At 35.7% G+C, this 144,179-nt stretch overlaps 5 protein-coding genes across 8 annotated transcripts in view; 2 read left to right on the top strand and 3 right to left on the bottom strand.

Moving 5' to 3' along the window:
* Window positions 1–3,211, top strand: part of LOC128243683 (uncharacterized) — a 25,515-nt gene extending 22,304 nt beyond the window's left edge. For all 3 annotated transcript variants that reach the window (XM_052961584.1, XM_052961585.1, XM_052961586.1), the window contains one exon: window positions 1–3,211. This exon is cut by the window's left edge and continues 1,300 nt beyond it. The gene's annotated coding sequence lies outside the window, so the exon portion shown is untranslated.
* A 70,432-nt stretch (window positions 3,212–73,643) lies between these two features.
* LOC128243060 (transmembrane protein 170A-like) lies at window positions 73,644–88,757 on the bottom strand. 2 transcript variants are annotated; one of them, XM_052960555.1, is made up of 4 exons: window positions 88,694–88,757; window positions 80,582–80,709; window positions 78,155–78,325; window positions 73,644–74,431 (listed from the first exon to the last, which is right to left on the bottom strand). In XM_052960555.1, exons 2-4 carry the CDS (start codon window positions 80,670–80,672, stop codon window positions 74,301–74,303), a joined length of 393 nt encoding a protein of 130 aa, XP_052816515.1. In that variant the 5' UTR covers window positions 80,673–80,709; window positions 88,694–88,757; the 3' UTR covers window positions 73,644–74,300. The 2 variants fall into 2 exon arrangements, with proteins under 2 accessions (XP_052816515.1, XP_052816516.1); XM_052960556.1 differs by having other exon boundaries at window positions 88,680–88,707.
* Window positions 88,758–95,486: 6,729 nt separating this feature from the next.
* Window positions 95,487–108,256, top strand: LOC128243057 (craniofacial development protein 1-like). The gene is made up of 9 exons (XM_052960553.1): window positions 95,487–95,620; window positions 97,175–97,310; window positions 97,724–97,820; window positions 98,176–98,307; window positions 103,673–103,815; window positions 104,183–104,332; window positions 105,489–105,567; window positions 106,787–106,872; window positions 107,826–108,256. The coding sequence occupies exons 1-9, from the start codon at window positions 95,563–95,565 to the stop codon at window positions 107,917–107,919; spliced, it is 975 nt and encodes a 324-aa protein (XP_052816513.1). The 5' UTR covers window positions 95,487–95,562; the 3' UTR covers window positions 107,920–108,256.
* Window positions 108,257–109,532: 1,276 nt separating this feature from the next.
* LOC128243056 (ileal sodium/bile acid cotransporter-like) lies at window positions 109,533–114,729 on the bottom strand. Its single transcript, XM_052960552.1, has 3 exons — window positions 113,849–114,729; window positions 112,926–113,097; window positions 109,533–112,560 (listed from the first exon to the last, which is right to left on the bottom strand). The coding sequence occupies exons 1-3, from the start codon at window positions 114,473–114,475 to the stop codon at window positions 111,881–111,883; spliced, it is 1,479 nt and encodes a 492-aa protein (XP_052816512.1). The 5' UTR covers window positions 114,476–114,729; the 3' UTR covers window positions 109,533–111,880.
* Window positions 114,730–115,877: 1,148 nt separating this feature from the next.
* On the bottom strand, window positions 115,878–118,680 carry LOC128243059 (uncharacterized). Its single transcript, XM_052960554.1, has 2 exons — window positions 118,653–118,680; window positions 115,878–118,381 (listed from the first exon to the last, which is right to left on the bottom strand). The coding sequence occupies exon 2, from the start codon at window positions 118,157–118,159 to the stop codon at window positions 117,584–117,586; it is 576 nt and encodes a 191-aa protein (XP_052816514.1). The 5' UTR covers window positions 118,160–118,381; window positions 118,653–118,680; the 3' UTR covers window positions 115,878–117,583.
* Window positions 118,681–144,179: the final 25,499 nt, after the last annotated feature.

Here is a 144,179-nt window from a genome sequence, read left to right as displayed (position 1 = left end):
GGGATCCATCTCATGGCAGCATAGGCTCAGCTGTTGGACTATGGAAACATGTGAGGCTGTGATATAAAACAAATAATGCAGAAATATTCTGTGATTGTAGAAAATAAGTAGTGTTTTATTTCTTGTGATTTATCGATATTTCGTGTGCCAAATATGGTCACAGTGTGCCACATAGCGGTTTTCAAAGTTTTCTACTAGATTTTACCCCTTTCAAGCTTTTTATCTACAATCTGCAATACTTTTTAAAATGTATATTATATTGTTTTTGAAGTATTATTTAGTGCAGCTTTACAAATCATTTTTTTATGAACATAATACCTTAATACCTGTATAATATGTGTAAAGTGTGTAAAACCATTCATTTGATTGTTAATACGCATCAGTGAGTCCCAAACTGAGTCACAACAGGCAAAAATAGGCTTTATTGCTTAAAGATGCACTCTTACTCCTAAAATAGATTTACCACAATTAATAGTATTGTTTTGATATTCCAAAAAGGATTAATAAATGTCGAAACCAATGGTTCATATGAAGAATATCAAGTTTAATTTGAAAGAAATAAGCATAAAACACGGTATTTTAACTTATGAGACTATAGTAGACCACAGTAAATCTTTTAACATTCACCAATCATTTAATATTTTTGCGCTTTCTGCAATTAAATACAAGGTAAAAATCTTGTTATCAATAATTAACATTTTCCATAAATGCATTATTTTGTAAGTAGTTAATGTATGTTTGTTATGCATGTGTATGTCTTGATTTTGAATTAGAGTGTCGCTTTAATGAAATGGTCAGGAAACACTATGTTAAGGTTTTTCATATCTTAAAACTGAATGACAGTGTCCAAGGTGTGTAATGTCCAAAGGGATACTTTCAATAGCTTTAAAGTGTTCTTACCTAAAATCTATTTTGCATGATGATTAAAAATGACAGACTCACAGATAAACTATAGACCTTTTTCCTGCTTGTCATGTTAATGAATTCATATTGCTCATTTGTGGCCTTCACAGGACATCCTGCACTATGGCACTATGGGTAATAACACTCTCATGTGTACATGCTTTATTTATATACCATCTGCATTTCATTGTTCCTCTCAAAATGTTCAACTTATCATTGAGAATGGTAAAACAAAGAGATAGCACAGATTATAAAAGTAAATAAATGATAATTGAAATAAGCCCAAGCCTGTGAGCCAGTACACTGGTCACATGCTTAAATCTGAGCTTACGCTTTGGTAGAATGGAAGCAATAGTATAAGAATTTAGGCTTGTTCATCCTAAGGTGTCATTTTGATCGAGTGACCTTCCTTTTCTGTAAGATGGTGTTGTTTGTCTGTTCTGTGATTTTATAATATTATGATTATTATGATAGTTTACATGTTATTATTCAAACTATTTTGATTTAATGTAATAGTCTGATTTATGGGTAGAATAATGAATGTTGTGCTGTTATTTCAAAAATAGTTTTCATTTTCATATCCCCAAGAGCTGAGACATTTCAATGAAGTATTTTGGTCGTAATTTCATTAATCAGGAACGTCACAAATGGCAACACATTGATTTTTTATATCCTTAGTTTAGTTAATTTTTAATTTTATTATTGAAAGACAATGAAACTATGACACTTACATAATTTCAATTTTAACTTAAATTGACTAAGACCATTATTGATAAATTGCAAGATTTTCATCCCCGCCCGCCCCTTCTATTTTCCGCCTCCTTAAATGTTGTTGACTCAAATAAAACTGTTGAACTGGTTTATCATGTATTTGCGTATTGGTCGGGTTCTGCTTGGGAACGGTGTGTACCAATTTTCATACCAGCTGGTGTCGAAGTAAACGATCACATGTAAAAGAAAAGAGAATTATTATGGTGGTGTCCGTGGTTCACCTAGAAACACATGTATATGGTCCCTAATTCAAAAAAGCTCAAATATTAAAGGATGAAACAGTCATCTTAGAAAACAAAACAAAAATGGATGAAAATCGAGCAATTAATTTATATTTGGCCTAAGATCTTTATTGGAACCATACCCAGTGAGTTGGGAACCATCCCCTGTGAGTTCCAGTGTTTCTCATTTCACACATTTGTATTTTTCTCACACATTTTGATGTCATTTTGTTTGTTAAAACCATTGTAATACTCTTCAAATAAAAGTTGTATATTTATGAAAGGGTATATTGTTAACAAGCATTACTATGAAGTATTACATTCTACATAAGGATTTCTTATCATTGTTATAAGTTATTGCTACATTTTTTATACTGTGTACATATCCTTTAAAATATATCAAAATATTGATAAAAAATTGTACTGTATGCATAAATTATACATTATTTAAAATAAGCAACTGTGCCAAGAATTATGTGAGGTAACTTTTTTTATTTTTTATAAAACAGCTGATTGTGATAATAATAGTTCTGAAAAAGTGCCAACCATATCCCGATGTTGATGCATTTAAATCATATATCATGTTATGTAATGGTTAAAATCATGTATGTTATGTTAGTAATAGTTTCTTTAACCACTACCAAGTTATTGGCATTATACAGGAGCATGAAGCACAAGTTGTGTTATTTCAATCATCTGGGTGGTTGGTGCAGTAACTGTTTTGTACCATATTGGTGATTGGCTTGCGTATAAGTGAATATAGTTGATAATTATCTGTACAAAACTTATTACATGGTAGACTAACTTACTGCACAGTAGAAGTTCTACCTCCTGGTTTCCATTCTCATACAATATTTTCTTAACATTTCTTAATTGGTATCTTAGCTTTGCCTGGTCATTTGGCGGAAGCTGTCTACCATAGGTGGTCATATAAAACATTGGATTATAAAACCAAATGCCATTATTTATGATAAAGTATTCTCCCTTCTTTGGGCAATTGAATGGTGGAATAACAACCAGAGTCATGTTAATTAATGAAGAATGACAAGGAAGGAAGTCGAAGCAATATGGTACAACTGTAAACAATATTTGTTAACACAAGTAAATGTCAGTGTTATTTGTAACCTGTTAGAGAATCTGTGTCACTCTCTTCCACTCTCTGTCTGTGATATCCTGTGATATACATGTACCCTACTCTGTCTGTGATATCCTGTGATATACATGTACCCTACCATTCTTGCTCATGATGTTGTATTATAAGCATCAACTCTTTTTGCATCCAAATCTTTCTCAAATAAAACTATGAAATTTTACAATTTGTGTTTTGTGTTCTTTTCTTTTAGTATTAAAGACGTTAATGATTCAGTCAGTACATGCGTACACATATAACTTTATCAACAAGTTGCCTTCGTCTATTGAGGTTTTTTTAACACATTGTGGCTGGTGAATGCTTTTTAGGGACAAACCCTCATTTCAACTGCAGTTTGTCACCGAGTGGAACTCCATTATTCAGGGAACAGTGCCATTTAATGGTGGAGTAGTTATTCATTCCCTGTTCGTTTAGAATCATTTAATACTATCCTGAGATTTTATCAAAATAGATATCACTTGTACGATGTCAAAATAAGCATGTCAGTTTATCGAGCCACAATGTTAAAATTTGTTGCCTTAGTGACCCCACCAAACATGCAATAAGGCTGAAAAATGATGTACCCTTGCTTTAAATAAACAAATTTTGTATGACGTGAAGTATTAAGATTTGACCGAATGTTAACCAGTTTCAAACTTATACAATATATCATGGCAATATCCTGATTAAGCTTTATGTAGATTTGACCAGAAATAGTGCAAAAATATACCCATAGAAATGTTAACAAGTTTTTGTACAATTTTGACCTAGTGACCTAGATTTTGATCCAATATGGGTAGTTTCAATCTTATCCAAGACTTCATGTAAGCAAATATTCTGGTTAAGTTTTGTAAAGATTGGAGTGGATTTGCCTAAATTTTCCCCAAATTTCTGTAAGAAATGACATAATGACTTCGATTTTGACCTCATGTGACCCTGACTTTTGAAGTTGACCAATAATTCATCAAGGGGAATATCCGGCCCACAGTTTGACCAATAAATACTAAAACTTGGTTCTGGACATGATATTTCAAACCTATTTAACCTTTTTTTCTAACCTCCTATAACCAAGTATCAAACTAGCCAGATATGTTGCCTCTATGTTTATCTCCCATATCTTTTCTAAGATTAGACCTAGTGACCTAATTATTAACCCCATGTGATCCTCTTTGAAAATGCACTATATTTCATCAAGGGAAACATTTTGTGCAGACAAAAAATCGAAGATTTGAAATAGTGACCTATTATTTCTATCTTGTTTGACCTAGCTTTGAATTGTCCTAGAGTTTGTCAAGAGGAAACTTTCTTATTTATTATGATTAATAGTGTCCAACATATAATAATAACTAATTATGTCTCTAGTGTGTTCCAATGATTTTTTATATTTGACCCTGTGACCTAGTTCTTGGCCCCATGTGACCCACTCTTGCAAGCAGTTGAGACTTGATGAAGGAGTAATTCTGCCAAGTTTGAAAACGATCAAACTAATCCTTACCAAAACATGGTTCTTTTTGAAAATCTAAGATTTGACCCCATGACCTATATTCTTATCACATGCGACCAAGCTCTTACCCTGTCCAAGAGTTTAAAAAGGGACACATATGTTATGAAAATTGGACCAAATATGATGTCTCTATTGATTTTTTTAAAGATGTTTCTTAGATTTGAGCTAGCAACCTAGATTGTGAACCAATATGACCCACTTTTGCAAGCAGTTTAAATTTCATCAAGGCAGGGGAATATTCTGTCTGAACATTATTCGACTAATCCCTACCAATATAATGGTTCCGGGCGGACGTTCGGAAGGGAGGATGGACAACGTCAAAATAAAAAAAACTCAAAAACATGAGGGTCTTGTGTTGGTTCAGTGATTGCCTTTAAAGAAGTCTTTAGTTAGAATAGATTCATAGCCTTTGACGTGACCAGGTAAATTCCCCCTTCCTTTAAAATACTCTTTTGGAGTTTTAATGTAAACACTTTGACACAAATGATTGTGTAAGTGGCAACAGTGCGCGCACATTTTCTAAACTTTTGAATATGCTGGTTAGTTTTTAAAATATACTTTACATATACACTGCCTAGTGTCCATACCATGTGCAATTAAATAGTATCTTTGTTTTTAAAGACTTTCGTCAAACTAAGTTACCTTGCAAAAGTAAATGTTAACTTTTATAACAAAAATCGTTTATCATGGTATACAAGGCTAAAAAACCGTAAAATTTGTGATGTCATAATTGAGGCAAGCTTATTATCTAACATCATATAAAAGCTTTTATTAATTCTTTCTGATAATTTTAAATCCTAAAAAGATAGAAAAGTAGGTTTCTTATTCCTCACATACTCATTGAAAAAATATAATACGCATTTAAATGGCAGTATACCCCCAAATAGATATGACTGTGGCTATATGTGATATGCGTGAACAAGCAACGAAGCAATACTTTACCTTACAGGAATGTTGGTTACATTCGCAAATGATCATGTTAGCATTTCCAAAGCATAACATTTCACCATTTCTGTGTCCTGGTGGGTCTTGGGGAATTTATAATTGGAAACTGTTGTTTTTTTCATCTAGGTCACTGTGACCTTGACCTATGGCCAACCTTTACAAATATCATTAGGGATCAATAGGGGTCATCTACTAGTCATGACCAATTCGTATATCAATTTTAAAATTCCTGGGTGCAAGCGTTCTTTAGTTATAAAGGGGAAACATATTTTGTCACCTAAAGGTTACCGCGACCTTGACCTTAAACCTACTGATCCTTATATCCATACGGGTCATCAACTAGTCACGACCAACTTGCATTCTAAGAATTATGTTATTTGGCGCAATACTTCTCTTCAAGTATGAAGTTCCTTGGTGCAAGGGTTCTTTACTTTTCAAGCGGAAACTGTTTCTTTTTTACCAGGCAGTCACTGCGACCTTTACCGCGACCCTGACCGTTGACCTTACCATCACAAAATCAATAGGTGTTATCAAATACATTGTAGTTGTCATGACAAACAGTGTTTTTTAGTTCTTGAATGGTCAACCATTTTTTTCATCTTAAGGTCATCTTGACCTTTTAACATTGTGATCCCAAAAACAATTATATTCTCGAATAGGACCATACATGTACATTTAGAACCCATTAGGATAAAAATTTGGTGCTTGGTGTTTTTCAGATAATTTTTTGCAAGTCAAAGGCAATTGATCTTGATAAGACCGATAAAGTGTCAAAGAAACGACAAGTGCACAGCAGCCTATGCTGCCCAACATTCCTTTGAAGTTTCATGAATGTAGGCGCAATACCTCGGGTGCTTCGTTCGATGCATGCTTTTTCAGATCAATGTTACAGCATTCATACATGAAGTTCAATCAAAACAAACTTGCTCAACAGATACAAGTATATTTCAAAAGAATACCTTTATCGTTTCATAATTTATGGCCAATTTAATATAAAACAGCAACAATATGTAACAGTCTTTAAATACTTTATTATTTATTAACATACGATTACTAAACAAACACATACTAAAACATAATTTGAACAGCATGATCAACCAAACATACATAACACATCTATATAGGATCATCATGCAACATTATAAAAAATACATTTACATACTAGTATGTGCAATTCAGTGAAAAACATCAACATGGAATCAACAAAATTATAAAATATAAATGGAAATAGTACCAAGATGATATTATAAATATGCAATAAACATACCATATCTGTAATGAATACAATTGGTTTAAAACACATTTATTTTCCCTCTAAAGAAAATAATGCAAATACATTTTCCTTGAATGAGTGGGCTTTAATGACTCAAAATATTATATGGGTGTTTTTGCTTTAATTGACACAAACTAGAATTCTGTCAAATTTTGACTTTTTACCCACGGACCCCAATGATCAATGTGCATAGCAAATTTAAAGAATCTAAATCATTCAAATGTTACTGATGTAAACGGAAGAGTGACTGCATCACCCATCCATCAAGGGTTTAACCAACATTTGCAAAATTTAGGAACGTGAGTAAAAGTAGAAAATAAGTGGCAAGAACAAACCTTAATATTTTTTTTTGGTGAGCACATGATCAACAATGCCCGGCCTTTATTGGTAGAGCAGTTTCATTATAGCATAGGAAGGTTTTACAGAAACAACCTTTTTAAACTGAATATAACTGCATACAAAAGGCATATTAGACTTGGACTTATTGTTTGTAAAGTTAATGTTCAGGAAACTTTGTATGCGACTGTGTCGTGACGTCATTCTATTAAGTATAACCATACGTTGAGCCTACTTTGCAATTACGCCGTGAATCAGTGTAGGCCAGGCACCACATATATATGCACAGTCATGATGGGAAAGAAAAGCATAAATGAGTGTTTATGAGTGTTTATGTTTGGTTAAAGCATTTTTTTAATATGGTTACAGGCAATTATGTAAATTATTTTGAAAGCTTAAGGGACACAACTACAACTAGAAATTTCTTGATAATTATAATCATACAAAAAACCCTACAAGTGAGCAAATAATGTATAATGTGTATAATTATGATATTATATAATGTGAACAATTAAACATAATATTTTGCTAATATTCTTATATCACAGTCCATTAAACAGTATTAAAAGCCAATATTTGGATATCTATTACCACAGCGATGGTCAACATTCATTGGCTTGAACAAGTTTCAGCATGGTTTGACTAAATAAAATAATAAAACTATGTGGAATAGCATTGATTTCAAAACTTCAAAATTATGTTCGTAATATATCATCTTCACAATAAAGAAACATTGGAACCAACGGAGATATTGAAAAGTGGAAATTCATTTGAAACTTGGTAGACTTGTTGCTGGCTATAATACACACATGACTGGCGAGGGGCATTACTGAGTTGTGCCCCTTTTTGACTTAATTTTTTTTTAAATAGTTGAGCGTTGATATTTACTCCTCTGCTCTCTTGTTTTGCCATATGCATTTAACAAATATACCGGGGCGACATTATATGGAACACTTGCATATTTTCCAATAAACTCCAAAATGTATGACATAACTTAAACTTTACAGCATGGACCTTTTTGTACCCAAAAGAAAATCAATGTTTGCATTTGACTGCTACCAATTTATATTTATTCTATTCTTCAACAAAAGGAAGATTGATCAACTGGAAAAAGAGCTAAAGGCTCTGAAAAAAACGCGCTCAGACCTTGGAGGCACGATCAGAGGGTGCAGAGGGTGAAGTCCGAGGTGGAGGCAACAACAGCAGAAATGGAATTGGAAAGTGCACTGAAATCCATTGCCCATATTCCGGCTGACTATGTCAATTTGGTGATGAAGAGACGGTTAACGCATTTTTTTTCTCAGAAAGAACTTATCACGTGCAACCGTCAAGGGACAAAAACAGTACATGCAGGAAAAAATGGCCCATAGCCAGCTTTGGATGAAAGAAAGTTAATTTTGTTGAAACAGTTGTTTAAACAATATGTCCTCAAGTAACAAAAGACATTTATGTTAAAAAGTTTGACAATATTCTGAAAGTGATAAGAGGAGGCAAAGGCTGGATACTAGTAGAAGCCAGGTGTGCCACAATCTGTATCATCTAATCTTAAAGTACAATAAATACCATGTTTAAAAATATGATGGTGTAATGTTATCATAACATCCTTAAAATAGCTAAATTACAAACAGCTTTGATATAATGTATATATTACCACTTCAGAACAAATGTGCAGAATGTTCATAGAAAAATTAAAGATTACCATCGTAACCTGGAAATATTATAGTTGCTGAACTTTTGTGAAATTGGATAGTTCTAGAATGGTAACACTTTGTTCTGGAACATTGGTAGAACCACCAGAACATTTGTTGAACCAATTGTTCTACAAATAGTGCCATTAAAATTGTAGAACCCTTCTGGCAGTGTTCTAGAACTGTAAGGTAACACTTGTTCTAGAACTGTTAAATAACATTATTCTCCAACATTTGTAGAATCAATTTAGATGGTTCTAGAACTGTAACATAACTTTTGTTCTGGAACATTTGTAGAACCAGTTGTTCTACAAAGAGTGCTATTTAATGTTGTAGATCCATTCTGTAAGTGTTCAAGAACATACATGGAATTGTTCAAGAACAGTTCTGGTACATTTGTACTAGAACTATTCTTGAATGTACTATAACTGTTCTAGACATTTAAACAGGAGTAAGTGACCTTGTCCATTTTGTGGAACATCAAATTGAAAGAGCCATTTCAACACTTGTCATAGATGAGAAAAGAAGATAACGGCCATTAATAGGCCACCTCACCGAAATTAAACCAGTGAACATGCAAAATTGCGTAAACATTGTACTTATGAGACCAATATCACACTCCTGAAGAATGGGAAAAACTCATCAAAATTGCGTCGTGAGAGGAATCAAAGAAGCACAGAAGATGGAACACGCACGTTTTGCAATGCTATTATATCTAAAAAGCAGTTTTACAAACACAGGAAGATCGCAAAAGTTGACCGCTTTACCTATAAAACTGTCGGTGCCTAAAACACCATAACAACTCAAGGTTCACGCATAATCAAAGTTCAATCCTGTCAAGATTCTGAAATGATGAAACAGGAGAACTGTGAAGATACAATGAATACCTGATAACTATTGGGTTTCACAAATATCTGTTTGCAAATACATACCAATTAGTAAAAGAGTGACGGAAAGAAGAAAGAATTATGACATCAATGAGACATGGCAAAATTGTTCAAAGAATTTTCCCAATCACTTGCGCAGACAACAGAAGTTGAAGAGTTGACAAATATTCTCAATTTTCTCTTATTTTCTGAATGTTTTGGTTGCATGCATTTTATTTAATAAATTGTGCCATAAATTGGAATCATTTCGGTCTAGTTATATTTTTTTTAGGAAATTGCCTTGATATTTAATGAGCATTAATAAAGCGAAAATTGGACACTTTTTTTTACAAAAAAAAATCGAGTTAAGCAATAAGGTATAATAACTTGATAGGAATTAACTTTTATTTTTTGAAATCACAGTTATTTAACTATATTGATATATTTGTGTGTGCTGTGAAACCTTTTTCGATCATTTTTTGCTTTGCATTTATGAATTTTGGACAAGAAAAAAATGAAAAAAATGAGACGTAACTAATGGTATCAATTTTGTTACGTCTACTAAAACATCAATTACCTGTCAAAATATTGTCCCATTGAAGTTATTTTCTACGATATTTTATCACATCTAAATTTAATAATACTTTGATAACATCGTTTTTCGCAAGTACAAAACCAAAACGAAAGCTTAGTCACCATATTTTCCGGGGACTTCAATCGAGTCAATTTTTGTTACTTCTCGAAGACTGGAAAAATGTTGGGATATTCTACAATCAAACGACTATGCAGGAATTAGCCTGTACCGATTGTACATGAGACTGCAAGGATTGATGACGTAATACACATAAACGTCCCACGTGTACAGTTCCAACCAAAATGGCCGTCGTAATGAACATGGTGGGCTCGGCAAGATATGTTGCGTCTAAATTCGCATTAGTTGTTGATAAAAACCGATTTTTATATACATTACCAATAAGTGTAGGTAACGATACCGTATGTATTGTGTGGGAAATAATGTTTTATTGATCTACAATTAGAATAACATCGTGTAAAGCATCCGTAAACGAAGCAATGTCGTTTCCTTCGAGCAGAATCTCGTCGGAAAAATATTGTTGGATTTGAAAATCGTTTTTTTGGTTAGATTCTTTTCGTTTGACCCTATCGAGTGGAGTTTATATCTATGTACAGTTCAAAAACATCTTCTTTTGTAGTATCGATTCCATGGTGATGATTATTGACGACATATTTTGTAATAAAAGTAAAATTTGTCAAAGACGTAACGTAGACTGCTAAATTTCAGAAATAAAACAAGTGTCAACGTTACATCTGATGGACAAATGTTCATTAACATCGATGAATGATTCATTGGTGTTTTTTTAGTTATGGATGTTGTTGTTTCTTTAAAAGAATTTCCCCAAAGTCTCAAAATATATTTTATATTGACACAAAAATAGTTTAATTCAGATGTAACTTGACGTAAAAAATGTTGTCTTTGTTACACTGTAATTGGTAAAATGTGGGTCAAGGTTACAAATTTACAGTTTGTACATTTTTAAGCTAATTGTAAACTTGAAATGCAATAAATTGAATTGTCCAATGATAAATAGTTTACTTCAGAGTGTTTTGTTGACAGGAGTTAAACATGTTCTTTTAAATAAATGTTGTCACTTTTTGGTGTAACACTGACATCAATGTTGTGTCAATGTTACGAGCAGATACTCACATGTGAGTCAATGTTACATCTTTTATACTTCTAATCTCTAAAACTTAATGAAACATTCACATGTCCCCATGACTTGCCACACTTTCTTTTTCATTCATGAGTTGTATTTTAGTAAGTATTAGTGCTGTATATTTATCAATAAATTTGAGTTCTATTTATTCCTATTATAGATGTAACATTGACACCAACATGTGCGTCTTTGTTACGTCTTCATCACAAATTAGATTTAATCTTTTTTTATATTGAGAAGGTTATTAAATTGATATTAATGAGCTGTAAACATCTTATATGCAGTAAATAGCTTACACTATGATTATGACCGCTTGTGTATTGGTATAATCATAAGAGCATGCTTTGTAATTATGGGATGTAACATTGACTCAAACGTACTTGTTAAATAATTGCAGGGGATGTTTATTCTCCTCTGATCTATGCAAAATCATGGCTGAGCCAGACCAGTTTCAAGAATCCAGGTATATATATTCCGCCAACAAGAATACGTGTACCAGTATGGTTGAGCGCTGTTATGGGATTTCAAACATTAAGACAGTTCAAACAGTGTAGACCTAAATATCTGATGCTATGTTGAATATTGTGCATATTTTATGGTACAAACTAGTCACTAAGGTAGAGTACACACTAGCATTGATTTTTGCAAGTTTCAAACAGTGTAGACCCAGATCAGATGCCAAATCAGTGAGTCAGGGACATGGCATTTGATCTTGGTCTGCTTGAACTGTTTTGAGAATGAACTTGTTTTTGTGCTGTTTGGGAGGCTGTTTGTTTTGTATGTGGTGTGTCCCGCTTGACCTTGTCGTCTGCTTTTAATAGTATTTTGACTATTTTCATTAAAGATTGCTCCTTTTTATCAACAAAGCTGCTAGATGCATCTCATTCCTGTCCTTTATTAGTTGTGTTAATTTCAGGTATTCACTGAGGGTGAATCTTAGACAGAAAAGTGAGAAAATTCCAGAAAGACCTAAAAAATCGGCAAAGGATTACTATGAAGAGTATAGAAAAAGACTGAAAAGTGAAACAGCAAGGTATGAAGATTACAAGAAGCAAGACTGTATGAAGAAAAAAAGTACCGTCGCTCTTTGACGGGAGAAAAGAAAAAAAGCTATAATGAAAAGTCCAAACTTAGAATGAGAGCCTACAGACAGCGACTTAAAACAAAAGCCTCAGTTGACAAACCTTCAACCAGACACAAAGTTGCAAAATTAAGAGAGTATTGGCGTCTCAAGAAAAGAGAAGAAAGAGGAAGCTTAACAGGTGAACAAATGCGTATCATCAATGAGTGAAGGAGAGAAAGATACAAGCAAAAAAGAGACTTAATTTTGAAGTCAACACAGGGTGTCAAACGCCAAAAAAAACGTGTAGCAGTTATTTTCCAAAGAAAACAGAAACTTTTGCAGAAGTCATAAATGAAGCAGTGAACAATTCAACTCCAAGGCGGAAGAAGGCTGTGATAAAAAGGGCATTATCCTTTCAAATGAAGAAAAACTTAAAATTGTGTTCAAATAATAATAAACCGATAATTAAAGTGTTCCCAAAACCCAGTCGCCAAAAGGAGTCTGAAAATAACAATGACATTAAATTGGCGTACATAGCCATACCAGGTGTTTATGAGCACTATGATGCCTGTGTAGAGAGCCTACCAACCCAAGAGGTATTTACTGCCACTAAATTTCATGATGCCACTTGTGATGAAACTGAATGCCATCATATTGAAGATGAGCAAATTCCTGAAGTACAACTTCCTTCAAACAAAATAAACAGTAAAACAATTACCACACCAAAGAAAAAAGCCGTATATATAACTCCATAGAAGAAGTTGCTTACTCGCAAAAGGAAAGCAACTCCACATAACTGGAAAAAGAATGTACGGAAGCAGCTACGGTTATCTGGAGAACAGTACACAACATCAGAAGGAAAGGTCATGCCAGCTAAAGCTTTACAGCCAATTGCTTGTAGCAAATGCAGACTGAAATGAGGAACAAAAATAACACAAGAACAGAGACAACAGTTGTTTGAGTCATTTTGGGCATTAGGAAATTACGAACGACAGAAGGATTATGTGTGTGCTAGAATTGATGAAGTAAATACACGGACATACTTAGATGATGAGGGTAAAGCCAAATCAAAGAGGAAACAAGTCGCAAGAAAGTTTTCACTTGAAGTTGACGACACGAGGCATCAAATCTGTAAATCCTTTTTCATGAAGACATTTTGTGTATAGGCAAGGCATATATTGATCATGCAATGAAATCTAAAAAAGGTGGACACTTTACTGGCAAGGATTTAAGGGGAAAACATGATCCACACAACAAATTGGACATTGAACAAATTACTTATGCAAAAAGGCATATCGAGACATTTCCGAAAGTAAGTGGACACTATGTAAGGAAGGAGACAAACAGGCAATTTCTAGGACCAGAACTGACCTTACCATAAATGTATGAGCTGTATGTAGAGAAATGTAAGTCGGATAGCAGGGAACCAGTAAAGATGTCCAAGTACAGATCAATATTCAATGAAAATTATAATTTATCATTTCACATCCCCAAAAAGGACCAGTGTTCTTTTAATCCGCAAATATCGTTTAAAATGTTAATGCCAATTAAAGGTATAAGAATTTAAGCTCTTTCATCAGTAGTTTGAATGTTAATAAGACATAGTATTATCCTGGCAAAATAAGACATCCCATGTTTTGGCATAATCACAGCAGCCACTTTTTGATAATTATGATTCAGACAGAAAGTACCATTGATAGTTTAAGTTAGCATGTTTTAGCCCGATTCAAGGCATACTGTTTTGCATTTGGAGACATTCTATTTTTACATAGCTTGTTTTGGCACAAATGTTTTTAATTAAATATGTAATTCATGAAAAGCCAAAACCAGCTATGAGATGTTAGAATGTTATGGCAGCATGTATCTCATGTAAAAATGGAATTTTTTTGAGAGCCAAAACAATTTTATCAAATATTCACACTATAACTGCATATTTTTTTACAACATATATCTAGTATAATAAAATACATGTATAAGAATATAGTTCTTGTGTTTGAATATCTGAATAGTGATTCTTAGTTTTTTTAAACAAAAAAATGTGTGTCCTGAAAAATTTCAAAATACGTAGATAGCAGGTTCTGGCAGTAACCCATCGATTTACAATCAAAATGCTAATGAATGTATGAAGTATAGTGTTATCGTGAAGAATTTCAAATTGAAAAGACATACTTCGAATGAGCTTAAGGCAGAAAATGATCTCAATTTTTTAAGGTTTTATTTGAAAGAGTCAATAAAATATCGCAAATATCATGTTTTCTTTTGCAGAGTATGTACCATTTTGTCTGCATGTGCACACAACCGGAAATTATACCTTCCAGGTTTACAATAGAAGATACCTCGGGAAACATATATGGCGTTTACTGTGTCAAAGAAAACATTTTACTGTCATAAAAAGAATAATCAGCGATCATGCAAGCAAGCCAGAAAGACTAACTTGATGTAAGGATTTTCGATGAAAACGGTTAGACACTTTTTAAGTGACAAACTTTTAAGTGAAAGGAATGAAGAATAAGCAGAGGAAATTAACAAGTGCCTGTCATGTTTTAATTTCATTTGAGTAGGGATATTTTTTATGCATAACTTAAAGCACAAACCCAATGCGCTAGGTACCTGGCCAAATTGGAAGTATACTGTCATGGAACTGTATATTCGCATTTTATGCGAACTGCTTTGTCTTGCCGGTAATTTCACTTTGTGGTAGTTGTCTTATCTTTGGTTTCATTTTTCATTCGTAAGTAAAACGTTTTCGCACATGTTAAAGAAGATTTTTATGTTGAATGTCCATTTAGAGTCCGCACAGTGTAAGTTTTATCATATTTTTGGTGTATTTTGATAGATAAATGTATAGTTTACAATTCAGCAAAGTGTCAGTTTGTAATAATTCGTTTTCATATGAAAATTCCTCGATAATTTTTTGTACGCTTTCGGACTATGACCTGTTCGTACCAAATGTGTTTTTATGGCAATTCTTTATGTTAACTTAGATTTTGTTAAAAATATTCAAGTACATATTGTTAGGAACACTATGTAAATGAGAACTATTGTCTGTTTTCAGCTTCTTAGCGATTTGACACCAATAAAGATGGTATGGTTTACATGGCTGTTATTTGTTTATTAGACAACATTGAGGCAGTTATATATACCTTGGGAAGGAGAATAACCGTAGTGAGCATGGACTTGGACACCATGTTGTGTAGCGACTCACAAGTTTCATTAGAAACACGTTTAGATGGGTGTTTTTTGACTATTTTTTACCGGATTGCCCCTAACCGAAGATCTGGTGGTCAATAGGTTATATTCATGTTGTACTGTACGTGTTAACAGGAAAGGCTTTCCTCCAGGTTTAAAAAAGCCAAGGGATGTACGTGAGGGGGGGGGGGGGCTATAAGATTATGCAAAAAGGGGATACAAATCACACAGCAGCAGTTTGGATGGACCAAAAACCTGTTTACACCTTGTCCTCCCTCTCTGACCCAGAGGACATACGCGCGTGCACACGGAGAATGGGACGAGAAGTGTAGGATCTCTATCAACCGCACAGCATGGCGGCTTACAATAAGTCGATGGGTAGAGTGGATCTCCATGATCAGCTACGAGCAAAGTACCCTGTAAGCCGGGACTCCAAAAAGTGGTGGCGCTATCTTTTTTGGTTCGTTCTGAATAGTGCTATCGTTAATTCATTTATTTTGTTCAAACAAGCATCATCAAGGTTAAACAACAAGAAGCGCTTCACTCATCTAGATTTCCGCCAGGAATTGATCAACCAATTGATAGCTGGATTCAGCAAACGCAAGAGATCAACGTTTGAAAACTGACCCCTTTCAAACTGACCCCGTGTTGGAATAGCTGTTGAGAATGTGGATGGCCACTTGAATGTGAAAAGGTCTGTCAAGAGGTCAACATGCAAGTATCATGCCCTCTTGAAACAAAGAAAAGAAACAATGAATGGATGCGAGATTTGCAATGTTCATTTATGTAAACAGTGTCACATGACTGTAATATACTTTATATGTAAATGAAGTGTTTAATACGCGGTTATAATCTATATTCAAATGAAGCGTATAAATATGTGGTAATCTATATGCAAATGAGCTGTTAATTCATTTTTTCCGCAGCAAAATATGTATGATCTAAATAGCCCATTTAATAGGATGTTATCACACAGTCGTTCTAATTAAAATGTAAATGGGTGATGAACAAAAAAAAATGTTAACCTTGTAAAAATTTGTACTTTGCGGCGTTTGCTATGAAGACGCCGAAATTTACTTTAAAAACGTGTGTCAATGTACATCTTTAGTATGTAATTGACGTTTTGAACAGCTGGACAAATACCCATTTTGTAGACAGCTTTTTATTACGAAACATTTGACTGTCATAAAAAGAATAATCAGCGTTCGAGCAAGCAAGCCAGAAAGACTAACTTGATGTAAGGATTTTCGATGAAAACGGTTAGACACTTTTTAAGTGACAAACTTTTAAGTGAAAGGAATGACGAAGAAGCAGAGGAAGTTAACAAGTGCCTGTCATGTTTTCATTTCATTTGAGTAGGAATATATTTTATGCAGAACATAAAGCACAAACCCAATGCGCTGAAACAAGAAAACCAGAAAATATGCCAGAGAAGGAAGATTTGAAGACGATAAAAGACTACTTTCAAGACAATAACAACGATGAAAAATAATACATGTGGATTTATTGCTAATGATGAATATGTTTACATTAACATTGTAAAAATTTGTACTTTGCTAGATTATGACAACGCCTAGCTGTTTACCTATATCAAGCTATAAAAGCACCATACACGTACTTAAGTTTTAAATAAAACTTTGTAAGCTTATAAGTTATAATTTCTTTATGTTTAATACCAACAGTATTGTTTCAAGAACATTGGATGGAAGAATGCGGCGTGTGCTATGAAGACGCCGAAATTTACTTTAAAAACGTGTGTCAATGTACATCTTTAGTATGTAAAAGATGTTTTGAACAGCTGGACAAATACCCATTTTGTAGAAAGCTTTTTTTATTACGAAACATTTTACTGTCATAAAAAGAATAATCAGCGATCGTGCAAGCAAGCCAGAAAGACTAACTTGATGTAAGGATTTTCTATGAAAACGGTTAGACACTTTTTAAGTGACAAACTTTTAAGTGAAAGGAATGATGAAGAAGCAGAGGAAGTTAACAAGTGCCTGTCATGTTTTAATTTCATTTGAGTAGGAATATATTTTATGCAGAACATAAAGCACAAACCCAATGCGCTGAAACAAGAAAACCAGAAAATATGCCAGAGAAGGAAGATTTGAAGACGATAAAAGACTACTTTCAAGACAATAACAACGATGAAAAATAATACATGTGGATTTATTGCTAATGATGAATATGTTTACATTAACCTTGTAAAAAATTGTACTTCGCTAGATTATGACAACACCTAGCTGCTTACCTATATCAAGCTATAAAAGCACCATACACGTACTTAAGTTTTAAATAAAACTTTGCCAGCTTATAAGTTATAATTTCATTATGTTTAATACCAACAGTATTGTTTCAAGAACTTTGTATGGAAGAATGCGGCGTGTGCTATGAAGACGCCGAAATTTACTTTAAAAACGTGTGTCAATGTACATCTTTAGTATGTAAAAGATGTTTCGAACAGCTGGACAAATACCCATTTTGTAGACAGCTTTTTATTACGAAACATTTTACTGTCATAAAAAGAATAATCAGCGATCGAGCAAGCAACCCAGAAAGACTAACTTGATGTAAGGATTTTCGATGAAAACGGTTAGGCACTTTTTAAGTGACAAACTTTTAAGTGAAAGGAATGACGAAGAAGCAGAGGAAGTTAACAAGTGCCTGTCATGTTTTAATTTCATTTGAGTAGGGATATTTTTTATGCAGAACTTAAAGCACAAACCCAATGCGCTGAAACAAGAAAACCAGAAAATATGCCAGAGAAGGAAGATTTGAAGACGATAAAAGACTACTTTCAAGACAATAACAACGATGAAAAATAATACATGTGGATTTATTGCTAATGATGAATATGTTTACATTAACCTTGTAAAAATTTGTACTTTGCTAGATTATGACAACGCCTAGCTGTTTACCTATATCAAGCTATAAAAGCACCATACACGTACTTAAGTTTTAAATAAAACTTTGCCATCTTATAAGTTATAATTTCTTTATGTTTAATACCAACAGTATTGTTTCAAGAACATTGGATGGAAGAATGCGGCGTGTGCTATGAAGACGCCGAAATTTACTTTAAAAACGTGTGTCAATGTACATCTTTAGTATGTAAAAAATGTTTTAAACAGCTGGACAAATACCCATTTTGTAGACAGCTTTTTATTACGAAACATTTTACTGTCATAAAAAGAATAATCAGCGATCGAGCAAGCAACCCAGAAAGACTAACTTGATGTAAGGATTTTCGATGAAAACGGTTAGGCACTTTTTAAGTGACAAACTTTTAAGTGAAAGGAATGACGAAGAAGCAGAGAAAGTTAACAAGTGCCTGTCATGTTTTAATTTCATTTGAGTAGGGATATTTTTTATCCAGAACATAAAGCACAAACCCAATGCGCTGAAACAAGAAAACCAGAAAATATGCCAGAGAAGGAAGATTTGAAGACGATAAAAGACTACTTTCAAGACAATAACAACGATGAAAAATAATACATGTGGATTTATTGCTAATGATGAATATGTTTACATTAACCTTGTAAAAATTTGTACTTTGCTAGATTATGACAACGCCTAGCTGTTTACCTATATCAAGCTATAAAAGCACCATACACGTACTTAAGTTTTAAATAAAACTTTGTAAGCTTATAAGTTATAATTTCTTTATGTTTAATACCAACAGTATTGTTTCAAGAACATTGGATGGAAGAATGCGGCGTGTGCTATGAAGACGCCGAAATTTACTTTAAAAACGTGTGTCAATGTACATCTTTAGTATGTAAAAGATGTTTTAAACAGCTGGACAAATACCCATTTTGTAGACAGCTTTTTATTACGAAACATTTTACTGTCATAAAAAGAATAATCAGCGATCGAGCAAGCAACCCAGAAAGACTAACTTGATGTAAGGATTTTCGATGAAAACGGTTAGGCACTTTTTAAGTGACAAACTTTTAAGTGAAAGGACTGACGAAGAAGCAGAGGAAGTTAACAAGTGCCTGTCATGTTTTAATTTCATTTGAGTAGGGATATTTTTTATGCAGAACATAAAGCACAAACCCAATGCGCTGAAACAAGAAAACCAGAAAATATGCCAGAGAATGAAGATTTGAAGACGATAAAAGACTACTTTCAAGACAATACCAACGATGAAAAATAATACATGTGGATTTATTGCTAATGATGAATATGTTTACATTAACCTTGTAAATATTTGTACTTTGCTAGATTATGACAACGCCTAGCTGTTTACCTATATCAAGCTATAAAAGCACCATACACGTACTTAAGTTTTAAATAAAACTTTGTAAGCTTATAAGTTATAATTTCTTTATGTTTAATACCAACAGTATTGTTTCAAGAACTTTGTATGGAAGAATGGGGCGTGTGCTATGAAGACGCCGAAATTTACTTTAAAAACGTGTGTCAATGTACATCTTTAGTATGTAAAAGATGTTTTGAACAGCTGGACAAATACCCATTTTGTAGACAGCTTTTTATTACGAAACATTTTACTGTCATAAAAAGAATAATCAGCGATCGAGCAAGCAAGCCAGAAAGACTAACTTGATGTAAGGATTTTCGATGAAAACGGTTAGGCACTTTTTAAGTGACAAACTTTTAAGTGAAAGGAATGATGAAGAAGCAGAGGAAGTTAACAAGTGCCTGTCATGTTTTCATTTCATTTGAGTAGGTTTTTTTTATGCAGAACTTAAAGCACAAACCCAATGCGCTGAAACAAGAAAACCAGAAAATATGCCAGAGAAGGAAGATTTGAAGACGATAAAAGACTACTTTCAAGACAATACCAACGATGAACAAGAGATGTTTGTCAAACATTATGCCCCCTGAGCGCCAAGTTGCCAGAAATATTTGGACAATTGAATGAAATATGCATGGACTGAAATGACAGCTGATTTGTCATTGGATGCATATGAGGCAGGTCATCTACTGGTCATACCTAATCTTCATGTCAAGTTTGATGACCATAGGTCCGGGAATTGATGAGTTATCACTCGGACAAGCTTTGGTCTTCCAACAGACCGACCGACATGTGCAAAGCAATTATATAACCCCTCTGCTTCGAAGGGGGGCATAATTAAACTAGATGTTCACTGAAAACTGATACTTCAACTCATGCATTTAGTGACATATAAATTTCTACTGTCTACTATATAAGACAAATATCAGAACAATACTCTTACTTTAAAACTTTACTGAAGAAAATATATCCTTGATGATCATCTATCTTAGTTTGAAACAAACATGGCACTTAGTGGATAGAGGAGCTTGAGGCAAATTTTCTCCAAAATTGCATAAGATGCACTTTACTTATGATAACTTAAGAAGGCAAATAAATGCCCAACTAAAATAGTAACATAAAAGAAAATCATTTCTATACAAACATTTATACATCAATCCCAATCATCTGTGCATGCATTAAAAAAATATGGACAATCAGAAAACCTTTTTTCAGCTTACAGTCACACTGACCTTGACCTTTGACCCACTGACCTCAAAATCAATAGGGTTCATCTGCTGGTCATGACCAATAAGCCTACCTAGTATGAGGTCCCTGGGTCAAAGCGTTCTCAAGTTATTGATCGGAAACCGTTTTTCATGTTAAGGTCACACTGACCTTGACCTTTGACCCACTGACCTCAAAATCAATAGGGTTCATCTGCTGGTCATGACCAATACACCTACCAAGTATGAGGTCCCTGGGTCAAAGCGTTCTCAAGTTATTGATCGGAAACCGTTTTTCATGTAAAGGTCACACTGACCTTGACCTTTGACCCACTGACCTCAAAATCAATAGGGTTCATCTGCTGGTCATGACCAATAAGCCTACCTAGTATGAGGTCCCTGGGTCAAAGCGTTCTCAAGTTATTGATCGGAAACCGTTTTTCATGTTAAGGTCACACTGACCTTGACCTTTGACCTCAAAATCAATAGGGTTCATCTGCTGGTCATGACCAATACACCTACCAAGTATGAGGTTCCTGGGTCAAAGCGTTCTCAAGTTATTGATCGGAAACCGTTTTTCATGTAAAGGTCACACTGACCTTGACCTTTGACCCACTGACCTCAAAATCAATAGGGTTCATCTGCTGGTCATGACCAATAAGCCTACCTAGTATGAGGTCCCTGGGTCAAAGCGTTCTCAAGTTATTGATCGGAAACCGTTTTTCATGTTAAGGTCACACTGACCTTGACCTTTGACCCACTGACCTCAAAATCAATAGGGTTCATCTGCTGGTCATGACCAATACACCTACCAAGTATGAGGTTCCTGGGTCAAAGCGTTCTCAAGTTATTGATCGGAAACCGTTTTTCATGTAAAGGTCACACTGACCTTGACCTTTGACCCACTGACCTCAAAATCAATAGGGTTCATCTGCTGGTGATGACCAATACACATACCAAGTATGAGGTCCCTCGGTCAAAGCGTTCTCAAGTTATTGATCGGAAACCATTTGGTATTCCGACCGACCGACCGACAGACAGACAGACCGACCGACCGACCGACATGTGCAAAACAATATACCCCACTTTTTTCAAAAGGGGGCATAAAAATAATACATGTGGATTTATTGCTAATGATGAATATGTTTACATTAACCTTGTAAAAATTTGTACTTTGCTAGATTATGACAACGCCTAGCTGTTTACCTATATCAAGCTATAAAAGCACCATACACGTACTTATGTTTTAAATAAAACTTTGTAAGCTTATAAGTTATAATTTCTTTATGTTTAATACCAACAGTATTGTTTCAAGAACTTTGTATGGAAAAATGCAGCGTGTGCTATGAAGACGCCGAAATTTACTTTAAAAACGTGTGTCAATGTACATCTTTAGTATGTAAAAGATGTTTTGAACAGCTGGACAAATACCCATTTTGTAGACAGCTTTTTATTACGAAACATTTTACTGTCATAAAAAGAATAATCAGCGATCGAGCAAGCAAGCCAGAAAGACTAACTTGATGTAAGGATTTTCGATGAAAACGGTTAGGCACTTTTTAAGTGACAAACTTTTAAGTGAAAGGAATGACGAAGAAGCAAAGGAAGTTAACAAGTGCCAGTCATGTTTTAATTTCATTTGAGTAGGGATATTTTTTATGCAGAACATAAAGCACAAACCCAATGCGCTGAAACAAGAAAACCAGAAAATATGCCAGAGAAGGAAGATTTGAAGACGATAAAAGACTACTTTCAAGACAATAACAACGATGAAAAATAATACATGTGGATTTATTGCTAATGATGAATATGTTTACATTAACCTTGTAAAAATTTGTACTTTGCTAGATTATGACAACGCCTAGCTGTTTACCTATATCAAGCTATAAAAGCACCATACACGTACTTAAGTTTTAAATAAAACTTTGCCATCTTATAAGTTATAATTTCTTTATGTTTAATACCAACAGTATTGTTTCAAGAACATTGGATGGAAGAATGCGGCGTGTGCTATGAAGACGCCGAAATTTACTTTAAAAACGTGTGTCAATGTACATCTTTAGTATGTAAAAGATGTTTTAAACAGCTGGACAAATACCCATTTTGTAGACAGCTTTTTATTACGAAACATTTTACTGTCATAAAAAGAATAATCAGCGATCGAGCAAGCAACCCAGAAAGACTAACTTGATGTAAGGATTTTCGATGAAAACGGTTAGGCACTTTTTAAGTGACAAACTTTTAAGTGAAAGGACTGACGAAGAAGCAGAGGAAGTTAACAAGTGCCTGTCATGTTTTAATTTCATTTGAGTAGGGATATTTTTTATGCAGAACATAAAGCACAAACCCAATGCGCTGAAACAAGAAAACCAGAAAATATGCCAGAGAAGGAAGATTTGAAGACGATAAAAGACTACTTTCAAGACAATAACAACGATGAAAAATAATACATGTGGATTTATTGCTAATGATGAATATGTTTACAATAACCTTGTAAAAATTTGTACTTTGCTAGATTATGACAACGCCTAGCTGTTTACCTATATCAAGCTATAAAAGCACCATACACGTACTTAAGTTTTAAATAAAACTTTGCCAGCTTATAAGTTATAATTTCTTTATGTTTAATACCAACAGTATTGTTTCAAGAACTTTGTATGGAAAAATGCAGCGTGTGCTATGAAGACGCCGAAATTTACTTTAAAAACGTGTGTCAATGTACATCTTTAGTATGTAAAAGATGTTTTGAAAAGTTGGACAAATACCCATTTTGTAGACAGCTTTTTATTACGAAACATTTTACTGTCATAAAAAGAATAATCAGCGATCGAGCAAGCAAGCCAGAAAGACTAACTTGATGTAAGGATTTTCGATGAAAACGGTTAGGCACTTTTTAAGTGACAAACTTTTAAGTGAAAGGAATGATGAAGAAGCAAAGGAAGTAAACAAGTGCCTGTCATGTTTTCATTTCATTTGAGTAGGGTTTTTTTATGCAGAACTTAAAGCACAAACCCAATGCGCTGAAACAAGAAAACCAGAAAATATGCCAGAGAAGGAAGATTTGAAGACGATAAAAGACTACTTTCAAGACAATACCAACGATGAAAAATAATACATGTGGATTTATTGCTAATGATGAATATGTTTACATTAACCTTGTAAAAATTTGTACTTTGCTAGATTATGACAACGCCTAGCTGTTTACCTATATCAAGCTATAAAAGCACCATACACGTACTTATGTTTTAAATAAAACTTTGTAAGCTTATAAGTTATAATTTCTTTATGTTTAATACCAACAGTATTGTTTCAAGAACTTTGTATGGAAAAATGGAGCGTGTGCTATGAAGACGCCGAAATTTACTTTAAAAACGTGTGTCAATGTACATCTTTAGTATGTAAAAGATGTTTTGAACAGCTGGACAAATACCCATTTTGTAGACAGCTTTTTATTACGAAACATTTTACTGTCATAAAAAGAATAATCAGCGATCGAGCAAGCAAGCCAGAAAGACTAACTTGATGTAAGGATTTTCGATGAAAACGGTTAGGCACTTTTTAAGTGACAAACTTTTAAGTGAAAGGAATGACGAAGAAGCAGAGGAAGTTAACAAGTGCCAGTCATGTTTTAATTTCATTTGAGTAGGGATATTTTTTATGCAGAACTTAAAGTACAAACCCAATGCGCTGAAACAAGAAAACCAGAAAATATGCCAGAGAAGGAAGATTTGAAGACGATAAAAGACTACTTTCAAGACAATAACAACGATGAAAAATAATACATGTGGATTTATTGCTAATGATGAATATGTTTACATTAACCTTGTAAAAAATTGTACTTCGCTAGATTATGACAACACCTAGCTGCTTACCTATATCAAGCTATAAAAGCACCATACACGTACTTAAGTTTTAAATAAAACTTTGCCAGCTTATAAGTTATAATTTCTTTATGTTTAATACCAACAGTATTGTTTCAAGAACTTTGTATGGAAGAATGCGGCGTGTGCTATGAAGACGCCGAAATTTACTTTAAAAACGTGTGTCAATGTACATCTTTAGTATGTAAAAGATGTTTCGAACAGCTGGACAAATACCCATTTTGTAGACAGCTTTTTATTACGAAACATTTTACTGTCATAAAAAGAATAATCAGCGATCGAGCAAGCAACCCAGAAAGACTAACTTGATGTAAGGATTTTCGATGAAAACGGTTAGGCACTTTTTAAGTGACAAACTTTTAAGTGAAAGGAATGATGAAGAAGCAGAGGAAGTTAACAAGTGCCTGTCATGTTTTCATTTCATTTGAGTAGGTTTTTTTATGCAGAACTTAAAGCACAAACCCAATGCGCTGAAACAAGAAAACCAGAAAATATGCCAGAGAAGGAAGATTTGAAGACGATAAAAGACTACTTTCAAGACAATAACAACGATGAAAAATAATACATGTGGATTTATTGCTAATGATGAATATGTTTACATTAACCTTGTAAAAATTTGTACTTTGCTAGATTATGACAATGCCTAGCTGTTTACCTATATCAAGCTATAAAAGCACCATACACGTACTTATGTTTTAAATAAAACTTTGTAAGCTTATAAGTTATAATTTCTCTATGTTTAATACCAACAGTATTGTTTCAAGAACTTTGTATGGAAAAATGCAGCGTGTGCTATGAAGACGCCGAAATTTACTTTAAAAACGTGTGTCAATGTACATCTTTAGTATGTAAAAGATGTTTTGAACAGCTGGACAAATACCCATTTTGTAGACAGCTTTTTATTACGAAACATTTTACTGTCATAAAAAGAATAATCAGCGATCGAGCAAGCAACCCAGAAAGACTAACTTGATGTAAGGATTTTCGATGAAAACGGTTAGGCACTTTTTAAGTGACAAACTTTTAAGTGAAAGGAATGACGAAGAAGCAGAGGAAGTTAACAAGTGCCTGTCATGTTTTAATTTCATTTGAGTAGGGATATTTTTTATGCAGAACTTAAAGCACAAACCCAATGCGCTGAAACAAGAAAACCAGAAAATAACGCCAGAGAAGGAAGATTTGAAGACGATAAAAGACTACTTTCAAGACAATAACAACGATGAAAAATAATACATGTGGATTTATTGCTAATGATGAATATGTTTACATTAACCTTGTAAAAATTTGTACTTTGCTAGATTATGACAACACCTAGCTGTTTTCCTATATCAAGCTATAAAAGCACCATACACGTACTTAAGTTTTAAATAAAACTTTGTGAGCTTATAAGTTATAATTTCTTTATGTTTAATACCAACAGTATTGTTTCAAAAACTTTGTATGGAAAAATGGAGCGTGTGCTATGAAGACGCCGAAATTTACTTTAAAAACGTGTGTCAATGTACATCTTTAGTATGTAAAAGATGTTTTGAAAAGTTGGACAAATACCCATTTTGTAGACAGCTTTTTATTACGAAACATTTTACTGTCATAAAAAGAATAATCAGCGATCGAGCAAGCAAGCCAGAAAGACTAACTTGATGTAAGGATTTTCTATGAAAACGGTTAGACACTTTTTAAGTGACAAACTTTTAAGTGAAAGGAATGACGAAGAAGCAGAGAAAGTTAACAAGTGCCTGCCATGTTTTAATTTCATTTGAGTAGGGATATTTTTTTATGCAGAACTTAAAGCACAAACCCAATGCGCTGAAACAAGAAAACCAGAAAATATGCCAGAGAAGGAAGATTTGAAGACGATAAAAGACTACTTTCAAGACAATAACAACGATGAAAAATAATACATGTGGATTTATTGCTAATGATGAATATGTTTACATTAACCTTGTAAAAATTTGTACTTTGCTAGATTATGACAACGCCTAGCTGTTTTCCTATATCAAGCTATAAAAGCACCATACACGTACTTAAGTTTTAAATAAAACTATGTGAGCTTATAAGTTATAATTTCTTTATGTTTAATACCAACAGTATTGTTTCAAGAACTTTGTATGGAAAAATGGAGCGTGTGCTATGAAGACGCCGAAATTTACTTTAAAAAGGTGTATCAATGTACATCTTTAGTATGTAAAAGATGTTTTGAAAAGTTGGACAAATACCCATTTTGTAGACAGCTTTTTATTACGAAACATTTTACTGTCATAAATGGAATAATCAGCGATCGAGCAAGCAAGCCAGAAAGACTAACTTGATGTAAGGATTTTCGATGAAAACGGTTAGACACTTTTTAAGTGACAAACTTTTAAGTGAAAGGAATGAAGAAGAAGCAGAGGAAGTTAACAAGTGCCTGTCATGTTTTAATTTCATTTGAGTAGGGATATTTTTTATGCAGAACATAAAGCACAAACCCAATGCGCTGAAACAAGAAAACCAGAAAATATGCCAGAGAAGGAAGATTTGAAGACGATAAAAGACTACTTTCAAGACAATAACAACGATGAAAAATAATACATGTGGATTTATTGCTAATGATGAATATGTTTACATTAACCTTGTAAAAATTTGTACTTTGCTAGATTATGACAATGCCTAGTTGTTTACCTATATCAAGCTATAAAAGCACCATACACGTACTTAAGTTTTAAATAAAACTTTGTAAGCTTACAAGTTATAATTTCTTTATGTTTAATACCAACAGTATTGTTTCAAGAACTTTGTATGGAAAAATGCAGCGTGTGCTATGAAGACGCCGAAATTTACTTTTAAAGCGTGTGTCAATGTACATCTTTAGTATGTAAAAGATGTTTTGAACAGCTGGACAAATACCCATTTTGTAGACAGCTTTTTATTACGAAACATTTTACTGTCATAAAAAGAATAATCAGCGATCGAGCAAGCAAGCCAGAAAGACTAACTTGATGTAAGGATTTTCGATGAAAACGGTTAGGCACTTTTTAAGTGACAAACTTTTAAGTGAAAGGAATGACGAAGAAGCAGAGGAAGTTAACAAGTGCCTGTCATGTTTTAATTTCATTTGAGTAGGGATATTTTTATGCAGAACTAAAATCACAAACCCAATGCGCTGAAACAAGAAAACCAGAAAATATGCCAGAGAAGGAAGATTTGAAGACGATAAAAGACTACTTTCAAGACAATAACAACGATGAAAAATAATACATGTGGATTTATTGCTAATGATGAATATGTTTACATTAACCTTGTAAATATTTGTACTTTGCTAGATTATGACAACGCCTAGCTGTTTACCTATATCAAGCTATAAAAGCACCATACACGTACTTAAGTTTTAAATAAAACTTTGCCAGCTTATAAGTTTTAATTTCTTTATGTTTAATACCAACAGTATTGTTTCAAGAACTTTGGATGAGAAAATGCGGCGTGTGCTATGAAGACGCCGAAATTTACTTTTAAAAACCTGTGTCAATGTACATCTTTAGTATGTAAAAGATGTTTTGAACAGCTGGACAAATACCCATTTTGTAGACAGCTTTTTATTACGAAACATTTTACTGTCATAAAAAGAAAAATCAGCGATCGAGCAAGCAAGCCAGAAAGACTAACTTGATGTAAGGATTTTCGATGAAAACGGTTAGACACTTTTTAAGTGACAAACTTTTAAGTGAAAGGAATGACGAAGAAGCAGAGGAAGTTAACAAGTGCCTGTCATGTTTTAATTTCATTTGAGTAGGGATATTTTTATGCAGAACTAAAATCACAAACCCAATGCGCTGAAACAAGAAAACCAGAAAATATGCCAGAAAAGGAAGATTTGAAGACGATAAAAGACTACTTTCAAGACAATAACAACGATGAAAAATAATACATGTGGATTTATTGCTAATGATGAATATGTTTACATTAACCTTGTAAATATTTGTACTTTGCTAGATTATGACAACGCCTAGCTGTTTACCTATATCAAGCTATAAAAGCACCATACACGTACTTAAGTTTTAAATAAAACTTTGCCAGCTTATAAGTTATAATTTCTTTATGTTTAATACCAACAGTATTGTTTCAAGAACTTTGTATGGAAAAATGCAGAGTGTGCTATGAAGACGCCGAAATTTACTTTAAAAACGTGTGTCAATGTACATCTTTAGTATGTAAAAGATGTTTTGAACAGCTGGACAAATACCCATTTTGTAGACAGATTTTTATTACGAAACATTTTACTGTCATAAAAAGAATAATCAGCGATCGAGCAAGCAAGCCAGAAAGACTAACTTGATGTAAGGATTTTCTATGAAAACGGTTAGACACTTTTTAAGTGACAAACTTTTAAGTGAAAGGAATGATGAAGAAGCAGAGGAAGTTAACAAGTGCCTACCATGTTTTAATTTCATTTGAGTAGGGATACTTTTTTATGCAGAACTTAAAGCACAAACCCAATGCGCTGAAACAAGAAAACCAGAAAATATGCCAAAGAAGGAAGATTTGAAGACGATAAAAGACTACTTTCAAGACAATAACAACGATGAAAAATAATACATGTGGATTTATTGCTAATGATGAATATGTTTACATTAACCTTGTAAAAATTTGTACTTTGCTAGATTATGACAACGCCTAGCTGTTTACCTATATCAAGCTATAAAAGCACCATACACGTACTTAAGTTTTAAATAAAACTTTGTAAGCTTATAAGTTATAATTTCTTTATGTTTAATACCAACAGTATTGTTTCAAGAACTTTGTATGGAAGAATGCAGCTATGAAGACGCCGAAATTTACTTTAAAAACGTGTGTCAATGTACATCTTTAGTATGTAAAAGATGTTTTGAACAGCTGGACAAATACCCATTTTGTAGACAGCTTTTTATTACGAAACATTTTACTGTCATAAAAAGAATAATCAGCGATCGAGCAAGCAAGCCAGAAAGACTAACTTGATGTAAGGATTTTCGATGAAAACGGTTAGGCACTTTTTAAGTGACAAACTTTTAAGTGAAAGGAATGACGAAGAAGCAGAGGAAGTTAACAAGTGCCTGTCATGTTTTAATTTCATTTGAGTAGGGATATTTTTTTATGCAGAACATAAAGCACAAACCCAATGCGCTGAAACAAGAAAACCAGAAAATATGCCAGAGAAGGAAGATTTGAAGACGATAAAAGACTACTTTCAAGACAATACCAACGATGAAAAATAATACATGTGGATTTATTGCTAATGATGAATATGTTTACATTAACCTTGTAAAAATTTGTACTTTGCTAGATTATGACAACGCCTAGCTGTTTACCTATATCAAGCTATAAAAGCACCATACACGTACTTAAGTTTTAAATAAAACTTTGTAAGCTTATAAGTTATAATTTCTTTATGTTTAATACCAACAGTATTGTTTCAAGAACTTTGTATGGAAAAATGGAGCGTGTGCTATGAAGACGCCGAAATTTACTTTAAAAACGTGTGTCAATGTACATCTTTAGTATGTAAAAGATGTTTTGAACAGCTGGACAAATACCCATTTTGTAGACAGCTTTTTATTACGAAACATTTTACTGTCATAAAAAGAATAATCAGCGATCGTGCAAGCAAGCCAGAAAGACTAACTTGATGTAAGGATTTTCGATGAAAACGGTTAGACACTTTTTAAGTGACAAACTTTTAAGTGAAAGGAATGATGAAGAAGCAGAGGAAGTTAACAAGTGCCTGTCATGTTTTAATTTCATTTGAGTAGGGATATTTTTTATGCAGAACTTAAAGCACAAACCCAATGCTCTAGGTACCTGGCCAAATTGGAAGTATACCTTGGGAAGGAGAATAACCGTAGTGAGCATGGACTTTGACACCATGTTGTGTAGCGACTCACAAGTTTCATTAGAAACACGTTTAGATGGGTGTTTTTTGACAATTTTTTACCGGATTGCCCCTAACCGAAGATCTGGTGGCCAATGGGTTATATTCATGTGGTACTGTACGTGTTAACAGGAAAGGCCTTCTTCCAGGATTAAAAAACCAAGGGATGTACGTGAGAGGGGGGACTATAAGATTATGCAGAAAGGGGATGCAGCAGTTTGGATGGACCGAAAACCCGTTTACACCTTGTCATCCCTCTCTGACCCAGAGGACATACGCGCGTGCACACGGAGAAGGGGGCGAGTAGTGTTGGATCTCTTTCAACGCACAGCATGGCGGCTTACAATAAGTCGATGGGTAGAGTGGATCTCCATGATAAGCTACGAGCAAAGTACCCTGTAGGCCGAGACTCCAAAAAGTGGTGGCGCTATCTTTTTTGGTTCCTTCTGAATAGTGCTATCGTTAATTCATTTATTTTGTTCAAACAAGCATCATCAAGGTCAAACAAGACGAAGCGTTTCACTCATCTAGATATCCGCCAGGAATTGATCAACCAATTGATAGCTGGATTCAGCAAACGCAAGAGATCAACGTTTGAAAACTGACCCCTTTCAAACTGACCCCGTGTTGGAATAGCTGTTGAGAATGTGGATGGCCACTTGAATGTGAAAAGGTCTGTAAAGGTCTGTCAAGAGGTCAACATGCAAGTATCATGCCCTCTTGAAACAAAGAAAAGAAACAATGTATGGATGGAGATTTGCAATGTTCATTTATGTAAACAGTGCCACATGAGTTACCATACTCTCCATGCATCTGCCAGAGGTCTGCCACCTGTTTAGGCATTACAACAAATAATGTGAAAAACTCAAAGATATGCTCATGGATTGCCTTTGTAAATATTGTCATTTGATAGATAACATTTTAATGAGGTGGTTGACTGTAATATACTTTACACTATACTATATTCAAATGAAAAGTAAAAATAAGTGGTAATCTATATGCAAATGAGCTGTTATTACATTTTTTCTGTGAGCTATCAGTGTACGAAGTTTTATTAAATTCCATCCAATAGTTTTCAAGTTATGCTCCGGACAAGAAAAAAGTAACAAAGGGCAGTAACTCTGTAATGAGCTGAAATAGAATTGCGGTTCCTGTACACTGCACCCCCTCCCATTATGATCTATCACTGTATGAAGTTTTATTAAATTCCCTCCAATAATTTTCAAGTTATGCTCCGGACAAGAAAAAAGTAACAAAGGGCAGTAACTCTGCAATTAGCTGAAGTAGAGTTATGGTTCCATGGGTGAAAGTTTTCCGTATTTTCGGTCTTCTCAGGGGTCATTTTTCTAAATCGTGTAAATCCGGGGAGTTTTTCGGGGGGGGGGGGGTTGGAGGGGGTACCCCAAACCCCATTATCAACATCGCGATCTACTCAAAATCGAAGATAAAACAAACTTAAATTTTCTGGTTTCCCAATTTCGTTCTATAAATAGCGTTGCCATAAGTGGTAAAATTCTGTCGGCGATATCAGCCGAACGTTTCCGAAAATAGTCGTTTCTTTTCGTAAAAAAAGAATTGTCATTCCAATCTTTTCCAATCTCTCCGAATAACCTCGGCAGTTTCCGCGCCAACAAAAACTTGGATGGCAGAAAAAGCCGGTTTTTGCCGAATATTTACAGTCAGTATCCTTTACGACTTTTACGACATACCGCAAATTGGAGGCAAAAATAAACAATGAAATAAATCGAAAAATCGAACAGCCTGCGAAAAACAAATGGAGGTGGCAATGGCTGTCAAAAGTCGATTCGAAGGGTGTGAAATGGTCTGATTGGTAACTTGATAAGAATACAATACACTATTCATAATTCAATATAAATCTTTAATTGTATTCTTTTATTGAATGAGTTACAGAGTCAAATGAATTCTTGATTAATGAGCAAGAATTGAAGTATTGAGGGATATTTTTGTCAGGGGCCTTATGTACATGTATGTTGACAAAAGCTGCCAGAAATATTATAAATATACAACATAGATTTGATTGATTAAAAGACAGGAAAGGCTTTGAAATGTGTTTTAAAATGCTTAATTCCTGGAGCTTTCAGGGGCCTCCGGCCCCCTGGACCCCTGGCCAGGGCTTTGCCCTGGACCCACCAGGGGCCCTGCGGCCCCCTGGCCCCCAGCTTAATTTTTCAGTATTTTGAAAATTTGCAACTTTCACCCATGTGGTTCTTGTGCACTGCACTTCCTCTCATTGTGCTTTACCATTGTATTAAGTTTCAATAAATTCCATCTAGTAGTTTGCAAGTTAATGTCTGGAAAAAAAATGACAGCAAAAAAAAACAAATTAATGGCAATAACTCAGTAATCAGCTAAAGTAGAGTTATGGTTCTTGAACACTGCACTTCCTCTCATTGTGCTTTACTATTGTATGAAGTTCCAATCAATTCCATCCAGTACTTTTCAAGTTATACTTTGGACCAAAAAAAGAAACAAACAGCAATGATTCAGTAATAGGCAAAAATAGAGTTAATTGTACACTGCACTTCCTCTCATTATGCTCTACCATTGTATGAAGTTTAATCCAATTCCATCCAGTAGTTTTTAAGTTATGTTCCGGTCAAGGTAAATTGCAATGGACCGACCGACAAACCGACCGACCACAGGGTGACTCCAATATACCCCCTTCAAACTTCGTTTGTCAGGGGTATAAAGAAGCACAACTTTTTATTGACTGATGACCCACAGTAGAACCGCCCAGGTTTGGTAGGGGTAACAATAACAAGTGTATAAGTTTTGAAATCTACATGGTATTTACAGTTTACTATTTCAATGAATATGAGTATTAATACTATTATTGTATCTCTACAGAGGTATACATTACTTAAGGAATATCCAGACGTGTCTGTGGACCAGGAGCAGCTTGCTAAGGCGTGTGCAGCAGCGCAAAAATCCCCAAGTCTTGATATAAGATGTGCTACCTACTACTGAGGGCAGTGTTTTCCATGCAGGAAATAGCCCAATCCAGGGGGCAGGGCTTGACAAAACCAAAAGATCGAGATTATCGAGAGCCCCTCGACAAGGGAAAAATTGCTGCCACTAGGTTTGTTGTTAGTTATTTTATGCCGATCAGTCTCTCTTAAGTGGTTACGGTTACGTATATATATCTATATATTATGTATTATCTAAAATTGTAAAGAGTTGTCAGCATTAAATTTTTAATATTTCTTACAAAGTTTGTATCAGTGGCATTATACCTTTATACACTATTTTAAGTTTTTGCTTTTCTTTTAGACTGTATTTTAGCAGCAAAATAAATACTGTATATCAGTACTGAAATTTAATGACGTTCCCAGATGGTGCAGAAAGATTGAAGCGGAAGGACCAACAGAAGTGGAACTAAATGGGGCAATGAAAGAAGGTTCCTTCTGTCGAAACAAATTAAACACAGAATATGATCTCATAAAACATTAAGTGACAGTAAAAATGTGTAAAAAATAGCATTTCCAGCTAAACTTTTTTTTAAGAAAATAAATTCAACAATGTTTTACTTTCCTGTTCTGCAAAAACAGGTTGTTTTCAAGTGATGCCAATTTTTTTGCATGTTTTTTTTTACGATAGTTTTTTACGCTTGGTTTATTTTACGCCTGAATTTTTAAAAACCAGCTGGAATCTAAACCCAGCTAATTTGCATAATGCTCGCATATAGACGTCTCTTTTCCGCTTGGTTAACGCTTGGTTTTAAATTTGACGCTTGGTTATCCATATGTGTACTAGATTTAAAATTTCCTAACCAACTGGTTCTAGTCTGATTTTGACGCCTGGTTTCATGCTCACAACCATACGGTTAATTTCGTACAGGTTTGAAAACGTTTTCTGAAAGCAAATAGATGAAGTGAAACGTCCAAGTAAAGCCGACAGCTTCAACAACAAAATGGAAATTCTAAAACACAAATGGTTCAACAGCCATCCGACAGGGAAGGTTTCGATTCATAGTATAAGAGACTACAATATAAGTCAAATACATTGTTTATATTTGACCCTTATTCACATCATACATCTTAAATACTACGGACAGAGTTTTTGATGAGACAAGATCAATAGCGGGACTCGGGTCTCCCCAAAGTATTTACAATTCAAATGCTAAAGAATGTATGAATAGTGTTATCATAAAGAATTTAAAAATGAAAAGACTTCGAATCAGGCTATCAAACTTAGACACCATATCGTAAAGAGTCAACATGATGAAGCCGGATTGGCGATGAATGGTCGAGGGGAACTCATATAAGGAGTATAAGTCAATACTTCACATTTAATATTTCACTTATATTATTCTCTTGTTTTCTTATATATCATCATTATCATGCATACACATGTACGACTTAGTTATGTACCTATTATTATGCAGGGGAACAGTTAAACACACTGTCTGACAAATATTGTGATGCCGTTCATTCAGGTTACATTCATACCTTTAAATACCGTATTTTTCTTTTACACACTGCATTGATTTGGTTCCAAATTATGCATTTAGGTATTTAGGCACAAAACGATCTCAAATTTTTAAGGCTTATTTGAAAGTCTCAATAAAATATTATTGTTATTATCATGTTTTTTGCAGAGCATATACCATTTTGCCTGCATGTGCATATGCCGGATATTATACCCTCAAAGTTTAGGATTGAGGAAAAATTTATGAGGTTGATTGTATGATTGGACTATCTGATATACCAGAAATGCTTTTCATCAAGGAAGATGTACATATATATTCATTTTTAGTTCAACTATTAAAAGAAGGAGGGCTATTACTACTTGCCTCTGTGTCAAGTTTTAGGGTGAGACATTTTCACTTCAGACTCAAATTCCATTTATTCAAGTCACTATAATTATTTCAATCAATTGTTCAGGACAATCACACAATTAGGTTTCATAATTCCATGACATCCTAAATATGGTTATAGCCCCTGCATGATTGACCTAAGGTTTATGTTTAAGGGCACATTGTGTCAAGTTTGCATCATATCTCATCATATACATGTAACACATCCCTGACAACATCGATCTCACGCGATGGTCACCAGTCAAGATAGTGAGTTATTTATTTCTTAAAACCATTAAAGAGGACCTTATAAAGTGAACAGGCTGTCATGATTTAAATTCAATTGAGTAGTACTTTTTTAAGTAGAGCACCAACCCAACGCATGAAATGAGAAAACCTGAAAATATGTCAGGGAAGGTTTGAAGACGATGAAAGATTACTTTCAAGACAATAAGAACGATGAAAAATGATACATATGGATTTATTGCTGAAGATGAATATGTTAACCTCAGAAATGCATTTGTATGTCGCTAACTCCTTTAATGCTAGTCGAGGGCGTGTGCCTAGCCGACTTATGCTAAAGGAGTGGAAGGAAGTGGACACTATTGTGAGGATTGAAGGATATAAAAGAGATGCTGTCCAGAATTCCGAAGATAAAAGAAATGCTAGAGCATTGCAAGGTTGCGTATCAAAAAGTCAAGAACAACGTTGTGCCATATTTGATAATGAGTGAATGTGTACCAGCCATTCAAGTTTTGGTTGACCCAATTACACGGAAAGACGCCAAAATGAATACATTTTTTTTTTATTTCCGTCTACACAGTTTTCAGTAAAAAAACAAACATGTAAAGGTAAGTGCTTGTACTCACTTTGTTTACCAAAATGCAGGGGGTTGAATCGATAACAGCTACTAAAGTGAGAGTTGGGCTACAACCCAATTTCACTCTAAAATGGTCGACACTGAGCAGTTTGATGACCATCACAGTGGGAGACAACAGGGGCCAAATGACGATGTCACTATGGGGAGCACATATTGACAAGTCACTCTACAAAAATGCTACCTAATCAATAACCTGTACACGAAAACATTCAAATCGAAAACGATAATATCCACGACCCAGGAAACAACATTTGAACTTTTGACAAATGACATTCAAGTAGGTGACGAAGAACTCAACACGAATAAGACAATGAATAAATTAATGGATTGGGTGCCAGTTGGTTTACCCAGAGTACGACATCCATAAGTGAGTGTCTTTGTAATATATTTTTAAACATTTGAGAAAATGGCGACGAACAACAAATACGAAGGTAAGACTGAGGAGGAAATAATGATAAACAAAATCTTCAAACAATTTGCTGAGGAGGTACCCCTTGAGGACTTTCAAGAACAGAGCGTAACAGAGTCCTTTTTGACAGTTCAATTGAAATGTGTTTTTAAGGTGCTGGAGGCGCGAAAGATTCGGACCGCGTTATATGGCGACCGAGTTATCGTTAAGATAATTTGTTGGAGTGGTTCGGGGTCGTACGGTGCAGCAGAGGAACGTTTTGCCTTTTCGAACTTGCTAAAGTTGTATGCTACGAGGACCACTACGAGTGCCGAGGCCGTTGCTCAACCGAAGAAGCATTTGTATGATATGAAACCAGAGTCCAAGTGGCCGCGATATCTCTGCATCAACGACGTTGGACCTCCATATAGATTCCGTGTGTGCAAATCTTTTGGCAGCAAAAAGCACAAAAAGGTTAAATAACTATAATGGAAATAGAATATAATTTTGTAAAGAATCATCATTCCTTTGGTAATTCTACAGTTTGTGAACATGTTAAAGAATGTTAAGTAAATACTTTGCTACTCTTGACTACAGTGAAATTCATATATATCGTTATAAAAAAACTTTCCTTGTATGAAATTTTCGCCTGTGCCCTCATCTAGTGGCGAAATAGTTAACTAGAGCTGTCACAGGAGTGACGAATACCCCCAAAAGCCGCCTAGACACAGGAATGGCAAACCATTCTTTTGAAAAGAGGCCATAACTCCAAGGTTACTGCACACTGCATCTTCTTTTATCATGCATGTATTGTTTGTCCGGAAACCATTTTTCTATTTTCGTAACAGTGCACAAAAACCTTTACTCCACTGGCCCCATTTTCAATCACAAGGATTGTCTTCACAGAGGCTGCCTATACAGCAAGTTTCATCACAATATCTCATGCCCAATAAAAGTTATGATGCAGAAACCATTTTTCTATTTTTAGTAACAGTGACCTTGATTTTGGCCCCACCAGCCCAAATATCGAACTTGACCTGTATCTTCTGATGTTACACCTGTGTACCAAAAAATGTTCAAATCTGTCAAGCCTTTCATGAGTTATCGTCCGGAAACCATTTTTCTATTTTTAGTAACAGTGACCTTGACCCCACCAGCCCCAATATCGAACTTGATCTGTATCTTCTGATGTTACACCTGTGTACTAAAAATTGTTCAAATATGTTTAGCCTTTCATGAGTTATCGTCCGGAAACCGTTTTTCTTTTTTTAGTAACAGTGACCTTGACCTTGGCCCCACCAGCCCCAATATCGAACTTGACTTGTATCTTTTGATGTTACACCTGTGTACCAAAAAATTTTCAAATCTGTCAAGCCTTTCATGAGTTATCGTCCGGAAACCGTTTTTCTATTTTTAATAACAGTGACCTTGACCTTGGCCCCACCAGCCCAAATATCGAACTTGACCTGTATCTTCTGATGTTACACCTGTGTACCAAAAAATGTTCAAATCTGTCAAGCCTTTCATGAGTTATCGTCCGGAAACCATTTTTCTATTTTTAGTAACAGTGACCTTGACCCCACCAGCCCCAATATCGAACTTGATCTGTATCTTCTGATGTTACACCTGTGTACCAAAAATAGTTCAAATCCGTTTAGCCTTTCATGAGTTATCGTCCGGAAACCGTTTTTCTTTTTTTAGTAACAGTGACCTTGACCTTGGCCCCACCAGCCCCAATATCGAACTTGACTTGTATCTTCTGATGTTACACCTGTGTACCAAAAAAATTTCAAATCTGTCAAGCCTTTCATGAGTTATCGTACGGAAACTGTTTTTCTATTTTTAGTAACAGTGACCTTGACCCCACCAGCCCCAATATCGAACTTGATCTGTATCTTCTGATGTTACACCTGTGTACTTAAAATTGTTCAAATATGTTTAGCCTTTCATGAGTTATCGTCCGGAAACCATTTTTCTTTTTTTAGTAACAGTGACCTTGACCTTGGCCCCACCAGCCCCAATATCGAACTTGATCTGTAGCTTTTGATGTTACACCTGTGTACCAAAAAAATTTCAAATCTGTCAAGCCTTTCATGAGTTATCGTCCGGAAACCGTTTTTCTATTTTTAGTAACAGTGACCTTGACCTTGGCCCCACCAGCCCCAATATCGAACTTGACCTGTATCTTCTGATGTTACACCTGTGTACCAAATAATTTTCAAATCTGTCAAGCCTTTTATGAGTTATCGTCCGGAAACCGTTTTTCTATTTTTAGTAACAGTGACCTTGACCTTGGCCCCACCAGCCCCAATATCGAACTTGACTTGTATCTTCTGATGTTACACCTGTGTACCAAAAATTTTTCAAATCTGTCTAGCCTTTCATGAGTTATCGTCCGGAAACCATGAAAACCGACAGACTGACCGACCGACCGACCGACAAGCTCACTCCTATAAACAATAAACAATTAGTGCGTTCTTTTCACGTTTGGGATTATGATTTTGTAAGTTATGAAGAAGACTTAGACTTTTATGATGATGGTAAACTTGTGCATATTATAAATATTGCTAAATGTATTAGAAGTGTTTTTCATTCAAAATGTTATCAAAAGATTGTTAGGAACATATTTACTCGTGAAATTCATGGCAACAGGAAACATAATAGACGGTAATAAGCATTATAATCATGCTGTTCGAAGTATTTGTAATTACCTGTGGCCTGGTGCATTGTTTAAGATCAACAAGAAACCTAAACACTTTAGGCTTTTAATTGAAGCAACAACTTCTATCATTTTGATAAAAAACCAGGATATTGTAAACATTTGTTACATGCCATTTTGACTTGTAGGAGACACCAGATACAATTTAATAATAGGTGGGGGAGAGGGGTGACAGATTTAAGTATTATCCAAAACGTAGATATAAACGTATAAGGTACTTAAGAAAAAGGAAATATGACGTGCGATGTCGTATTTAATGTTTACATTAGGCCTAAAATGCAACTTGAACTGAATATAATTGATGAAGATTTTGCCATTTATTCTACTTTTAAGTTTGTGACAAAGTGTGGTGAATATGAGGAAGAATTAAATGTCCTGCATTTTCAGTTACATCTCAAATAATTGGATTTACTTGTAGTTCGCGTTTTTTCTATGCTTCCAGTGTTGTAATCATTAGAAAGACAACATTGATGGAATTTTATATGTGTATAATAATAATTTTTAACAAGAGTGACACTCACAAAATACGCCCATCAATAATTTCTTGGATTCTAAGACAACTTACTGTCACATTGGCCCTTTGAGAAGCAAGCTTTTCAAGAAGCAAATGATTTGGCACAATATGGCATTAACAGTAGAAAACAATTATTTTAATTCGAGGGTTTCGAGTCAAAAGGTGCTAAAATGTCTATAATTTTCATAGGCACTTAGAACCTTTTGGGACCAAGCCCTTGATATTTACTGAGGGTTTCATGCAAAATTGTATTTACCAAGTACTTCTGTATTTCAGGGAACTATGGCACATTCTTCAGTTATCTATAGCAATTTTTCTGTCAAACTATGGTGTATACTTCAGCAAATATTCAGTCACACTGTGGTCTCAGGAAATATTCTTCATACCACTGCATCAAACCTAAAGTCTTGTTTTATTTTATACAACATTATTTACACTGTTTCTTTTATATAGGTCATACAACATGAAATGTCATATGTTACACACATTTATAGTAGCAAGTTTGGTGAAATTCGGATAAAAACTGTTCAAGTTTGAGATTAGACAAAGCTAAAATGGCCAATTTTGATAAATTCAGGGGGCCATAACTCTGGAGTGCCTAAAGCGATTAGGCTGGTTATCGAACTTGACCTAGATATTTCACCAACAAACACTTTCATGAAGTTTGGTGGAAATTGGAAGAGAAATGTTCAAGTTAGAGAGCGGACAAAGCTAAAATGGACAATTTTGACAAATTCAGGGGGCCATAACTCTGGAGTGCCTAAAGCGATTTGGCTGGTTATTGAACTTGACCGAGATATTTCACCAACAAACACTTTCATGACGTTTGGTGGAAATTGGATGAGAAATGATCAAGTTAGAGAGCGGACAAAGCTAAAATGGCCAATTTTGACAAATTCAGGGGGCCATAACTCTGGAGTGCCTAGAGCGATTTGGCTGGTTATCGAACTTGACCTAGATATTTCACCAACAAACACTTTCATGAAGTTTGGTGGAAATTGGATGAGAAATGTTCAAGTTAGAGAGCGGACAACATTGTGGAGCCGCCCGCCCGCCCGCCGCCCGCCCGCCGCCCGCCCGCCATGGGTGTTCCCATAATACGGCCATCGTAAGATGGGCGTATAAAAATACAGGAACTAGTTATTTTTTATAAAATTTGGTCAGTTTTGTTTGACATTTGATGAACATTTTTACCGTGGGTTCAGAAAACTGATATTGCCTCCTTCAGCACTTTGGACTTTTGGTCGCTTCAGACGATTTATCTTTATAGAAAGGTATATTTCCCAACGTCCATTTGCCAAATGCTTATTTGGAAGAGTTGAAAACATATAAATCCCGATTTAATCTGAAGAAAACATGACGTAACATTTCGTGTCAAATATGTTACGTCTCGAATCGCTTGTTTTTTGACAACAACAGACATGTATAATTCACTTTAGTGACCTGTTTTTAATTTTACCGAGGTCAGGTGTTCATTTGATGAAAACAATAGTTCCCATAAATACGTACAAAACGTGTATTGATCGACCGAAATATTTCGCCTAAAGTCGTGTCTCAAATGTTACGTCACAAATTATTCAGATTTTGTTCATGTACACAGCCCTTTGTGTATTTCGACAAACTTTAACTGTGTGGCATATAGCTAATACCGCGACAGAAAAGTAGCACCGAACGCGCGCATTGATACTGTGTAGTATATCCAAGATGGCGGAACAAGCAAAGCATGGGTAAGTGTTGTCGTGGAAGTTACGTCCTAACAGATTCGAGGTGGGCTTATTTCATTCAGTTTCATGACATTAATTGATGCAGCTTGTATATTTCGCCTGTACGGGTGCACAAACTTATGATTTGTCTCAATTGTCTTGAGGTTTAAAACATTCGATTTCACGCACGTTCAGTTCAAATGTATTGTAAAGATTGATCCAAAGCTGGTATTTTGGTGTCTTATGTTACGTCTACGGTGTCTTATGTTACGTCTACGAAGTCATTGTGTTTACATCGGTACACGCTGTATTTTAAGCAGTCTTAATTCGCAATTTTGCATATAAACTGAGTAAATTTTAACCAGATAATTGGGAATTTCTTAAAAAATGCCTGTTGTCACACAGCTCTTATTACAAGAATACGTAACGGCGACACCATTCATTACCGATTTTGACATTTGGGTAAAAGAGTCCCAAGTTACGTCCAAATAATTTTGAAAAGCATTTTAAGTCTCTAGTGTTAGTAAAAAAAAATGTATAAACATGTTATGTACCTGTGTTACGCAATAATCAAGAGACATATTCGAGAAATAAGCCTCAAATAGCTCATATTACTGCCACAAAAGTATATAACTTTACTCTTTGATGTGCGCCTTTGTGTCCAGTTACATCTGGATGTAAAGTCCTAAAACCGATTGTATGCTTCAAAACTCGGCATGGTTTGCTTTGTTTTTCTGCATAAAAAACAACTATTAAAGTGACAAAGCATTACAAATTATAATAAAGCAAATGTTTACAACAAGAAAGGGTTCCATTTATAGTGGAATGTCATCGTTACATCACCAATTTTTTAAATAAATTGAAGGCTCATTACTTTTTTTGTGTGAAGTGCTTTATTTCAATCTTCTAAGGTATTTTAGAAGTGACAAAAACAAATGCAGTAGCATGTAAAAGAACTTACTAAACTATTGATAAAAAAATTTTATGTGGACACCAAGCAATTTGTGATGTAACAAAACAAGCTGGACAGTGAATTCTTCCTCATATAGTGGATTGTCTATTGTTGCTAAATAAAACGTTTCGAATTGGAGTGAATTTGGAAATTTGATAACTTTGAAACGATAAAGAAATGCTGCTCCTAATTGGTTTAGAGTGACATCTCATGCCATTTCAGCGAGTCAGCCCCTACATGTTCAATTAGTTTAATTTAAAACAAAAAAATGGGAGGTGGGTTTCAACGCAATTTGGGACGTTTCTTTACTATTATGCAGTTGCTGATAATATGTCTGTGTATACTTATCGTAAGTGCGTTGCCTTTCGTGAATGTAATGGATTATTGAATGCTGATGTCAAATGCTCAAAATGTTTGCAAATTATTGTAGGGGTTGAATTTCGTGCATTTATTACAATTGGTGATACTACTGAATATTTGCATTCTATGAAATGTCATAAGTGTAAGTCTGAATTTATTTGTGTAATAAGCAATTTGTATGATTATAAACAATCTTTAAGAACTTTCAATTATTCTTTATTAACTTTCACTGAATGAGAGGACAATTCTTCATGAGGTTGAATTATAAGTAGATATTTAAGTTCACCTTATTGAGATGATATGCATGTATAAAGATTTAGCAAGATTCCTTTTTTTTACCTTGAAATACTTACATTACAGCTTTGGCAAAAACTAAGTACACGTTGTCAAATACTATTAGTACATGTAAGGCATGTACAATTACTCTGGCTGGAAAAGGTTAATGGGTATGTGTTTTATTCACTTAGGAAAAGAAAAAAGCCATGGCTTTTATATATAATTTCAATGATTTGTCTAAAGGAATATTTGCATTATAGACATTGCAGGAAAAGTCTGCAAACATTGGAGTGCTTGACACCCACTGGAAGTGCGACTTCGACGTCCACTGCAAGCCCAAGCCAGCTTGACTCTGAATGCTCCAGCATTGCAAGCCCCAGCCAGCTTAGCTATGAGAGCTCCAGCTTACTACCATCAGAGCCTTCCAGCCTTAATAAATGAGAAAAGACAGTGACAGTGTTTTTTTTTTAATTAGGTCAGTCTACACTGGATGTCCTTTGGATCAAAAATCAATAACTGACTTCGGTTAAAGGAAGAATCCGACATAAGTCGAAATAAGTTGAATTAATATATATAAACATGTTTTTATTAGTAAACGATTATGAACATGGAGTGATTTGGTCAGCATATCCGTGCAAAAAGAGTTTGTTAATAGTAAATACTGATAAAACCTTGTACTCACCCTGATATATTTTGATTGCAGGATAAAGGAATAAAGAAAGTGCTGCTTTCGAAAGGTTACAACGTGTATATTTCTCAAACTAAACTGTCAAGTGCCATTTTGGTTGTGGCATGTCTGAGGCGACTTACCACCCAACTTTTGGAGTGTTTTTAGCAGGGAGCAGCTTGCTGTCAGTAATGCAACAGGCAAAACACAAGCACACAACTCACTTACACCAATGAAGCCACTTAACCAACTTGTTCTTCAAGCTATTTAAATTAGGTCAGTCTACATTGGATGTCCTTTAATGCTAGTCGAGGGCATGTGCCTAGCCAACTTATGCTAAAGGAGTGGGAGGAAGTGGACACTATTGTGAGGATTGAAGGATATAAAAGAGATGCTGTCCAGAATTCCAAAGATAAAAGAAATGCTAGAGCATTGCAAGGTTGCGTATCAAAAAGTCAAGAACAACGTTGTGCCATGTTTGATAATGAGTGAATGTGTACCAACCATCCAAGCTTTGGTTGACCCAATTATACGGAAAGATGCTAAAGTGAATAACAAAAATATAATTTTTATTTCCTTCTACACAGTTTTCAGAACAATTTTGATGAAACTTCACAGGAATGATTCTTGGTTGGTGCTTTTTCAAAATTGTTCAAAGAAATGTTTACTCAGGTGAGCGATTTAGGGCCATCATGGCCCTCTTGTTATTTATTAGTATCAATTGTTTAACTTAAAATTAAGTGTTTTCTGTGTTGAAATTATAGAAATGTAAGCTATTGCATAAAGAAGAACCTGGGAAGTAACAGGTTTTAGTTCTATTTATTAAATCCGAAGTATAGGTCCTGTTACAGTTGTATGGCAAGTTTGCATTTTCAGAATCTCATCATATACATGTAACACGTCTCTGACAACATCGATCTAATGCGATGGTCACCAGTCAAGATAGTGAGTTATTTGGATTTCTTAAAACCATTAAAGAGGACCTTATAAAGGTAACAAGTGCCTGTCATGTTTCAATAGTGTAGGGATATTTTTTTTTTTATACAGAACTTAAAGCACAAACCCAACGCGCTGAAACAAGAAACCCCTGTCGGACCGTATTTGGTACAAAAACGAATATGGTACAAATGTACCATATTCGGTCGAATATGGTTCAAATGTACCATATTCGGACCGAATATGGTACAATTTTCGACCGAATATGGTACAAACATTGTACCATATTCGGTTGGAATAAGTTTTTCTATGCTCGCCAAAACGTATTTGGTACATACCAAAAAAACTCATAAAATGAAAATGGCCTACGTATATGGTACATAAATTATGTATTTCTTAATAAATGAAATAGTCTGCCAATGTGTAAACTTTTTTTCAAACTCAAATACATTGTATTAACCTAATATTGGAAGTGACAAAAGTATCATCATCATCATCATCATCATCATCATCGTCGTCGTCGTCGTCGTCGTCGTCGTCGTCGTCGTAACTAGCAGTAACAGAAACAGCTAACCTAACCACACTTTACATGGATTTTGCTGGTTGTGTAACTGTTTCGCCGGCTAGCTCAGTCGGTTGCGCGTCAGATTGGCACGCAGGCGGCCTGGGTTCGATTCCCGGGCGGGCCAGATACTTTCGTGGAGATTGGTCACGAAATGATTTCTACGGCCATTCTTCCCCTACCGCTGTTTCAAGTAGGGCAGTTGTCAATTACTGGCGAATGTATCTGCTTAGTACTGGTTACTAAGTACTAGTACTCTAAGACTAGAGACGTGCTTGCTCCAGGTAACTCTGTAAAAGTTTGAGGATTATCGCATTTTGGTTATGTTCATAGAGTGTGAACTTGTAAGGGTAAAGGTAGGCGAGCAAATCCATGAAGCGCGCCAGCGCTTCTTGGAAAATTTGATCGTTTAATACCCCTCGGTATTAATGCTTATATTTTAATACATTTTAATAATAATTGGTAGGTTTTGTCCAGATATGATTGCTTTAAGCAAACGTCGTTGCAGGAATGTCGACGTCGCATTCGATTGGTCGAATGACGTCGCGTCAGCCATATTAATGATTTCGTGCATTGTTTGGGTCAATCTAAAACTTCTGACAAGAAGATATTGCATGAGAAAATCCGAAAAATAAACAAGAAATTGGGCCGAAAAAATAACTAACGAAATTCATATTTCATGCATTTGCAGTTGTTTTACGATAGAATTTCTTCGATATAATTCAATATCCTTTGGTCAGTAGTTTTAGATTGACCCAAACAATTCACAAGATCATTAATAGCAATTTTCAAATTTTTAAAACTTTTTTTTTCGAAAGTGTATTTTCACCAAAATCCGATTTAAGAGATTTTGAGCTCTTTTAAATGAATATATCTCTCCAAAAATAAGGATGTTTGACTGGCTGCTTTAGACAGGTGTGACTGTATTCCTAAACATTAGGCGAAAAGAAAAAAATTGTCTGGTTCCGGTGACCCGACCCTACCTATTTTTTTCGCCCGACCCTAAACTTTTTTTTATTTGAATACGAAAAAATTGGTCCGATTTTTTACTCAATATTCAAGAGAATTGTAAAGAACGTTTTTAAAGCGTTCATGTAAACATTCTAAAAATAAAACAAAACTTAATAATTTTAGTTTAAGTTTTGAATCTATAATATGTTGTCTTGATTAAGGGAAAGTAAATTTTGAAAATAGAAATACATTGATCTTGTGGCAAGGTTCGAATCAAAACCTCATATTTTTAAATAAATGTACGAATTTGCACAGCACTAAAGCATTCAACGTAAAGCATTCCCTTCGACTTCTTTTTACGCTGATATTCAGTCAATTTAAAATGTTCTACAACCCATGATTTTGCCATATAATTGCATAAATACTGTACTAGTCATAGCAAGCACCGAAAATGGTCTCGTTTATAGCGAATTATATTTTCAAAATATAACACGTACAGAAAGAAACAATTATTAAACCTATAGGGTTAAATGTGCATAAAACTCCTCCAGCTTGCACACTATGCATGTTTACAGTACATAAAAAGCTAAGTGTTGCACGCACAGAAGACTTTAATCACACAAAATATACATTAAAATAACGTTATTATATCACCTTTCACTCAGCATCAGTAAAAATAAATAAATAAATAAAATAAAAAGAAATGCCGACCTACCCTACCTACTTTTTGGGGGCATGTCACCGGAACCAGACATAATGTTTTATTTGGCCTTACTTTGTAAAGTTGATTTGTCGTTCCGACGTCATATTGCTGAGAAGCCGACAAAGCTTTGAAGTTTCCGATTTTTTCTTTGATAACGTGCCGCTTTAAAAAGGCGGGAATTTTGCACACGAGTCTTACTCAGAAGTCAGTAACCATATTTGACTTGGCGGTCGGCAAGAAAAGTTGTGATTTTCGACTAGAAAGAATTGAAATCCAAACTTTCTTCAAACTTCAAAAGAATTCTTGACAGTAAGTACTGTACATAATTTTAATTTTCAGTTGTCTTAATATGCATTGATGTTTTAACATGCATTGATTTTTATGTTTTATGCCCCCCCCCCCCCCCTCAGAGTGCATTTGCAGTTGTCCGTCCGTCTATCCAATTGTCCGTGGCATTCCTTCCGGGTGCGTAACTCCTAAACTGCTAAAATATTTAAGCTACAGTCATGAAACTTCATGAAAAATGTTGTCCATCATCAGCTCTCAAGATACATTTCAGCTCACCTGAGCACAAAGTGATCAAGGTGAGCTATTGTGATGGCAAGTTGTCCATCGTCCGTGCGTGCGTGCGTCCGTACGTGCGTCCGTCAACAATTTCTTCAAACGATTTCTCCTCCTAACCCGCTAAGCCAAATTCAATGAAACTTGGCAGGAATAGTCCTTGCATCAAGCTCTACCAAAGTTGTTCAAAGAATTCCATTTCATGAAGAACTCTGGTTGTCATGGCAACGAAAAGGCAAATCATAGTGAAATCTTTAAAAATATTCTTGTCCGAAACTGCAAGGCCTTGAGGTTTGATATTTGGTATGTGACATAATTTTGGTATGTGACATAATTTTGGGGTCCTATACTAAGATTGTTCAAATTATGCCCCTGGGGTAAAAATTGGCACCGTCCCGTGCCTGTGTTGAATATTTACATAATATACATCTGCATACTTCTACTGTTTCATTTTTGTTAACTTTTCTTCTGAAAACAAAATGCACGAACTCCCAAGCCAAACATTGGGCAAGATTTGCCCATGAAAACAGACATTTATTTTAAAGATTCATAAATAAATTATATACCGACTGGTAAAGCTTGTCAGACGTTAGCATTTCAAATTGCAATGCTTTTTTAGTTCATTTACGTTCAAATGACTGTGTGGATTTCCATATAACCCAGAAAATAAACGCTAATCACTGTAAAATGAAAATTAAAGTAAAAAGCAGCATAAAATAAATGAAAACATACTTGAAATACTTATACTGCTCTGTCGGACAGTATTTGGTACAAAAACGCTTAGTTTAACTATATGATTATTATATAGAGAAATTTAAAAATATATATCTTTTTCTCTAAAACCACTTTGCCCAGAGCTTTGATATTTGTTATGTGACATTTTCTATTGAACTTTCGACTTTTGATGAATTAAACCTTGACCAAGTGACTTAATTTTGAAGCTTTTGCCTTTATTTTCCTTACAGTTATTACAGCTCAATCTGATTTTGGTGAAAAATACACTTTCGAAAAAAATTGTTTCAAAAGTCGCTATTAAAGTATTAATGATTTTGTGAATTGTTTTCGGTTAATCTAAAACTACTGACCAAAGGATATTGAATTATATCGAAGAAATTCTATCGTAAAACAACTGAAAATGCATGGAAAATGGATTTCGCGTTAGATCTACTAACGCGATATTTTCGGCCTATTCCATTCCTATTCAATAAATAGGACAAAAATACCAATTTTGGTGTATTTTAATTGAAAAATAAAAAATCTTGTTATTTTTTCGGATTGTATTTGATGTCATGCAATGTCCTCTGGTCAGTATTTTTAGATTAACCCAAACAATTCACAAAATCATTAATAGCGACTTTTGGAAACAATTTTTTTCGAAAGTGTATTTTCCACCAAAATCAGATCGAGCTCCTTTAATCTGTAGATTTGAACATTTTAAATTTTATGGAGTTTATAGGTCTTTGACCTTCGAACCCTGCCTAGTCGTGACTTCTGGTGAGCGACCTAGGCCCCCAGGGCCCCTTCTTTATATCCCTTCCATCCACGTAGCATTGGTTTCTACAGACCGTTTGTCCGTTGACCGCCATAAGTTTGCCCGCTATTTTTCCCCTGAATTTGAATTCGGTTGGATTTCAATGAAACTTTACATGAAGTACTTGCTACTTTCATTGCGCATATTGCCCGGAAGTTCGGATTGTAAATTTTAGCGGAGCTATCAGACGAGTGATTTAGCTCAGCTCATGTCGTGAGACATTCGTTTTCGACACGCGGTGTTCAATACAAGCTCTATTAACTAATGAAGTATAAATGTATAATAACTTATTATATTATTTCAGATGAAGGAAGCAATTAGGAGAAAAAGGAAGCAATTAGGGTGCTTGCCCAGGTCGAAGTACGACATTATTGTCAGATGTTTAAACGGATCGTTCGATGTCCCTGTGAAGAAACGGACACCTGAAGAGAATAATTGTTTGGCCATGATTAGAAAACGTAAGGACTTCGAGCTTGGTGACCGGGGTTCTTTATTGTGTGGCGGAAAGCAAGTCCTTGTGAAAGAAGATCTTCCTAGATTTGTTGAGAAGATGTTCATGGAAAACAAAGGATGTGGAGCAAGGGTTATTTACAACAAACTGAAAGTAAATTACACGGGGTTCTCGGAACAAGCTATCCTTGAAATACTGTACAATAGCAAGTATTACCATGAGAAGTATCCGAGATTTACAAACAAGCCAACGCCAAAGACAATTACAGAAGAGGAACCAGGCAAAAGATGGCAGATTGACTTAATTAACATGAAAAATCAAAGTGTTAGCTACAAGGGGTCCACATACAGTTATATTCTACAAGTCGTGGACGTTTATTCTAGGTACGTTATGCCAAAACCCCTGAAAACGAAGAGTTCGCGTGAAGTTGCAAAGGCATTAGAGGACGTGTTGATGGTTAACCTTGCCCCTGACATCATCCAATGTGACAACGGACTGGAATTTAAAGGCCCTAGTATGAAACTTTTGTTGAACAAGTACAACATCAAAATGATCAATAGTAGGCCGTATCATCCTCAATCACAGGGCAAGTGTGAAAGGTCAAACAGTGTTATAAAGGCCAAGATTCTATTTGCAACAAAAAGTAAACGTGGATTTAACTGGGTCGAAGGGCTTCAAGATTTAGCCTATGCCATAAACACAAGTTTCAAACGAGTTCTTGGGGGTCTCACGCCCTTTGAAGCCTACTACGGAAGAAGTCATGTTTTTACCAAAGAACGTCATAGTTCTCGTGAAATAAAGAAAACCATACGGCGAGCAAATAAAAAGGCTTACAGGTCGCTGTTGAAAAACGCAACTTCCCCAAGCAAGTACAAAGTAGGAGAGACAGTATTAATTCGCTATCCCTTTCGAAAATCCAGGGTGCCAACCAAAAGATATGTTATCGAAGGCAAGGTAGAAAAAGTAAAACGAAATGGTGTTTATATCGTGTCATTTCAAGTACCGAACAAACCCGAACTTGGATTCGTAAGCAAATCGGTTGGGGTCGAAAACATGACTAGCCTAACTGTTGCGTTAGAGAAACAACGAAAAATTAAAAAACATTCATTAAAACAGAACCGCTCAGAGAAACAAAATCACAGAACTAAGTACTATCATGTTTCAACACACCATGAAAATCTGCAGTTGTTGGATGGGGTGAATATTGCCATGGACCCAAATCCGGATGGAAATTGTCAATTTGCTGCTATATCGCATCAACTTGGTAAAATTGGTATATACAAAGACGTAGATGCTTTACGTAAGGAAGCAGTCCATCACATTGTAGAAAACAGATATTTCTATGAAACTTTTGTCTATGATGAAACATTTGATGAATACGTTAAGAATATGTCTAAGAATGGGACATACGGCGACAACCTCACGCTCATTGCACTTATGAGAGAATATAATTTGCAGTGCCTGGTAGTTTGTACCCGAGGACTAGAACACTCATCAATTGTGTCAGCAGATGGAAAGTTCGATGGTGATGTTGGAACAATTGCATTGGGGTATTTCCCAGAAGGATTTGGCATGCATTACGTTAGTATCCGTATCAATCAACGCGTGTACAAGGACATAATATCACGCTTAGAACAGTCGTATGACAACGGTGACTCTGGCGACAGCGCTGCGTCTGGCGACAACGCTGCGTCTGGCGACAACGCTGCGTCTGGCGACAACGGTGACTCTGGCGACACCGGTGACTCCGGCGACACCGCTGCGTCTGGCGACAACACTGCATCTGGCGACAACGATGACTCTGGCGACAACGATGACTCTGGCGACAACGCTGCGTCTGGCGACAACGGTGACTCTTGCGACAACGGTGACTCCGGCGACAACGGTGACTCCGGCGACAACGGTGACTCCGGCGACAACGGTGACTCCGGCGACAACGGTGACTCCGGCGACAACGGTGACTCCGGCGACAACGGTGACTCCGGCGACAACGGTGACTCCGGCGACAACGGTGACTCCGGCGACAACGGTGACTCCGGTGACTCCGGCGACAACGGTGACTCCGGCGACAACGGTGACTCCGGCGACAACGGTGACTCCGGCGACAACGGTGACTCTGGCGACAACGGTGACTCTGGCGACAACGGTGACTCCGGCGACAACGGTGACTCTGGCGACAACGGTGACGTCTCTGTGTGTTCAGCCCTGAAAGAGCTTCAAGATATGATAAACAATAGGAGGGCACAGAGGCGAACGACTTTTCCATTTCTGATGTTACCACTTCACATTCAAGTTGAAATTTTTAAGTTCTGCATACAATCAAACCCGTCAATCCAGTTTGTGTTGGCGAAGGTCGGCAAACCCTTTAGAGATTTAATAAGGTCAATGAGTTTGCAAACACCTAGAATTTACATTCGGCCGGATATTGGACTAGATACTAGTAACAGAAATCCTGTTAGCGTTCGTTTCCTATTAACAAGAGCGGGCAGAAACAGCGGTCTTATTTCGGCAATAAAAGAAATCATCAAGGGGCCAAAATGGGCAAACGCATGGCTGCGTTTGCGTGTTAGTGGAATCGGTTGGTATGATATCATAGATGTCATGTACAGACATTACAGGTGAAATATACATGTATATCGGTGTTTGGAAACCTGTTATGTTATTTTTGTGATTGATGATTATGTTCTTCTACCGGAAATTTGTTGTCATTTGCTCATTTAATGGTAACTTTTTACGAAGCACATTTGGGATATTTTGGCTGCTACTAAAATGAATGTATATATGTATATTATGTCTGGTCAAAATGCTACAGTTGGATTAAAATTTAAATGCTGTTCTATGTTCTTCAATATTACTTTGAAAAATCCTGTCAGTATACCAATAAATGAAAAAAGTACAAGTTTGTTGAATCTCTTGAATGAAACAAATTATAAAATACAAAATGTAAAATGAATATGTGATGATGATGATGACAAAACATTTGTGATGATGATGATGGTAAAAAAATTGTGATGATGATGGTGGTGGTGATGATGATGACAGTGGTTATGATGATTGGGGTTTGATGATTGTGGTGATGATGATGATGATAATGATGATGATGATGATGATAACAAACGTTTTGGGATGATGATGACAGCGATGTTTATCGGACGATGATGATGGTTATAATGATGATGATAAGATTTTAGATGATGATGACGGCGATGTTTATCGGCCGACGATGATGATAATGATGATGATGATAACAAAATATTTGTGATGATGATGATGGCGATGTTTATTGGCCGATGATGATGATGATATTCTCATCGTCGTCATCATCATCACAACATCCTCATTATCGACCGAAAACATCGCTGTCATTATCATCACAAAAAAAACTTTTGTGATCACCATTACGATCATGATAATGGATATGATGATGTTGGTTTTGATGGTGATGATGATGGTGGTGTTGGTGAAGATAACAACGATGATGATCATTGGGGTGTTGATAATTGATGTGATGATGATGATGATGATGATGATGATGATAACAAACGTATTTTGATGATTATGACAGCGATGTTTATCGGTCGATGATGATTATTATAATGATGATGATTATGATGACAAATGTGTTTTGATGATGCTGACGGCGATTTTTATCGGTAGATTATGATGATGATGATGTGCTGACCGTCGTTATCATCATTACAAAACTTTTGTCATCATCATCACCATCGACCGAAAAACATCGCAGTTATCATCATCACATTTTTGTGATCTTCATTACGATGATGATAATGGTGATGATGATGATGGTGTTGATGATGATGATGATGACCTTGATGATTGTGGTGATAATGATGGTGATGATGATGACAATGATGATAAAAGTTTGTGATGATGATGATGACGGTAATTTTGATCGTCGTCATCATCATCAAAACTTTTGTCATCATCATGACGATGATGATGATAATGGCGTTAATGGTGACGATGATGATGTAATTGATGATGATGACAATGGTGATGATGATTGGGGTTTGATGATTGTGATGATGATAACTGCGATGTTTATCGGCCGATGATAATGATTATAATGATGATGATGAAAAAAGTTTTTTATTATGTTGACGCCAATGATTACCGGCCGCCGATGATGATGATTATGATGATGATGATGATGCTGATGATGATGATGATGATGATGATGATGATGATGATGATGACGATGATGATTATTTTCATGATGGTATTGATGACGTTGATGCAAATTGTAGTTATGATGATGATGATGATGATGATGATGACGATGATGATGATGACAATGACGATGATGAGTGTGTACCATATTCGGAACGAATGTGGTACATTTTTCATCCGAATATGGTACAAGTTTGTACCATATTTGGTCAGGCATTTTACCCCAAAACTGCAGATACGTATATGGTACAATTAGACAGTTGTACCATATTCGGCCGAATATGGTACAAATTTGTACCATATTCGTTTTTGTACCAAATACGGTCCGACAAACCCCAATACATGCCAAAGAAGGAAGATTTGATGATGAAAGATTACTTACAAGACAATAAGACACGATGAAAAATGATACATGTGGATTTATTGCTGAAGATGAATATGATTAACTCTGAAATGCATTTGTATGACGTTAACTCCTTTAATGCTAGTCGAGGGCGTGCACCTAGCCGACTTATGCTAAAGGAGTGGGAGGAAGTGGACACTCTTGTGAGGATTGAAGGATATAAAAGAGATGCTGTCCAGAATTCCAAAGATAAAAGAAATGCTAGAGCATTGCAAGGTTGCGTATCAAAAAGTCAAGAACAACGTTGTGCCATGTTTGATAATGAGTGAATGTGTACCAACCATTCGAGTTTTGGTTGACCCAATTATACGGAAAGATGCTAAAGTGAATAACAAAAATATAATTTTTATTTCCCTCTACACAGTTTTCAGAAACAAAACATGTAAAGGGAAGGGGGGCGTGCACTAACTTTGTTTCCAAAAGGCAGGGGTTGAATCGATAACAGCTACTAAAGTGAGAGTTGGGCTACAACCCAATTTCACTCTAAATTGGTCAACACTGAGCAGTTTGATGTTAATTTTCAAACATGCTTATGTTAATATTCATTTATTTCCTTTACGTATTGATAATTTACAATTTGTGGGGATGTTAAATAAGAATTTTGCTTGATTTTCAATTCTTTAACCTAGGAATTTACATTTTCAGTATGCTGGCATTTATGCAGTTACATTTCATACTTTTGTGAACCATACACATTAAAAAGTATTGTATTACCAAACATGTATTTAATATTAAGAAATAGGTGGACAAGACAGTTCTACTAAAGAATTGCATACGCAAAACGGAAGATGCTTGCCGGGCTCTGGTTGTAACAAGCCCTTCGAAAGTTGTGAATTGGACACCACTGAAGGCCGTGGTGCCAGAGAGACATCAGGAAACCGGCCATCTCCTGCTTAACCCACCTCTTCCTATGGCCCAGCCAATAGAGGGTGTGTTAAGATCACCGAAGAAGGTGAAAGTTTCCATTTTTGGAAAGATTGTACAGGTGTGTTTTATTAAGTCACATGAGCGCTTTAGTGAAGTGAGGAAAGTATTTGATCAGCTTTGTTTAGTTTATTAACTTTTATATAATAAAACACACCTGTACAATCTTTCCAGAAATGGAAACTTTCACCTTCTTCTATCTCAAATTTAATAAAATAAAAAAATAAAATTAATGATTTTTTGACCTGACCTAAGTATGATAACAAATATTAAAAATTAACATGAACATTTGATGAAGTGGCCTTTACAGTGTTAAATACCAAATTGCTGATGACAGATCTGTTTTTTGTTTTTTTGTTTTTTTTAATTTGAGAATGAGCAGCTTGACCTTGAGAATGGGCAGCTGAAGGCAGAAAATGCAGCTCTGGGACAGCAGATAGCTGACAACACTGTGGACAAGAAACAAGCAATGGCAGCTTGAATCTGAATGCTCCAGCATTACAAGCCCCAACCAGCTTAGCTGTGAGAGCTCCAGCATACTCCCATCGGAGTGTTTCAGCCTTAATGAATGGGAAAAGACAGTGATGGTCATTAGTGTTTTCTTGTTTTAATTAGGTCAGTCTACACTGGATTTCCTTTGAATCTATAATCAATGACTGATTAAGGAAAGAATCCGACATAGTTCAAAATAAATTGAATTAACAGATATATAAACATGTTTTTATTAGTAAACGATTATGCACATGGAGTGATTTGGTCAGCATATCAGTGCAAATAGAGTTAGTTTATTGTTAATACTGATGTAACCTTGTACTAATTCTGATATATTTTGATTGCAGGAAAAGGGGATATAAAGAAAGTGCTGCTATCAAAAGGCTTCAATGTGTACATTCCTTAAACAAAATTGTCAACTGTACTTTTGGTTCAGACATGTCCAAGGTGACTTGTCATCAAAGTTTTGGAGTGTTTTTTAGCCAGGAGCAGCTTGCTGTCAGAAATGCAACGGGCAAAAGATAGGCACACAACTCTCTAACACCAACAAAGCCTCTGGGCACACAACTCTCTAACACCAACAAAGCCTCTAGGCACACAACTCTCTAACACCAACAATGCCTCTAGGCACACAACTCTCTAACACCAACAATGCCTCTAGGCACACAACTCTCTAACACCAACAAAGTCTCTAAGCACACAACTCTCTAACACCAACAAAGCCTCTAGGCACACAACTCTCTAACACCAACAAAGCCTCTAGGCACACAACTCTCTAACACCAACAAAGTCTCTAAGCACACAACTCTCTAACACCAACAAAGCCTCTAGGCACACAACTCTCTCACACCAACAAGGCCTCTAGGCACACAACTCTCTAACACCAACAATGCCTCTAGGTACACAACTCTCTAACACCAACAAAGTCTCTAGGCACACAACTCTCTAACACCAACAATGCCTCTAGGCACACAACTCTCTAACACAAACAAAGCCTCTAGGCACACAACTCTCTAACACCAACAATGCCTCTAGGCACACAACTCTCTAACACCAACAAAGTCTCTAGGCACACAACTCTCTAACACCAACAATGCCTCTAGGCACACAACTCTCTGACACCAACAAAGTCTCTAGGCACACAACTCTCTAACACCAACAAAGTCTCTAGGCACACAACTCTCTAACACCAACAAAGCCTCTAGGCACACAACTCTCTAACACCAACAATGCCTCTAGGCACACAACTCTCTAACACCAACAAAGCCTCTAGGCACACAACTCTCTAACACCAACAAAGCCTCTAGGCACACAACTCTCTTACACCAACAAAGCCTCTAGGCACACAACTCTCTTACACCAACAAAGCCTCTAGACACACAACTCTCTAACACCAACAATGCCTCTAGGCACACAACTCTCTAACACCAACAAAGCCTCTAGGCACACAACTCTCTAACACCAACAAAGCCTCTAGGCACACAACTCTCTAACACCAACAAAGCCTCTAGGCACACAACTCTCTAACACCAACAAAGCCTCTAGGCACACAACTCTCTATCACCAACAAAGCCTCTAGGCACTTAACTCTCTAACACCAACAACGCTTATAGGCACACAACTCTCTAACACCAACAAAGCTTCTAGGCACACAACTCTCTAATACCAACACAGTCTCTAGGCACACAACTCTCTAACACCAACAAAGTCTCTAGGCACACAACTCTCTAACACCAACAAAGTCTCTAGGCACACAACTCTCTATCACCAACAAAGTCTCTAGGCACACAACTCTCTAACACCAACAAAGCCTCTAGGCACACAACTCTCTAACACCAACAATGCCTCTGAACCAGCTTGTTCTTCAAGCAATTTTAGAGTTTGTACTGATAAAATTTTAAAAAAGATTCTGGTAAGCCTGTAAGCTTTATGTGTGGCAAACATTAATGGCATTGTAATTTCGAAGTATGGCACAGCTAGGCGCTTTTAACGCCAGGAGTGATTATTATATAAAGTTACAAATGTTGATTATTTTATGGGTTTTTTTTAATTTGTGCAATATATCTATATATGCTGTTCATTTTCACTCAAATGATTTTTTCCCCATAGATATGGTGTTCAATTTACATAATTATTTCAACTTGTACAACAACAGTATTAGACAGTGCTTGAGATGCAGCATGCAATGTAATAATAACAACAACTCTTCCACTAAAAATTAATTTTCTACTGTTCCGAGATTATCACAACACTGCATTTTAAATGCCACTATGGAATCTAAGGTATTTCTCAGCTAGTGTTTTAATGAGTGTTTTTGCTTGTATGTAAATATTTCCATGCATTCCTTCATGTGTACATATATTCCATGTCATTCATAGAACACCTGAACGTGCCATAATATTGCCTATTTTTCATCAGAACACATTAATTTGCTGTTTATGAAGACATGATTGAAAAACTTTCAATGGCTTTCCTTGGTGATTACGGTTAAATAAAATTAAGAACGGAAATGGTGTATATTACCTGGATGTAACAGGATCAATTGTCAAGAAGAAATAATGAAGACGAGAAAGATATGTAATATTGTTTAATTCTTCATTCAGATGGTGTGAGAGTTCCTGTGCTAGAGTATCGCAAAGATCACCAAAGCACAAACTACATTACAAGACCGCTCCTAACTTTCCAATGTCAGCTTGAACCATCGGTTCAAAGAAATTGATTTCTTGTGGGCATTTATCCACAATCATCTTTCAATTGTTTAAAGATTAATGAATACTTGGAACTGTGGTTCTAACAGGGGGAAGAACAGATGAAGAATGGTACAACAGTTGTTCATGTCTTTAGAGAAGACATCTTTAGACAAGTAAGGAAATTGTTTGAATTTTAATTAACTTGGTGGAGGATTGACACTTATAGGAGTAATTAATAAATAACCATTGATAACTTTGGACAGAAAAGTAGGAAATACACTCTTCTAGCGTCTGAGCCCCTAGCTCACAGAGCTCCAAGCCCGCAGAGCCACAAGCCCCAACGGCCCCCAGGATACATTATCAAGTTTATTCTGATCCACAAGTCACAGCTACCAAAGAAAGGAAGTTGATTGTAAACTAACCACAGACATAAATGCTGAAATATACCAGGAAGGAAACAAAAGCTCTAAATCTACATTGGGCTACATCCAGGAACATTCCTATCGAACATTTATTGTCATCATGTTTATGGAACAATCCATTGAAGCCACAAAATAATATAAAGGACAGAAATGGTGTATTTTACCTGGATGTAACAGGATCAATTGTCAAGAAGAAATAATGAAGACGAGAAAGATATGTAATATTGTTTAATTCTTCATTCAGATGGTGTGAGAGTTCCTGTGCTAGAGTATCGCAAAGATCACCAAAGCACAAACTACATTACAAGACCGCTCCTAACTTTCCAATGTCAGCTTGAACCATCGGTTCAAAGAAATTGATTTCTTGTGGGCATTTATCCACAATCATCTTTCAATTGTTTAAAGATTAATGAATACTTGGAACTGTGGTTCTAACAGGGGGAAGAACAGATGAAGAATGGTACAACAGTTGTTCATGTCTTTAGAGGAGACATCTTTAGACAAGTAAGGAAATTGTTTGAATTTTAATTAACTTGGTGGAGGATTGACACTTATAGGAGTAATTTATAAATAACCATTGATAACTTAGGACAGAAAAGTAGGAAATACACTCTTCTAGCGTCTGAGCCCCTAGCTCACAGAGCTCCAAGCCCGCAGAGCCACAAGCCCCAAAAGCCCCTGGGTTACATTATCAAGTTTATTCTGATTCACAAGTCACAACTACCCAAAAAAGGAAGTTGATTGTAATATAAAGAACAGAAATAGCCTACAGATTATAACTTTTGAGTAAACTTCCTAGGTCAAACTCATCACCACTGTTTAATTGAAAGACCTTAAGACCGTTAAAGATTTGCTACTTTGACTAGGGACGTCAATGGTTCAGTCAATGGAGGGCCGTCTTCGTTACAAGGAGAGCTCTCCTGCCTTCTGTCAAGTCAAAGGCTGAACATCTGCACAATACTTCTGTGGTCCCTATGCGTATTTATGGGAGATAGTTTTGTTTTAGTAACACACTTTAATCAATAGCTATATATATATCCTTAATATTCATAACAACATGATGTCATATGTGTTTACTATTAGTATAAGCCTCAACAATTCAGGTCTATCTGAACAACCGTACTACACATAAATCTATAAGCTGCAAAAAATGCATTGATCAGGTAGCTCTGTCTGCTTAAATAAAAATTAAACAAGAGACCCAAAAGGGCCTATGCTCTACTGGCATGGCTCTTGTGGTCATTTTCAATCCAGAGCATGTACGTTTGAGTAATAGGCAACAAATATATAGTTCACTTTTAGTGTTTGGGTTAGCTGAAAACGCTGCACGTTTAACATCTGAGGACAGGAAGTGTTGTAAGCAGATTAGTTGCATGAACTATTTTAATATGTGCCAAGTAAAGGTAATCTGAGGGTAAGAAATATTTGCTTTTAAAACTGTACTCATCGTCAAAATTTCATCTCTGTAGCCTTAAAGATAAAAAGTTGGTCAAAGGTCAAGGTCAAGGACATCCGAGGACAACATTAATGCTTGTTTGCAAAACTGTTCACATGGTCAAAATTTCATTACTGTAGCTTTAAAAATTAATAAGTAAGTCAAAAGGGGTGGGGCCAGCTTTTGCCCAAGGGGCATTATTTCAAAAAAATTTCAATTGCATCATTTCAATAATTGCTCCACAACAAATATCAAAGGTATGGGCCTTGTGGGCCTTGGGGGGCAGTAATGATCCCAGGGGCATAATTTCAACAAACCTTCACAAGCAATTGCGAATTTACATGTACACTTGGATAAAAAAAAAAAATTCGCTCATGTAGTCTTGGCTAAAAATAGACATAGCTTAATATAGCATTTTTTATACTTTCAAGACCCATTATCCAGGCATGCATGGGCAAATCTGGCTGGTTTTCAAAAGGAACCAAGTTCTAATGGATATCTAAATACTGTACAAGTTTCATCGAGATACAATCAAAACTGAAGACTGTATCATGTTCACAAGCAATTGTTTACAGACAAACTGATTTTTTAATACTTTCAAGGCCCATAATCCAGGCATGCATGGTCGGATCTGGCTGGTTTTCAAAAGGAACCAAGCTCTAATGGATATCTGAATACCGTACAAGTTTCATCAAGATTCAATCAAAACTGAAGACTGTATCGTGTTCACAACCAATTGTTTACACAATAGCATTTTTTTATACTATCAAGGGCCATAATCTAGGCATGCATGGGCGGATCTGGCTGGTTTTCGAAAGGAACCGAGCTCTAATGGAGATCTAGATACTGTACAAGTTTCATCCAGATACAATCAAAACTGAAGACTGTATCGTGTTCACAAGCAATTGTTTACAGACGCACAGACGCACAGATGCACATACTACGTAAACATTACCATCGTATAAGCTCTTCTGGCCTTTGGACAGTAGAGCTAAAAAACATAAGCCCTGGGTTAGTTTTACAATAGTTTTTCCCTGTTTTGTAATAATTCTTTAAAAACTATTTTGTATATTTCAGATCACCAGACAACAACAACATTCAATTCAAAAGGAACCACCAAAAGTGGAATGTGGTATCAAGTATCTTTAAAAAAAACACACACAAAAACAACAACACGCCATCGGTGTTAGATCTTCCACCATTCCAATCAATTCACGCTTCACCTTATATAATAATATAAAGAACAGAAATGGTGTATTTTACCTGGATGCCACAGGATCAATTGTAAAGAAGAAATAATGAAGAAAAAGAAAGATATGTATTATTGTTCAACTCTGCATTCAGATGGTGTAAAAGTTCCTGTGCTAGAGTTATTTTGTGCAATTGACATACTATCGAGAAGGTTATGGGTGCAGCCGTTAATAACGAAGACTGCAAAAGAGGTTTTAAGCGCTATGAACAAAATTTTAAAGGAAATTTCTCCAGCTAAATTGGAAAGATTCGCGCGGACAAAGGAAGCGAGTTTTCTTAAAAATGGTTTAGAAAGGCCATGAAAAAGGAAAACGTGCCATGACAAATATAACAACTACAACAAAAACATTGTTTTTGTACCAATTAACACAAGTCTAATCAATATAGATGATTCTTTTGATGGTCATGAATTCAGATTAAACTTGACAAGAAGAAAAGTAACAACAGTGCTCTTCGAATATCAGATCCATGATCCTTGCCAGAAAATAATATGAGGAAAGAATGAAATTACCGTTCAAACAACCAGCGCTGTTATAACCTGCTGTGCACCAGGTATTTTCAGGATGTATCTGTTTATCTTTAGTTTATATTAATTTATTTTAACTCTATTGTACAGTAGCCTACAGATTATAACTTTTGAGTAAACTTCCTAGGTCAAACTCATCACCACTGTTTAATTGAAAGACCTTAAGACCGTGCCCCGACTGGAAATTGAACCCAGGACCTCTGGGTCAGAAGACCGACGCTCTACCTGACCTAGGTCTGTTAATTTTTTAAATATTTGCTACTTTGACTAGGGACGTCAATGGTTCAGTCAATGGAGGGCCGTCTTCGTTACGAGGAGAGCTCTCCTGCCTTCTGTCAAGTCAAAGGCTGAACATCTGCACAATACTTCTGTGGTCCCTATGCGTATTTATGGGAGATAGTTTTGTTTTAGTAAAAAAATCCATCCCTGATGGATCGAATGAGAGCTGAGATTGCACAATTGAGGGTGGAAGTCAGACCACTTAAGAAGGGGCTAATACTTGTAAGGCCCTGATGGAACGAATGAGAGCTGAGATTGCACAATTGAGGGAGGAAGTCAGACCACTTAAGAAGGGGCTAATACTTGTAAGGCCCTGATGGATCGAATGAGAGCTGAGATTGCACAATTGAGGGAGGCAGTCAGACCACTTAAGAAGGGGCTAATACTTGTAAGGCACTGATGGATCAAATGAGAGCTGAGATTGCACAATTGGGGGAGGAAGTGAGGTCACTAAAGAAGGGGCTAATACTTGTAAGGCCCTGATGGATGGAATGAGAGCTGAGATTGCACAATTGAGGGAGGAAGTGAGGTCACTAAAGATGGGGCTAATACTTGTAAGGCCCTGATGGATGGAATGAGAGCTGAGATTGCACAATTGAGGGAGGAAGTCAGGTCAATAAAGAAGGGGCTAATACTTGTAAGGCCCTGATGGATCGAATGAGAGCTGAGATTGCACAATTGAGGGTGGAAGTCAGACCACTTAAGAAGGGGCTAATACTTGTAAGGCATTGATGGAACGAATGAGAGCTGAGATTGCACAATTGAGGGAGGAAGTGAGGTCACTAAAGATGGGGCTAATACTTGTAAGGCCGTGATGGATGGAATGAGAGCTGAGATTGCACAATTGAGGGAGGAAGTGAGGTCACTAAAGATGGGGCTAATACTTGTAAGGCCCTGATGGATCGAATGAGAGCTGAGATTGCACAATTGGGGGAGGAAGTGAGGTCACTAAAGAAGGGGCTAATACTTGTAAGGCCCTGATGGATCGAATGAGAGCTGAGATTGCACAATTGAGGGAGGAAGTGAGGTCACTAAAGATGGGGCTAATACTTGTAAGGCCCTGATGGATGGAATGAGAGCTGAGATTGCACAATTGAGGGAGGAAGTCAGGTCAATAAAGAAGGGGCTAATACTTGTAAGGCCCTGATGGATCGAATGAGAGCTGAGATTGCACAATTGAGGGAGGAAGTCAGGTCAATAAAGAAGGGGGTTATACTAGCAAAGCCCCGGCTGACCAGTTCCTGTGGAATACATTTAGATGGGTGTTTTTTGACAATTTTTTTACTGGCCTTCCACTTGTGCAAAGTTTATTTCAAAATAGATTGTACTCGTGTGGGACTGTAAGAATGAACAGGAAAGGATTTCCTCCTGGAAAAAAACCCGGGAAGTGCGCGAGAGGGGGGATTTCAAAGTGATGCAGCAGGGAGATACAAATGTGACCGCCTCAGTATGGATGGATCGTAAACCCGTGCATCACTTGTCCTCCCTCTCAGACCCTGAAGATGTTCGCCAGTGTACAAGGAGGAGTGGACTGGGTATTTTGAACCTCATGCAACCCCACAGTGTGTCCGTGTACAACCGGTTCATGGGCGGTGTTGACCTCCACGACCAGTTGCGTGCCAAGTACCCAGTGGGCCGATCGTCAAAGAAGTGGTGGCGCCATCTCTTTTGGTTTCTTCTGAACAGTGCAATCGTCAATTCATTTATTCTGTTCAAGACGTCAAGTACAAGGCCAACCAAGAAGAAGAGATTTACACACCTGGACTTTCGAATGGAATTAATTAACGAACTAATTTCTGGCAATTGCAAGCGCAAGAGGTCCACATATGAAAATCGCCCCCCACTAGTCCTGGCAGCTGAGACCGTGGATAAGCACAGGAACGTACGAAGGGAAATGAAAAAGTCAACGTGCAAGTACCATTCGCATGTGTTGTGGCAACGTAGAGAGACTGTATATGGGTGCAATATATGCAACGTGCATCTTTGTAAAGATTGCCATTTGAACTTTCACAGCCACCCTATTGCTAGGCAATTGGGTGGTGTTGTCTAAAAGTGCACTAAATGGAACAAGTGGATTTACTTGTATATATTGTAAATTGTGTGTAAATATTATAAATATGTTATTTATTGCATTTGATTTATAAAATGTATGTATAATGATGTACCTTACCAGATGAATTATTTTTTTGCTTTTCAATTTATAATAAATATATATATTCTATTTTAAAAAAAATGCTTTGCATTCTTAGTGGCCTTTTAGCTATTTTCTTATAAAATCTTTCAAAAACCTAAAATTATATCATTTATTAATCTTGAAGTCAGTAACCATTTATATAAAAATCCTAGAAACATCATACATTTTTTATTGAAGTAATAATGCTCATTTGAATAAATTTTACTTGTAGTAAACGTTTTTATAGTTTTAAAGTCTTGTTCCTTCTTTTTCACCCATGGTCAATTATGTAAGAAACCCCAAAAATAATACAGCTCAGTTGTATTTTAAAATGCTTTAAAAGCAATATTTACAGTCTTATTAGTCTGAATTATTCATCAAATATGCAGTTATATATAGCCAAACATGCCTGTAAGTGCAGATTTGTGATAGAAATTGGCTAAAAAATATGTTTGAACAAATGATATTATGGAACTATACATCTGACAGAAATAAAATTTATATCATAACAAAGATAATTTTATGCTCTAAAATCATACACTCACATCAAAATGATAAAATGATTCCTTCTACTTCTAATTATGATCTTAGCAGAGCAGGTATCAATTTCATACTGAATTTTCCAATACCTCTATGGAGATAGGGTACTGAAAGGGCCAGCTCCCTATTAGGTACTGATAAGCATTTTACAGATAAGGGCATGCACTAGTGGTAGCTTATATGGTCACTTATCTATCAGGGAAAGGGTTAAGAAAGGAATTTAAAAAAGTATCCAAAGACTAAGAAACCAGAAATTTTCTATACATCATGCAAGACCTTAACCAGAATTTTTAAGTCTCATTATAAAGGGGCAAAAATTATATAATATGAAAGATAGAGTTATCGTACTTGATTAAGGAAGAAGGTTAAATGGTTGGGAGCCTGCATGTAAAGTTTCAATGCAATACATGATGTATTCGCTGAGGTATTGACTTGAAAGTGGTTACATGCAAAACCTTAACCAGAATTTTCATGTAAAAAAGGGGGCCATTATTTGAATTAAATGCAAACTAGAGTTATCTAACTTGGTTAAATAAGTAGGTTGGATGGTTGAGTACCATTGTATAATGCAATCCAACAAGTAGTTGCTGAGATATTAGCCTATGTGTGCTTACACAAAAAACCTTAACCAGAATTTCTAATTCAAATTATAAACACCTATTATTTGCATTAAATGCAAACTAGAGTTATCTAACTTGGTAAATAAAGTAGACTGGATGGTTGAGTACCATCGTATAAAGTGTCAATGCAATACCTCAAGTAGTTGCTGAAAATTATTAACCTATGTGTGCTTGCACGCAAAATCTTAACCAGAATTTCTAAGTCGAATAATAAAGGGGAATTATTTGCATTAAATGCAAACTAGAGTTATTAACTTTGTAAATTAGGTAGTTTGGATGGTTGAGTACCATTGTATCAAGTCTCAATGCAATACCTTAAGTAGTTGCTGAGATATTAACCGTATACACGTTCTCCTCGGTACTGGACGGTTTGACGATATAAGCCAGGCTGGAATATGTTATGACAGGCAGCAGGCTCGCAAGTTTGTGCAAAGACAACTGGAAACATTTTCCAACATTCACCTTTAGAGTGCTAGCGGTTACTATTGACATTGGTGTTTTACTATTAAATAGCTTTTTAAAGCTGCTTTTCAATCACGATCACTGTGAAAGTTTGGTAGAAATCGCATGAAAAACATAAGAGGAGTTGCGAAGAAACCAATTTTAAATTTAAAATTAAGAAAGGGCAATAACTCTTTCAAAAATGGTCAAATTGCAAAAGCCAGACAATATGCACTGCTTCACTTTATCAGGCGCGTAGCTGCCTTTACGCCAAGACGCCCGGGCGTGCACATTATTTTCACGAGTTTACTTTTATTGAATAAATAAAAGTATTTTTTTTTTAATAATTTAAACGAAAAAAGTGTGTAATACTTAAAGTAAAACGGCACATCAGGTCAATTACACGCCACTCTGGGTGACCCGGTCGATAACTGTGTCATACTATGACGTCACAACTAGTATGTCATCCACTACATATGAAAGTGACGTCAATATATTTTTAATATTTTATTAATTCATGGCGGTCGTCCTCGGGCTGTTGTAAAAAATGAAAAAAACAAAACCTATGACACTGGACAAAATGTTCAAGCGGATGTTTGAAACCGCGACAGCGACTGCGTGCCCAGAAGCAACCGGCACGGCACCTTCGGAGCATGCAAACAGCATGGACCTAGATCTATCTGCCACAGAATCTGACAGCACCAAACCTGGACAGGCTCAGCCAGTTAAGTCTACCCACAGTGGTCCTTCATATCCTGATATAGCTACTGCGGCAAGTGGAGAACTTGAAGCAAAGTGGAAATGGTCGATATTGAAAGACACATGGACTGACTGCCATATGTTCAACTTTCCCTCAAGGTAGGTTGTGTTGTCTTTTGAATGCAAAAAAATACAATTAAGTGACACGCAGATTTAAAAATCCCCAACTCAAGTAAAAATTTAAAATGCAAATTTCCAGTTTATTTTCAATTATACTTCATTGCAACATGGCATGCTTGTGTAAAACGTTGTTTAACATTTGAGCATACACAATTTCATTGAAGTGTTGTGGGTAAAAACCGAGAAATCTGCCTTTGAATTTATCACTCTAATTTGAGATTTTCCTAAGAAGCTTTATGAATACGCCCCCAGTCTGACAGACCTTTAAATCTCGATCACGTCGTCGATATTAGTTAAGTATGTAACATATATGTTTAGTCATGCTTTTTACCCTTAGCCGGGCGGCTACGAAAATTGTCGTCTGCTAAAAATATCGTCTACTTCAATTTTAAATATCGTCCGATTTTCTTCAAATTTGGTATACCCTTTTTCTAGTATTAAAAAAAACTTGGATCCAGATGAGATACTCGGCGTCTGGTCTGGATTCAAGCTGTTTGAGTAAGCATGAATAGTCGCGAATAGCAGGTACAGGGTTAGGTAAACAAAATAGTGTAGACCCTAGTTGCATTATATTTTAAACATTTATAGGTTATGGTAGTTGCATCAAAAAAGAGCTTTGGTAAATTTATAATACAATTTACCGGACACTTCTTGGTGAAAACTGTTCCTTGATAGAAGTCAGAACCAGGTCAACTAATACATCTTTTGTTTTCTCTTTTGTAGAAGCATCCATGGGAAAATGAGAAAGCTGTCATCAAGCTGGTTGACAGACCACCCCTGGCTCAGATACTCGATTTCTACAGATGCCTTATTCTGCGCCCCCTGTTTCGTATTTGGACGGAAAGATGCGAAGGAGAAAACTTTCATCAGTACACCAGTGAAGGATTGGTCCAACCTAGCCAAGTACGTCAAGAGGCACGAATTAGCAGAGTCAAACCATCACAATGTTACAGCTATGGCGGAACATTTTCTTGATATACAATCAGGTAAGATGGAACCCATCACAAGTTCTGTATCGGACAGTCACAGACGCCTAGTGGAGCAGAACCGCCATATTCTCAGGAAAATTATAGAAGTAATCGTCCTTTGTGGTAAGCAAAATATCGCTATCAGAGGTAATACAGAAGAACGAAGCAATTTTTTAGCCATACTGCATTCAAAGGCAGCAGATGACCCTATCCTAGCACAGCATCTAAATGTTCCAGAAAATCGTAGGGCAACATACACATCGCCCGACATACAGAATGAACTGATCTGTTTGTGTGCTGAGCAGATACAGATCGAAATTGTGCAGGCATGCAATGATGCAGTCTGTTTCGCTCTTATAGCCGATGAGTCGACCGACAAGTCAACAAAAGAACAGGTGTCCGTGTGTCTGCGATTTGTCCAACGTGGAAGCGGTTCCCAGCAATTTAGAGTCCGTGAAGATTTTCTTGGATTTGTTCAAGCAAGTAGAACAACTGGCGAGGTACTTGCAGAACTACTCTTGACCTCTCTTGAAAATCATGGAATCGAAGTAGATAAGATGCGGTCTCAGGCTTATGATGGTGCCGCAAATATGTCTGGAAAGCACAGGGGCGTACAGGCACGAATTCGTCAACGGGTGCCGTCTGCGCTGTATGTACACTGTAGAGCCCACTGCCTCAACCTAGCAGTTATGCATAGCAGCAAGGACCCATGCATAAGGTCAGTGATGACAACTGTGCAAGAGGTAGGGTTTGCATTTGATTATTCGGCCAAAAGACTAAACTTCTTTGTTGATGAACTTGCTGCTGACCAAGACGCACAGGAAAAGCTGAAGAAACGCACCAAACTGAGAACTCTGTTTGAAACTAGGTGGACTAGCCGAGCCGATGCCCTCTCAACGTTCAAGTCAGCATACAGCGTTGTTGTTCATGCCCTTGAACAGCTACAGGAGGATGGCGATGACAAGGCAGGCCAACACTTGGCGTCGATCATGAAGTTTGACTTCATAATCGGACTGGTCGTTGCTGAGCACGTTATGCAAAGTACAGTTCCGTTGTCTTATCTTCTTCAGGCAGTCGACTGCGATTTGCTTGAGGCAACGCGAGAAAGTCAAACCCTCATCCGCCAGTTTCAAAACAAAAGGGCAGACCCTAATGTCTGGGAAGCATTGTTTCAGAGCGCTAAAGATATTGCAGCAGAATTTGAGATTGAACCTTCAATGCCCCGTCTTGCTCAACGCCAACGAAACCGGGCAAACCCACCGGCCAATGATCCACAACAGTATTGGCAGCGAGCTCTCTACTTCCCTTTCTTGGACCATTTGTGTCAAGAACTTAGCGACAGATTGATTGTGGCCGAGGAAAGATTCCGTGCACAGTACTTGATTCCATCCAAGTTGAACCTTTGCACAGACGGAATGGTGGATCTCATTTTTGCGGGGTATTCGGTGGACCTACCTCAGGGAAACCAGTCATTCCATAACGAGGTTAGGCGGTGGAAGGCTAGATGGCAATTGATGGATGAAAATGACAAACCAAGCACATTGGGTGAAACTGTAGCATCAACCAATCCGGATCTTTACAAGGGAGTTTATACAGTACTCACCATTCTTCTGACCATGCCGGCATCATCTGCTACTGCTGAACGGAGCTTTAGCGTTATGCGCAGGGTGAAAACCTACCTGAGGTCGACGATGCGGACAGAGCGCATGACAGGACTTGCCCTGATGCACGTATATCGGGATGTTAACATTGACATTGACCAGGTAGTGTCTAAATTCGCTGGAAGCAAAAGCCGAAGGCTTGACTTTGTTTAATGAATGTGTTCACAAATAAATAAATCAGATGTGAAAAGAGAAATTTGTTTCAGTATTTTAAGGCAATAATACGTTTCCAAAATGCGTCAGATGTCACCATTTACATTCAACAGTTTCAAAAAATTCCGGGGGGGCATGCCCCCAGACCCCCTAGCACTTCGGCGGCTTCGCCGCCTCAATGGGCGTCCACATTGATTTTGATCCAGCTACGCGCCTGTTTATAGTCATCAATCTGTGAAAGTTTGGTAGAAATCGCATGAAAAACGTAAGAGGAGTTGCGAAGAAACCAATTTTAAATGTAAAATAAGCAAAGGGCAATAACTCTTTCAAAAATGGTTGAATCGGGAAAGCCCGAAAATATGCGCTGCTTCACTTTATGATCAAAAATCTGCAAATGTTTGGTAGAAATCGCATGAGAAATGTAAGAGGAGATGCAAAGAAATAAATGTGGGACGGACGCACGCACGCACGCACAGACGCACGGAATCGAGCCTACCATTACTATATCCCCTCGCCTTCCCAAGGCGGGGGATAATTAAGTGCATGTACAATGGATTTTAAATTCTGTTTACATGCAACCACTTTTTTGTACATCATATTTTCTGTGCAGAGTATTTGTTTTCAAAAGTGTACACATGACTTCAAGGTCACAACACATTGTCCATAATAACATTTAATTTCCAAAAAATTAAGCCACTGTGACAGCATCCGAGAAAACAGCGAAAAGTTGGGACAGGAGTTAAACACCACTTTGTATGTGACGCAAAAGACAGTAGGAATAAATAACGTAATACACATGTCTGTTGCCTGTAGCTGTGAACATGGAGATGAGCCACATCTGGGTGTTTCAATTCTGACCATGGAGATGAACCACATCTTGGTGTTTCAATTCATCTTACAAACTGCACTCCTATTGTAGTTAAGGTGAATGTTCAAGTTTTCGATGTAAAAACACACACCATACATTAGGACTGAGAAAAGAATCATTTGAAAAGAAAAGAAACCTCATTTAAGACAGAAGTAATCAACAAAATAGAGTCAGTCAAACATTTATAGACAGGTTCTCCAAGTGGAGCTATTTAAACAGAATTGCCAATTTGAAACAACGCAAGCTCATAACTGGTTCAAGGATCGCAAGTTCATTGCTGGTTCAAAGATCGCAAGTTCAGGACTGGTTCAAAGATCGCAAGTTCAGGACTGGTTCAAAAATCGTAAGTTCATTACTGGTTCAAAGATCACAAGTTCATTACTGGTTCAAAGATCGCAAGTTCAGGACTGGTTCAAAGATCGCAAGTTCAGGACTGGTTCAAAAAACGCAAGTCCATTACTGGTTCAAAGATCACAAGTTCAGGACTGGTTCAAAGATCGTTGAGAAGAAACAAATTTGACTATGTCTAACGTGGCTTGCCCATGCAGTTTATCTGTGTGTTGTTACCTTGTGCCCATCCAGCTGATATACAACTTCCCAGGCTTACAGTTACTCAGTTACAATCAAAACCTTCCATGCAATTGTCAACATAATTTTCAAGATACCAATTGAAATTCAATTTAAAATGACATTTGATACAGCAGAAACTTGATTGATTAAAAAGATGATTTCCTATAATGTGCAAAACGGATGGAATGAAGATGTTCTTGCCACTGTTTTAAAATTTCCCAAATATACCGAACACATATTAAAAAAATGTTTACAAAAATTAATACATAAGATTACATGATATCACCAATTTCAAAATGAAACATGCATAACAATTACAACTATACAATTCTTATAGTGATACTGTAGATCATTTTAATTTCACTGTGTCTTTTCCTAAATTTTGTTTTGGCTAATTTAGCAAGGGCGCCAAAAAAATAGTAAATAAATATTTAAGTAGCTTTAAAATAAGCAAGCCCATTTAACAATAAAGCGCCAATATAATACTGTCATGAAATTAAAGCAATCTACATTTAAGATAATAAATTAACATGCATAAAAGTAGTTCCCAAAACTGGAAGTTGGCATTCAAGTAAATCAAACTCTACTTACATATTATGGCACTCATACAAATAGCTCCAATTACACCTGTTCTTCACTATCACAGTTTATAAAGGTTTGTTCAAACACACTAAAGTTCTGCTACTCCTGTAGAGGCCGGTGAAGTCCTGTATGGCGACACTGCTGGTTGCAACTCTTCCTTCCTACACGCCTTTCCAGATCATATTGCCATAGCATGAAGTTGAGTATGTTCGGCTTTTACTTTCCGTAAAATATATGCGATAAAATTATGCACTATGTCTATGTGTACATGAATGTCTGAGTAGCTTTGTCTTCCACAGCTAGGTCCATAAATCGTCTTCACTCGATCATTAACGTCAACAAAAAGCAACTTTTCCAATATTTTTATACCTTTGGGCTATGGTATATTCCATTTGCATCCTACGTTGCAGGAAAATATATGTTTAGACTTTCCATAAAGGTTTCACTGTTAAATTAAATCTGATTGTCACGGCTTTGATTGTATTCGCTTTACCGTATGTTGTAAAATCATGTCTACTTGACTGATGGCAGTTCAGTTAGTTTTTTCTAATGTGACTTGTTGAAGTTTGTTGTTGTATCTATTGTCATCAACAGATGCGAGCATTGCATATTTTTTTAGATACCTGCTGACTGTTAGTCCACCTTTATCACATACAGTACACTCCACGCGGAACTACCACTTTCCGTTTTCCTCGGCGGATTTCGGTCATCGCGGACACGACATCCAATTGATCATAATCCTCTTTCCTCGGCGTTTTTACTCGTTCACCCACCGAGGCTGATCAGTGGACCGTATAATTACAATCGCCGCGTTACTCGGAGGTAGAAACACCGCGAAACTCGGAGGAAAACCGATAAGAATCTCCCACTGTATCTAAGTTTGTTTAATTTATTTGATAATTTTTGCTACACCCGTAATTGTTTATAAAAATAATTTATTTCGCGTACCTAATTTTCGGACACCAAAGAACATCAATCGTAAGTTTCACAGACGAAGATTATTGATTTTCATCTTTTATCCTGGCTAAATTACCTAACCGTATAGTACACCACTGTGACAAGTTAATTAGTAAATACCCATCTTAAACGTTGTATTGCATGTAGAAAGAGAAAGTGTGAAATATTTATTGGAGGATTAAATAAACAACAAGGGCAATCAAGGGATTAAGAAAACAAAGACATGACATTTTTGTAAAACAAACTTTAAAACTTATACCACACTTATAGACTGTAAGAAGCAATTATGTACAGTTATACTTGTTGAATCATCAATAAAAGTCAACACATTCAATGATATAGGTAACTAATTAATGTGATGAATTAAAGTTGGAAATGCAATACTCCAGTTACATTCGAAAACACAACTCAGACACATTAATCCGGCATAACAATATACATACTCTCCATGAGATCCTCGTGGGTAAAACTGTGAGTTATGTGACGTCACACAGAGTGACTGATCTGAAACCGATAGAATGTGTTATTCATTTCAATGCATGTATAAAATGGTGTTTAATGGGATTTTAATTAACTTGATAAAGGATTTACTCTTATATGGGTAATAAATAGGTTTAGAACCATTGATAACTACGGATAAATTAATAAGTCAGGTAAAATGCAAATTAGGAAAAAAAGACCGAAAAATATTCACACTTACAAAGTTCTCAACACCTTCATTACTCCAATCTAATTTAAGTTCTCAACACCTTAATATAGTAAGAGAAAGATAACAATAACAAACACAAACGCACGCTATGGTATATCTTTTAATTACATAATGTGAAAAACAACAGTTGTTAGACGATGCTGATGAAAATTGATATGGAAATTTTCGATAATTGTTTTTGAAAAGAAACTTACTGTACTTTGAAAAATTAATTATCTAATTATTTAATACTGTTTTAACAGAAGCAATGTACTGTAGTAGCTATGCACAACACGCGGAGTTCCGCGATTAGGTCAATAAATCGATACGATAACCGGCACTACCGGCAATAAAACCCTCCATAGAAAACGATTAACTCGGTGCAACTCGGCGAAATTTAGCGAGGAAAAAGGTTGCGTACTCGGCGGAAATCCGCGATAAATTAAAAACGCCTCCGAGTCACCGAGGAAAGTGGTAGTTCCGCGTGGAGTGCACTGTACATATGTGACAAAATACAGTGTTTTCCTTTAACATAACACTTTACTTGCTGGTCAGTTTAAATCCATTCTGGTCTATTTCTAAACAGATCAGACCTCGGTTCCAGTGTCATGACATCGAAGCATCATTCTTATTCCATTACATACACACAAGGTTTGATTCATCCTTTCATCAGAACAGTCTTGAAATAAAAAGATGTTCACCAAGCTGACAGAATGAGACTATTAATACGTTGAACACAAGCAATAGATCTTTGTCAAGAAAATGTTACAGGGTTGCCAGAATCCGTGTGAAGGAGAATATGATTCCAATGATTGTTTGTCCCAGTCCCCACAGCAGGGCATAAAACGGTGCCATCTCTACATCAGAAGCACGGTAGAAAAATGCAATAGCAGCACCTGAAAACCAATAACAGGTTAATATCAACACCCCCACAAAACTACTAGGTTACTGTAGCCAAGCAACCCCCCCCCCCCCCCGCCAACCCCCCCGTCCAACCCCCATGTCCCGGGGAATAGCGAGGACTTCTACCTTCAGTCCAGCTAAACCCAGGTAAAATCACCGCCCTGTGAGGACAAACTGTTGGTAAAATCCCCGCCAAATGCCCCCATCCCTTCGGAAATCTTAAGTAAGGCCCATTCACCGCTATTTTGGATGCTAAAACAAAACCACCCTATTCACTCGGCACTGCGGGTCCACCTGAAAGGAAAAATAACACAGCCCATTTCCCCTGTTTTCCCTGGTATACCCCCAGAGCTGGGGGGCCTTGATTAAAATTGACTGGTGAATAGACCACCTTTGTGAAATTGGATGTTTCACTGGGATTGATGTGTGCTCATTGAATGCCCTGTCTATGAGAAGGCGTCAATTAAGCTAGTGGTTCTACCTTATAGAAATAAGGACATCGGAGATATAAGGCATGGCATTTTCTTTTTAGTTTGTTTTTTAAAGCATAGCATTAAGTCTACTCAACACAAAATAATGTTTCTTTTGTATAGTTGGAACCTCATATACATACATGGGTGAAAGTTGCAAATTTTCAAAATACTGAAAAATTAAGCTGGGGGCCAGGGGGCCGCAGGGCCCCTGGTGGGTCCAGGGCAAAGCCCTGGCCAGGGGTTCAGGGGGCCAGAGGCTCCCGGAATTAAGCATTTTAAAACACATTTCAAAGCCTTTCCTGTCTTTTAATCAATCAAATATATGTTGTATATTTATAATATTTCTGGCAGCTTTTGTCAACATATATGTACATAAGGCCCTAGTCATTCTTAAATGCCGTCCAGGCTTCTTTTTTTTAATGATGGTTAGCCTGGACCAGGCTAACCATCATTAAAAAAAAGAAGCCTGGACGGCATTTTAGAATGACTACATAAGGCCCCTGACAGAAACATCCCTCAATACTTCAATTCTTGCTCATTAATCAAGAATTCATTTAACTCTGAAACTCATTCAATAAAAGTTAAAAAATGAAAAACAGAATACAATTAAAGATTTATATTGAATAGTGTTTTGTATTTTTATCAAGTTACCAATCGGACCATTTCACACCCTTCGAATCGACTTTTGACAGCCTTTGCCACCTCCATTTGTTTTTCGCAGGCTGTTCAAGCTCTTTCGTATTATACCCTGGGGGTACAAACTTCATTGTTCAATTTTGACAGCAGTATTTCGATTTATTTCATTGTTTATTTTTGCCTCCAATTTGCGGTATGTCGTAAATGATACTGATCGTATATTCGGCAAAAACCGGCTTTTTCCGCCATCGAAGTTTTTGTTGGCGTGGAAACTGCCGAGGTTATTCGGAGAACATTGGAATGACGATGCTTTTTTACGAAAAGAAACGACTATTTACGAAAACGTTCGGCTGATATCGCCGACAGAATTTTACCGCTTATGGCAACGCTATTTATAGAACGAAATTGGGAAACCAGAAAATTTAACTTCGTTTTATCTACGATTTTGAGTAGATCGCGATGTTGATGATGGGGTACCCTCCCCCTCCCCCCTCGAAAAACTCCCCGGATTTACACGATTTAGAAAAATGACCCCTGAGAAGACCGAAAATACGGAATTCCGTATTAATACGGAAAACTTTCACCCATGTACATATAAAGTTATGGGGGGAAGTAATGTAACAAGGGTAGTCAGGGACATGATTGACCTTGCAACTGGAGGGCTGAAACCATTTCCGCCATGGGTTCTTAGGGGTACTATTGGGGTCAGAAACACACTGCCGTATAAGTAAAACTGGCTTTTTAGCTCTTTTGTGGGTTCTTCTGACTTCTGAAGCAAACTGGAACATCATTACATCATTTTATTTATTTTTTTTTTTTTTTGGGGGGGGGGCTGAGGGATTCATTAGAATCGTGGACAAATCACATCCCTGGTAGTCAAAGACTACCATATCCCTCTCCAAATTAAGAATGGTATCAGTTTCACCTAACGACAATGGTTAATGGACAATGAAAAACTCAAAGAAACTGCACAAGAGCTATGGTTCATGTGCAGTGCATTTATCCTAAATGACATATACGTACGAAATTTTTATTGAAGTAAATACCTTTTAATTACTTAAGGTATGCTCCATAAAAGAATAATAATGAAAATGAACAAAGTTTGATAACCTAAAAAATACTGCACCCATTGCTATGGTTTCTGTAGTGATGGGCAATCGGCTTGAATTTTCATGATCGATTAATCGGAGACCCTGATCGATCGATTATCCGATTAATCGGCTGTAATCGGACAGTATCACAAAAGCATCATTTTCAACTGTATATATCAATAAGGACCTTAGTTTTCATGTGTATTTCATTTCAGAAAACAGGTATTATTTCTGCCATATTGAATAATTCTAAAAATTATATAAAAAAATAATATTCCAAGGTTTATGAAGTAAGAGAACATTTCGTGGTGAGGTTTACGTAAGTTGACTAATAAATTAATATTATTTAAATATTTTTTATATATTATTACATTATTAAATAATATGTAAATTATTGTAAATAAAATAAGACATGGTTGACCATGGCGTTTGGTTGATAATTGCCCCAGTGCAAAGAATTATTGCCAGAGGGTACTTATTTTTCACTGGGGCAATTTCAACCATGTCTTTTCCAGTATGATACATATATGTATTGTCATTTGGACAAATTTGTCAATGACTTATCTAATTAAACAGGTTTTGAAAATTCAATTGAAAAAAATGAGACATATCAAATTGGTTTTGAATGGCATTAGCTATTAAAAATAACACCAGTAATTCGAAATTAAAATAGCAAAACTTTCCTCACGTATTTTCGGAGTATGACGGCAAACATTTCCATTCTTCAAATATTTCTTGTTTTTACATCGACTGATCTTGACGTTCATTTCAATATGTGAGCACAGCTGGGGTCGATCAAGCCTAGTTTCATAAGAATCTGGGCTTGAATGACCCTAACCATTTTGCTGGAATAATTTCCACTTTTCCAGCAGCTGGAGGACCGTTATCCAGGGTAATCAAATATTTTGAGATCGATGTCCCCCTAACCGTCCGCCATCATAAAGCGATTTGAACGCAAAGAAAAACTAAATGAAAGTACAGTTAAAACTCAAAGTAGCGGTTACTACCCTTAGCTCTGAGTTACTGCGCTATATAAATTTGGAAATTTACTAGATTCAAACAAACATTTTTTTTTCGATCATTCGATTATTGAACAATGTGGTCGCCGATCGCTGAATTACGAATGTCTGCCGATATAATCGATTATCAGCGATCATCGGCCCATCACTCGGTTTCTGTGCTCTGCAATGCTCCTCAATGAGCAGTCAATTGCTCAGAAACCTATGGAGTAATGGAGAAAGTAATAATTGTCCAGGGACGGACGAACTGCAAGAAGGACAAATAGACGGACAGACTGGACAAGATGAATCCTAAAATAATAGCCCCCACTACCACATGAACGAGGATATAAAACCTGCAACATGCTGCTTGATTAATACAAATTTATAATTCTTACACACAGACGGATACAATATCAACAGAACACCTAATAATTTCAATTTCGACCATAAACTAATGGAGTACAATGCTTAAATTGAACTACATGTATGTGAAAAAACTCTCCCACTGTACTTACTGCTGACAACTCCTAGAGTCACCGGTGAAACCACACCCACTACGAAAATGGCAACAGGAATCCATCTTCCCATCTTGTGTTTGCGCAGTCGACAGAACGCTATCACCGTGGCGATGATGTGCACAAACATGGAGGAGAATAGTGCCCATAGAAACACCTGGTACCAGATCCCTGTAATAACTCCATGTAGTTAATTCTTGAACTAATTACAGCTGAGGTCACAAAATAGACATCAATATGCCTTAGCATTATGTTTGGAATGACCATAAAATAAAAAATAATTTATTTCAAAATATGTATTTATCTAAATATCAATTTGATGATATATTCTAAAAATCATCAAATTTCTTTCTAATTTGTTTCTACTTTATAAAAATATATAAGCTGCTCAGATGTTTTATTATGAAATGTACGGTATTGATAATCCGTTCTCTAGCCCTTCTCAAATAAGTGCTTTAAATGCGCATTGAGTCTGCATTAAACGCAGCGATATTGGCACCATATTTTTAAGCGTATTTTTCCTTCCCAAGTGAATTAAAAACTAAAAAAAGTACATTAATGCACTAACTTTACTGAAGCGCATTTATTTTGCACTAAAAAGTATATTAATGCACTTAAGCTGATTTTTTATGTGCTAAAAGTGTGCTAAAAGTGTGCTTTTTCTGCATTAAAAGTGCATTTTTCTGCATGAAAACAGTACTTTTATGGGACTAAAAGCACATTACTTTAATAAATGAAATAAATAAATCTATCTGCATTTAAAGTGTATTTTTCTGTGTTTTTAAGAGTATTTACCAGCGTGAAAAGTGTCTTTTTTCTACGTTTAAGGCAAAAAAATTCTGCATTTAAAGTCACTAGTTGGTATTTTTGAAAAAAAAAGAAAAAAAATAAATATATATATATATATATATATATATATATATATTTATTTATATATATATATATATATATATATATATATATATATATATATATATATATATATATATATATATATATATATATATATATTTATTTATTTATTTATATACTGAACCATTAAAAATATAACACATATTAATAAAAATACAAAAATAAATAGTACATATTAGTTTAAGTAGGCAATAAAATAAAAACCGAAGCTTAAATTTGTTAGAATTTATTAAACACACTTTAAAGCTACAAATTGGTAAATGGCATTCTCCAGCATCTTTTATTCCCTTTTGTCATTATAAGAGATTTCTGACAGCTCTGGAATTACACAGTGTCACTTATTTATAACACACTAGACATCAAGACTTTATTACCAGGTAGTATAAAATCAATTTCCAATAACTGATAAGCCATCTGGCAGAGGGCAGTTGTATGACCCCTTGAAGAATCAACATTTTTATCAATTGTATTGCTTTAAAGGTTTTAATGTGCATATGTATGGAAACATGGCAATTCTATGTTAATATGGTAACATGACATTATATCAATATATATATAAGGTTAAAACATGTGCATTTCCATTGTGTTTTAAAACTATGTCTACTTTTTACTACATCATTGTTATTTTTATAAATATGCACACTAGATTGAAGGTTTACAAACAAAAAGTCCACCAAGTATTCAAGAATCATATACATCGCATGCCCATCCCAAGGAATACAACACATATCTACTTTAAAGGGACAAAACACCAGATGATTATGCTACTTTTAAATGGGTCAAATTAGCTCAGGCAACAACAAAATATACTTTTTCAACAAAATATTCTTTGACAACAAAATATTCTTTTTACATGTTATGATTTGTGTTGTTGATCTCATATAAGCTCATATTGAGAATTCTAGGCTTATTTTGAAGAAAACAGAACTATTCCAGTTTTGGGACGAGCTGGTGTCTAGTCTCTTAAAAGCTGCACTCTCACAGATTTACCATTTTTACAACTTTTTTATTTTTTTGTCTTGAAAAGAGCAATTTTTTGCGTAAATGTCTGTAAACCAATTATATAAGATTGCTTGCAAAAAATCAGATCGTAGACGTAGATTTTCATATCACCGTTCGAAAATTAATTTTATGGACTAACGGTTTAAGAAAAATGCATAAAATATCATATATTTTTAATTGAGATATCAAAATCTACGATCTATTTCTATCAGCAGTCTTATTTTACTGGTTTACAAGGATTTTCGCAAAAATAGGCTCTTTACTAGACAAAAAATAAAAAAGTTGTCAAATTCTTCAATCTGTGAGAGTACAGCTCAATAAGATCCTTTTTTAACTACTATTTTGTTGTATTTATTTAAAACTAAAAGATCTATCTGAAAAAGGAAAGGAATACTTTTTTTACTATTACAGTTAGATCTTTTTCTTTTCAAATGTAAAAATCTAAATTCAATCCTTAATTATAACCCAGAATTCAAACAAGAGTTGAAAATCCACATATTTTTCATTTATTACCTCCAAAACTTTTCAGAGGATCACTTGGCTTCAGTCCAATCACATTAATAATGGAATCCAACTCATCTGCCTTAAATTCCACCTCAGCCATTGTCCCACATGCAGCACCAACAATATCTTCTCAGTTACTGAAATATAGTTAAAACATTCTGATAAAATGTCAATCCCTCAGACTGAAACAAAAGCCAGGAAATCTGGTGTCACGGTTATTTGCCATTTAACTGTGCATCTCATATTAACGTCACCAGTGTTCATGCCAGGATTTGAAAGGGGCAGGGCAGAGTTTTAAAAAGGGCAAGCCACTTGAATCATGTAGGGGCGAATGGGGTTGGTTGTGGGAGGTGTCCACCCTCCCCTTTCACAAGGTGGGGGGTGTTGTTTTCATACTCAATTTAAATCCCTTTTCATGGTTTTCAGACTTGAACAAAATGTTGTTGTTTTCTCAAAATTTAGAAGGCTGTGTTTGAATATCAAAATTAAAATTTGTATTTTTGTCTGTGGTAGTATGATTGTACATGGTTGGAGTCTTTTTTCATGCAATTTCATACATTTCTCCTAAAAATCATATTAAATGAAGAAACAAAAACAAAGACAGTTTAACATTTGAAGCAATCAAATAAGTATATACACAAAAACAAATATGTAGGGGACGAATCTTATTTTGGTATGATTGGGGGGTAGGAATGTTACATTTAGCCTTGCTGTTAGGCCTAAAATAAAAAAATTCTTGTTTGGAGTAACGCGACCGACCCATAAAAATCGTTGCCGACTCAAATTTTTTTTTGGCATTTTGATCCGCGAATTTTTTTTTCAACGCCTTTCCGCTACTATTTTCTGTTTCTGCTCTTTTCTTCTGTTTCGGTTTTTTTCGATTTGTAGACACACTCGTAGAGCTTCGGTTTTTATCGCTGATTGCAATGAGCGTTTCGAAAACATGGCTGACTGCAAGTTTGTCGAACGTGAACCGAATTAAATTACGTTTTGTGTGACAATAAATTACTTAAATAAAAAAATTAAAAACAACTTTGTAAGAAAATTCAATGTCAACTACACATGGTACGATGTATTTGATATTTTAATGGAGAATGATGAAACAATCCCGGAGAGCTACTACGACAACTTCGAAAAAATGTCAAAAATAACAGTCTCGTCAAAGCCCTCAGAGACTGCAACAGAAAAATTTAGTCCACATTCATATGACAGGATTTCAGTCTTAATTGACTTTGATAAAACTTTAAAATATGTAACAATTGCCAATTTGTTTCACATTTTCGTTTGCTTATCTTGAGTGTCATAAGTTTGTTTTGTTGAGTTCATCTCTGTGTCAGTCTTAAGTAGATTGAAATTCTTTGAAATTAAAAAAATAAAGGATCAGAAGTTAAGATGTTTGTTGTTCAAAAGTTTATTACAATGCCTTGAATAACTAGTGTTATGTAGTGAATGTACTGTACACAAGATCCAGTTGTCGTTGGAGAAAAAAACACAAAAAAACTACCTACCTACCCACCTTAAAAAATCTGGGTAGGGTTACTCCAAACAAGAAATTTTTTAAGGTTGGCCTTATTTAATTGTCTTTTGTAGAAGTAATGTTTAATATGCTGACATTTTATAATAAAATCAAAGTGCTGAAAGCACTGATGGACTAGGGCTTCATTCAGGGGAATGTTGACAACCATGTTCTAAGCATTGAAAGAATCGGCTCACATCACAAGGGGTCACTGTTTAATGGGCTAGCTTAAACTTTAGACTAAAACTGCTTGCAAGCTGCAAATGAAATTTGAAAAATCTAGTTAAGTGTGTGTAGAGTGTGGGGGGGGGGGGCTAAAGCGTTAAATCAGATAAAGTCAAAGTTCTTAGAATTTCTCAAAGTCGTTAAATCAGACTTGTACAAATTAATTTACGTGGTTGGCACACATACATCTTTAATTTGATCAAATCCTTTTATACCAAAGGTCTGTTATTTGCAATTTCATAGAAGATTTTCTCACCTCTTTTTCAGGGGAGCTTTAAACCACAGGGCCATACTTTGAACAATCTTTGTAAAAGACATCTACATTGTACACCTATGTCATACTGCATACACAATGCTATTAGGAAGTAGTTTTTATTTAAAAAGTGAAGAATTATTTTCTCCCTCTTAATTTGTGCTTGATATTCAATTCATATAACATGTTACCATGATAACTTAGTGCTGTTGATAAATGTTAGGCACTGCCTTCTGTCTAATGCTATTCATATTACTGCGGCAGACTTATGTACATAGCAAAGTAAGTTGAGTAGACTAAGATGAGATGAATATCGTATTTAAAGTATGAAATATTGAAATGTCTTTTAAATACTTTGACCATCAAATTTCATAACATGGTGTCAGCAGTTCATCACACTGCTAGTGAGAATGGAATACCAAACATAATTTATTCTTTATTATATACCCATCATCAATCCACATGCAATACATATCACAAAATACTTTAACCCATATTCCGCTCCAGTGCAATACAGCCATATACCACTCTTGTGATGTCACGTCATAACAAGTATGTTGCGCAATTTAAATTGACATCATTAAACCAATGAGTGCATCCTTAAAATGAAATTTATTACGCAAAGATGTGGCTTATTAGTGATCTAATCAGTAATGTATATAATAAAAGGGTTATTAGTACTGCGTTTTGATCCGCATATGGCGGAATGTCATATTTGATTCTGGTAGTTTTTTGTAGATTTTGATTTTACTTGTGAAATCAGAATCTGCAAAAATCTACTTGAGTCGAATACAACCTCCTGGATCAAAACGCAGTACTTATAAATAAGTTACCTGTTACCCCGTGGACAGAGCATCTTTAACCCACAGGGCCATTTTAACTTTGAACAATCATTGTAAAAGACAACTACATACAAGATGCTTACGGGGGTAGTTTGGAACAAGAGGCCCGAAAGGGCCTATGCTCTACTGGCATGGCTCTTGTGGTCATTTTCAATCCAGAGCATGTACGTTTGAGTAATAGGCAACAAATATATAGTTCACTTTTAGTGTTTTGGTTAGCTGAAAACGCTGCACGTTCAACATCTGAGGTCAGGAAGTGTTGTAAGCAGATTAGTTGCATGAACTATTTTAATATGTGCCAAGTAAAGGTAATCTGAGGGTAAAAAATATTGCTTTCAAAACTGTACTCATCGTCAAAATTTCATTTCTGTAGCTTTAAAAATAAGAAGTCAGTCAAAGGTCAAAGTCAAGGACATCCGAGGACAACATTAATGCTTGTTTGCAAAACTGTTCACATGGTAAAAATTTCATTACTGTAGCTTTAAAAATTAAAGTCAAAAGGGATGGGGCCAGTTTTTGCCCAAGGGACATTATTTCAAATGTTTTCATGTGCATCATATGATTCTCCACAACAAATATCAAAGGTATGGGCCTTGTGGTTTGAAACAAGAAAATTTTGAAAATATTTCTTAAATAAGTCTCTAGGAAAATTGTGACCCCCAGGGCAGTGCCAGTTTTGACCCAAGGGGCATAATTTGAACAACCATGGTAGTGGACCACTATTATTTAGTGGTCCACTACCATGGTTGTTCAAATTATGCCTTGTTCAAAATAGCAAGGATTTGCATAGTGGTTAAGAAAGAAAAGGGAACTCTTCCCTGGGCCTCTGCCAACGGCGCCGAGGTCGTTTGCATTTGCCGCACTGGTCCCTTGCGGGACAATCTCTGGCGGAAGGGGGGGGGGCAGTAATGACCCCAGGGGCATAATTTGAACAAACCTTCACAAGCAATTGGGACTTCACATGTAAACTTGGCTAAAAATAGACTTCACTCATGTAGACTTGGCTAAAAATAGATCTGGCTGGTTTTTGAAGAGAACCGAGCTCTCATGGATATCTAAATACTGTACAAGTTTCATCGAGATACAATCAAAACTGAAGACTGTATCATGTTCACAAGCAATTTTTTACAGACGCACGAACGCACGACCGCATGACCGCACGGATGCACATACTACATACACATTATCATCGCATAAGCTCTTCTGGCCTTTGGCCAGTAGAGCTAAAAATTACCAAAGCAACTATATAAAAATTGTGCGTATTCTTAGAAAGCGCACTTATATTTATCTAATACATAAAAATTATGAATACAAAAAGACAGACTTTTCAAACTTCTCCATCTCATTTAAGTGGTGAGTTTTGACTAATTTCTTAAAAACATACTTTGATTCTGTGTCTTTGATGTTATTTGGAAGCATGTTCCAATCCCGTATACCATTAAAATAAAAAGAAGCTCCTGTAAAACCACCATTATATGGGAAATAAAATTTTAAGTTGGATCTACTGCCATATGAGTGAACTTCGTTACATTTGGTAAAATTATCCTTCATGTAACTTGGACACTTGTCATAAAATACTTTGTGTACATGAGTTAGCCTAAGTTGTCTACATCTTTGTTCGACATTTAAAAAACCAAGATCAGCAAAACTTGCCACTGAAAGCGAGGTTCTACAATGAAAATTATTAATAAAACGAACGATTTTATTTTGTGCCACCTGGAGTCTATTTTTAGACTTCATGGTAAGGCCACAGTACCAAGATGATGAAGCATAGTCAAGATGACATTGAACTAATGCATTACAAAGAGTTTTCCTAAGAGACTTGTTTAAAAATTCACATTGTTTATACAAAAATTTGATTCTAGAGTTAACCTTCTTAACAATATTGTTCACAGTAGATGTACCTGACAAACCAGAGTCCAAAATTGACCCAAGATATTTGACTGAATCTTGAGACTTGATTTCATGGCCATTACATTGAATGCTGAAATCCCCTATTTTGCCAAGTTTACGTTTGGAGCCAAAAAGAATGCATTCGGTCTTTCCTAAATGAAGGGATAATTTGTTATCAGTTAACCAAATGCTGCAGTTTTGCAATTCTTGCCCAAGAACTTGTCTAATAATATCAGGGTCTTTATGAGAAAATAAGATAGCGCTGTCATCAGCATAACATATAAGTTTGCATTTAGAACTGATGCTTGTATTCATGTCATTAATGTAGCATAAAAACAGCAGAGGACCTAATATACTTCCTTCAGGTACACCACAAACAACTTGATCAAAATCTGATATAGTATTGTTAACATGAACAGACTGTTTTCTGTCGGTTAGGTATGAGCGAAACCACTCCACCGACTCCACACCCAAGACCTGTAGCTTTCGGCATAAAATATCATGATCAAAGACCAACATTCTATAAAAAGGATAACAATACTTTTTTTAAACCAACTTTACTGATTGTTTTCTACTTAGACTGCACGCTTTATTCGCTTAACGTATGAATTCACAAGACATTTAGAATGCGCGACGGGCACCGCGGTTAGCTTAAAAATCAATACTGGTTTCTTTTCGGATAAAAGAGAAAGAGGGTACCAGTCTATCAATACAGAGCATTGAACGAAAAAGTTTCGATGCGTACTTTTCCAACATGTTCATATTCTTATTGCATATAATCTGACCGTATGCAAGAACATTCATGTAGTTAACCCGATTAACTCACTCGCTACGTATGAATTTCTTGTGCTTCATTAAAAGAACATACAGTTAGCTTGAAGTGTTAGGAGAACTATTTTTATTGATGATTTCATTGTAATCAGTTCTGGTACTACTTTGATTATTCAAATTCGCTAACGGCAATCCAATCAAAATACAGCATATGAATACATTACGTCAGTGAACCCCCAGATGCGGCTTGAGAATGCAGATAGCGTGTTTATGGCTATGAAATAGGCCACAAGTGCCCTAGTCCAATGACAATAAAAATCACTGCCCTTGGTTAAAAAATCACCTATAAAACATGGAATATTGATAAAGTAACTCCATAACTTGATTATGGCAGTTTCGCGAATTTTGACATGATCGTAGACATGATAAGTAAACGCTACATAAAGCATCAAAATGTTTTTTTGGGTAACAAAGAAAATTTCATCATGAATATTTTACAAATAAACGTCCAAAACATTTACTGAACAAGAGCCGTCGTAAGACAGCGCGCTTGACTACGCCGCTTTGACTTAGAATACAATAACGATGTAATAATACCAAGTTTGGTCTCTTAATGTCAAACCTACCGGTAACTAAAATTATTCGATATATAAGGTGACTTTGATGCTGCCCTCCCACCAGCCTGCCCAAACAATGACACAAGTCATTCAAATAACTTGATTTCCCATTATGAAAATGTGGTTTGTATTTAGGCTTAAAACGGAGTTATGTTTCTCGTTGTAAGATGGTCGTAAATAATTTTGAATTTTATTAAGTACATTTAATGAACGATATAGAAGTTTTTTTTATTAAAATTCCAACTTGCCCTTAACTTTACTTGCCTAAAACTTTAACCTAAGTCAATCAGGGGCCATAACTTGTATTAAGGATATGGAGTTATATAACTTCATTGGGTGATGGTCCTGAACAATTGTGTGAAGTATTAAGTCAATTGAAAGAAAGGGTATAGAAGTTATTAAACAATATCCCAACCTGCCCTAAAACTTAAACCTAAGTTCCATAGAATAATATGGAGTTATCTAACCTCATCATGTGATGGCCCTGAACAACTGTGTGAAGTATTAAGTCAATTGAATGTAGGGTATTGGACTTATAAGTGAAAATCCCAACTTGCCCTAAAACTTTAACCGGACGCCGACGCCAACACCGACGCCGACGCGAGTAGTATAGCCCACCTGTTCTTCGAATAGTCAAGCTAAAAAGTGATGTATTTGATTGTGTTAGCGCCACCTTTCTTACAAATTGGCAGTGACGGTCTGCTTCAAATCAACAATATTACAATGGCGATTTAATTATTCTAAATAAAAAAAATCACCATCCCTTCGCATTTACTATCGCATTTTACAAACTTCCATCATTAAATGGACAAGTTCTCAATGTATACTCTGATTGGCTGATATTCAATAGCTCCGCCTTCTGCCGATGTTTCACTATTTGGCTCTTCCTAATTATTGGATTAGAAGATGACCGATTATGAATACAGGTCGTCTGCTCACTACACAAATACACAATTAGCTGTCATATGACTTGGACAAGGCACATGAGATGAAAGGGCAGTATAGCATATTTTAAGCAGTCAATGGGGCGCATGGTGACACCTAGCAGGAACACTATTATCATAAGTATTAGGTAATTTGTCTCAATTACGGCTAGTCCATATAAACAGCCACTTCAGATATTTTGACAATTTTTGATTTGGTGACTTTATGCATCCATGACCTTGGTTTCCTTGCCAAGAATGACAGATCCTTGCGCTAAGTATATTGGGGGGAAAGATAATGGGCACCTGCAAGATGGTTGCAAAATGGTGATGCTTTATTGATAGAAGTCGATCTAAATTAAACTAATTATTTGTGTGTCATAAAACACTTTTAAAGAGTAAAAAGTAAAAGGTATTGGCTAAAAAAATTAAAGTTTAACTTTTGTGTTTTAACATAACAGTGAAGTGTTAAGTATTGTGGAGTATTGTGGAGTAATAGTTGAAGAATATATTTTACATTTGTACTGCTCAGTTGACTTGTGGTGTTTGGGGAACACAATAAATAGCCAAATGTTAAAAAACGTTCCCTATATGTGCATTATTGTGGCTAAATCATGACAGTGGATTAAGGGCTGCAGATCTTTCATAATGATTTCAATAGTAAAAAGGGCACTAAAAGGGCTAGCTGGAGCACTAATCACTCCATGGTTAATTATGTGTATAAACAATTGCGGCCGTGTGGCCAGATGAAAATATGTCATGTGGCGGAAATCATGGGTCAGACATCCCTGTTACACAAATATAACTATTCTCCTAATGAGACCACTACTAGGTACTGTATTTCAAGTCTACACAGTATACACTTTTTACCACTCTGTATCTCCAGCAAATAATACTTGAAGGCTGTGGTAACAATTGACTGCTGCATAGTTGAACACCTCATAAAATATTTGGTGTAAAGTAACTGCCCAAACTAAAACAAGGAATATTAAAACAGGTATTGATTAATACTTTGGTTTTTCAATAATGTTGCATACACGTGCAGTATTAGTAAGTAAGCTTCAAACCTTTTTTGAATTACCTGGTATTTTGTACGCAAAACTAAAACTTGCAGGTTTTACATTGTATAATTTTTTATGGATGAGTTATATTTGCCGGGTTCCGGGACTTATTTTCGGTAAAGCCGGGTCTGTTACTATTGACCCCGGGTTTGGATAAATAAAATGCCATATGCTGGGACTATCACATTCTATCTTATCAGTGACTGTTAATATTGCTCCCGGGTCGTTTAACAGGTTTTGAAGAGTGAAAGTTTATCAAAGTATACTTATATGTCCAATAAAGTGTTTCAATGTTTGGTGTGTATGGAATAACAATACAACTTAATTTTGTATTCCATTTATTCACCTACATAATTTATGTACACCAAGAACGCAGAAAGACAACTGTGTTCCTAGGAGTAAAATAGTATAATTTAGGGGCAACATTCGCTGCCTCGGCAGCGAGTAAATGGGGAGTGGCTTATTGTAAATTCCCTCAGCTATGTACCTGTCTGTTAAACTCAGTGTTCTATCTTTAGCACACACAAGAGAAATGTAAACAAACAGGGCTGATCAGAGCAGACGATGTATTTCCCCACACTACAATCTTCTATATGAAATAAAGATGACCAAACAGATGTTTTCTTTGAAATGATCGTTTTCTTGTTCCTGACTGGCATTTTGTTATTTCGACTAAATCTTTTTTTCTGTATGGGACATCCCTTTCAAATGTTTAGAATCAACATTCTCATTCCAGTCCAAAATAGCAAGGTTTATTCTCAGTCTGGAATCCAAATCTAATTATTTTGTCAACATACAATAAAAATGCTTTATTGGATGCATCCACAACCCTAGTACAAATTAACCTTATTGTAAACGAGTTCAGCAAGGAAACAATTCAGATAGTGTTGACACCTTTAATTGGTAATTAAATGCCACTGGCTGGAATCTGGTTTGTGTATTGATAACTGGAAATCAAATGCACATTTTGAGTCAAAAAGGAGGGAACTCAAACACAGTTACACATGAACATTTGCAAGACATTGAACAAGGTACTGCCTTCCTTTAAAATAATAACTTTGGGCAGAATAAGAAGACTCAAAATATGGAACAAAATAATCAGGACAAAGATATATATATATATATATATATATATATATATATATATATATATATATATATATATAGAGAGAGAGAGAGAGAGAGAGAGAGAGAGAGAGAGAGAGAGAGAGAGAGAGAGAGAGATTTATATAGTTTACATGACTGAAGTACAATAGGATATATTCACTTTACCTGGCTGGGATATAAACATTTGTAAATGATGACAAAGCTTTTGATAGAAAAGCGAAGGAGCCACTAACATTTAAGCAATGGCGTTATAATTTATTTTTTTAAACACAAATATGAAAACAATGTTACAATTATTTAAACCTGGGAAAGGTTCACCAGACTTATTAGTTACGTAACGCTTCAAAAGGAAAAAGTGTTAATATCATACAAAACAATTAGACTAAAATGTAGCATATGAAGCTGATGATATCTATCAATAATTTTGGGATATGCAGGTGGAATAAAAACTTATCAAGGTTTGTTCACTTTTGTTACTACAGTATATGATAGTGAGGCATGTCGTCTGCTACAAGCAAGCTGCTAGAGATGTAATCACCAGCACTGTTAATATTTACAACAGAGAGTTCATAACCCCCAGAACACCAATTAGCCACTCCCTCGGCAAATTCAAATTTTCAATCTGACAGTTGGATTTTTTTCTCAAAGTCATGTTTCTAGTAATGTTTCAAAAACAAATTAAGGATTTTTTATTTGTTTAACCTTCATTCTACATGCCTGCAAAGTTTCATGTCTCAACTTTTTGTAAGCATTGCATAAATTTGGAAAAAGTGTCCCTGATGTGAATCATGCATAAAATTATACAAAAGCTTGCCCCATTGGTGGTGTAGGAGTTTATACTCCGGGTCCCGGTGTGAGCACATTGAAGGGTCCCAGAGTGACAGTTCGACCACCGCACACCTATCCTGGGCAGAACCAGTACTAGGTGCCTTCACCTCTGCAAGGAACTGACAACTTCTGTACATGCCATGGGCAGTGGTACAGTGCGAATGGTCGTAGAAAGGATTTCATAACCAATCACAACAGAAGTGACCTGGCCCGCCCGGGTTGTCCGATTCAGAGTCCAACGCTCTACCGATTGAGCTAACCGGGCGGACGAATAAAAAAAAAGCTTGCCCCAGCGCCACCTGGAGGTTTATATAGTCCTGTTGCCCCTTTAAACTCTAGAGGCGGGAGTATCGTATTACTTAAGCTAAACATTAAATATCAGAACATCTCCCATATTTAATTAAATTTAAATAATTCTTAGATTTTATATATATAAATAAATGATCGTGTGTCATTATTTTATCAGTTCATATTGTTGTCTAAAAAACGTCTGTTTTGTTAATCAACCGCAAAGTCCACAGCGTTAATAAAATTTCTTTCACTCAACAACACATAAATGTGATAACAATTTTCATCAGAAAACACTAATTGTCAATTTTCCTGCTAAATGTCATGTAAATACAACAATTTATCAAAACGAATGTGATTATAATTGAAACAATACACTTTCACATAAAAGTAATTACTTTAGGTTTAACCTGTCTGCCATATTTTGTGATATACACTAGCTTGACAGATTCATTCACGGGCTTCGTTGGAGAATTTGGCGTGTGAACATTTTCACGTGGTGACAAATCTTGATTATCAAAGTTCGAGCAAGGGCTTATCAGCTACTAAATCACTTATAACTGTTAATCCCCCATTAACTTCAGCTGAAAGCCTAGCCATCACTAATTGGCCCTCTTTGAACTTATCTGAGCTGGTGAAGTTGAATTCTGAAGGGTCAAGTTAATTTCTTTAGATGCAGTTCTTCAAAATATATTATATATTTTTAAAAGGAAATACATTTCTTAACTAGAAAAAAGAAGAGTTTTATTCTTTAATATTTTAACGTTTTTTAACATTATATAAAATTGAAAGAAAAATGAATGAAATAATAAGGCAATTTGGATAATTTCTGTATTTTTATGTTTTTCATGATTGTAATAATTGAGTATAGAATTGTCTTATGTTTTAATTATTAGTTAATTTGTATACTGTAATATACATATAATAATTTATTAATATTTATGGTAGTTATGGGTACAAAACAGAAACAAATGAAATGTATCCTCACATGAATAAAACATCGCACCGCCCGTCCTTTGTCTGTTTTTTTTTCTTTCCAGTCTGTTTCTTATGTACAGAAGGGGGGGGGGTAAGATGCTCAAAGACTTGTCGTGCTCAAGAACCGTATATTTTGTTCAAAGGTCAATGTCACTCTTAAGTTAAGATGTTCAAAGGAAGGATGAATATTTAGACGATGTTACAAACTGTGACACACGTTGCTCAGATACCTTACTGCCTTTTTACTATGCCTTGCTGTGCCCTTTTGCTTCAAAGATTCAATTTTCAGAAAGTATAAAATTATAATTTTGATATTATTATTATATATAAATGAAAGATAACACCTTAGGTATTCATAACAAACTATTAGTATTGAAAGTAGTTACGACAAATACTCATTACCAATTAAACATTGGCCGATGAAATTGTCCATAAGGATCAGAAGTGCCCTTTCTGACCTGGAACCTAGCCCTTTACAAATTGTGGCTGGAACATTGAATAATAAGTTTGTGAAACCATTATCAATTAACTCGTTTGATGTTATTCAAGAGTGGTACCTTGAAACCCCTCTCATGATTCAAGTTCTCTTCAAAGGTTTCATAAACAAGGTAGCATAAGGCATGCTGATGACAAACAATTATTTTTGTGAAGAAATATAAAATATTATATTGCCAATATGACACGTTTTTGAATTCATTGAATGAAAAATAATAGTGATACGTAAATGTTTTAATCATTTATTTATTAAGTTCATGTGTAATGGATGATTTTTTAGATATATTAAGGTTTGCATTGATCATGACGTCTTGAAAATTCACAATGCAGTTTTCTGAAATTCTTTTAACACTGAATGAACAGTTCTCAGACAGTCCAGTTGCACAAAGTATTAATACTTGACTGACTTATTGTAGTTGTTAATTAAAAGTGTGGGCTAAACCGTAATTTCTTATTTTTTAAGGAATCACATGACAAGGGTATTTATCTATCCATTTATCTATCTTCCATTAATGTCAAACCCCTTCTACGCACCTAGACATTTATTTTCAGACACTTCTTCAAGGTCTTTGAAAAGCCCCACTTATTTCAGCAATAGTGTAATTTATCATTATGTTTATATTTTCAATAAGAGTCATAAGTGATATCAAACAATTACTTATTCAATCAAAATTACTGTAACCTTTGTAACAAAATTGTTATAAAGTGTGGAGATAAACAAGAGCTGTCGTAAGACAGCGCGCTCGACTATGCTGCTTAGACTTAAAGGTGAATACAATAACGATGTAATATTACCAAGTTTGGTCTCTTTATGTCAAACCTTACTAAAATTATTCGATACATAAGGTTACTTTGATGCTGCCCTCCCACCATCCCGCCCGGACAATGATGCAAGTCATTCAAATAACTTGATTTCCCATTATGAAAATGTGGTTAAGAATATACAAATATGCCTTTTAAAAGAAATTAAAATAAATTTTAAAATAATAAGTAAAAAAAATCAAGGACCATAATTTGTATTTAGGGTTAAAATTGAGTTATGTTTCTTGTTGTAAGATGGTCGTAAATAATTTTGAATTTTATTAAGTGCATTGAATGAACGATATAGAAGGTATTTTTATTAAAATCCCAACTTGCCCTTAACTTTAACTTGCCCTAAAACTTTAACCTAAGTCAATCAGGGGCCATAACTTGTATTAAGAATAATATGGAGTTATGTAACCTCGATGGGTGATGGTCCTGAAAAATTATGTGAAGTATAAAGTCAATTGAATGAAGGGTATAGAAGTTATTAATACATATCCCAACCTGCCCTAAAACTTTAACCTTAGTTCCATAGTCAATATGGGGCCATAATTTGTATTAAAGATGATACGGAGTTATCTAACCTCATTATGTGATGGCTCTGAACAACTGTGTGAAGTATTAAGTCAATTGAATGAATGGTAATGGACTTTTAAGTGAAAATCCCAACTTGCCCTAAAACTTTAACATGCCTTAAAACTTTAACCTAAGTCAATCAGGGGCCATACCATGTATTAAGGATAATATGGAGTTATGTAACCTCATTGTGTGATGGTCCTGAACAACTGTGTGAAGTATTAAGTCAATTGAATGAAGGGTATAGAAGTTATTAATAAATATCCCAACCTGCCCTAAAACTTTAACCTAAGTTCCATAGTCAATCAGTGGCCATAATCTGTGTAAAGGATAATGTGGTAGTTATCTAACCTCATCATGTGATGGCCCTGAACAACTGTGTGAAGTATTAAGTCAATTGAATGAAGGGTATTGGACTTACAAGTGAAAATCCCAACTTACCCTAAAACTTCAACCGGACGCCGACGCCGACGCTGTGGCGAGTAGTATAGCCCTCCTTATTCTTCGAATAGTCGAGCTAAAAATATCTCTTTAACCAAATTGAAAATCCCAGTCTTCGTTATTTCTATCAATGTTCATTTCCTTCCCCCAGCAATGACTGTAATCTTGAAACTTGATAGGATCATAAAACATTCCAGGATGATACTATCAGCAGCTCATGACAAGCCATGTTATTATAATTAAATGCCCATCACTGGCCACTGCATAGGAATTTTTTGGGAAAAGTGGAAATCTTAGTCGTGATGGCGCCACGGCCTGGCCAATTGGCGCGGGCAGACCTTGATAAACTCAAATAAACAAACGGACAAGTGGGTTTCCTTTGTGTTCCCCAAAACACAATATCACGCTCGAAAGTAGCATCGTACCAACAAGAGTGACTTATATAATTTTCTGATATCATTTTTCACAATGGTTATAAAATAAATAAATTTAAACTAACCAGTTTATTAAGTGTCATGCGAAAATGTACCTTATATTGTTTGGCAAATTTTACAAGTTCGCCACTGATAATTTCGTTGAGTTCGATTTATTAGTACAATTTCATTTAATGTGTTTGTTTTGCTTATGTTGATATTTATTATACAAATGTGTGTAACATTACAGACCTTAAAACCATATAGGTCCACGGTAACATGTTATACATACTTAGTACATTCAAGTTTTTAAATAGTGTAAGCATACTGGTTAAATGATGCATGCATTTACTGATTTATTAGTTAATGGATATGCCATGTTTTCATTGTGTACAAAAAATATGCAAAATGGTCCCAATAGCGGATCCATGGGGACAGCACCCAACTTTACTTTTAATTTCAATTAAGGATCAAAAGAGGTAGTGAAATACGCCCAAAATGCACCGTTTCGGACTAGAAATTGTCAAATGAATTTCGGTTCTGAGGGAGGGACACAATTCAAAAGGTTACGCCCCCTCTTACGTAGAATACTGGAACCTTTCCTGGAACCAATAATTGTTTTAGCCAGTGTGTGAGATGGTACCGATTAATGTATTAAGTAGGTATAACGTACATGTGGCTACTTACCCAACAGGGTTAATATGTGATATAGAATTAACAATCTTCAATCTTTATAAATTTGATATTTCGAAAAGTTACACATTGGAAAAAATCAATAAGAAGACACCGATTAGAGGTGTTGCTAGTACTTTTTTATATAGAAAATCCAAAAAGGGCGGTAATCGCCGTGTTTGAAGTTGCTCCATGATCAAAAGCTGTTGTGTGCTACTTCTGTGTTGTTAATTTCGCTTACACACTCCTTCCCTTATTGTTTGCTATATAGGCTAGTTATAGCAGTAATGTCTGACGAAGAGGATTTTCCAGATTCCACTGATGATGAAGATTATGTTCCCTCGGGTAAAATGAACTGATACGTTTAAATTAATTAAATATTTAGATTTTAAACGATTTGTCTGTAAATTCGGACAGTACACTTTTGGACATGTATGTCATTTTCACCTTGTGCACAGTCTTATTCGTAATTTCTTTTACATTATACTGGTCAAATACATATGTCACTTTACTCATTCTCACAGGTGAGTGATGTAGTGTAAGTGTAAGTATTCAACTTATCTGGGCTGATTAGCTCAGTCGATAGAGCGCCTGATTAATTCATATGAATGGCTTATACAGTAAGTCTTAACGATTTTTGGTATTGGCTGGATTGTAGCGTCCATACTGTTGTTAATTGAATTGTGAATGTATTCCAATATATTAAGCTATTCATAGTTAAAGTTGATTTCAGACACTTTATTGGTGCTTTGGCTGTGTTTCTTCGGGGAAAAGAAAACTGAAATTTAGAATCAAATAATAGGCATAAGAATATGGCTAGGTGCTTGTCACTGCCTACCTCATGTGAGGTTTATACAGATGGCATAGACAGCGAAGACATGCTTAAACAAGGTATATTTCTTAGAACAAACTGAATTATTAATTTATATTGGCTGGCTATTCATTGTTATGTATATTTGAAAATATTGTATTACTGTTTGAGAAATTGTAATGAATTTTAAGTTTTTATAACATTTAATACTTTTTTAGATGGGATTTTCAATAGAGAGATGTGGCGTTGCAGGAAAATATTAAACTAAAAGTGTCCTAAAGTAAAAAAGACGTTTCTCTGAATAATATAAAAAAAGTATAAAAAAGTAGGGAGCCAATTTAAAGAATTTCCCCTTCCAAGAGTAACTAAGAACCAGCAACTGTTTAAATATAGCTCTTTTAATCATATTTTATTTAATTAATAAGCAAAATAATGATAAAAGATAATTGAACCATAGTAGACAAAAATGATGCTAAAACAATATTGACCTGCTCTTTATTTTATGCCTGACGTTCACCCAATTTTGTGCATGCCATTCACATGATGATATAATTTCCCCTGTATGAAAAGTATTGACATGCTCCTGATTATATATAATTGATGAATAAAGGCAGCAAAGTGCAGCGGTGAGGTGGCTGGGATTTTAGGCTACCTCAAGCAGTAAAACAAATAAACTCTTTATATACTTTTTTGTGCTTAAAAAGGTTGACAGTACTACCAGTGTAGGTAATGAGGTATGACCACGGCTCTGGTGCCTAGTGCCAGAGGCAGCATACTAACCAAAATCCTGAAAAAAAACATTCCAAGTAAATTAGAAAATAAAACTAAAAGGCAAACCTGAACATAATATCATAGTACAGAAACTGTTATATATGAGATTTTGTTTCTTTTGCCATTGGTTTAAAAAAATCATGATGGTACAGTAATTGCATCAGTGTGAAAAAAATATATATGCATATACATGAAGCATGTCTGCATTGTACTTGTAAATTTTATTATATAAATCTATGGTACTGGTGATGTCTGTGATTTTTTAAACACTGATTACAACTACATCTACAGTATCTTAATCCTGTTACCTTTGTCAGATGGAGAGGCTGTGTCAGAAGAAGAGCATTCAGGGGACGAGGAAAATCTTGATGCCTTGAAGGAGGATGGTGTAACACTCACCTCAGGGAGAAGGAGAAAGACTTCCAAAAAGAAGGCTGCCCTTTCTGGTGTGAGGTATGGACTTCAGTAATCACTCTGTTGTTAATTGATAATATATTTTTTTTTAAAACAAAGCGGATTAATGAACATTTCAAACTATTTTATTCAATCTTGCAATCTAGAACTTGAAATTTGATATTCTGGCTCTTGTCCAGTTTCCACTCTATTTGAATTGATTATTTGTTATTCACACATAAATGAGACGGCTTAATTTGCTAACATCTGGTAATTTCAGATTGAATTTTGTATTTTGAAAGAATTTTTTCAGCAGTGTTCATAAATATTGTATGAGGGGTATAAATTAATATGGAACCTTAACCCTTTATAAATCAACAAGCATCACAGTGCAATACATGAACAAAAAAATATAGATTTTACCTTAGTGTCAAATGAAACCTTGTTTTTAGAGTATGTGGTAATGATTGCAGGAAGCGTAAGGGTGGTATACAGCTTGAGGGTGAGACAGAGGTGGCAGAAGAGGAGAAGAATACGGAGTTGGAACAGCAGATCAAAGCAGAACAAGAGGTTCACACTCAACTGCCCTCTGTCATTAAGGGATCTTATTTCTATTATAAAATCTTAATGCTGTAGGGACTTTATCAAAGATGGCAACAAGTTGGGGTTTTTTCCTTTCCTAAATGTTGTTTACAATTATGTTACTGGCAAAAGTTCAATCCAAACAAATATATACCCAAAGAATATAAAATATACTGGTTACACTTAATATACACTTTATGTAGTTTACGACTAAGATCTTGAATGACACGGGTCCCATGGGTTCAGAAACTCGCCATACAGTTGTTTTTTAGCACATGTAGTGCACCATAGTAGCATCACTGTTTTGATGACTGCAATCATAAATGATCCCTCCATGTTCAAGGCTAAGAAGGTAGAGCAGGAGAAGAAGAAATCCGACGACCTTTGGGCAAGCTTCATGTCCGATGTTGGCAAGAGGCCCGAGAAAAAAACAGCACCAGCCCCAAGCGGATCACTAGCATCAACATTAACAAAGGTTAGTATAGCTTACGATATACGTGTTTAAAGAGAGCAGACAATATGAGAGCAATGTTCATGTCTGACGTATACAAGAGGCCGGAGATCCCAAGCTGATCTTTGCCTTAACATTGACAAAGGTAAGTACGGTATAGCTTATGATGTATGTGTTTAAAGAGAGCAGACAATCTGAGGGCAAGACTCATGTCTGACTTATACAAGAGGCCTTAGAAAAAAACTTGCACCAGCTGGCTGATTACTTGCTTTTACATTAACAATGGTGAATGTTGCTTCTAATGTGTCGAACATCATTGCCAGAGAAAGCTTTAAAAATAAAATACTAAACTATCTTCACTGTTCAGTTAAAGTAGGGGTTTAGCTAACGAGTTATGAAAGAGTGTGGCACCTTGTCTTTTTTTGTAGCACTCTTCTTTCTGTATGCAGACCAGAATGTGCTACATGTACCTTCATAGAATTAAGTGCTTAAGACTGTCAACATTTTATTTTAGAGCAATTAAAACTTATAATAAGATTATAAATACATAACAACCTCACACATTTGGCACATTGTTCCTATTCTGCGGCATCCTGTTATTATTAAAACCAAGCTAAAGTCTTAAGTTAAAGTCAGCCAATCATTTGCAGTATAAAACCTTTCTGATTAATTCCAACACATCAACACTCCAATCCATGTTCTATCAGACAACACTAGGTAACAGTCTATTATTTCATAAAAACAACGCTGTAATATCTTTGTACCAAAGAGAATCAACAAACCACAGAGTTTTACTATACATTTAATATAGGTCTTAATACATTGCATCGCAAACATAAACTGCTATCATAGAGGCTTCTCTGGCTGGGAAACACCAGGTAGTATCATATTACCACAGCCAATATACTACACTATCTCTCTTTTTTTTTTTTAGAAAAATTATGAAATAATTTTGCAACAGTTAATATACAGTATGTAAATCGCATCAGCTTAATCATTCTTCATAAATTATATCCAATGTTTATTTTTTTAACTGAAACAGTATTACAGACTTTAGGATATCATTAACTAATGTCAAACACCATTCCATTCATACATCTGTTAACATTTAATCTCAATCCTAAAGTGTCTAATCAGCTAAAATAACATTTCACAGAATATTATAATGTCAACCTGTCAGGTGGTTTTCTCTCCCGTGTCGGATAACGCCTAGCACTTAATTGTTTATATTCCAGTATGCCCGTTGAGTTATTGTTTTCACTGCCCGGTGTAATTACCGACTTCTCACCATCCGATTGTTTCAATTCAGGTGGTTTGTCCTGGGTTGACTCTGTCTCATTATAATTGCTCGGAATTGATCTTGCAAACATGTTAGGCCAAGCAAATGGTAATTCTTTGTTTGACTGTTGATAATTCTCCGGAAAGTTGGCATAATTTTTACGTAAATGATCAGCATGACAAAAATGGATCTTTTTGTCAACTTTTACTAAGTACATTACTGGTCCTTTTATTTTATGAACTATTCCTGGAAGCCATTTCCATTTTCTCCCACCGATTAATGTTGTTTTCACTAGCACGCTCTCTCCTTCAGAAAACATGCGATACGTTTTATGACCCCTGTCATGATTGTCCTTCATTCGTTCCTGCTTTTTCTCAATGTCTTGCTCCTCATTTGGTCTAAGCAAGGTCAACCGGCTTCGTAATTGTCGTTTTAGAAACAAACCTGCTGGCGATTCTTTGGTAATTGAATGGGGTGTATTACGATAATTCAGTAGAAATTTTGTCAATCTGTAATTCAGTGAATCATTTTTCCCCTTGTAATCCTTGTCAAAAAGTTGTTTCTTGAGAGCCTTCTTGAGAACTTGTACCGCCCGTTCGGCTGCCCCGTTCGAACTCGGATGGTAGGCAGGAGACCTAGTATGTTTAATACCATTGTTTACCATGAAGTATTTGAAATCCACAGATGTAAACCTTGGATCATTATCACTAACTAGTTCTTCTGGTAAGCCCCATGTACTGAATAGTCCACGCAATTTCTCAATGGTTTTTGCACTCGTGGTTAATTTCATCGGCATGACCTCGATCCATTTGGAATATGAATCGAATATGAAGCGAATTTTGAACTGACATACATGTGTCACATGCCCGTACCATATATTCAATGTCCCTATCTATGTTTTCCCACCAAACATAGCTTCGAGCCACCGCCTTTATTCGGCACATACCCAGATGTTGATCATGCAACTCTTCTAATATTCTTTGCCTGAAAGTATCTGGTATAACAACGCGTAATCCCCATAATATAACTCCATTGTCCGTTGACAATTCGTTTCTCCGGTTGAAATACAATTTTAATTCCGTTTCAGTAAAATGGTTTGGCCAACCATTCATTGTATACTCGTACACTTTGCTCAACACCAGGTGCTTTCGAGTTATTTCTGCAATATCTTTGGCAGAAATGGGAATTTCCTCGACATAGGACACATTTCCCTCATCTTCGATGTAACACGCGTCCGTACCGGCTACTGGTAAACGTGACAGAAAGTCGCAATTTCCATGATCTGCAGATTTCCTGTACACAATGTCATACTCATACGCGGATAGCGTAACTGCCCAACGCTGCAAACGCGCTGCTGCCATAGTACAAATACCTTTCTTCGGACCCAAAATAGTTGTCAAACTTTTGTGATCGGTTATCAATGTAAACTTGCGTCCGTACAAGTGCTTGTGAAACTTTTTCACACCATACACTAGAGATAGTGATTCTCTGTGAATCTGACTATAGTTTTTCTCACTGTCCGTCAGTGTCCTAGAAGCAAAAGCAATAGGCCGCTCTTGCCCATCTTCCATAATATGTGATAACACTGCACCAATGCCATAAGATGACGAATCACAAGCTAACGTCACCGGCAATTTCATGTCATAGTGAACCAATAAGCCACTGTTCACTACCAGGTCCTTGCTTTCATTGAACGCCTTGTCGCAAGCTGCCGACCACACCCATTTTTCTCCCTTTTTTAAGAGACCATGAAGTGGATGCAAGAGTGATGCAAGATTTTGCAAAAATGACCGGTAGTATCCAATTAAGACCATATAAGATTTCAGCTGACTCACATTTTCAGGTTTCGGGCAGTTTCTGATGGCATCGATTTTGTCTTTCGTGGCCTGAACGCCGTGTTTGTTCACCAAATGTCCCATGTACACCACCTCGTCCTGCATAAAAGAACACTTCTTTTCGTTCAGCTTTATGTTGTGTTCACTCAATCTTTTTAGAACTTCTCTCAAACTAGTCAAATGCGATTGATCATTCGGCCCCGTAATCAATATGTCATCAATTCTACACACCACATTTGGAATTTCAGCAAATATTTTGTCCATTACTGACTGAAAAATCGATGGACTGCTACTTATTCCATAAACCAATCTGCAGTAGCGATAAAGTCCCTTTGATGTGTTCACAGTTAACAATTGCTCTGAATCTTTGTCCACCTCAAGCTGTGAATATGCCTGAGACAGATCCAATTTAGTGAACTTTTGCCCTCCTGCTAATGTCGCAAATAAATCCTCTGTATTAGGTATGGGATACTGTTCCTCACTTATTTCGCGATTTACTGTAACTTTGTAGTCTCCACAAATTCGCACGCCTTTATCTGGCTTTGGAACCACCACCAGTGGTGTAGCCCATTTGCTGTGTTTCACCTTGTAAACAATCCCTTCTTTTTCCATGCGCTCAAATTCTCGTTCTACTGTTTCCTTAATTGCATAAGGCACTGGTCTAGCCTTACAGAAGATAGGTTTTGCTCCGTCTTTCATTCTGATATGCGCCTTGAAACCTTTAATTGGTAGATTCCGTGAACTTTCATTATTCCAGAGGCGTTCAAACTCCTTTTTCACACACTCCAATGAAATTTCTTTTGTGCTCTCCTGAACATGGAAAATTTCTCTCAAATTGAGTGGGATTTTCTCCAGCCAATTTCTACCGAAAAGCGCTGGTCGCTTTCCTTTGGCCACTAACAGTGAAAGCTTATATTTCTGGCTTTCATTTTCCACAGGAACTTCGCATTTCCCAAGCAACTCGATCCTATTTCCAGAATATGACTTCAATTTTACATTTGTATTCCTCAATGGATACTTGCAAAGAACTTGTTTGTATATATCCTCAGGAACTATTGACACAGAACTTCCTGTATCGAGCTCCATATCAACTTTGGTACCGCCTAGAATCAGTGTCACTATGATTTTCCTTGCAGATGGACCTGAAGACGACGACTGATATATACTATTTAAGTCGCTCTCATCTGATGAAGTTTCCTCCCCGAGGTAACGTGTTTGCCGTTCTTTGATCGACGGATACCTTTTTGCTATATGTCCCTTGCGTTTACACTTATAGCACTTTGATCCCTTGAATCGGCATTTTTCAGGATCATGTTCATCTCCACAACAGAAGCAACGCTTCAATGAACCCTTTTTCCACTGTTGAGCCTGTTTGCTGCCATTCTGTTGTTTTGCCGATTTCCCTCTGTGCAAAATGTTCACTTCAGATGCAACGACACCCGACGCTCCTTGTGGCTGGAAGTAAGCCGTGTCCCTCTCAGCCATCTCCATTGCAGTTGCAATTTGGCAAGCCTTGTCAAATGTCAAATTGTCCTCTGACAACAGTTTTCTGTGAATCAGCTCTGAGTGTAATCCACAGACAAGCCGATCACGCAATGCATCATTTAAGAAGTCCTTGAACTCACAATGGGTTGCCAGTTTCTTTAGCGCCAATACATAGTCCAAAACTTTTTCCCCGTCCCTTTGATTACGTTTATTGAACTTAAAACGTTCCGAAATTACCAACGGCTTGGGCATGTAGTGATCCATGAGCGTCTTTACTAACTGTTCAAACGTCTTGTCTTTTGGTAACGCCGGTTGAACCAAGTTCCGTAAGACACCATATGGTTCCGCACCAATAACTGACAGTAACATTGACACCTTCTTGTCATTATGTGTCCCATTTGCACAGAAAAATTGTTCCAATCGTTCAACATAATTTGTAACACTTTCTTTGTCTGGCCTATATTCTCCCAATTTTCCAAAACTAGCCATGATAGTAATTTAAAGGTTATTCATCTCAAAATTAAAATCCAGTTTATTCATTTTGAAAGTTTTATCCTCGTCGCCAGATGTAATATCTTGGTACCAAAGAGTATCAACAAACCACAGAGTTTTACTATACATTTAATATAGGTCTTAATACATTGCATCGCAAACATAAACTGCTATCATAGAGGCTTCTCTGGCTGGGAAACACCAGGTAGTATCATATTACCACAGCGAATATACTACAAACGCTGCATTATATTTAGTACTATATTTCATTTGTAAAAGCTCACTTATCTTATTGCAGAAACAATCTACACCTAGCAAATCTGAAACCCCTCCATCCGATCCCACTACATCCACACCAGCTAGTTCTACTGTTACCCAGGCAACGACAAAATCCACCATCACTGTCACCAAGGTCTATGACTTCGCCGGAGAGGCGGTAAAGTAAGCATAAAAATATGTTATTGTAAAAGGTTATAAAATCATTTTAAGGGACAGTTACTGTAATCATTCTTTGGCAGAAAAGTTTGCTTTAAAAGACTCAACTAATTTAACTAATAAATCGTATGAAGGCATAGAACGAAATTGAATTGTTTCCCTTTTTCTGTAAAATGGAATTTTAATTTAAATCTTCAGATTCATAGCTTACTGAAGCAAATTTAGAAATTCAGCTTGAAAATGATTTTGTGATTGATCCTAGGGTCACCACTGTTACCACCTTTGATGTTAAAGGTTAAGATTAGATCATTTTTTTAACATATTTCATTTTAGTCCGAATAATATCTGTTCAGACTATTTTCAATCTCTCCAGGGTGACAAAGGAGCTTGATGTAAACTCTAAGGAAGGTCAGGCAGAGCTGAAGAAGCAGCAGAGCGCGACCTTGGATACATCCACCGGTGTTTCCTCGACATCCAAGCCAGGAGTTGCTTCCCTTGCATCAACATCTTCACTGCTTTCTGGGTATGCAGATTTACTCGCTGCAATTTTATGTGCACAATTCAAAAAAGCTTTGGGATTAATGATTATGTCTTTAATTCCTCTGCCAAAGTAATAAGAGAGTATATTGGCGTCTCCATTTGGTTTGTCCTTAAAGTGACACTCTTATTCAAAATCAATACATACACATGTATAACAAACATCAATTTTAACTGATATATATTTAACTACTTACAAAATAATGCATTTATGGAAAATATTAATTTCTGATAACAAGATTGTAACCGTGTATTCAATAGCAGAAAACGCAAAAATATTAAATGATTGGTGAATGCTAAAAGATTTACTGTGGTCTACTGTAGTCTCATAAGGTAGAAATACCGTGTTTTATGCTCATTTTTCAAATTAAACTCGGTATCCTTCATAAGAACCATTGTTTTCAACATTTATTCATCCTTTTAGGAATATTAAAACAATATTATTAATTGTGGTAAATCTTATCTGGGAGTAAGAGGGCATCTTTAAAGCCGCTGTTAGAAGAAGGTTTGTGTAGCAAATTCCACAGTTCTAGACACATTGAAACTTAGTACACATTTTCATCAGGATATTAAGTAAAGCCTGATGTAACTTCGATGCACAATCCGACTTTTCTAAGGAGTAACATGCCCTTGAACCTGATTTTAACATTGTGAACTGTATAAATGCAAATTGTGGAACTTCTCTCAAAGTTATTAGAGATAACATTCTGAAACTGTTCACATGTCATCATAATGTGTGGAAGTGCCCAGCATTTTCTTGTGACCAGTGACATACTTGTCTTTGAGTAATGTTCTCTTGAACATGATTTTTTTGCACTTGACGCTTTATAAGACATGGTGTAGCGAAGTTATACCACAGCTCTAAAAACATAACTCTGATACTTGGTACACATTTCTGTCATTATGCCTATGGTTGATTTTTCTGTTTCAGCAATACATGTATATATGCAAGAAAAAAGAAACTCTTAAAATGTGTTTGTAAATATAAGGTACCAGAAAGAGAGTGTCTACAAAAAGCAAACATTCAGTAAATAACACTCTTTCAGGTCGATATGGCTTAATACTGCTAACAATGAATCATTGGAAAACTGGTGCATATTGTAAATATGTGTGTTACATAAATGAACATTTTGTATTTGCAGAGGAGTAAAGCGGCCTGGTGCTGGGGGACTGGGTGGGGTACTGGCCAAAATAAACAAGAAACCAAAAATGGGAACTCTGGTGAGACTGAGTTATTTGCTTGTTCTCAATATAACGACACATATTTTAAACAAAAAACTATTAATTTTGTTCGTATATGATTTGGTTGACAAATTGAATTGTATCTTCCATGTCTTCAAAGCTGTAAACAAACTATATGAACTACAGACACAGACACTGTCTTCTGTCTGTCTTTTTCTATTTTGTGTAGAAGGCAACCACTATGTGCCCCCGATTTACTTCGCTGACACATACAACTACACTTACACGTACAACTACACTGACACGTACAACTACACTTACACGTACAACTACACTTACACATACAACTACACTGACACATACAACTACACTGACACATACAACTACACTTACACATACAACTACACTTACACATACAACTACACTGACACATACAACTACACTTACATACACCAACACTTACACATACAACTACACTTACACATTCAACTACACTTACACGTACAACTACACTGACACATACAACTACACTGACACATACAACTACACTTACACATACAACTACACTGACACATACAACTACACTGACACGTTCAACTACACTGACACATACAACTACACTGACACATACAACTACACATACAACTACACTTACACATACAACTACACTTACACGTACAACTACACTTACACATACAACTTCACTTACACATACAACTACACTGACACATACAACTACACATACAACTACACTGACACATACAACTACACTTACACATACAACCACACTGACACATACAACTACACTTACACATACAACTTCACTTACACGTACAACTACACTGACACATACAACTACACTTACACGTACAACTACACTGACACATACAACTACACTGACACGTACAACTACACTGACACATACAACTACACTGACACATACAACTACACATACAACTACACTGACACATACAACTACACTTACACATACAACCACACTTGCACATACAATTAGACTTAAACATACAACTACACGTACGCTAGAAATACACTTACACATTCAACTACATTTCCACATTCAACCACACTTACACATACAACTACACTTACACATTCAACTACCCTTACACATACAACTACACTTACACATTCAACTACCCTTACACATAAAACTACACTGACAACTACAAGTACACATATAAGTACACGCCATGTCGTGCATTGTCTCTACCATTCATTATGTATCTGGGTGTTGCAGGAGAAGTCTAAACTGGACTGGGAGGACTTCAAGCAGAAGGAAGGCATTGAGGAAGAGCTAGCCATACACAACAGGGGCAAACAGAGGTGAGGGAAACCTACAATGGTTGTGCCCCTGTGACACAAGCTAATCGAGTGGCTTAAGAGACCATGAACGTGTACTGTTGACTGACATACATGTAAACTCTCAGAGCAATGGCCTACTGGCTTTGCTCTTACATCCCTTTAAGCAATATTTTTTTGTTCAGGTTGTTTGGAAGAAACCATGGAATTATTCATGAGTTTTTTTTGCATGCATGAAAATTGTTTTGGGTCATGTCACCAGTGCTGAAAAATATATCTCTTAACCTCATGAGTCATGCAATTGAAATTATGATATTTCAAAATGGCTATGGCAAATTTACAGTTATTTGAAAATAAATTATAGCATTACACCGCATCTTAAACACAGGAATAGTTATATATGCTATACCATTATTTGAATTATAGAATTACACTGCATCTGAAAAACTTGTCATTGCTGTATGACTACATTTAGTGTCATAAAACTACAGTCAATATACTAAAGTATGAGCATTATTTCTTCCACCCAAGTAAAGTAAATATTAGGCCATGCCCGATATCGTTATCTAGAACACAGGCAAAGATAAAAAATTACCTGTATGTAAAATAAATTGTTTTCACTACATTTTGTTTAACAGAACTGTCAGAAAAAGCTTCTACCTTGTGAAAGATAGGATCATCCCGGCCGCTGTGTAGTGTTTCTGCTTACACTCAGTAAACCTCATTTCTGCAAAACACCCCACACTCAGATGGGGATGAATTTTTATTGTACTCTCGACCATCGAAGATGCTTATAATCACACAAGTTACATAACCAGTCCACGCAGCCTGTACAGTGTGATAGCCCTTGTATGAGTGATGTATATTCAATGAGGGTAAACATTGGTAGTAAGATTTATACTACTAGGCTAAATATTGCTCAGGTGAAAGAGGCTTTCACAGTTATTTATTAAATAACCATATTATTTTTGTTTCAGCTATATTGAGAGGATGAAATTCCTACAGAGGTCAGACCAGAGACAATTTGAGATCGAGAAGAGCTTAAGACTTGGATCTACCAGCAAGAGATGACAGTGTTTGTGTTACTTTGACAAAGGAAATCTCTATCAAATAAATTAAACACAAGTCTTGTTCAATCATGTATCACTCAAAACATGGTGTGGTTTGATATGTCCATTTGTGTATTTGAAATAATAGGTCTTACCTCGCCAGGCTGTGGAGTATTATATAGTGTGTGCTACTTAGGGACCATGTATCTCTACACTATAATTTTCAATGAACGTTTCAGGAAATGTTTGTGCATCTTATACCCATTTGTAGGTACTTGGCAAGGTTGGCTTATTTCATTCGTCTTTGACCTCTGTGAAGGTTTTGGTATTTTTATAGTGAATAAAGTGTCTAATGCATCTATTATCGTTTTATTTAGTTGCCTTATTTTGAACTTGTTTTTGCGCCAATTTTTTTTTTCTCCCGGAAATGCATATGAAAACTTTTATGTTATAATTATTTTACTCTTTGGTACGGAAAAAAATACTATAAAAGTATGAAAAGACCTAGTTTAAGTGGGGAGCGAAACCAAAGCCAGTACAGAAAAAAAACACTAGAAAACTGATGGCCTACCCACTCGTCCATAGATACTCTTCTGCTGAAAATTTAAACCTATATTGATAGCATTGGAAACATCACAGGATAATGTCAATCAACCAATTACACTACAGCCATTTGTTGAATACCATTAGTAACGCTTTTCAAAATTGTGGACTTTAAAGACAATATATGAGCATATATCAACATTTGTTTAAGGGTTCAAGCTGAGAGCTTCTTATTTTAAACATTCCTAATGACTTGCCACACTTCATTTCATAATAAAAAAAGCTGTAAAAAGAGGATTTTACAAATTATGAACAAGACCTTGTTGGAGTTTTTATGGTCAGACATAAATAAAAAAAATCCTGTAACATGTGGACAAAATTGGGGTAGTCAAGACAGATTGAACAGCATCACAAGTTCAATTTAGAACTTCTATGAACCTGGATCCTACTCCCAGTATGAACAGATATTGAAAATGTGACATAAAATGCTCGAATTTTCCAAAAGGCTACATAACGTTTATATTAAAAATTGAATGATTTTAGGACCAGAAAATGCAATAATATGGTTTAAAGTGCATCTTCCAGTTGCTGTTTGGTATCGGCTAATAACTGTAGGAAATTAATTAATTAAAACTAAGTTTGAAATAATGGTTGCAATTATAAAATCAGTAAATGAGTCAATGAAGCGTAAAACTTGTATTTTAATCTCTCACTGCTCAATGTCAGTCAATAACGGTTAACTGTCAATATTTTGTTAAATTATTAAAAGAATTGAATGACTTTAATATCCATGGCGTTTACTTATCATTTTTGAGCTGAGGATAAGAGAAGTGACTTCTTTATACATTTTTCTTCAAATGAGAATTTGTCCAAAGAAACCATTGATGTACAAATGAGCACAAACTCTGCAGCCCAATGTATAAATCTGGTTAATTGTTTGGTTTAAGTAAGCTGATTAAATGTGAAAACCAGCCTACATATGCCCTGTGGTCAGCTTTTCAAGTTTTATGCAATTAGCTGCTAAAGTTTTCAATGAATTGGACACATGGTATTTATTCATGGTATTAAACAAATAGAAAACAAGAACATGGATCTGGATACATCATTTATTTTAACGATACAGACAAACTCTGTACAACAAAAACTCAACATTCTGTTTGAAAAATAACTATATTGCTTTGTGTATATAAACATCTGTATCAATAACATTTAAAACAACTTATTAAACCATTAACAGTTTATTGACTAAAATTTATCAGAATTCAGCAACAAATTAGTTGACATTAGCTATCATTTCCTAGTGTCATGTGAACTATTATTGGTGATGATCTAGTTATTTTACTTATCTTCATAATTTACAATTAAAATGTGATGATTCACGATGCCAGAGGCTGTTTTATAACATTCTCTCAACATGTTTCATTCAGTATTAATTGGACATGTATTTCAGTAATGAATGAATGCAATGATATCTGTGATGAAATCAAATTAGTGAAATCAGAAATCCTCTGAAATTGTGTTCAAATAGGTGTATTGAATAGGCCTTCTTGATAAAGCATGCCTAGTTCCGTATAAGAAATAAGGTGTGGCAACAGACTATTATTATTTATTGCAACTAGAGTAGAACCATTTTCCCCCAATATACTCACTCAGCACAAACCTTAGAGTACAAATAGCATTTTTCTTCTATATTTAATGTTACTGGTGTATTAAACTAATAATGCAACTAATAATGCTTGTTTATGATTGAAGTAAAACAGTAAGATCTATTCAAAGATGAATGTTAAGTGAATGGCACGTGTAGAAATCCTTGGGGAAAACACCAACAATTATTTTGATTTCAGAATTATGTTTTGCTCTGTATCAATATAATTATGTTAAAATTTGTAGAAAATGATAATATTTTGGCAACAATGTGTCCCTATATCATCGCAAAATAATGTATAATTTGGTCCATAGTGGAAATATATATAAAGCATTCCAAAATCAATGATGCTACAACCTAAATCAGAGCTAAAATGATCACTTCTATCTGCAGATCTGTTGAGGTATTTCTTTAGAAAAACTGGATCAAATCAATGACAATATAGTTAACAGAAAATAACAGCAAAAAACTACTTCTGGTAGACATGTTTTCAAAACTAAAAGACAAAGTTGATGGTACATGAATACATTGTATATATACCAATAAAAACATAACAATTAAAATTTGTAGACTAAAATTTAAAGTATGTAAAATAAAAAAGACAGAAATGAAAATATACAAAAAATTAAGAAGTAGTAGCCCACAGGGTTCGGGTAAAAAATATCACTTTGTGAACACCAAAAGTAAATATTTTGTTTCTAGCTTTACCGCTTATTGAATATAGCTTTTGGTACTCACTCAGTGAATTGGACTATGATCTGACACTTAAATAATTTCCCTCTCTATCATCTTGGTTTATCTGTAATGTCCAGCTTTAAAAACCTAACCACATAACATGGTTGTTGGACAGTGGTTGTCGATGCTGAATAATTAAAGTTACTGTCTATTAAATGTGTTGTAGATAACAAGTGTGTTTAATAAAAATTATATCTTCTCAATTATGATGTAACATACATTTCACACCAAATATGTACACTAGTTTCTACCAATTATTGCTGTAATGTGGTTTGAAAACGGAATTCCGTTATTTCAGCTTTTACAAAAGGACTAAGTCTGTATACACTTTTGGTGCTACCTTATCAAAAACTAGTGTAGTAAAAAAAGCTAAAATTCATATACAATGCAGATTCAAGCAAAGCTTTATGGCAATAAAGTTATATAATGTACAGTAATAAGTTATTTCAATAGCTGTTTTGATGCAAAATGAGTTTTAAGTTGAAATAATTAAATTTCACAAATAAGAACACAAAAATGCTGCCAGTTGTTTTCTGACCATACTGATCTGATCATGTATTTAATATACTGGTTAACCTTAAAAAACTTCGTGTATTTTCAACTTTTTTAACCTAGCCAACAGATCGCAATCTTTTCGGTCTGCAATCAATTTTGGGAATCTTTTTCTTTAAGTCTGAGCTTATGATATTGGCCTCCACCCTTATACTGGCAAGTACAAGTACAGTTGAAAGTATTTCTGTACGTTTATTTCTACTGATAAACCAATTTAAAAATGGTAGAAAGTGTTCTGAGTATCAATTTGCAATCTTCACTTGACCTATTAATGATTTTCTTAAGTGGATAACAATCTTAGAAATTATCTGTAAATATACTTTCAGTTTCAGTCTTATAATGTAAAAGACATGCACAGACAGAACAAATTCACACTCAGCTGAAATACAATAAAAAGCACAAACTACACTGCCTTTATAAACAACATACTGGTAAATGTATTCACAATTTTATCTCACAACCTTTTTTCATGTAAAATCAATGTTGTAGTTAATACAGTTATTAAATGCTATTTCACACCATTATGCAAGTTGTTGTTTTCTTTCAGCTCTACATAGCAGTTATCATGGCGGTGATACTCCCCTTCCACTCCACTCTCCACATCACTCTCTCCCTCATGGTCATCAATGTAGACTTCCTTCTTCTTCTTGTAGCATCGCTTGTAGATCTCGTACCAGATGATGGCCACCAGCATTGGAATCGGGGTGAAGATGGCTGAGGCTATTGGAGCCACAATGCTGAGGTCGCTGTCTGGAGAAGGCAGGGACACCTTTAACAGGACGATGGCAATGCCGGTGTTTTGGATGCCTGTTTCTATGGAGATGGTGCGTACTCGCTCCCAGCTCTGACGGGTTACTATGGCAACAAGGCCTCCGAATATGAAGCCTACATACGGCACAAGGGCCCCAGCCAGGAGTATCTCTGGCTTGTTGCGCATTAACGTGAATATGTAGAGGTTGGAGTACACACCGACTGTGAAGACAAATATAAAGAAGATGACCATGAGTGGACGTATCCCCCGCACAACATACTTGGCCCAGTTAGGCTTGCGCCACTGCAGGAGCATACCCAGGGCCACAGGGATTATGAGGCCGACCAGCGACGTGAGAATGTTGGTGTATGGAATCTTAACATCTGTCTCGTTCAGAACATGGGACCCAACAGTAAACAACCAGAGTGGTATCATGCCTGAAACACACACACATGCATAGGATCAGAAATTTATAACATATATAGTTATTCATAACGATATACACATAAAACAAGTTTGTCTTAAAACAAATACTCATTAGACATCAAATTAAACCAATCAAGAAATAAACCCTTGTTTCTTTGCTAAAGAGTAAGATCACCAATTTAGTCTTTACAAACTGATGGCATCTATCACAGTTAAGTCATTAAAATCAGACTTCTACTTGGTTCAGAATTACAACAAGCTCTGCAATTAAAATTGAAAATAATGAATAAGCATGAAAAACACTCAACCAGTGTCAGGCTTTGGGGCTGGTGCTATATTTGACTATTTAAATGTTTTTTTTAGCAAAAGCCAATACCTAGAGAGAGAAGGGTACTGCAGAGTGTCATGGTGACACTGAGGGAGACATCCCCATCGAGGAGATAAGTGTAGGCATTGCTGGCCGCTCCACCTGGGGAACATGCCATCGCGAAGAAACCAAGCGCATTAGCAGAGTCAAACCGGAATGCGAAGATAACTGCTAAGGCAATCTGTAATCAAGAATTAGATGTATCAAACAATGTCACAAGGTGAGAGAAATTTGCAGCCAGACTGGGGCTCAAACGCAGGACCTCCAGCTAACAGGGATAGTTTGATTTCAGGATATAAAACAAGTTGAGCATAATCTCAATGAAACCACCATAGGATATAGAGTACATATACATTCACGGTCCCTTGTTAGGAGCCAAATGTCACAGGTTGATAAAAACATACAGCTAGACTGGGGCACAAACATGGAAATTCCCGCCCACAAGGCGAGTGCTCTCCTGACTGAGTGACCAGGCCACTTACACACCTCAACTTACAGTGGTCGAAATTAGCACAAGCCCGCAAGCCCTGCACTGGTAAAATGTATTTCGGGCTTGCTCAAATTCTGAATTTTATAAAGCAGGGCTTGTTCAAAAATTTGATGCCAAGCAATAGTATAATAATTCGGGCTTGTTGATCCAAAGCTCTAATTTCGATGACTGACTTATATTTAGGTAATGGTCACATATATGTTACAAAAATTAAACTCTACTTTGACAATTCAATATGAAACAATGATAGATAATGAAGAACTTTGAACTGTTGTCCTGTAAATCACCTAAAAACTAGTGATACTTAAGGTACCGTTGCATGCATGTATGTTTTCTACAAAAAAATGAATAAATGAATGATTTTAAAAATTATTGCAATTATTATAGTAATTAATTAGTAATTTATTAAATTTATTATACAAGTCATTGAAGAAATAATTACCATAGGCATGAGGATAAACTGTGAGAACATGCCAGTGAGAGGCCCCGTTGGCCTCCTCAACACCTCCTTGACCACTGCCAGCTCAGTCTTGCATCCCATGGCGATGTTGGCCAGGCACACAAGGATGATCACAGTTCCCGTGAAGGCGTGGCTTAGGGGGCTCTCGTCCCGACTGACAGTGACTTCATACGTCTCTGGCTGTTCATACCACTCCAAGGGTTCCCCTGCTCCGGTGCTTGCAATTTCATACATATCATGTTCTGTGACCTGAGAAGTATTGACAAACAATTTCAGCTTAGTTCTACCAAGAAACTTTGCTTTGACCTTGGCTGTGAAATTTTTAGTCTCGTGAGGCTGCAATGTCTCGGATGAATTCATTTCCATTTCTGCCACTTCTGGATTTTCCATTACAGGCACTATCTCCAAAACATCACCTCTGAAGTTCCTTAATGTGAAGGACAACATCTTTTCATAATTTTCCATCACCAGAACAGGAAATTCTTGGTGTGATGTAACCTCCACTCCATAAGCACCATAAGCGGAGGTTTTATTGGCACTGACACTGCCGTACAATGACAACAGGCAATTCAGAACAAAAAAGATAAATGTTTTAACAGGGCAAGCCATTTTTGAAGTGATTATTACATCCGGTGTCCTGTATACATAAAGAACACTGAAGCATGAAAAGTTGGTCACGAACTGTCAAAAAAACAGGGGAGGCTACTCTCGCATGCTTTTGCGATTCGACAGCAAATAACGTACACAAGTTTATTTCATATTCCAATGGGATGGTGATGACACACACATTGATTTCATTAACCTGTCAACTTCATAAAACTGATGATCTAATGTTAAATTTAAGAGTGTATATAAAGGAAAACATGTTTTGGGTAATTTATTGATAACGTTCTTGCCCGACTTGCTTTTATTAATTAACAGGCATCGATCTCAATACCCCCCCCCCCCCAAAAAAAAATATTTTTTTTTTAAATAAATAATATATATATATATATATATATATATATATATATATATATATATATATATATATATATATATATATATATATATTTATATATATATAAAGAAATAAAAACAACAGCATATAACTAACTAAATAATTAAATCGACCAACTTAATTTACTGTTCATTTTAATTTAGGAGAAGAAAAGGTTATAAAATACACCCTAAATGAACCATTTCGGACCAGAGATTGTAAAACAAAATCGTGGGCTATGGTTTCGTACTATCATTTTTGCGTTTTAACAACGTCAAAATCTCTAAATTTAAAAGCGTAAGTTATGTTCTTAAAATTTTGTTGAACTCCAGTAGTTAAATCTGCTACATTCTGCTCTTGGCTTGAGCGTAAACATTCCGTCACTCATTTAAACAGTCATTACATTCTTATTGTTTCATTGCGTACGTCATTTCAACCAGCAAAGATTTGTGTGAAAACATAATTTTAATTTCGTTAATATTGCAAAAAAACAGACACAATCAATCTAAACACTGACTAGTGTTAATCATAATGTCTCCTATTGTCGTCAGTCTGTACCAAAAGTCGTCAACAAAGGAATTCCTGAAATATTTACGCCACAACTATGAACTACATTTAATTATGTCAGATAAATACAAAAAGACGCAACGATAGACGTTAGCATTGCCGTGTGCCTTGAGATAGTCTTTCGCCCAAGCCCATGCACTGTGTACATGCAGTTCTTACATTTAGCCCTTGTTCATGTTCACCTAATTGTGTCGTGTATTTATTTTCAAGAAAATTGGGATGGCGCTAACGAAGATGGTTTAAGGGAATCGCTCATTTTTTGCACCATTTTTCTCGGTAATTAATGCATATGAAAATATATTGTTACTATTTTGAATCTATTTAATACCGAAACTAAAAAAATGCACTGTAAGTATAAAAACTATTCAGTTGTTGACGACTTTTGGTACAGGCTGACGACAATAGGAGACATTATGATTAACATTATTCAATGTTTAGATTGATTGTGCCTGTGTTTTTTTTGCAATATTAACAAAATTAAAATAATGTTTTCACACATAACTCTGCACTTTAAGTATAAAAACTATTCTATTGCAAACCCATACCGATACAGTCAATGAAATATAGAAAACTGACAACAGAACCACTCGCCCACAAGGACTCATACACAAACATCACGACAACTCAACCTTTAGGTCTTATGTTGCAAAGCGTTTCTAATGCTTTTCAAATTCGTGGACTTAAAAGACAATATATAAGCATATACATTTGTATCAACATTTTTTGAAGGGTTCCAGCCGCCAGTATCTAAATTTCTAACACACCTTATGTTTTGCCACAACGTATTTCGTCATTCAAAAAAGGTTTAATTTTCAAAACAAGAGCAAGTTCCCTTTAAGAAAAGGAAGGATTCAACTTTCAACCTTACCACGTGAATGTCAATCTCGTGCACCAGAGTGATGATGCTATGCGTACTTTATAGATATGTTAAATATATCATTATCAAACCTGTTATAAATAACTATGCGTGAAGGTATTCGTAGTTAAAATAAAAAGACGACTTTATGACGCAGACGACTGAATTTCTCTAAGTTTAATAGACATGGAGTCAATAGTTAACAATTGACATTTATTTCGATATATCATTTAACTGCAATACAGAGAGTTGTCCCGAAAGGTCGTTTACATAATATTATTTTACACTATATGTGTTAAAGTCATCATATATTTGGTGACACTGTAGGTTTACTGCAAAACACAGTTTCAATATAATATGATATCTATAATCTTATATAAAATGTGAGCATATGCAATATATACTTTGGCGACAAGATCGCGTCTGATGTTTTACACATAAAATATCACTGATGAAATGGGGGTAATAGGAAATCATACAATTCCGTCAAGACGGTGACTTAAATAGAAGATGTAAGCAAGACAAAGGCATAACTACATTGTATTTAGTAAAGCTCGAAGTTAAGGTTCCCCATTGATAAAGTGTATAGATCATGTTTGTACTGCTTATTTATTTATTGATTGATTGATTTTTTTGTTGATTTAGTAGTAGTAGTAGTAGTAGTAGTAGTAGTAGTAGTAGCAGCAGCAGCAGCAGCAGCAGCAGCAGCAGCAGCAGTAGCAGTAGCAGTAGCAGTAGTAGTATATTATTATTATTATTATTATTATTATTATTATTATTATTATTATGTTAAATGTATATTAAAATAAAGGACTATCAAGCAATATTATATATTTAAAATTGAGCGGTATTCTGGATTCAAGGGAGGAAAGGGTGGCTTGAGGGGGAGGGGCTGCAGAGGCAACATCCTCCGAAATACTTGAACATTTTTTTTTGAATTTATATCAATTTTGATTTTATGCAAAACTTAGAGTGAAAATATTATACTGAAGCTTACGAATTCAAAATCCGTGACGCTTACAACACCCGCCTTCCCTTCGGATCTTACAATTTCGTTATGACACTCCCATGAGGACTGTGACTTCAAATAAATCAAAGCATCTAAGTATTGTCAACTAATAGTATATACAAGTCAGCTTTATTGATGTATGGGTACAGTCGTTTTTTATCACTGTGCTATAGGACACGAGATCTTTAGGGGCTGATTATGGTGATGTAAACAATAGGTAGAGTTGGTCGTCTGCTTCCGTCGCTGAGTCAGCACACGAATATCGAAGTTGCTCGCTTTAATAAGCCAAGGTTAGTAACTAAGTATTCATTTAACCAAATAACACATACTCCCCGGCACAATCGAACTAAAGTTATTCACATTGACTTCCTCGTCGTCAAAAAAGAAAACGGCAGGTACTGAAACCCGATTTTTACTTGTTTCTAGTGCAACATTATCGGCTACTTTGGCTGTCGAAGCGGATATTCCGTCGGCGTGTTCATCATCGTCTTGTGTGAATTCCACTCCACCAAATCCGCTGATCTCAAGAAATGTCTCGGCCTTATCGTACCCACACACGACCACGCCTCCTTTGCGGGCGTACCTGCCGGGAACCAGCACGATCCCCTCTCCCGGTTCCACAAACACATCTCTCAACCCCAGCCGTTCCACTTCCATGAGGAGTGTCTCGAGGTTTAAGCGAGACGGGGATATGGCGCTAATAATGTACATCCGGCACCCCCGCCCACGCTTCCATGCCAGAAGCACATCCCTGTCCACCCTGCTTGAGATCGACTTTGTCTCCTTGTTGTAAAGCTTTAGCGTATTATCCCAGTCGAACACGACAAAAGATCCGTCCGAAATTCCAACACTGGTGATGTCCGTACAACCAGAAGTAGGCATATTCCTTAATTTTAAGAATATTAAACTTGACTTGAATCACACTTTTGATACACATGTATTATGTTCACGATCCATGTCAGTTGTTGATATAAAGTTATTTGTGAACATCTCATACGGAACATGAGTTCATTTAAATGGCAATACAAAGATGAATATTGGCGAAATGAACGGAGGGATCTCAGCTTCACATTTACATAATTTTCTTCCTCATGTGACTACGCACTTACAAAAGCATACTTATAATGTTTTAACTGTTTTTCGTATACACAAACGCACGCACGAACGCACACACATTCACACGCACACACACACACGCACACACAAACACGCACGCACGTACACACATACACACACACAAATTTTTTTTGGACAAAAACATGTTATAAGGTCTTTACAGTGACTTACAAGCACTATTTTAATGATGAATAAAAAAACTTGCATTTGACATATAATTGTTTCTTTACGATAAATAAAAAACACAAACACATCATACCGCGTATAATATATATATGTATACTACAGTTCAAGATATGCCTACACATCAATCAGTAAAAATCATTGTCTTGATAACGCATCCTGCTTTCGAAATAATTTCCTGAAACACTTGGGCAAAGTCGTCCCGGTAGTTATTGTGTCGAATACAATCAAATTGGCGCTCAATATAGGCGATACTCAATAATAATAACCCATAGTCGATTTTCATCGAACCACAAACCATATCATCCACATACATGTATGAATTCCCTTTTTTAGTCAAACATCAAACATGCATATCCAAATAAGTGTTCAAATGTTCAAACTACAATTTATATTTTGAAGTTATTTTCTATCATTCAATGTGTACGGCTTATATGTATTCAATATTCATATCTAATTTATGAGTTGAAATAAAAAGTTTTAGTTTCATATCACAATCTAGTACGGAAGTGCACTTTCGATTATTTTCTGTTCGGTGATCATTTATAGTTGTCCTTTTCGATTCGATTATCGATTTATGAATTTTGTCTCAAATGTCTGCTTTAGTAGTAATCGTATTAAAGCCCCGTAAGCCACGAGCTGTTCTCCATCCAAGTCCGTTATTATTAAGGGATGTATAATTATAATTTTGTGTGTATATCTAAATGATTTTCTTCACATTATTGACATTTTAACCCTCAGAATGATCAACATGCAATTACAAAATGCAGCAAAACCGAACGCGTTTAAAAAGTTACAGTTTTCCCGGTAATATAGTTATTAGACATATTTATCACTGTTTTACTCTATGATATCGAAATTACAGAAAAAAAAATAATGTTCTTAAGCCGGTAAAGCAAACAAAAACAGATTTTCAAACACCAGACTCACTAGATCACAGGGTCTTCGGCTTTCGAAACATGTTGACGATATTTTAACATCTTCAGCATACATTCATAACATCATGTGATAATGTATTTCAGCCAATCACGCAACAACAAAGCACGCGGAAATTTGGTCTTCAAAGACGATCTTTGAGCAAATATCAACATTTGTTGAAGAGTTCCAGCTTTTAGTATCTTAGTTTCAACACCGCTAATGATTTACAACACTTTATTTCGGAATGCACAAAAATGCTTTTTACAAACACATGAGCGACCTATCTGCAGGGTTTTTCACTTAACAACCTTGATGTTATGAGTCAGATAGAAAAAATATATTGACTCTTATTATTACAATCATCCAAACACTTTAAAATTTGAACAGCTTATGAATAGTACAAATAAATTAACATTGTTAAGATTATCTTTATTCTGTAAAAAAAATAATGTTTTTGTTTAGATAGTATTTTATGCCGGTGTTCTTTGTTCACATGATATAATTTTATAATCATAATACTATGTCTCATTCTCCATCTTTGAGCTTAACCCATTATCGTTATCATTATTATTTTGTTTTAAACATGTTTAAATGTTAATATTGTTTATTGTATTGCATTGTTTTGTCAGATGCTCGAAATGAGCCTTGACCAATTATAAAACTTTCAAACTTTGCCTTCTTATCTGCCCATTAAGTATTTAGTAAGTCAGTGGACCAGTTTGGAATATCGTTGGTATTCCCATACATTTCTTTTAATCAGAGCATCGTGATGACCTCTGGAATTTATCAGACATTATATGAGACTTTACCATAGTTATCTACTCACTTCTATTTTTTTTCTCTAATTATTTTAGCCTAAGGTGCACTGGGGCTTTAAATCCGTCAAGATCTTGTCGTTATACATATATATTCCAATAATAATTATTTTTAACATAATTTTTTTAAAGACAAAATCGCTTATTCAAAATCATTGGCATCAGGAAAAGAAGAGAACCTCAAAAATAACTTAGTTTGTGCTTATTATAACACGATTTAAACAAAATAATAACGCCTCTCTATCAAAGCCGCTCGGCTGGGGACTGCTTCACTGCAACATGAGCACGCGACATTTTTTTTTCCTTTTTCACAAGTGACAAGCCGATAGTTTTTACCTCATTGCCACGGAGTCTGCTCAGCAATGGCATTTACTTGGAAATTAAAATAATAAGTTTAAAATAGTGCCTGAACTTGTCAATGAGATGAAAATATTTGAATGTTTACGTTCGTTTTTATTATAATTCTTATAAAATTCTTAGATTATAGTTAACGTTTACCGCCTAACGGCTTTCAATATGTTCCACGTTTAAATACTATTTGTGTTAAGACTTTAATGCCAAACTTTACAGACATGCCGACATAAGTAGATACCTGCAGAAAACACGATATAATCAAATTTATTTAGACCTTTCAAATCATAAAGTCAATGAAGGGTTCGATCGTGGAGATCGTTCTATGATATGTTTTAACTATTACAAAGAGCATTTGTTACTTCGTCTATTGTTGAGTAAAATGTTTTGTGAATTTAACTCCAAAAAGGTGCAGCACGAACTAATTCATAATTTCAAGAGCATATGATTTTTTTGCTAAGATCATTAGTTTATATCTTATAATAACCTCTGTTCATGGATTTTATTTATGTTTGATATTCGCAGATATATGCAGCACATCGTCAATAGTACATACAGACTTATACTCAACTCATTATTATTTTAATAATTCACAGTTTACATTTAAGTAAAAGCATGTGAAAACTCATTATTACTACATGTGGAGACAAGTATAAAGTGGATTAATGCGGGCTTCACAACAGGTTTGGAGTTTAAACAATTATTATTAGTTATTCAGGGAAATGTGGTTAGTTCAAATAGAATTATTTAAAAAAAATCACTTAATAGAATTAAGTAACAATATAATCGAAACAAAAATACGATAATAAAAACTAGTATTTACACCTCAACTTCCTTTCCTTAAATGAACTGCCTTTCGGCAATTGCGTTTATCATCCGATGAGCCATTCGGCACTCCTCGGCCATTGTTATCGAAAACAACCTCGAATGTATGCCGATACAGCAGTAGGAGTAGTTCGTAAAATTTTGAATTATATCATAAATTAAATGTAGTAGTTAGGCTTTCATTTGTTGTTCAAAGTTTAAATTGATTGCCAGTGAAGTGTATTATTGCAAACATAATTAAGATTACCAAAAGTTAAGTCATTAAGTTTAACTGCAAAATTAAATTATTACGCGAACTCCTTGCAGCGGACTTAAACATGCCAATATCTGAGTATGTAAACCGTCCATATACATCTAAGGTTGTTTTCGATAAAAATGACCGAGGAGTTCCGAATGCCAATGAACGCAACATCTTCGGATATGTTCGGATCGCGAATCATCGCATAACACATTCGGAGCTCCTCGGCCATTTGTATCGAAAACGACCTCGGATGTATGCCGGTACATCAGTTGAAGTAGTTCGTAAATTTTTGAATAATATCATTAATTAAATGTAGTGTTTCACAGTTGTATTTATTGATCTAAGTTTAAATTGTTTGCCAGCAAAGTGTATTATTGCAAAATTAAGTTTCCCAAAAGTTAAGTCATAAAGTTTAACTGCTAAATAAAATTACTTCGCGATCTACTTGCAGCGGACTTATACGTACCACTTTTTGAGTATGTAAACCGTCCAAATACATCCGAGGTTGTTTTCGATAAAACGGCCGAGGAGCTCCTAATGCTCATTGTTGATCATGTTATTGTTTTTTGTCAGCCGATCCCGTAAAATATAAATCAACATTGTTAAATATGTTAAATGTATTGTTGCCACAAGTGTTTCAATTTTACGTTTAAAAGTAATTTCAAGATGTTGATCTTTTTCCACGTTATTGTGACGTCACTTGATGAGCTGTTTATGGCTACGGTCTGGTTGTTCTATTTATGGAATGGAAGAGAACGGATTACTGTAAGGTGTTCTTAAAAGAAATGAAGATTTAAACAAATTGTTTTCCTTGAGGTATCCGGGTTCTTACAATTCAACACTTCACTAAAACTCAGGACATAAGGTCCTGAGTATAAACGACAATGTATGTAAACATAGAATACATTTTACCATTCGTCGAAATATTAAAATGTTCAAAACAAGTTTGCTGAATTCGGTCTTCAAGTTTTGATTTTTCAAGTTTGCTAACATGTTTGCAGGTACTTTTGTTTGGTTAAGCCAAACGTGTTAATACTCAATTGAATATGGGATTGACTTGATGTAATTGGCCTAAACTGAATTATGGCTGTGTAACATGTCTTTATAGGTCAATACACTTAATTTCGAGTCATGGGATGAAACGAGTTTACTCCAGTAACTGATTATTATGGTTTTAGCTATAATGTTTAGAGAATATCTACCAAGTTACGAGTCGAGCATGAAACGTGGAGAACTCTTTCTAGCATATGTAATGGGGCGCAAAAATACAATTAAGTTGCTCCAACAGATCTAGGTTTTCAAAGCCCCAGACATCACATCCGTATGTTAGAAGGGGGACAATGGTAACATAAAACATCTTCAGTTGTATGTCCAAAGGCAAGTCTAGGTTATGAATTCTAAGAAATAAAGCATGCATTGCTTTGTTAGCCTGGCTTATTGAATATTTACGAGAACGAGAGGACGAGAACTAAACACCTAGATATTTGTATTCGTAACCATCGCCTTTTCTAGGTAGTTATGCTAAAGTTAAATTTCTTCAGATTTCTGGCACAAAAGACAATTATTTTAGTCTTTGAGAGGTTAAAATTTAATTTGCCCTTACAGTAATCTTAAAAACAATTTATTCTTTGTTGAAAATCACATTCATTGACTGCAAAGAGAACAGTGTCCTCAGCATACAAAGAAATAAGTAATTGAAGGTACATACATGTCGTATTTGCATTTACTTCAATAGAAACACTTGAACATGTTTCTTTAAGGAATTCATCTAAATCATTTGGGTAAATTGAAAATAAAATCGGAGAAAGATTTTCTCCCGGACGGACTCCACAAACGCTTGGGAACATAGGAGACAGTTGTCCATTGATAAAAACGCACGATTGTATATCATTGTACATGTTTTTTTTCTACATACTGTGATGATTTTAACTTGTAAACCAGATTGATTTAGCTTACGCCACAAGCCCAGCTCTCCAGACAGAGTCAAATGCGGCCGAAAAATCAATAAGTGAGCAAAATAGTTTCTTTTTCTGAGCTCTAAAAATCATTAAAAAATGGATAAATATTGTGAGTCTATAAACCGCCTACAAACAAAACAACAACATATGTATCTTTTGAAATGAGCTGCAGCTAAAAAATAGTACAATATTTACCAAGTGTACATTACACAATAAGCCATCAGCATTGCCGGCTTATTGCCGATGGCAAGCAAACTGTGACGCAAAAAAGTAGATTGAAAGTCTTGAAGCATTTTTATAGCACATATAAACATAGATTTTTTTCAATTATCGTTTGGTTTACAATAGGAAACTGTTTGGCAAAATAACAACAGAGGACAAGAGCTGCCGTAGGATAGCACGCTTTACTATACCCGCTTTGTCTTAGAAATGAATACAATAATGATGTAATATGTGCCTGTTAAAGACAAATTAAAAAAAAAGTTTTCAATAACTAACTGAAAAACTTCAGTCCTCGTCGTGAGATTCAGTTAACATTGTTTTCTTTTCTTCTAATTTCATTAACAGTGACCTTGATCTCGACCCTAGGGACCAAAACTCCATAAACACTTCCTTCGTATCAAGTTTGGTCACAATATGTCAAACCTTACTAAAGTTGTTTAGTACCAAACGGATATCTATTTTAAATAACAGTGCCCTTGGCTTTGACCCTAGGAGACCCATTCGCAATCCCATTAAAGGTTTCAATAAATTCTTCCTATATACAATTTTTGGTCGCAATATGTCAACCCTAACTTAAGTCATTCAGTTCCAACCGTTTTTCTATTTTTAGTAATAGTGACCTTGATCCTAGGAGCGTCAAAAAGCGATCCCATGAAAGGTCTCCATAAACTTCTCCTATATACCCAGTTTGGTCACAATGTGTCAACTTAACTAAATGTATTCAGTGCTTATCATTTTTCTGTTAGTAACAGTGACCTTGACCATGACGAATGGAGCCATAATCACAATCCCATGAAAGGTCTCTATAAACTCTTACTATATACCAAGTTCGGGTGCAATAAGTCAACCCTAACTAAAGTTATTCACTACTAAGCACTTTTTTAGTAACAGTGACCTTGGCAGTGATCCAAACTTGCCCTTAAACTTTAACCAGTGTTTCTATGTCGATCAAGGGCCATAATTTGTATTTATGATAATATGGAGTAAAGCAACATAATTGTGTGATAGTCCTGAACAACTGTTTGAAGTATGCAGTTTAATGAAAAAGGGTATTGACGTTATTAGTGAAAACCCCAGCTTACCCTAAAACTTTAACAGCTCACAGTGTGCCCTAAAACTATAACTTAAGTTCCTAAGTCAATCAGGGGCACTAAGTGCGAAAATATGTTAATCGGTGGTCCAAACTTAAAATGTGCACGGTAAAACAACGGTACACTGATCATTGTGTGTGTGTGGGGGGGGGGGGGGGGGGGGGGGGGGGTAGCGTGTTTAACTCCACCCATAACCGTCAGTTTGGTTGTCTTTTAAAGTAAAGTATTTCTGAAAAGTATAGATGAACACAATAATTATATAGATAAGGCGGTAAGATATTAAGTTCTGATGTTGAGAGAGGATGTGTGTTGGTTATTCATTATAATTGGTGGGTGTAAGTCGTTTTTTATTACTTAACAGTCGCTATAGACAATTTCACATCACTGATGCTTTACGGCAATGTCAGTATCTTTATGACATATATTGTCACTTTCTGTATCACAGATAGTGTTTGTGTCTATATTACGGACAATATCAGAGTATTGATGTGTATTTATACATCGGAAACGGGCCAGACAATATTCCTATATTGATGTATATTTGGGGATGGTAACGGCGCAGTTTCAGTATTTTGGCGTATATCTGACATGGGACGGTTCAGACAATATCCTTATATTGATGTATATTTGGAGATGGTAACGGCGCAGTTTCAGTATTTTGGCGTATATCTGACATGGGACTGTTCAGACAATATCCCTATATTGATGTATATTTAGAGACGGGGACTGCACAGTTTCAGTATTTTGACGTATATCTGACATGTGACGGTTCAGACAATATCCCTATATTGATGCATATTTGGAGACGGGGACTGCACAGTTTCAGTATTTTGGCGTATATCTGACATGGGACGGTTCAGACAATATCCCTATATTGATGTATATTTGGAGACGGGGACTGCACAGTTTCAGTATTTTGGCGTATATCTGACATGGGACGGTTCAGACAATATCCCTTTATTGATGTATATTTGGAGACGGGGACTGCACAGTTTCAGTATTTTGGCGTATATTTGACATGGGACGGGTCAGACAATATCCCATTATTGATGTATATTTGGAGACGGGGACTGCACAGTTTCAGTATTTTGGCGTATATCTGACATGGGACGGTTCAGACAATATCCCTTTATTGATGTATATTTGGAGACGGGGACTGCGCAGTTTCAGTATTTTGACGTATATCTGACATGGGATTGTTCAGACAATATCCTTATATTGATGTATATCTGGTGATGGGGACTGCACAGTTTCAGTATTTTGGCGTATATCTGACATGGGACTGTTCAGACAATATCCCTATATTGATGTATATTTGGAGACGGGGACTGCGCAGTTTCAGTATTTTGACGTATATCTGACATGGGACTGTTCAGACAATATCCCTATATTGATGTATATTTGGAGATGGCAACGGCGCAGTTTCAGTATTTTGACGTATATCTGACATGGGACGGTTCAGACAATATCCCTATATTGATGTATATTTGGAGATGGCAACTGCGCAGTTTCAGTATTTTGGCGTATATCTGACATGGGACGGTTCAGACAATATCCCTATATTGATGTATATTTGGAGATGGCAACGGCGCAGTTTCAGTATTTTGACGTATTTCTGACATGGGACGGTTCAGACAATATCCCTATATTGATGTATATTTGGGAATGGGGACTGCGCAGTTTCAGTATTTTGACGTTTATTTTACATGGAACTGTTCAGATAATATCGCCATTTTGATGTATATTTGGGAATGGGGACTGCGCAGTTTCAGTATTTTGGCGTAAATCTGACATGGGACGGTTCAGACAATATCCCTTTATTGATGCATATTTGGAGATGGGAACTGCGCAGTTTCAGTATTTTGGCGTATATCTGACATGGGACGGTTCAGACAATATCCCTATATTGATGTATATTTGGAGACGGGGACTGCACAGTTTCAGTATTTTGACGTTTATTTTACATGGAACTGTTCAGATAATATCGCCATTTTAATGTATATTTGGGAATGGGGACTGCGCAGTTTCAGTATTTTGGCGTATATCTGACATGGGACGGTTCAGACAATATCCCTTTATTGATGCATATTTGGAGATGGGAACTGCGCAGTTTCAGTATTTTGGCGTATATCTGACATGGGACGGTTCAGACAATATCCCTTTATTGATGCATATTTGGAGATGGCAACGGCGCAGTTTCAGTATTTTGACGTATATCTGACATGGGACGGTTCAGACAATATCCCTTTATTGATGTATATTTGGAGATGGCAACGGCGCAGTTTCAGTATTTTGACGTATATCTGACATGGGACGGTTCAGACAATATCCCTATATTGATGTATATTTGGAGATGGCAACGGCGCAGTTTCAGTATTTTGACGTATATTTGACATGGGACGGTTCAGACAATATCCCTATATTGATGTATATTTGGAGATGGGAACTGCGCAGTTTCAGTATTTTGACGTATATTTGACATGGGACTGTTCAGACAATATCCCTATATTGATGTATATTTGGAGACGGGGACTGCGCAGTTTCAGTATTTTGACGTATATCTGACATGGGACGGGTCAGACAATATCCCTATATTGATGTATATTTGGAGATGGCAACGGCGCAGTTTCAGTATTTTACGTATATTTGACATGGGACTGTTCAGACAATATCCCTATATTGATGTATATTTGGACACGGGGACTGCGCAGTTTCAGTATTTTGACGTATATCTGACATGGGACGGGTCAGACAATATCCCTATATTGATGTATATTTGGAGATGACAACGGCGCAGTTTCAGTATTTTGACGTATATCTGACATGGGACGGGTCAGACAATATCCCTATATTGATGTATATTTGGAGATGGTAACGGCGCAGTTTCAGTATTTTGACGTATATCTGACATGGAACTGTTCAGATAATATCGCCATTTTGATGTATATTTGGGAATGGGGACTGCGCAGTTTCAGTATTTTGGCGTATATCTGACATGGGACGGTTCAGACAATATCCCTTTATTGATGCATATTTGGAGATGGGAACTGCGCAGTTTCAGTATTTTGGCGTATATCTGACATGGGACGGTTCAGACAATATCCCTATATTGATGTATATTTGGAGACGGCAACTGCGCAGTTTCAGTATTTTGGCGTATATCTGACATGGGACGGTTCAGACAATATCCCTTTATTGATGCATATTTGGAGATGGGAACTGCGCAGTTTCAGTATTTTGGCGTATATCTGACATGGGACGGTTCAGACAATATCCCTATATTGATGTATATTTGGAGACGGCAACTGCGCAGTTTCAGTATTTTGGCGTATATCTGACATGGGACGGTTCAGACAATATCCCTATATTGATGCATATTTGGAGATGGTAACGGCGCAGTTTCAGTATTTTGACGTATATCTGACATGGGACGGTTCAGACAATATCCCTTTATTGATGTAAATTTGGAGACGGGGACTGCACAGTTTCAGTATTTTGACGTTTATTTTACATGGAACTGTTCAGATAATATCGCCATTTTGATGTATATTTGGGAATGGGGACTGCGCAGTTTCAGTATTTTGGCGTATATCTGACATGGGACGGTTCAGACAATATCCCTTTATTGATGCATATTTGGAGATGGGAACTGCGCAGTTTCAGTATTTTGGCGTATATCTGACATGGGACGGTTCAGACAATATCCCTATATTGATGTATATTTGGACACGGGGACTGCACAGTTTCAGTATTTTGACGTATATCTGACATGGGACGGTTCAGACAATATCCCTTTATTGATGTATATTTGGAGATGGTAACGGCGCAGTTTCAGTATTTTGACGTATATCTGACATGGGACGGTTCAGACAATATCCCTTTATTGATGTATATTTGGAGATGGTAACGGCGCAGTTTCAGTATTTTGGCGTATATCTGACATGTGACGGTTCAGACAATATCCCTATATTGATGTATATTTGGAGACGGGGACTGCGCAGTTTCAGTATTTTGACGTATATCTGACATGGGACGGGTCAGACAATATCCCTATATTGATGTATATTTGGACACGGGGACTGCGCAGTTTCAGTATTCTGGCGTATATCTGACATGGGACTGTTCAGACAATATCCCTATATTGATGTATATTTGGAGATGGTAACGGCGCAGTTTCAGTATTTTGACGTATATTTGACATGGGACTGTTCAGACAATATCCCTATATTGATGTATATTTGGAGATGGGAACTGCGCAGTTTCAGTATTTTGACGTATATCTGACATGGGACTGTTCAGACAATATCCCTATATTGATGTATATTTGGAGATGGGAACTGCGCAGCTTCAGTATTATAATGTATTTTTTTACACGGGACTGTTCAGACAATATCGCTTTATTGGTGTATATTTGGGAATAGGGACTTTTTTTTAAATCATATATAAAAAAGTATATTTTACATGGGGCTGTTCAGGCAATATCGGTATTTGAATGTAAGTCTGGGGACGGCGACTGTTTAGTTTAAGTATATTTACATGTCATATATTTTACATGGGGCAGTCCAGATATTATCGCTATATTGATGTATATTTGTACATGGAAGGCTGTTCAGGCAGTAAATTTATGCTCGACAGGAAATAAAAAACGCTCGTTGTGATGTGTTTTACATAAAACAGATATGCTAATATGTCTTTTATACAAGCATTGACAAAGACTAATTCACTAATGGTTCAGTTTAGACTTTCCTGAAGTTAACACACTTTTTCAGTGGGTTAATATCTCACTGTTGGAAAAATCGATCATACAAATTCATTTCGCGAACACCGAAAAATGTCATTATCCTCCATTTTTCATAAAAAGGAGATTGATTACGAATATAAATCATATTAACATATGTCCATAGAGATTTATTTATGTTTAATACTCGTAAATATTTGCAACTCATCGTCATAAGCACATGTTAATGAACTCATGTGTTTGTATGCTATAGGCAAAAGAACAAGTGACAAAAAGAAAAACATAACTTCGTTATCTCGATATAATATACAGACTCATATAAAATATTATTTAATAACGAATAAACACTGTGCGTCTGTACGCCGCATACTTATAAACTCCTTAGTGCAACTGAACGTTAGTAAAATTAAAAGCAGGTGTACATAATCAAGTTATGGGTAATCCATCAACTTCTCCGGCGTATGGCCTCTGACAGGCAATAAGTGACGTAAAAAATAGGTTTAAACAGTCATGAAATATTTTATAGCACATATAAACATAGTTGTCTTTTCAATTATCATTTAGTTTACAATAGGAAGCAGTTTGGCCAAAATCATGTTGAAAAACATACTTGTTTTCGGTGAAAATCGCTATGGATCTGAAACTGGAAAAGGTAAGCAAATTTTTTTATTTTTTTTTAAACATAACGGACAGACATAATCAACATGATCAAACACTATCTATCTGCGAAAAGATGTTGATTGATGGTCCAGATTTCGTGAAATGTATACGGTTGTTCACAAATCATGGTGTGGGTGGGTAAGTAGCGTGTCAAACCCCGCCCATAGGCTACATCTTGTTACATTCAAAAGTAAAATATTTCTGAAAATGGAAAAAAAAACAACAAATATCTAGATTACGCGGTTTGAAATTATATTCTGATGTTGAGAGAGGATGCAAGTTGTTTATTAGTGTGAATCGTTATTTAATTACTAAACAGTCGCTTTAAATAAATTTCACATCACTGATGTTTATCGACAATATCGGTATCTATATTATTAAATATCTATATGACGTACAATGTCACTATCTGTATTATAGACAGTGTCTACGACTATATTACTGAAAATATCAGAATATGTGTATTTTGGGAAAGGGGGTGTTCAGTATCAGTATAAAGACGTATATTTTACATGTGGCTTTTCAGACAGTATTGGTATATTCCGTTAGTAATGGTTTAAGCCATAAAACATTAAATTTGGAACGGAAATATGAAAATCTGCGATCTGATCTTTTGTCAGCAGTCGTAGTCAGTTATCACTGGTTTGCAGATATTTACGCAAAAATTTGCTAATACAAAAAAAAATAAATAAAAGAGTTGGAAAAACGGTAAATCTGTGAGAGTGCAGCTTTAAAACGCTGTATTGATATTTTTTGAAACGTTGACTTATTTTGATGTACAATTCAAACGTCAATGCACTCAAAACAGGAACTAAATCAATGTGACGTCATTTGCGAGTATATGAGAAGTTTTACGAACAGTTTTGGAGCGTTTTTCATGATAAACCAATAATTGCTGTCAAATTACTTTTTTCCATGTGGTAAACAAAAAAAGTATAGATATCGATCATACAATTTCATTTAGCGAACACCGAAAAATGCCATTATCCTTATTTTTCATGAAAAGGAGATATATTATTAGTCGTAAATCGGTCATTCACAATCTGACTATGCTGTGTCTTATCATGAACATAAGCTTGGACTCCTTCTGTAGCGGTTAATTTGTTCAACTGAAACTTTTAATGCAACTCGACTGACTGACAAGTTTATATATTCGAGCCAAAACAAACAAACACAAGTGGTCATCATTTTTTAAATTTTCCCATAGGCATTCAGCATCCTTTAGAACAAAATTATACCCGTTTGGTTTCCAACTGGGTCTCCTTCTTTGAAATTAACTGTGTGTGACGAACAAGTATTCCACATAATACGACTAGTCAATATAAAGGAGCCAATTACCTGAAGTATACCAATATACTTTTCATTTGATGGTAAAAAACTATCTCATTAACGAAATGTTAGCAAATGTACCAGTATAGGGCACAAGTTCAGGTCTGTCGGAAATATTTCACGGGGAGGACTGAGATACGAGGTACCAGATGTTCATGTTCTTGTTTCATATAACCTTGGTTTAGTGTTCGTTTCATGTAAAGTTTGTTTTCACATGCACGCTGTTGACATTCTTCGAAATCCTATTAAAAATATTGTTTTATTGAAAATGCGCGTTTGTGTTGTGCTTCCATGGAAAGTCTGTTCATTATACTGAGATACCTGAGTTGCCATAAAGCAGGATTGGCACAACTTCGTTGTATCCAAACCATAGTAGAAAGCCAACCACATAGTTCCACCTATGGTAACGAATTTATGATGTCATACAATTCACCATTATTTTTTAATTTAAAATGGTATGGTATAATCACGGCCTGTAAACGCCAGCTCCACCACTTTACGGTGGTGCAAAGAAAAAGAGCTGTCGACACTTCTGTGGTGGAGCTGTGCCCTATGTTTACATGAACAAACGTGAGTATGATTTATATTTTATTTGATAATTTCATTTAACGGACATATTTCGGAAATCGGAGAATGTGGTACCGTGTAAGAACACTTCTACTGTAGGCTGGTTACTATTTCGTTTCAATATTGTGCAAACTGTGGTGCCAGGAGCTTTTCTCCCGAATCAGACTTGTGCATATTTTGAGATCTGATTGAATAGCAAGTACATTTCGGTGCTTACACACCCCGTAAGAACATTCTCACGCATGCAAACACAACTGTTATGTATAGTACCTAAGCCGAAACACAACACAACTAATAAGCACTTCTTAAAAAGGAAAAATGCACATATTTATAAAAGTGGTGGCGCTGTTGCCCTAGTGGTTGCGCTGTCGAGTAGTGGTGGCGCTATCGAGTATGTTTTGCTCTTGAAGTAATATAAAAAGCTTTTGGAATAAATGCTTATTAAGTTGCTATGTTTAATATTCATTGAACATTGTGCTGGTTATGCATGACAAAACAGGCGTCCGCAACAAACTAAGTAGTGGTTTGAAAACACTTGACTCCGAGATGTGAGTAGCAATCAGTCCTATCAACTACCATTTGACCAAGGTTACGCTCGTTATAAACAACATCACATTTTGAAGTATTGTATTGGTAAATCGCGAGGCAAAGATCTGACAAATGTACAACATTGCATTCAATCCATTTACGGATAAGGATGCAAGAGCCATATCGTCAGCAAGCGTAGGGGATGGGTGGGGGGGAAGGGGTGGGGGGGGGTATTAAAACATATTAGAAGCGAATGTCATGTCCACTCCAGATTTAATTTCATTAATAAAACCATTTATGAAAAGGAGATACAGCATCGAAGAGATTTTCCGTCCTTGTTGAGTTCCTTGGCGTACATCTGAACCAGGTCATTGCCATTCCTTGATAGTTAACACAACTCCTCATGTGAGAGTACATGGCAAAGAATGCGAGGATACTAGGTTAGTTTATTTTGCATTATTTAATCAGTTTATACACAAGACCATCGTGTCCTACCGAATCGAATGCCCTTTTACCGTCCACATAACACACATACGTTTTTAGTTTAGTTTGTTAGCAAGTACTGTTTTACACAAAATAATGATACATCATAAGACACCTCATATTATCTTAGAAGCCACACTGCTGCTTATTCATCACTGACATCATATCCGTGTTGTAGCGCTGTAAACTATAATTTCAAAGAGTTAGAAAAAAAAACTGGAGATAAAGTTATAGCTCTGTTATTGTCAGGATTATCCTTCTGTTTGTTTCCACGTTTATGTAACGTAAAAATAGCTCCCAGGTGCAAAGGTTCTGGGACATCGGCAGCACGTAGCATTCAAGCGAACATGTTAGCAATGATTGGAGAAAGTGTATATCATGAGTTGATGACACAAATCATCATGGCCCGAAGCGTTGCCCTTTAGACACTCGAGTATTTCTGTTTCAACAAATCAAGGTAGTGGTGTGATCTGGTTTCATTTCACATTAGGAGTTGTCTATCCTAGAAGAAACGGTTCGTTTCCATTTGTCGTGATATTCAACGTTTCCTAATGACGTTTTGATGATACAATCCCCACACTGTGCGGTTAATTGTTCACGGTTTCCAACAACAGACCCATTCATGGTAATTCCAGATCCTAATTGGTTAGAGGTTTTATATCTTCTATTCACAATGTTCCAGAATCGATTAGTTAGTTTCGGTTGTTGAATTTCACTCATCGTTTTGTATACTCATATATGTATCAGGACTTATTATGTTACTTGCGAAAATTCCGTTTGACAGCTTTATACTGTTTATGAACATTGTGTTTACTGATGACCTCTCGGCACCACACGCGCCCTTCCACCCTGTCCGCGTGCGCTGTTGCACGCTCGGTGTGCCAATATGGTATAAGATTTTTACTGAAGCCCTCTCGGCACCACACGCGCCTTTCCACCCTGCTCACGTGCGCTGTTGCACGCTCGGTGTTCCAATATGGTATAAGATGTTTACTGATGCCCTCTCGGCACCACACCCGCCGACCTTCCACCCTGTCCGCGTGCGCTGTTGCACGCTCGGTGTTTCAATATGGTATAAGATGTTTAAGATTTCAACCTACGTTTTAAGCCAATGAAATTTCATACAGGCAATCATAAAGCACACGACTTAATCATTAAGGTGTTTAAAGGTCTGCATACTGCCACTCACCCAATTCACATTTCTTGCGTCGGATTTTGCTTTGTCAATGTATCAGTCAATGAGGTTGTATTCTAAGTCAGTTAGATGGCCTGAAGAATTTTTAATGAATAATAAGGGCTCGTTCGCTACGCTCATTAAGAATTTATTTCATGTCATCTAACTATGACCTACAATTTTCTTCGTTTAAGCTTTATACGAAAAGTCATTTAACTTGGTAGTTTATATATCATATGCTTATCGATAGCAGATATACTCATCCTACAATGTTCAAAATATGGCAGTTCTATATCATTTGTTATAAAATAATTATTCCTTAAGATGTCATGTTCACCAATAATATATCGATATATATCTAAATATAAAGATATCTGGCTTAGTACTTCTGTGTGAGTTAGTTCAATACGCGCCTACGTAATTGAAACTCCTGTTTAATAGAGTATGCATCGCTCCTTCCATTCAATGCATTCATGTACCGTTCATAAACATGATTATGACGTACAATTACATGAGCCATGTTATTATTGTTGACTAATGTACCATCACATGTTTCAGTGGCCGAAGTTATTTCAATTTTAACTAATGAGTTGATTTTGACGGGGTTTTGTGTAACGATTTTATCTAAGCAAGATCACTCTGACATGAAGGTGTTCCAATTTAAGTTTTTAAATCTTTCTAAATACCACATCTTATTATTAACAAGTTATCACGGATTCATTACAAAGTGATTATTCTTCAGAGTGTTGTTTAAGTGTTTTGAACAATCTTTTATTCACGATGAGTCGACATTTATTGTTTCATTATGCGTCTACAAACAGAGGTAATGTTTTCTTGTATTTCATTACCCAAATTCTCTTCTTAAATATTTTTAGTTAAAATACATACATTTTGTATTCGTATTAACCCATACTTAGATAAACTATGTAAGCATTATTCAAAATAAGAACTAAAGTTATTTAACTCATCCAGTTATATAAATTTGGTTAGATAGTAACATACAAATCCAGCCATGAAATCGCCCAATGGACTACAATCATTATCGCGCTTATTCGTTATACTTGACAACTTAACATACATATCGTTATACTTAGGTTTCCCGCGTGCGGAAAACATGTACAATGTAAAAACCTTTGCTCGCTACACCCTACTTTTTCATTAAAATCGTACACTATATGATCTTATTATTACTATTACTGTACATACATTTACAGAAAATTGAATCGTTTATCGGTCACCAATAAGTACAACTCTTAATCGTTAAGAATTATAGTTTTACATTTTTATAACTTATAGTTGATTATTATTTCCCCCAATTTAAGGTTCATATTTTGTAAGCACAACTTCCAGCAGGAAATACTTGTTTGATAGCTAAAATATTATTATACACGTATACCGTATATAGACAAACGGAAGTCTGTTTATTTTGTTCATTAAGGTGAATGACTCGTCAATATTGGCAACATATCATAAACATAACATTTTATTGAAAAAATTACTTTGTATTTCGGCGAACATGAAAGTTCAATGACTGATTTTTTTAAAACAACAACAATATAAATCGATACTTCAACAGCTCGATATAGCATGCAGACTCATATGAAACACATATCCAACGACTGTAAACCGCCTATTTAAGTTGTCACTAGAATCCTCTCTTGCAATGATGTGCAACCAAAGAAAAATAATATAAGAAGCTTAACAAATGATTTTCAATATGAGCAATCCATCAAATTCTCCCATGCACAGCCTGTAGCGAGAAATAGCTGACGTCAATAATAAGTTTTAAAATATTCATATTAAAACTTAGTATATTAAAACAAGTATATTTTAAACATCATTTATTATACAATAGGAAGCAGTTAGACCAAAAGATATGGGGAAACAGAGTTGTTATCATAAAACGATCGCCATGGAAATGCATCAAGACAAGGTTAGCACACTTTACTTACCTTTTTGATATTATAAAGGATAAACATGTGAATGAATATGCAGATGACACCTAATAATTGTGAAAATATGTTGACTAATGGTCCAGGCGTCCTGAAAAAAAAACACTGTTGTTCAACAGTACACACAAATCATGAAGGAAACATGTGGGTGGGGTTGTAGCGTGTTAAAGGCCAACATCAGTAGAAACATTTTTGTTCTATTTGAAGGAACACTTTTTTTGAAAAAAAAAAGTGATTTATAGATAAAGCGATGGCAAATTAAATACCGATATTGAGCGTGGATGCATTTTGTTTATTAATGTAATTCATAAGTAAGTTACCACCAGTCGCTATGGATGACTACGACAGCACTGATGTTCATCAGTATAAACATGGAGCCACTCCTATCCCGACACTTAAAAATAAGTCGTTATTACTTGATAATTTGCTAGCTGATTACGTTCAAATTTGGAATATAATATTTGTTACACATCAAGCGTACTGCATAGTAATTTAAAATTTCGTTTGAATTGAACAGCAATAAAATATAAGAGTAACGTATACCTTGTGTATAAAACTAAAGACCTGTTAGTAAACTCTCATTTTCGTCATAATTGATCTAAAAAACAGTTATGCTTAGCGGACTTGGTTATCATGTAAGTGAGAATAAACTTCTTTTAAAAAATTAATCTGCATTTAGACGCCATCGTTCGTGTGAATCAGCTTTGTTTCGGCTTGCGAATGACTTGTTAGATGCTATTGTGAAACATGAAGCTACGGCACTCGATCTCAGAGCCGCCTTTGATATTGTGTACTATGACCTCTGCTACAAGCAGTATGGTGTTAGTGGGACAGCACTGGACTGGGTCGACTCTTATTTACGACCCAGGAGGTGTCGTATAAGTGTTAATTCAACCCTTCATCTTCATCATCCCGGCTATATTGTAGTGTTCCACAAGGCAACTTTTAAGGAGCATGTCTCTACCTTTTACTGGGACACAGTTTGATGCTATTTCACCACCATCTATTTCACTTGGCTTTGACGACCACACTGAGAACAGGCTGTTTAAACTAACATATTCAGTAGTTGAAATTCAAGCAATACAGAAACTAGAAAAATGTGCTGTCACAATCAACAATTGGGTGAATGTAAAAAAGTCAAAAATTGAGTTTATAATGTTCGTTAGTAGGCAAGCCTTTGAAAATGTTGAAACATCAAATTTCAATGAGCATGTGAAACGAAAAAGTCGAACATCCATGTTAAATTATTTCAGTATTCGAAGATATCTCAACAAGGAGGTTGCAGAAACTCTTGTGTTGTCACTAGTCAGTTCCCATCGTGACTATTGTAATGTTATCCCCTACGGAATCGCACAGAGTGAGATTAGCAAAATTGCAAAGTCTTCAAAACACACACACACAGGTAGCATAAAACTCAGTGCCGTTATTCTCACATTTGTGTACCATTGATAATCCATCGATTAAAAGCATTCCTGTCATGGACAGGAAGTTGAATGTTCATAATTTGTCAAGACTGTGTCTAATCTCGAAAAAGAGCTTTCAATACTTCAGTAACGTTATTTTTTAACTGAAACTACGAAACGTCGTATTCGACTAACAAGTTTAATATATTAGTCTTTATTCGTTACAAAATAGTCACAATTGCTCATCTATTTATAAATTATTCCGTTAGCGCTCAGCATCTTTAAGGACAAAAGTAAACCTTATGGTTTCCAACAGTCTCCTTTCGCCAAACACGCAACTTGAAATCAAGTGTTTTGTGAAGACAAGTGTATACCCACAGAGAGTTTAAAAATAATCACGTATTTAAATTCATATTGTATTCTAAACAATATACCGTTCATTACGTTGACGTTTCGATAAACTAAAGGTTAATAATGTACTGTATCAATAATGTACTGTATCAATAATGTACTGTATCAATAATGTACCGTATCAATAATGTACCGTATCAATAATGTACTGTATCAATAATGTACTGTATCAAGCACATAATTAAGACTGTCAGTAATAGTTGACGGGAGGACTCGAGGTACAATGCCTGTTTCATACAACCTTAGTTGAGTGCATATTTCATGTTCATATTGTTTTCAATGACATTGTTCGGAATCATTATAAAGATAGACTTTTCAGTGGAAATGAATGTATGCTTCTGGACGATAAGTACTTGGGGTTTACCTATAAGTTTATTATTATTTGTTTTATTGTTAAGTTTCCTCAAGTTAATGCTCACTTTGATAAGATTTACCTTTTGCGTTTTATCTTTATTTAGGATTGTTAGGTTAAGAGTGAGGTATGTGCACTTAAACTGGTTTAAACCCCCAGTAAATCTAAATTTTACTGACCGTTCCAAGGCGGTACGTAACAACCCTTGATAAACATACCTAGTTATATATATATATATATATATATATATATATATATATATAGGATGTATGCACTGTGCTGCTTGTGGAGTTTTGTGCTGTTCTTCCATGTTTCTTGTTTGTGATTTTATGTTATGTCTTTGGCGTTTACCCAGTGCCATTAAACCTGGTTTATTTTTAAACGCTTTGCTACTGAGCTTGTTTCTGTAGCTTTTCGCATTAATATTTCCATGGAAAATTATATTTATAATACTGAAGTACATGACTGGGCAGAGAAGGCATCACATTGTTGTGAGAAAACCATATCAGGATACACAACACATGCTACCACCTATGGCCATGCATTTATCTGCTCAAACAATAGGTCATCATTGTTTTCTCAAATAAACACGGTATGTCGCGCCAACTCTCAGGTATTGTAGTATAAGGTCATGTCATTGTTTCAAATAGTCGTTGTTGACAGATTTAATTATTTATGGTTTTAAACAACTTCTGTATTAAAGTACGTAATATCCAATAACGGAGCGATGTACTTTATAGTCAAATGATATATTGCATTATTCCTAGGTATTCTTGTTTACTTGTCACTACATTTTCACCTGAAATATAGTCCTATAACAAATAGTAGCGTAACGATGTGGTGTATTGCACAGTACATCGTGTCAAATAATCTATGGGTTATATAATAACCTTACATAAAAGTACGCTAGTAACAAACTACTTCAACCCAGACATTATGACAAGTCTTTATTGAATATTCCATTTATTGGTTACTATTCATCCGTATGTATAAATCCATTTACGAATGATGCTGTTAATTTCACTTTTCTCATGCTCGAGTTCTGGATATATATCTTAATTTAAAGATAGCTTACTGCTTTCTTTTAAGTATGATAATTGCACTCGTACGTAATTCAAATTCTTGTTTATTGCCTCATTGAACGGTTCGTCCATTTCAATACATTTATGTAACGTACTTAGACATAGACAGCTTATGACGCATATTTATCAGATCCATGGTATGCTTCATTAGACTCTGGTATTTACTTCATAAGCAATAGATTATTTTTTGTGATTATTATTTTTAGCACGATCACTCTCGCATGAAACTGTCGCGCTTTAAGTTTTAAAATGTATCCTAAAACCACATCGTATTAATAACAAGTGAAAGTGATTACGGGTACATCACTCAGCGATTCTTCATGATATTGATATTTTAGTATTTTGGAATCTTTATTTTTTCAAGATGAGTTGACTGTTTCAGTATGCCGGGCTATGTATTTACAGACAGAGGTAACGTGGACTTCTTTTCTTCTTTTTGATCAACCAAATGTTCTTGGGAAACTCTTATTAGTTAAATTATATTCAATTTTTATACAGATTAACCAACAATTAGAGAACCTATTCATGCAATATGTGAAAAACAACAACACGAAAGTTATTTAACTCATCTCTTTTGAAAGTAATCTTTACATACAGCCATGCAATCGCCATCGGGCTCGTTTAGTCGTAAACGTACAGTCGTACAACTTTACAGACAAGTCGTAAACGTACAGTCGTACAACTTTACAGACAAGTCGTTATAATTTGGTTCCCCGTCGAACTTGACTTATTTTTTATTATTACTTATAACATACTTTAACAGAAAATGGCACCGTTTATTGGTCACCAATAAGTACTGCTCTTAATCGTTAAGAATTGTAGTTTTACATTAATACAGATTCGTTGTATATCCCCACCCCTTCTGCGAAACGTTTCGTAAGTATACTTCTAACAGATTTTAAATTGATAATAATAGAGACTAGGTGCGTGTTGGCTAAACTATTATCATTTACCGTAAACAGACTAACAGAAGTCAAATATATGGATAATATATTTTTGTACGGTGAATAGCTCGTGAATATTTGCAACATGTCATAAATGTACCCCAACACCTGTAAACCGCCTACATATAAACTAGCGCCAAAGTGAATAAGCTTGTATAAAAAGCTGTACAAAATAAAGTGTTATATTTGGGAAATCCGTTAAAATCTCCCGCTTACTGCCTGCAGCAAGCAATAAGTGTCGTCAAACGTAACCTTTAAAGCCATCCAACATAACTAAGTTCATTAATAAAAGTATTATTCAAACCTTATTTATTATACAAAAGGAAGCAGTTAGACCAAAAGATATGGGGAAACAGAGTTGTTATCGTAAAACAATCGCCATGAAAATGCAACATCTTTTATGTATTTTTGGTTTGTAAAATTAACGGATAAGGAGTGTAAATATGAAACCTACTAATTTTAATATTTCTCTTGTTTTTAAAGGTTAACTTTTTTTGAAAAAAAAATCTAACATATATAGAAAAGGCGGTTAAAAGATAAATGCTTATGGTCAGGGAGGATGCACGATATGCATTTCTGTAATTCGTTTGTTGCTACGGATGAATACCACAAGACTAATGTTCATAAGCATAGCTGTTCAGGCACTATTCCTATCTATATTTCAGACTGTTTCATTCTTTTGATCTATATTTGTGTTCATGGGACGCTTTCCAGACAGTATCATGCAGGATATTGATGTAAATCTGTATATGGGAATGGGAGACTGTTCAGACTGTATCGGTCTTTTGATATTTATTTGTTCATGGGACGCTTTCCAGAAAGTATCATACAGGATGTTGATGTAAATCTGTATATGGGAGACTGTTCAGACTGTATCGGTCTATTGATCTATATTAGTTGGGCTGTTGCGAATTTAATCATAATTGAATGATGCATCTATGAACATAGAGTATAGTTTTTCGTGTCGGGGCTTTTACGAGTTTTAACATTAAAGAATGCTGCATATATAAACATAGAGTATAGTTGGTCGGGTTAGGGCTGTAACGAGTTTAATCATTATATAATGCTTCATATATAAACATAGAGTATAGTTGGTCGGGTTAAGGCTGTAACAAGTTTAATCATTATATAATGCTTCATATATAAACATAGAGTATAGTTGGTCGGGTTAGGGCTGTAACGAGTTTAATCATTATATAATGCTTCATATATGAACATAGAGCATAGTTGGTCGGGTTAGGGCTGTAACGAGTTTCATCTTTATAATGCTTCATATATGAACATAGAGTATAGTTGGTCGGGTTAGGGCTGTAACGAGTTTAATCATTATAGAATGCTGCATATATGAACATAGAGTATAGTTGGTCGTGTTCGGGCTGTAACGAGTTTAATCATTATATAATGCTTCATATATAAACATAGAGTATAGTTGGTCGGGTTAGGGCTGTAACGAGTTTCATCTTTATAATGCTTCATATATAAACATAGAGTATAGTTGGTCGGGTTAGGGCTGTAACGAGTTTAATCATTATATAATGCTTCATATATAAACATAGATTATAGTTGGTCGGGTTAGGGCTGTAACGAGTTTAATCATTATATAATGCTGCATATATGAACATAGAGTATAGTTGGTCGGGTTAGGGCTGTAACGAGTTTAATCATTATAGAATGCTGCATATATGAACATAGAGTATAGTTGGTCGGGTTAGGGCTGTAACGAGTTTAATCATTATATAATGCTTCATATATAAACATAGAGTATAGTTGGTCGGGTTAGGGCTGTAACGTGTTTAATCATTATAGAATGCTGCATATATGAACATAGAGTATAGTTGGTCGTGTTCGGGCTGTAACGAGTTTAATCATTATATAATGCTTCATATATAAACATAGAGTATAGTTGGTCGGGTTAGGGCTGTAACGAGTTTAATCATTATATAATGCTGCATATATGAACATAGAGTATAGTTGGTCGGGTTAGGGCTGTAACGAGTTTAATCATTATATAATGCTTCATATATAAACATAGAGTATAGTTGGTCGGGTTAGGGCTGTAACGAGTTTAATCATTATATAATGCTTCATATATAAACATAGAGTATAGTTGGTCGGGTTAGGGCTGTAACGAGTTTAATCATTATGTAATGCTTCATATATAAACATAGAGTAAAGTTGGTCGGGTTAGGGCTGTAACGAGTTTAATCATTATATAATGCTTCATATATAAACATAGAGTATAGCTGGTCGGGTTAGGGCTGTAACGAGTTTAATCATTATATAATGCTGCATATATGAACATAGAGTATAGTTGGTCGGGTTAGGGCTGTAACGAGTTTAATCATTATAGAATGCTGCATATATGAACATAGAGTATAGTTGGTCGGGTTAGGGCTGTAACGAGTTTAATCATTATATAATGCTTCATATATAAACATAGAGTATAGTTGGTCGGGTTAGGGCTGTAACGTGTTTAATCATTATAGAATGCTGCATATATGAACATAGAGTATAGTTGGTCGTGTTCGGGCTGTAACGAGTTTAATCATTATATAATGCTTCATATATAAACATAGAGTATAGTTGGTCGGGTTAGGGCTGTAACGAGTTTCATCTTTATAATGCTTCATATATGAACATAGAGTATAGTTGGTCGGGTTAGGGCTGTAACGAGTTTAATCATTATATAATGCTGCATATATGAACATAGATTATAGTTGGTCGATTTAGGGCTGTAACGAGTTTAATCATTATAGAATGCTTCATATATAAACATAGAGTATAGTTGGTCGTGTTAGGGCTGTAACGAGTTTAATCATTATAGAATGCTGCATATATAAACATAGAGTATAGTTGGTCGGGTTAGGGCTGTAACGAGTTTAATCATTATAGAATGCTGCATATATGAACATAGAGTATAGTTGGTCGTGTTCGGGCTGTAACGAGTTTAATCATTATAGAATGCTGCATATATGAACATAGAGTATAGTTGTTCGAGTCCGGGCTGTTACTTGTAAAGCAAAGAGGGATATCAAATTTACTTGACACAATTGATTGGAACATAAAATGACGTGTCGCATGCAAACCCCAATAAGCACACTTACATTTTAGTAGCAGTATACCTGCTGAAACCTTGTCGTGCACATATAGACTTAAAATAATTGGTACAAGACTTTGACACAGAAAGGCGGTGCCATTTGCAAAATCCACGACATGACTTAAAAAATCAAGGTCACACTTAAGAGTTAAATAATATAGAATATAGTTAGCTGGGTCCATGATGTTATTCTGTCATGCACGGAGATATTTTAAAATTACTTTGCACAAATGTTCGATACATTAAGACGACATCGGGTGTAAGAGCCACGTCCCTACCTCATGATGGAGGCCGGCAAATACATAGTCTATGGTAGCTCTTTCAGGATGTAGACGTATATTTAATGCAAGTTCTGTTAAACTGGATGACACCTCGGGGGCATTCGTCACATACCGTGACATCTCTCGTGGTTTGGTTTATTTCAGTAGAATTTTAGTAAATCAATTCATATAATTGTAACTG

The sequence above is a fragment of the Mya arenaria genome, chromosome 8, assembly GCF_026914265.1.
Source record: "Mya arenaria isolate MELC-2E11 chromosome 8, ASM2691426v1".
NCBI classification, from domain to species: domain Eukaryota; kingdom Metazoa; phylum Mollusca; class Bivalvia; order Myida; family Myidae; genus Mya; species Mya arenaria.
The sequence above is the reverse complement of the archived record's forward strand: the minus strand, read 5'-3'. Positions and strand labels throughout refer to the sequence as shown.

What these genes read in the sequence shown, in the direction of transcription:
- LOC128243060 (XM_052960555.1), bottom strand. Translation starts at nt 80,672, where the DNA reads ATGGCTGAGGTGGAATTTAAGGCAGATGAGTTGGATTCCATTATTAAT. An exon ending in TCCTCTGAAAAGTTTTGGAG is followed by an intron (nt 78,326 to 80,581) that starts GTAATAAATGAA and finishes GAGTTATTACAG; the next exon opens with GGATCTGGTACCAGGTGTTT. An exon ending in GACTCTAGGAGTTGTCAGCA is followed by an intron (nt 74,432 to 78,154) that starts GTAAGTACAGTG and finishes ATTGGTTTTCAG; the next exon opens with GTGCTGCTATTGCATTTTTC.
- LOC128243057 (XM_052960553.1), top strand. Translation starts at nt 95,563, where the DNA reads ATGTCTGACGAAGAGGATTTTCCAGATTCCACTGATGATGAAGATTAT. An exon ending in TGAAGATTATGTTCCCTCGG is followed by an intron (nt 95,621 to 97,174) that starts GTAAAATGAACT and finishes TACCTTTGTCAG; the next exon opens with ATGGAGAGGCTGTGTCAGAA. An exon ending in TAGCATCAACATTAACAAAG is followed by an intron (nt 98,308 to 103,672) that starts GTTAGTATAGCT and finishes ATCTTATTGCAG; the next exon opens with AAACAATCTACACCTAGCAA.
- LOC128243056 (XM_052960552.1), bottom strand. Translation starts at nt 114,475, where the DNA reads ATGGCTTGCCCTGTTAAAACATTTATCTTTTTTGTTCTGAATTGCCTG. An exon ending in AGTTTATCCTCATGCCTATG is followed by an intron (nt 113,098 to 113,848) that starts GTAATTATTTCT and finishes TCTTGATTACAG; the next exon opens with ATTGCCTTAGCAGTTATCTT. An exon ending in CAGTACCCTTCTCTCTCTAG is followed by an intron (nt 112,561 to 112,925) that starts GTATTGGCTTTT and finishes TGTGTGTTTCAG; the next exon opens with GCATGATACCACTCTGGTTG.
- LOC128243059 (XM_052960554.1), bottom strand. Translation starts at nt 118,159, where the DNA reads ATGCCTACTTCTGGTTGTACGGACATCACCAGTGTTGGAATTTCGGAC.